Source organism: Aotus nancymaae, unplaced genomic scaffold (assembly GCF_030222135.1).
Source record: "Aotus nancymaae isolate 86718 unplaced genomic scaffold, 86718_ANA_hifiasm-v0.15.2.pri h1tg000014l, whole genome shotgun sequence".
In the NCBI taxonomy this organism is placed as follows: Eukaryota; Metazoa; Chordata; class Mammalia; order Primates; family Aotidae; genus Aotus; species Aotus nancymaae.
In genome coordinates, this window is record NW_026988425.1 from 84,028,859 (window position 1) to 84,173,037 (window position 144,179).

At 34.4% G+C, this 144,179-nt stretch overlaps 1 pseudogene; it reads right to left on the reverse strand.

The window, feature by feature from the left end:
* Positions 1–19,734: 19,734 nt before the first annotated feature.
* On the reverse strand, positions 19,735–105,508 carry LOC110567115 (poly(rC)-binding protein 2-like; annotated as a pseudogene).
* Between the last annotated feature and the right edge of the window lie 38,671 nt (positions 105,509–144,179).

Here is a 144,179-nt window from a genome sequence, read left to right on the forward strand (position 1 = left end):
ACAGTCTGTTAGAAACCCTTATGTGATTTTAACCTTGGGTTCTGAACTTTTCTTGGGTTCTCTCTAATCTTAGGTTAACAGAGTATTGTGACAGGATCTTAAAAATATAAGAAAACTTTGGTCCCTTCTTGATTCAACAACACCCACTTTCAGTTTTATAATTTTATTCAATCTCATGTCTCCCACTTTATAGATTAATTTTTAAAAATAACTATTTTCCCAACTGGTCTTCGATATAGTAAGAATACTGCAAATTCAAATGCCCCAGTCAAAAGAGGCAAATATGTAGAATGGGATTTTATTTACAAAGGCAAGTATTCCCTGAAAATATTACTGACTTAAGTTATGGCTATCCTTAGTTTGCTCACTTCTAATTTGGCATGCAAGTAGGTAAACTACATATTTTGGTTCATTATGGTCTGTTATGGTCATAAAATCACTGAATTTGCCTACTCATTTCTGCCTCTTTAGACACTGGAATTGTAAGTAGAAGAAATAAGTTATGAATATTTAATATATTTGTGTTTTAATGAGAATTTCGTTTATCAAATCTATTACACAATAATTTAAAGAAATACACAATACCAACCCATGTTTGTAGTCAAAATAAAATTTAAAAATCTAATTGTAGGTGTATTTTAAAGCAAATAGAATGATCAATGGCTCTTACTTTATAATAAACAATAGCAATTGGTCATGAATTTGAGATGCATGAAGGACAAGAGATTGGGATTACTATTCTAAGCTCAAAGCACATTCACCTTCAAATTTGAGAAGTCCATTTCCTTTTCATAAATTAGCTTATTTCAACTAAAAATTGATCTCAAAATTATCCAAAGACCGGTTTCTCTTGTTTTTAGTACCTTACTGGAGAAAAGTTTGTGACATCAACATAAAACAACTTAAGTGCAACTGGAATCTTCAGAGAACATTTGGGAGCCAAAGAACATCTGACTTATGTCATTAAGAGAAGGAGCAATAGTACCTTTTGGACTTTTTGATACTCAATCTTCATCTCTGACTTAATATTTACCTGTAAATTTTTGTTTTGGTTGTTTTATGACTATGTTATAAAGGCCTCTCCTAAAGAATTGCTCATGTGAGTATGTGCCTGCATGTATGTGTATTGCCAAAATGAGCATTTTTCTTCCTACTGCCTGAGAAGATCATACTCAATCATTAGTATTTACATAGCACTTGTTTCCATCGAATTCTAAGAGCAGAGGGATTCTGTTTTAAAGTCATCGGTAAGACAGTTTGTTTTTCTATGAACATACTGAAATTATGCACTGGGCAAATTAGTGAATTTTACCAAATATGTCTCAAGGATAAATATAGTAATTTTCACAGTGAATGTTTTCCATCTCTCAGGAAATCTATGTTTGTCATGAAATGACAAGTTTTTTTGGAGGGTTGGGGGAATGGGGTGGTTGTCTTTGAAAACTGATTTTGAATTTCATTAAATAACAAGGCAAACCTGAAAAATATTTTACATTTAATGGAAGAATTTAAGCATGATCTTTTGGTGGAATGCAAGTGGCAAAAAAATTTAACACATCTCCTGAAGAAACAGATTTTCCTTTCCCTGGGTGATCATTATAAACCATAACTTTAAAAATTTAAATTATGAAAAATATCTTATCTTGGGAATGAGAATTTATATCAATAAACTAGTCTTGTAATGTTGTAACTGAGAATTAATGTGCTTTTATAAGATGATAACTTTACTATTTTTCTGTGCAGTAATGCCAAAAAATAATCAGGCTTAAAATATGACTTGACTTGTAGTGTAAATTGGCATACGAGATTTCATATTTGTGTCTTTACTGCTATATTTTTCTTAAGAATGAAATGAATAAAATACTAGCTGGAGAAGTACCTAAGATTTTACGTCTACTGAAAGCGTATACATAATATAAAATCCAATGTGTACAGATGACCTAAATTCTCCTTGTATTTTACCATTAACTCTCTATATAGACCCAGACCTTCAAACCAGTTATTAAAATTATAGTGAGAGTTAACTTTGAGAATGCTCATATGCTATTTATATGATAATATTACAGGGATGTTGGCTGAGAAATACTTGAAAAGTATAGCTATAATAGAGTTCTCCAAAGAATTTCTCTGAGTAGTAGTCTTTCTGGTGGAAATTGAAAAAACGAGAACAACCACAACAATAAAACAGCAACAAAGCAATGGTGAAGTGTTTTGTAAATAGTTTTCCCAATTCAAATTAAAGTGGCAGAGCTTTCATTTTCTATCTCTCTGCTTTCTATGGATTTTTTTTTCTGTTTGGTTTGAGTGATCTATATAAGGAAGCTTTAACAATTAAATGCTGTTGAAGTGACCTGTTTGTTTTTCTTTTTACCTCTTTCTCTTGTTTATGTGACACCTGGTTTAGGGAAGCTTTACCTTATGGCCCTGTCTTTCTTCATGCCAAAGCTATGTGAATTTTAGTGGTTAATTGTTAAATATTTGATATCATACTGTAGTCAATTTATGTCTTAAACCATTCTCTATTTAGAAAGTCTAATTAAGACAATCCTTAATGTAGAAAGCAAAGGGCAAAAAAAGCCCAGCATTTTTTTTTTCTCATAAAATTGCAATGTTGTCAACCAGAAATCATGTTATAAGTGGCTCTCCTATCATATCTGTGTGTAACAGAGCACTGATTGACAAGAAAGATTTTATAAATTGATATGATTCATCATTAGCTTTTAACTAGGGTTCTGACTGACAGCTTGACAAAAGAAAAATGATACCACCAAGGTTTAAGAGTTAGTCATAATAATAATAACTGTTTTTCTAGACAATATTAGGACAACTGACCACAATATGTTAAGTTACATATTTTCTCTCACTAATCTACTACTAATGTTTAACTATCACCTATAAAACTGATGCTACCCGTATAATTTATCATGATTGACAAAAATTCCACAATGGTTGTTTCAATAATTTATAAGCTAATTCATTATTAGTTTCCTACCAATTGGTAGGATTTTGCATTTGCACCTAGAGGATGTTTGAGATTCTGCATAACCCAGGTTTATTTTCTGTGTTTGCAAAATGCAGGATGTTCCCTTTAATAACCTGAAATTTTAATAAGGGCCTAAGAAATAGTTGAAAAAGTGAGTGAACTTATATTTAAATTAGGTCTTTGAGAGCTTGGAGATTCTAACTTGGTGAACTCTAATTAAATCCCCTAAGGCCACTGGGTCTGCTTCCCTAGTTCTTGATGGTGAAAATAAGGTCTTCAAAAAGAGTCCCTTGGCAGTATACAAGTGGAGGGGAAAAAATCCTGCAACCCTTCACTGTAGCATTTTATAAAGCCACAATTCCAGAAGGAGTTCCAAGACAAGGAAAACAATAGAGACTGAAACCCGAGAACTCATAAAGCAAGGAAAGTAAGGGAAAAAGAATTTGGACAGAGTAGTTATTCAAGAAGAACATCACTCATTCAGATCAGAGCATGAATGCAGAGCAAGACAAAGGGGCAAAGAAGATATATTAGTGCTGATAACGACATAGCAAATCTTAGTTGGCACATTTTGCAATTAACATTTCCAGTAAGAAATGCTCAAATACAAAACTGCCATTTTTTAGTTCTGACATTATAGTGGCTTTTTCCTCAGGGCACGTTTTCCATATAAATATCTAAGCATTTTTTTTTCTTTCCAACTAGATTTCAGTACTCATTTGTGTGGGTGAATTGAATTGTGATGGTTGAAGCAAAACAGGTATTGAATCTACTTGGAGCCAAGAGTAGATAAGTAACAGGTGATCAAAATGTGGGCATTGAACGTGAGTGTATTTTCAGCATCTTTGCCCATGCAACAATACAGATACATGAATTGAGTGGGTGCTCCTTTATTTCTGCCAATATGCTAGAGGTGAAGGTGGAGGCCAATTTTGTACTCTCTCCTTACATTTAAAATACATTCTAAATAGTATTTCTTGGTATCATAAAATTCACAGTTGAATCTCCTCATCCAATTATGAACCAAATGATCTAAATCACCTCGTAAGAAAAAGAAATACCAATTTTGCAGATAGTTTCACCTGACTCCCAGATATTCAGTTAATATCAAAATATCCAGTTTGGCTGCCAATATGCACATCATTCTCCCCATATACCTCAGTCTCATTTCTTTTCACTTTTTGGCATTTGCACTCTGTCTCTGAGTCTTTATTTCAATAGATTAAAAGAAGATAAGGATCTGCCAGTGGTGGCAAAATACCCACAGAGGTTCCTCACCCAGTGGACTCCTGTGAAAATCGACAGAAAGCTAATTGAAGAGGAGAGGCACGCTGCTTAGCTCTCATTAGTCTATTCCTGTGCCATGCCCATGTGGACCAGTGCATTCTTTCATACCTGATTGATATGTGATGCCCTCGCACCCCCCATCCTGACCAAATGTTCTACAAAGTAGGAGCGATGTAGGAAAACTTGGAATTTATACTTTTGTAGTTTGCTCTACTTTTTATTTCAAAAGGCTTTTAAAGTCCTATGAACACTATTTAGATCACTTGTATGTCTAGATGGAAATACCGATTCTTGATGCTCTGAATAAACCCCTAACCCCAAAGGGATATTGAACTACTGGGTGCAAGCTTTGTTCTTAAGTATAAGTTCCAAAAAGTTTTATTTACTTTTTGAACTCTTTACTAGGATGAAAGTGTCACAGTGCTTTTGTGGTCTGCCACTTAAGTGGCTTCATCTTTTCTTGGGGGAAAAAATGAAAGTAACAAGCAAAATATAGAGGAGATTTTAGTTTGTTCTTTGATCAAAAGGGTCATTTATTGATCTGGAGCTTAAAAGGAAAAGATCTGTTTTGGGGAAAGTCATTGTACTACCCACAGTTTGAACTGTTCTCTTTTTACTATTAGAGCATGATAAGTCTACATTTTTTTTTTTTTTTTTTTTGCAGAAGCAAAACTCACAATTAAAATAAGAACTCCATTGTCACTATGATCATATGAGTGTTGTAGTAAACTTGCAAAACAGAAAACAGTCAACATCTACATTAATCGAAATGCTGGTAATTTATGATTAGTCTTAAATAGAGATAATTTCTTTTAAATTTTTTATCTTTACATGACAGGTTTTTTCTTTTTTGTTGTTTCTTCTTTTAGTTCAAATAGAAAAGGAAAATGAATTGTACTTTAAAATTAAATATCATCTACTTTCTTTTCTACCCCCTAACCTTCCAGACATTCCAGGAAGTGTGGCTTGAATATTCTACTGAGGGTGGTCCAGTGACTATAAAGTAAACTGGAAACAGAAATTGCAGTATTAGTTCAACTATAGGGTCATTATGTAAACTTGAACAAGTTAATAAGTCCTTCCTATAAAAATTTGTTTACTTCTTGGAATCTTCTAATAAGGGAAACTAAAAAATCAGTGTTTTGAATTAGAATTATTTCCCTCCTAATAAGGGAAATAAAACAATGAGTGCATTGATAAAGTGAGCTACATAGGACATTTTATAGAAAAGACAATTAACTAAACATTTTTGGATGGGTATATAATCTATCTATATAAGGAGATATATATGTATGTATGTGCATATGAATTATTGTCATATATACTCCAGTATGTCACACAAATAGTGAGTAAATACATAGAAATTTGCTGATACAGCTTTCCTAAACTTTGTTCTTTAGAATACTAGTGTTTCATAAGATATTGATATGTATACTTTGGGGAAAAAATATACCTGTTGAAATAAGTGGGAAATTATTTTTTGTAGAGATTTACACTATAAATTAAAATATTAAAGACTCTGAGAAGGAATTTAGAAAGAAACCCTGTGCTTCCAAGACTTATTTGATCTCATTATAGTGCTTAAGGTAAAACCTTTATTAAAAATTCAATCACTGTTCTAAATATACATTCCAGAAAAAAAACTTTATATGGGCAAAATTACACATTTTAAAATATCACCACACTCTTGTATAAATATTATCTCAATACTTTATTAACTGTAATACCAGGGGAAAATATTTAGCCTTTCTTATATGTTAATCTTTATTTGCAAAATGAAGATAATATTTATCCTATGCTTGTTGTAAGTGTTTACAATATATGGGCTGTGTGATATATCAACTTACTGTGCATTCCACTTCTGCTCTGCTATTTTAGTTGAGTTTTCTTTTTAGTTCCTCTATTTTGATATAATTGGATTCAATGTCATCGTTAAGTGAGTTCCACATGGGAAATCGTGGGTTTCAAGAGGTTGTCAAAGCAATACACAAAACTAAGCATCTATGTCAGCTAATAATGTATTTGGCTACAAATGACAGGAAACCTAACTACAATGGCTTAAACAGTTTTTGTTTCTTTTCCATATGTGGGAAGTCCAGAAGGAAGCATTCTTGGGATATTATATGCAGCAACAATACCATTAGGGACCAACACTTTTATCTTTCTGCTTCTTCACCCTGGGCGTGTTGACTTTTCCTCTCACTTGTCACTTTATGGTGACTAGATGGTGAAGCTGCTGAAGCTGGTGAGTAAGTGGTGATTGCACCTTCAGGCATCATGTCTGCATTCTGGAGGGAAGAGTTGGGAAAGAGTCAGATACTCAGCCAGCATCATCTATCACGTAAAATGAAGCTTTTCCAGAACCATCCAAACCAGAACTAGTGCAGGTGGCATCCCTTGCTTCAAGGGAGGCTGGGAAATCTGGCAAAAGTGTTGTAGTTGAGATAGACCAATCATTATTCATTGCCCTACTCTAAGCATATCACTGACTCTAACACAATTGTAGTTTCCTTAGCAAGAAAGAGAAAAGCAAAATGATATTATTTGCACAAATTGAATTATGTCACAGGATCCCTTTTAAATGCATAGATTAATATGATTCAAGGATAGCATCCGGAATTAAATAATTTAATCCGGAATTAAAACTTTCTGAAAACCAGAAAGTTTTCAGGTTTAAGATGGAGGAAGTCAACATTAGATAATTTGTATTTTTAACAATCCCCTGTGGTAGTTCTCACCAAATGGCTTTGTTTGCCAAGCAATGCACCTAATTTCAGTGTGCAAGGAGAGTGAGGAATAAGGGCAAGCAGGCAGGGACAACATGTGGAAAATAAATGGAATGCTGTGTTTATATGTCTGGCTACTCCTTCCCAATAGGCCATGATGTTGCTAGGCAGGTGTGACAGCTCAGCACACAGTATATTCCTGGGCATGCTGTATGGAATTATTAAGTTGGAGGGTGAGGAGAAAAGAAGGCCATTATCTTCTTGGCTTCCCCTTTCCTTTCTTTCCCACTGGTCAAAGTTTCCTCGACAGGGAGTTAGTGATCCATCAATTCCAAGTTGCATCATTCTGTCCCTTTGCGTGCCAACCTCTTTGATGCAGAAGATGGTGTGTCAGATCTCATGTCCTGCAACAAGACATTCCATTAAAATCCAGAAGCAGAGGGAAAGGATAAAAACTCCAGATATGCAGCTCATTTGCCTAGCTGTGTGGCAACTGCCAAGGGAGAGAGGTGGACACTGAAAGAGGCAGAAGGCTTGGTTGGGCCCTAGTGGCAGCAGCGCTGTCCAGATTGGGAGAACCACAGGAGTCTGGAGGATCCCCACAGTGAGTTTGGGATTTCGGGGTTTTGTCTTGTCCTCTGGTCCAGATAGGCAAGAAGAGACCACCAAACCCCCAGACCAATTCCACTCTCAAAAATGCAAACTACTGAATACATTTTGCTTTCCCTGGGGAAAAGTCTCAGGTAACATATGAGGATGTTGAAATAACACCACACCCACCTCTTACCAGAGCAGCTAATTTAAAATCACTTGCAATCTGAGAGAATCTGTCTCAATATCTTCTTGTAAGAACCTACAGCTAACTATTTGCTGAAAGGTTTCCTGAGAATAGGATCTTATCCAAGGCTTGTGACAGTGGTAGCGAAGAATGAGGCTACAGAGATCTAATTAAAAAGGTGATTTCCTAACATATGGAGTGCCTATGTGAATTCAAGAGAGTTTTCTCTGCTGGGGGAGAGGCTGACCCTGTAAATTCTTATGACATTAGGCTTAAATCTTAGCTGCTAAGCACCTTTCAAATATTTATCTCTTCCCAAGTAAATGTACTCACTGCAAAGCTCTATTTGTTGACTTTTATCCCAGTTGGATCGACTTTGGGGACTATATCACTGAGACCTGTGCATTAAGTGGTACATATGTTGAATAAACAGCCAGACAGCTACCAACTGTCAAGTTGCTTTACCAGAGTAGAAAAAATAAGCACATATGCCATGTTGAAAAGCAAAAGAAAAACAAAAGTTTATAATAGAACTAGGAAATGGTTCAGGTAAAATGCAGCCACATGCTTATGTGCATGATTATTCTTGAAAATATCATTATATTTTTTGGGAGGGGGCAGAAATGATAATCCAGGAATGATCTCAAATGTAGCATTAGATATGAAGTCTCCCCTGGAGGCTCATAATTCATTAGTGAATTAATAAATGGAAAGAGACACAAGCTATGTTAACATAAGCAAAGGCTGGAATGTGTGCTCAGTGAAGACATGCAGGTTTGATTTTCTCACAAGCAGCAGATGGAAATAAGGGGACAGGTTGTTCTTTACAGGTATGGATGAAACAACAGAACACACCAGCTTTTCTGGCAAGAGGACTGGGAGTATTTATAGACAGTTTTCCATCTTGTTGCCACCAGCATTGCTCTCCTATAATACCATAATGGAACAACATTGACTATGCATCCCCGGTGGCCACCTGCGGAGCAGAAAGGATCCTGGTCACCAGCAATTGATTTGTGTAGGAGACGTAGTAGCCCTGTTATTTTAAAGGTTGTCTCAGCTTATTTTGGTAAGGAAATGAACTGAAGGTATGAGTGTCAGTTCAGGTGCTCTGGAAGCAAGTAGCAAGCGGGTTACAAATGCAAAAGATGTATTGGAAGTAATATGCATTTGAGGTAAAGGGCAGAGGGGAAAGTTGATGAAAAGACACCAAACTATGACGCAGGTTTAACACTTATGAAAGCTGCCGGTAAAGGAAGGATAATTGGATAGAAGGGGCCTCAGGGTACAGTGCTGCTCCAACAAAGTTTTAGCCAGCTCAGTGATTGTCCAAGAGGATTCCATAATAGGCAAAAATGGCGAGAGCCGCCCATAAAAAATATGTATTCTTATATTAAACACTGGGGCAGATTACAAGGGTGCTACAACCAAAGGTTGCTGGCTGACTGCTCTTCTGTGGCAAGTTGTCTCTTGAAAGGAAAACTGAGCGGAACAGCTCCGTGCCTGAGACAGGAGACTTTTCTAAGATGACGTTGGAGTACACATCTAAGAAGGGGCGACTTTCACACATTCATTTGTAATAAAAGGCAAATATGACTTGCTCAATGTGGATTCTTTTATGAGTTTATATCCATAAAAAAGCCTCAAGGTAGTAAAACACTCTGTCTCAGCCTGTACTTAGTTTTCTATCCATTCTTTTTGTGTGGTTTGGAAGCAAAATGTACTAGACAGTCAGGTAGAAATTTTCCTAGGATGAAAGAACACTATCAAATTCTTTTTTTTTTTTAATATTTTACTTTAAGTTCTGGGACACATGTGCAGAATGTGCAGGTTTGTTACACAGGTATACATGTACCATGGCGGTTTGCTGCACCCATCAACCCATCATCCAGGTTTTAAGTCCCGCATGCATTAGGTATTTGTCCTAATGCTCTCCCTCCCCTTGCCTCCCAACCCCCAACATGCTCTGGTGTGTGATGTTCCCCTCCCTGTGTCCATGTGTTCTCATTGTTCAACTTCCACTTATGAGTGAGAACATGCCAGCACTATTAAATTCTAAGAACACAAATGCACTTTGCTGGTTTAGTAATGAAGAGCCAGGATAACCGAAGTTGAAATCCTGGTTTTATCACTCCCTAACTTTAAGAAATTGAGTAACTTAATTTCTTTGCGTTTCATTTTCTATATAGTAAAAAAAAAAAAAAGAGTATCAAATAGTGTTCATTTGTTGAGTGATATTTTGAAAGATTTCCTTGTTCTAGAAACTTTTATTTTTATAAGATGGTCGGTGTACTTTGTGATAATGTTGAACACTGAAGAGGACCATCTGGCTAATTTGGGGTATTCTCCTAGTATCAAGATCCTTAATTTAATCAGCAAAGTCCCTTTTGCCATGTAAGGTGAAAGTATTCATATGTTCCAGGAATTAAGACATGGACATCTTTGGAGGGCAAAGAACATGGACAGCCAGGAGAAGCTGGAAAAGGTAAAGAATAGCAGTCTTCCCTACAACCTGCAGAAATGTAAACAGGAATAGAAAACTAACATGTTACCCAAGCTACCTGAGTTTATTTCTCACTGCATTAAGGTTCACCCTCCTTCGTCTTACCCCTAGGTGTGTTCTGCTGATCTGAGTGGCTAAAAGATGCCCTATTCAATTAGTCTCCAAAATGTCTTTTGCGTAGCTCTTTTGTTTCCTGTGTGTGTGCCTTTGCTTGTGCTCTTTCCAGTTTTGGAAATGACTCAATCATTGGCTTGGACTTTTCAAATCCAGGGCATTACTTACGGTTCTGCTAACAACCTGTGTCCTTCCTGAAGACTTTTCTACCTACTCCAATTCACTCCAAATGCTTACAACTGAGAATTTCAATTATCTTAGAATCAGAGACTGGCACTTTTGCTCAGAATGTTTCATATTAGCAATATCTCCTCCAATCCAAATAGTGTCAAATGCCTCAAGAGCAGGGACAATTCGTTATACATCTTTTGTGTCTCATTCAGCCTCAACCAATGCTACACAACCAGTGCCAAATCAGTGGTAAATTAGTACTTTGTTTATTAAGAAATACTAAGCATTTAAAATATAAATACCTCTGGAGTTGATTACATCCTTTTAGCTATTAACATTTCAATGTAGTTTATGTAAAAAAAATGGAAGCAAATTATTTTGTATTAGTTAATTTTTAGTTGGCTAATAAAATTGTATTTATTTATCATGGACAACATGATGTTATGAAATATGTATATCCTGGCGAATGGTTAAATTGGACTAATTAACATGCATTGGCTCACGTGTTTATCATGTATATACATACCACTTAAAATCTACTCTCACCAATTTTTAAGTATACATTATGTTGTTAACTACAGCCATCAAGTTGTACAATAGATCCAAAAGAGCTTTTGAACTTTTTCCTCCCATCTAACTAAAAATTTCTATATCATTTATCCAACATCTTTCCTCACCCCAAATCCGCGTCCCTGGTAACCACCATTCTATTCTCTGCTACTTAGAGTTAAACATTTTTAGATACCAATTATGTGTGAGATCATGCAGTATTTGTTCTGTGCCTGGCTTATTTCACTGACCATAAATGTCCTGAGGTTCAACCATGTTGTCATATATGACAGGATTTCCTTATTTTTTTTTTTAAGGCTGAATAATACTCTATTGTGTAGGTATATCATATTTTCTTCATTCATCCATCCAGTGATAAACCCTTAGATTGATTCCATATCTCGGCTTGGAAGGGGGACTAGTGGGTTTTCTAGGAAGCCGTAAGAAGGCTTAGAAACACCGGCCATCAGGGGATTAGGTGGAGGCACCAGTGGGGTGTATAAAGATAGGGAAAGGGAAAGTAGAAAGGCCAGTTTTATCTATTTCACATTTTACCTTGACTGTCTAGATTAACATATCTTTGTATTCACAGAGTCTATGTTCTGAAAAATGAGGTGATTGATATGATTGAAACTGGAATAAAATGTATATTTCATCAAGAAACATATGGATCTTAGGAATTTGGTAAAAAAAAAAAGGTGGTGGAATTTGGCATTGTTTGAATGTTTGCATGTAGAAAGGGAATATTATGGTGTGGCATTTCCCATTTCCCATTTCCCATTTCTTTTTACATGTGAAATTACAGTGAACTTATACCCCCCGTCTCTTATTATTATTATTATTATTTTTTGAGACAGAGTCTTACTCTGTCACCCAGGCTAGAGTACAGTGGTTTGATGTTGGCTCACTGCAATCTCTGCCTCCCAGGTTCAAGTGATTCTCCTGCCTCAGCCTCCCCAGTAGCTGAGATTACAGGCACACACCACCACGCCTGGCTAATTTTTGTATTTTTAGTAGAGATGGGGTTTCACTGTGTTGGCCAGGCTAGTTTCAAACTCCCAACCTCAGATAATTCACCTGCCTCTACCTCCCAAAGTGCTGAAAGCCCAGCCTCCCTCTGTCTCTTTATACACACATGCATACCTATATGTGTGTATATATTTAACCACACCATCTATCTGTCATTATTTTCTATTAATTACATTGCCAAAATATGTGAATAATTTAAATGTTAAACTGTAATACTTATGAAAAGGATAACTCCAGATAGGTTTTGAAAGAGTACGTGTGTTCAATCATAATACATTTCCTTTTCCAACAAATAGCTAATATATATTCTAACTCTAAATCATTAATATTATCTATAGAAGATTGAGCTCCAAGAGTTTATTAGTAAAAAGAAAGTTTACATTTCACTCTCCCTTCAACAGTTTCATAAACAAAATTACTTTAACATGACTTTCAATGAACAAATATAATATTTACATTGTTGCTCTACAAAATTTCTTTAACAAATTGGAGTGTAACTAGTACAGCCAGTATTTTATATATTGGTGAATGAGATTTGTTTTAGTTAATTATCATCTTCCTATAATTAAATAACTAAGAAAAATTATATATTACCCAGCACAATCAAAATAAAATAAGGTTATTATGTCTTCTGTTTTAAAATTAAGCACTTTTTAAAAAGTATTTATTTTGTTATGCTTTGTGATTCAATGCATTGTGCTATATTCCGAGTATAAAGAGATATTTAAATAGGACTTGCTTTGATGAATCAACCATGAATTCTGAGTTTTAACATGTATGCTAAATTTTATAAATTTGGTGTGAAAATGAATGGGAATTCATGTGGGCTGTAACACAGAGATCCACAGTATCAGAAATTGAATGAATGCTCCACTTAGTGTGTTATAATTTCCATTGCCTATACTCTCTTGTATTTCACTTGAACTCAAGAACTCATATGCCATATGCCAATTGTGTTTCTCTGCTTATAGTCTATATTTCAAATTGGTAATCAGCTTCACATTTCTTTGTGTTCCAAGGACAAAGCGTGTTGAACCTGAGGTTCTTAGTAAACGATTGATTTGACTGCTTCAGGTTTAGGTCCAGTCCACACTGAGACCAGGCTGTGATAAACTATCTGGACATCCTTATTAAACCTTAGAATTTGGAAAAATAAAGTCCTTCCGGTGCTTCCTTTGACTATCTCCGGGAAAAGAATAGTGGTCTGGTTATCTGGAGTTAGCCAAGAAGTCTCTGATTTTCAGAAATCATCCAGTGTAATATAAAACTTATTACATCACAAATAACCCTGCTTTGAAATGAATTATTACCTATACAGTTCTGATTGAATCTATACTTCACTTTTCTTCTTGTGGGTGATTACGATGTTATTCCTATTGTCTAGCACAATGCCTTCTACATATAGGGGACCTGAATAAATATTAGTTGAAGTAAGAAATAAATGATATATTAATGTTAATGAATTATCAATTTAGAGTTAAACAATCCCACGGGATAACTGGCATTTGCCAGGATGGTCTTTGAGAAAAACCTTCAGTATTTCGGGAAAGGAACAAGGCCGCAGAGGTCCATCACATTGGAAACTGCCTACCATGGGTGGCCACCCATATAAACTGATCCCAGGCAACACAGTTAAGGTGTTTATGCTTGTGCCACAGCCTGCTCTTCGGCAAGATATTTCTTGACCCTTTTCTTTTATAATTCAAGAATGCTTATGACTTTCTCTCTAGAGTGTATTGACTTAAAAAAGCTAGACTTCCTAAAAGTGTCTATGCTATAAAAGAGAACGTCTGACAGAATATGATGTGTTTCTAATGGAGGAATTTAGACACAACTATGGGACATTTGAGGCTCTAGGCTTCACAGAAGGTTTTTGTATTATACTTCTTTGTCTCCAAAGACAAGAGGTTGTAGCTTATACATTTAAATGAGTAATTGTTACCGTGAGACTGATTCTGCCATGGTAAATAGTTGTGGAGACGGTAGAGAGGTGAATGAAATCCAGTTACAGCTGATACTGGGGTGTGTGTTTTGGTTCAAAGTAAAAGACTGTATATTGTGTAGTCCATGTGTGATGCTGTTACATTGGTTTGTACATTTAAAGGAAAATTAAACTATAAATATGATACTATCTGAGCCCTTTCCTGTGGCTTCTTTAAACTATAGGGGTTTGGTATGTTTACACACGGAAGTCTTGAGAATTAGGGGTGTGACATACTGCAAAGAATAACATGTCCGAAAGTTGAAGTTACAGTGACAGTAGTAGGAGCCCTTCAGATCAAGCTGCCATGTTCTTTTCCTCTGCTAGGGCCACAGATAGAAAGATAATGAAAGTGAAATACACATGCACATACACTCACATATATGTAACGTCAGTAATTAATTCAGTAGTAAATCTGCTTAGGTCTTCCTCCCCTATTTTCAAAATTTCAGGCCCTTAGTCTACTATTTTTCAACTCCAAATTTCATTTGAAAATAAAAACCTTTAATCTCACAACAATCTTTATCCACAAAATAAAGTTTAGGAGAAGAAAAGCTAGCTGTGGAAATGACCTGAGACATTGTCATTCCTGTGATTTTAGCTTGAAATTAAGCAAGTATATCAAAATAACAAGTGAGCTCCAGGGAACGAAGAAAACATGCTGGCCTTTAGCTATCCCAGGACCCCTTCAATTCCTTGAAATGCCTTTTCAGTATATACAATTAGGAGGGCATTCACTGTCTCATAAAATTCTCCAAAATAGCATTTTTTGGGGACTGTGACTATTTTCTTTTGTTGCTTATTTCTTCCTAACAATGAGTTTTGCACGTTCTGAATCTTTGTCCCAGCTATGCAACAGATCTGACTACCCACCTTTCCAGGCTCATTCTGATGAGGTAGACTCAGAATTACAGTTCTGTGGTAGTTTGAGAATATGCGCTGCTGCAATATATAGCATTTCTGAGAACACAGTGACCTTTTCCCGCTAGTAAGATTCTTTGAAATCTTGGGGATGTTTCCATTGCTATATTGATACATCTTATGTACTTTGCCAAAACCAGTCAGTGATATTTCCATTTCTGTTCTCTCTTTTTCAGCCACCCCCTGGGCTTGCTTTGCACCCCACACTATGAACACTGAACATAGTGTCTGAGCATGAGACAGGAATGGTCTAACCACCTGGGAGTCTAAACCGTCTCCATTCATTCTCAAAACAGGATCACAAAAACTGTGCTACACCTGCTTGTTCCACACAAGGACTAGATTCCCTAGTTCTTAGATAGTTTTACAGACCATTTCCCTACATATTCAGCTGTCAGCTATTGTTACTTTTTACAATCCAGAAGAATATGCTAATTATACTGACACATAATGCAATATGCTTAAGAACATGCCACTCAAACGTGTGGCTCTCAGGAGAATTCTACCTTCAAGAAGCTTCATCTATAAGGAAATATCCCCTTTGAGATAAAGGCAATTCTTTTGTAATAACAGAGGGGAAGGCTAAAATGTGATTTACAGCACATCACAACACTCGATAGTGTGATTTAACTGTTGTATAAAAACATATAGATTTAGGTTGAATTTAAATAGATGGGTGAGAAAGAGAGAAAGAGAGAGATTAAAATAACAGATGACTTCTAACTATAAAAAGTTCTCTAAGAAATGACAGAATAGTTAATGCATAGATTTCAAAGAAAACTACTGTTTCATACTATTGAGTATTAAACCTCTAATTTCTATAAAAATCTCTAATTTTTCCACATATTAAGTCAAGGAACTAAAAATGTCTTCTGTGGATATTTTTATAATAATATTTTCTGTTATAAAAAAGGCATTGCCAGACACTACCATCTGTCGTGTAGACTGACAGTGTACGAATCTGATGTCTTTCTGTGACTTCCTATCTTATATAATTGGAGGTTTCAGCCCAGAATGATGCTTCATTCCACCTAAGGACAACCAAGTTTGAGTTCGCCTGAAATATTTTAATCATTTCCCTTCTATGCGCTGATAAGACCAGTATTCTGCATAGTTAAAAGCTGTAAATGTGTCTATTGAGAGGGTGTTAAAAATTCTCCTCTGAGCTTCTGGCCATCATCCAGAATTATTACCATAATACCTTCTGAAATGAGACAGAAAACATAATGCATTATAATTGATAAATGTTTCATTTGTACTTTATTTTGGAAATTTGAAACACTCAAAATGTCTTGGCTGCGTCAACATGGGGAAGGGTTTATTTTACTATTTTTTGATGAGAAAGCTGTCTTTGCAAATTGTTTATGTAAAAATCGGAATATTTGTCTACCATGCTTTAAAAAGAGTTCAAAAGCATTAAAACTACTCTATTGACTCAGATGTGTACATGTGTGTTTATGTGTGTAAGGTTAGATATAACTATCCTAGTCCCAGTCAAGGAGACAAGATTAAGGAATCACTTTTATAGTTTTTTATTTAAAAACTAACACCTTTTCAATAAAAGAGAAATTGTTATAGTTAAAATCTGTTAATTGGAGATAATGTCTGTGTAACTGAGCATTGTCCAAGGGTAATGACCTCCTGCTGCTAAGCCCTGAAAATGTTGACAGGAAGCCAACATGTTGTTTTCAAAGCAGGAGACATAGGTCCTTTGACATGATTCTATTAAAATGGCTTTATTTTTGTTGCACTATGTAATAGACAGAAATGTAATCATTCTAGCCCACATTATCAATGTGCTCCTATTTTTCTACCTCCAAATATCTTTGTAGGTTATGTTTTTCACTGCTACTAAATGCACCAATTAGCACCTTTGCTGCTGCTGAGTGGCTGATCTCATAATAATACAGTCAGTTAAGTTAATGCTGTAGGTTGTCAAAAAGCACTGAAATGAGTTAGTATTCATTAAGGTATGCCACTCAATACAATGTAATAATCAATGCTTTATAATTCATTGTAACTGAGAAAAGAGGTTGGGTAATTTATAAAGAAATAGTGACAAGGGTTCCCCACTCCCCTGCCCCTAATTCTTACACTTCATTTGGCTAATGTTTGAAATTTCACTTGTCTAATGTGTAATTTCACTTAAAAATATTCTTCTGGGTTAATTGAGATTTTTATCAGTGAGAATAAAGGATCTAAGAACTGGTTTCCTTATGGGATTAGATATACATAGGAGTGTTAACCTGAGATAGGGAAAGAGGAGACCTTAAAGTATTAAAGCATCCATAATGTGAGGATTGGAGGAACTTAGAACCAATTCTGAATACTCTTCAGAGAACCTAGATGGTGGCTGCTGAACCACTTGCATTATGATTGTGTGGAAGGGAACAATTGCAATGATTCTTTTTCAGGCTGTAGAGGGAAACATTTGTCATACTTTAAAAATACTTATATTAATATCCCGGGCCTATCCTCAGTTACTTATAATTCAGTTTGTTTTAGGATAGGGTCCTGGTGGTCATATCAATATTGTTTTAAGCTCAATAGGTGATTGTAATTTGAAGCCACAGTCTTCTGTTACGTGGTTCTGAGAGTCACCAGGAGGGCCTGTTGAAACACAGTGAGCTGCACCCCTACCCCTCCAAAGAGCTTCTGATGCAGTGAGGCTGGGGAACAGCCTGAGAATTTGCACTTCTTACAAGTTCCCAGGTGGTGCTGATGCTGCACTAGAATGTATAGGAAGCCATTTAAATGGTATCACCTTAGTAATTTCTTTATTCCTGATGGCTTTCAAAGGAAGGAAAGGGAAGACTCAAGACAGCAAGGGTCAAGTGGGGGCCGAATTAGACTGTGTTTTCCCACTAAACACCACTGTGTTGTGGTAGTTCTAAAATAGCTTTTTGATTCCTCAAGTTTTCCATTTCTCTGGTTTACTTACAATTTGTTATTTCTAAACACATAGTCTTTTTTTGTAAAATAATAACTTTATAGCTAATACTTATTGAAAATTCAGTAACCAACAGGATTCAACCTAAATGTTGTTTTGTATTACCTCACTTAATCTTCACCACCTAAACAGATGCTCTTATTATCATAATCAGTATTTACCTTCTTAAGGTCACACAGCTAATAGGTAGTAGCTTTGGAGTTGGAATACAAGCAAACTGACTCTACAGCCTGAAACCTTAATTTCTGTATACTGCTTCTGCATACCTAATGGCTTATGAAATACAATCTTACTACTCTGTGGGGCTAAATGTATTACTGTTTATTATCAAATTATTCTTGATGACAGAATAATGATAAAATAGCCCCATTTATTGAGTTTTACTTTGGGCCATGCACTATGTTAAGCACTAGTGTCAGATTCCCAAGTGTTTAAGGGATGAGACAATTAAGTGGTGAAATTAGGGTTTAAATGTATGCCTTCTGGTAGGTGTTGGAGTTATGCCCCACCAAAGGAACATTTAGGTTCCTGATAACATTCTACTTTCAGCTTCAAAATTCTGAAGAAATTTAGCTATGTTCCTAACAACATTCCTGTATAATTGTGGGAAATTTATTTTGCCCAAGAATGCTCTGATACGGTTTCTGTTACAGTTTTTTTTTTTTTTTTAAACTTTCTTTGATTAAAATGGCAGTCATTTTAATGTATGAATATGAGGTCCCTGAGGCTTGGAGAGTTGAAGAGTTTAAATGACTTAACTAAGATTACCCAAACTACATGATGGAAGTAGGAATAGATGACTTTTAGGCTTGTTTTCTTTCTGCTGTAACAGTTTACTTCTCATGTCTGGTTTTGCACCTTTTCTTAGATTACCTGTGTGAGAATATTACAGTACAGACTATAAATCCTTACTTTTTTTTTTCCATAGGGGTTTTCTGAGTGGTGGCCCAATTAGTCTTATGAGCAGATAGATAGCTGCTGCTAGTGTGTTTTCAAGAGTCATGCACAGCCCTCTAGGAATCATTGTCTAGATCTCATGAGCTTGTTGTTAAGAGATAAGTAAAATAGCAGATGCCAAGTGCCTGGCACATAGGAAGCACAAAATTCAGTAAATGGTGGTGATTACTGTATTGTTCTAATGGCAATAGGAGGAGAGAAGTGAGAGGGAAGAGCAGAGCTCCATACTCCCAAGTTTCAAAGATATCATTTGAGTCTAGAAAATATTTGGTTTGTATATAAAGAAAAATGAACTTTTCAAAAGTCAGTATCAGTTATTTTTACAGCTTTAGCGTTTTTGAGATTTATCAACTCATATCAACAGGTTCAAATCAATTTGACTTGCACATTCTGCATGCATAGCAAGACCCAGGTGATGTGTAGGTTTATTGTTGGAGAGCTGTTTTCAGTAACATAGTGCCAAGAAATGTTGTTATAAACACGTGGAGTCATGGGACTATGTATACAAAATCCTCAGGACAGGAGGCATTTATTTTTCTGTCTGTTGTTCTGTCTATATTTATCCTCTCTGTCTCTCTCTCTCTTACTCTGGCTAAATTAACTTGCTAATTTTTTAAAGGAATTAAAAACTTTAATTAAAAAATCATGAGTGGATAATAAAACATAGAAGCCAAAAATTTACCAACTATTTAAAACCTGGAATCACTGACTGCTCAGAAACTACACAAATGGATCATGAATGGTGGTGAACAGCAGAAAGGAATTATGGATGAATCTACTTTATTTTAGTTGCTCCCCATGTCACCTGTCTCAGAGAAAAGCCTGACATGTATTAGACATTGACCCAGACTAATGCTGACAGCAGATTCAGTGATCGTAAACCACCTATCAGTAGATCCTTCCACTGGATTCAAAATTTTGATCTGCACCCCAGACTTCTGAGGGATCTCCTTGATTTTGGTGCCTTGATGCCCGATTATTCAGCCAACCAAATCATTTGTAATGATGAGTTCATGAGAAGTAGTTGGAGTAGATGCATCCAAACCTGCACTAAATCCAGTGTCGCCATGAGCCATGGGAAAAATAAACCTGTTGCATTGCCCACTGGTGCAGCTTGGTCAACTCTAGAGGTGATCCCTCTGGATAAACATTGAAGCATGTGGCTGGGATGGTTTAGGGAAAGCTTGCACTGTTGCTGCTTGTGATGTGCTTGTCCTCACCACTTGCAAAGATGACCAGAGAACTCAATGGCTTGGGCTGGTAAAGGATAGTCACACCCTTCTGGGGATACTAGGAGATTCTCCAGCATGACTACGCATATCTGTTTGACACACTCAGTGATGGATTGCAGACTGTTAGCAATAGTGCTGGCACACTCAGCTGAGTTGGGAGCATAGGACCTGAGCCTCTATACTCTCTCATATGTCCTTGATTTTGCAACCTTCCTTTTCCGATAAGAGAGCCACACTCACTAGGATGACCAAGGGTGTACTGGCAACTGTGTTATTGGTCATAGAGTTGCTGGCGTCCTCTTCCCATTTGTCAATTAACATAGTAAGACTTTGAAGATGGCATTAGTGGGTCCAGCTGAAGTGATAATTCTCTTAGGACAAATTTCTAATTTCTTTATTGAAAAACATCCACTTGCAATGTTGGGGGCATTACTCTATATGACATTAGATAGTATAAGTGATTTTAACATAAATCATCTATGTTATTAGGTATTACTTAACTGTGACTGCATGCATCACAATGCTGTGTTTACCTGATAGTGATGCCTTCTGAATTTTAAAGGTTGATCCTAATTATGTTCTCCAATTTAGATAATTCCTTTACTCACCAGATTTATATCATACTGAAGTCAACAAGTGTATGTAAATCCTGCTGATAAAAGTCAATACTTACCAAACATTTATTACTGATTCTGGTTAAAAGGCTACGTTCATGGTTTGTTGTTGTTGTTGTTGTTTTGGAGGCAGAGTCTTACTCTGTCACCCAGGCTGGAGTGCAATGGTGCGATCTCAGTTCACCGCAACCTTCACCTTCTGGGTTCAAGCAATTCTTCTGTCTTAGCCTCCCGAGTATCTGGGATTACAGGTGCGTGCCTCCACGCCCAGCTAATTTTGTATTTTTAGTAGAGATGGGGTTTCAGCATGTTAGCTAGGTTGGTCTTGAACTCCTGACCTCAGGTGGTCTACCCACCTCAGCCTCCCAAAATGCTGGGATTATAGGTGTGAGCCACCACACCTGCCCTAGTGTTTATGTTTGGACCTTTATTATTTGTCACTTATTCATCTTGATTATGCTATTTCTTATCCCAATATTTGGCATATCAGTTTCTAACACGGTCTCAATATGTAACCTCTTTAAAAATATATAGATGTAGGCTGGGCATGGTGGCTCACCCCATAATCCAGGCAATTTGGGAGGCTGAGGTGGGCAGATCACTTGAGGCCAGGAGTTCAAGACCAGTCTGGCCAACATGATGAAACTCCGTCTCTACTAAAAAAATACAAAAATTAACTGGGTATGGTGGCAGGCACCTGTAATCCCAGCTACTCTGGAAACTGAGGCAGAAGAATCACTTGATCCCGAGAGGCAGAGGTTGTAGCAAGCTGAGATCATGCCACTGCACTCCAACTTGGGCAAAAGAGCAAGACTCTGTCTCAAAAATATATACATACATATATGTGTACACACACACACACACACACACACACACACACACACGCACAGATGTAGAGAACCCTGCCCCGGAGAAAATTTTAAAAATAAAATTATAAAAATAGGACAAATGTTAAAAGTGAATTCCAAATTCAACTACTATTAGGATTTTAATGTTACCCACTCTGGTTATTTAGAAATAATTTAAAATGTATACTTATAATAAACACATCCATATTATGTTGCATCAATAAATATTTTAAGTATTATAATTGTCTTTAACAGTAATTACAATTAGCATTCTAAAAACAGCCATAAATTTTATCTAGTGGCTCAGTGATAATGTACTAGAACGTTCCTCACTACTAGACACTGGGGTGCTTCAAATTGTTTATAGTGTAATGCTGCACCTTCGTATGTTTAACTTTTTCAGTATTTTGGCTGATTCCATTAGGCTAGATTCCAAGGATTGGGGATGCCTTTGACAAGGTATTTGTCAAATTGCTTTCTAGAAGAATTATACTCATGTATGTTGTCATCAAGAATGAATGGGATACTAAGTTCACTGCACTTTCACCAGAATGTTAGGTATTTATTTACTTATTTATTTTTGTAGTTCCATATGTCAACTGGCACTTGCTTTAATCTATGTTTTCTGGTACAGGGAAGTTCTTACATTTTCATATATATATTTGATAATTCTGTTTTCTTTAAATGTCAATTATCTGTTTAAAATCTTATCCATTTATCTGTCATATTATTAGTGACTTTTCTATCAGGAGTTTAATGTTCCACATGCATAAAAATAGAATGAAGTTATTAAACCAATGCTACATTTTTTGGAAAATTTCTCAGTTTAGCTTTTTAATTTTTTATATTCACATTTTTAAATGTTATGGTAGCATTCACTGATTCTTTTCTTTGTGCATTCTTTACATATTGAAAGCACTGGAAATCATTTCTTATCAGAGATTTGATAAGTATTCAATATAATTTTATTTTTTCTTTTACTTAATTTTTAACCAAATTTACTTTTCAACACATCTGGAATTTGTTTCACAGTATGATGTGAGGTGAATATATTTGAATTTTAAGTAATTTACTATGCTGTGACTCAGCTGCCTGATTTCCCTTACAAGTTGCCAAATGTCCACTGAAAGAAGAATGTTCTTATATTTTGTGTTCATTAACATAATATTGGTTATTTTACTAAGCATGCCAGAATTTTTTATGGAGAGACCTACGCCTCACTTCCTTTCTTTTCAAAAGTTGAATGATCAGAAGGATGTAATTTAATAAAATATTATTTTGTATATTTTATGTTACCCTATTTTTTACAAGAGTATGCCTTAACAAACTACTGCAGGCACTTTTGCATTTTCAGAAGTATTTTAGCCTACAATTGTTAATATGTGTTCTTTTTAATGTTCTAGGTGAACTTTGATATAAAAACTTGAGTTTGAAGTATGTCCCAATGATTGATTTGTTATGTGATTTTATGCAAAGTTTAATCTTTTGAGTCTCTCTAGACAATAGGGATAATATAACCTACATTATGAGACAATGGTAATAATTAAATGAAAAAAATACGTAAAGTAATCAGAAGATGGCCTGAAAAAGAAGATATCTCACAGATGCATTATTTTCTTTTCATTTTTATATGTATAAGCTATTGGTCATCTGAACTGGTAAAAGAGACCAAACACTCCTCATAAAAAGCACCTGGACAATTTTTGACTTTGAAATATGTGTCCTTTAAATTTTGAATATAGTTATTTCTGATCTTCAGGGAATTTAAACATCATAATGAAATTATAAAGTTAATACCTAATTCTAGGTTCTTTTAATTTTTTTCTTGTGTTCAACTACATGCTAAGAAAAGATAACTCATTTTAAAACTTCCCTAAGGCAGAAATAATGGTACGTGCTTGAACTTCAAAGGGTTTGCCTAGTCAGATGAGGACTGTATGCTGGGTAAAAGTAAATAGATAGGAAAGAGACCAATAAGAACAGTAATTAAATAAAATATGTAGCTCAAATATCTAATTATGATATTTACCTTAAAAAATCTACCTGGGATTTCTGTTTAGTTATCTATTAATATGATTTTAGAGACATGAGAAAGACTCCTGTAACAATCTATTCAGCTTACCACCCATAAAATCTGACACATATACTTGTATTAGAACATGTCTGTGTCCAATGATCTTTTTACTAACCTGTAGCCTGTTAAACAAGACTTTATAAAGGCAGAGGACAGGTCTTGTACTTCCTTGCACTGATCCTGATGATCATTAGGATTCTCTAAAAGTGTTTTATGTGAAAAATTCAGTATTCCTATATTCAGAGCTTTTGTGTCATTGTGCATGAGATCATAATTATTGTTGTCTAAAACTTTATGTGATCACAGGATCTTGGATAAGGATTTCTCAGGTTGGGGCTTCGGGGAGGACAAGAACATAAGACACTAGATACTTAAACAGTAATGCTGCAAATAAGATGATTCAGCTCAATTCTTTAAAAAGCAGAGCCTGAGGTAAGGATTAAGATGCTATTATTTTATTTAGAAGATGCAAGCCCACTGAAATGAAAATGAAAAAGAAGCAAAGCAAGGAAGTTGCAGATAAATTTAATGCCTTATGTTACAACACTGGTCACCATTGCATGATGAGTCACCAAGAGATACTGCCAGTTGGATAGTGCATGTGTTCACTCAACACATAGAACTTGTTCGGAAATGTGGTAAGAATGAATCATTCCTAGGAGAGGGAAAGGAGGAGAAATGTGTCTTCCCAGCTTTCCCCCATCTCACGTTACCTATTGGTCAAATCTTATGAACAATGTTTTATCCCTATACTGACGGCTTATATAATCTGGCTTGTCAGTACCATTCAGAAAGTAAGACTCCTTGTATTATGGACTATTGCATTCAAAGGTAAACCAGTGACCTAATATGAATGCGGACCTGACCAGGAGAGGGAAAAAAAAGGTAGTCAGGAGAATGTGAGAAAGCACATAAAGTTTGTTTCCTAAAACAAGAGGTGTGGAGATTAAGGAAGTTGGGAGCATTGAAAACTACAGTTGCAGGGTGATAAAAGTGATACTCTTTTGCTGTATTGGTCAGGTCAGAGGTTGCTATGCAAAACAAATGCACCCCAAATTACGGTGGTTTAAATCACAGAGAGTTTGTTTCTTGCTTATGTCTCAGTTAAGTATGGATTGAGAGGACTCACATTCCTTTGACTTAGTGACTCTGCCATTTCTAGGATTCCTAGCATCCAAAATGCCTCCTCTGCATCTGGCTGATAGGTCAGGGAAAATAATGAGAGCATGAGGCGGGGGCTGCCTTGGGAATTTTTATCTGCCTTATTTGTGAAACATCACACAGCCCCACCTAACAGCAGGGGAGAGTGAGGAATGCAGTCAGCTGGTATGCCAAGAAGGAAGAAAGGAGGGCTTGTGAACAATTAATAGTTTGTGTCAGATATCCTAACCGTGTTATGTTAAGTTTTTGCTATAGGAGAGTATTTCATAGTAGTGATAAACTTTGACCTTTAATCTACTTAAGTAATGCAGTAAAGACTCATTTTAATCAGATGCCACTCTTTCGCACTCTGCATCAAATTTTCTATATTTTAAAAAAGTTTTCCTGTAACATCACCATCTTGCTTCTGCTTTTTCAGGAAAAAGGAACTAACTTGAGAATCAATTCTACTCTAACTTCCAAGGCAAACATTAACCTTAGTTAGGTTATTTATATGACAATCTGTGGAGGTACTTACTGTATCAGCCCTCCAGACTCACAGAAGCTGGGCTTCCCAAATGAAACTACTACTTTCCAATGCCTGGATTCATAATCCTTGCAAGACAATTTAGCAAACTTTATATAAGCTGTACCCTATCCTGAGACTTTGCACAGTCACTGCACTCTTTGATAATTTCATCCCTAACTTTTCTCTCAATGAAAAGGCAATTTACTGACTTTCACCAAGAAAATTACCTTTGTTATCCTTCTGTCATTGCCTGTAAAAGACAGCTGGAAGCAAAATGGTGAGGCAATTAATAATGTTCCCCTTAATTTCTCTCTTCACAGAATCCTGGTACAACAACTGCCTATAAACACTTGCCAAGTCTGTGATCAAGCTACTAATTTAAGTACAATTTCAGGGTAGTTATGTCATTAATGCAATGAGGGAGAGATACCATGGCCCTCTTTTCAGAGACAATCAGTATGATAAGTTCCTTATACCCCTGGGACACTGTAATCCTTGGCATGGGTTACATCCATCTTCTCAAAAAGGAGTTTGCATCATTTTTGCAGAATGTACTCATGGTCTTATATTAAAGTCTGTTCTACTGTGGAGATACATCCAGAAGTTCAGCATAAATACACTGATTTTCAAAAACTTAGGAATTATCCTGCTTATACCTTTTATTACCTGGAAAAGTCACTTCAGATAGTTGGATCTTGGTTTCCTCATTTGCAAAATGAGGAATATTGTTATTTACTCCATAAGGATATTACAAAGATTAAATAAGATAACATATATGAGAATGATGAGCAGAGTGTCTGGCATAGATATTTTGCCATAAAAGCATTGAAATGATATTTGAAGTTTGATATTATTGATGCCGATTGACTGCCTATTTAACTGCATTTGTTCTCTCTGGTCTTCTCTGGGATTGCCATCAAGAGTTTTAAAATTGATCCTTGATCTGAACAGAGGGACAGAAATTCATATTCCTGATCTGAACCTATAGATTCAAACCTTCCTTCTAGACATAGGATTGATCCATGTTTTTGAAGATGTTCCCATCTCTAAATGACTTCTTTCCTAATTGTGTTTGTGTATTATACTCTGATCTCCTGATCCTGTTCCTCACTGTGGCTGCTAAATTCTAAAATCTCTAATATTGGAGTCCTCCCTTATCTGCACAGGATATGTTCCAAAACCCTCAGTGATTGCCTGAAGCTGTACCAAACCCTATATATACTATAATTTTTCCTGTATATATGTACCTAAGATAAAGTTTAATTTATAAATAAGAAACAGTAAGAGATTAACACAGTAACTCATAATAAAATAAAACAATTATAACAACATATTGCAATAAAAATTATGTTAATGCGGTCTCTCTCTCTTAAAATACTTTAGTGTTTTTGGACTGTGGTTGACTGTGGGTAACTGAAACCACAGAAAGCAAAATCATGGATAAGTTGGGAATGCTGTATAACTGATTCTGCAAATTCTCTAAACCCCTGTTTGAATCTCACTAGGAAATTTAAAAACAACTTTCCTTGCAAAAATGAGAGCACAACTAATAATGAAGCCAAAATAAAATAAAGGGTACACAACCCAGTCCTGAGCTATAGATAAGCACGGCATCTAATTTTAATCTGATGTGAAATCATGCTGGCCCATAAAGAGCCTGTTATGGATATTTTATTGATCACTTTGAAACTAGTGTTCTTGCTGCTTATTTTTCCTCTTGATGAGTAAAGAAGCAAAAATAATCACATGCTATGGCTTTGTGAGGAACTTTAAGGGAAAGTGAAAAATGTGTTATTCTCATTCTTTCCTTCTGGGTTCTAATTCTTTTCACATTTAATTGGCGAATCAGTGAAATTCAGCCTTTTTCACTCTACATAAATGTAGGATACGTGGTGAAAACAGAACACCATGATAAGAGACTCCAGACCTAGATTATTTAATTAGTGTTTTGTCTTTGGCAAAGCCTTAAATCTCTGTTTCCCAGTTTTCGCACTTATTAAATGGAGTAAGTAATAGCTTCTTTACATCTCTGGGATATTTGAGAATTAGATAAAATGATGAATGTCAGAATTCTTTTGTAAAAAGCAAAATGTTATTTTTAAACAAATATAAAATGTTGCAAATAAGTGATACTCTCCCCCCTCTTTTATACTAATGCTAACATATTCAATTATAAATATCAGCATAACTTAATTTTATAAAACTTAATATAAAAAAATCTTGTGGAAAATGCACATTACGTTTTCTCACTGTATTCATCCATGATGCTTGTCAAATTATCATCTCGGCACAACTTTAACTTATTAACCAGGTACATTGTAATTCTTCGTCAATGTGCTTACTGTGGAAATTTACTTGGAGCAATTTGATAAAGAGCTGTGCTAATTCAATTATTGAATTTCATGCTTTATATTTAAAGTCTATAAACAAAAATTACAAAAAAGTACTTAAGTTATTACATTACTTTAATGCTCTGAATAGCATTTGTACTTGAGATTGGTAGGCAGCATATTTAAGTGATGTGCTCATGAAAGTGAAATATTAAAAACAGCTTATGAAAATCTCCCATCTGACAGTTACGATTGATCAGAAATCTACTCTTCAGCATTATTTTGGAAATAGTATGCTTTTTTAATTAAAGCTGTTCATTCGATTTATTAATGTAAGTAAAACCTCCCATCTGATCAGGTTTAACTTGAGAAAGTGGTTTTCTAAAACCCCTTTTATGAATTGAATGATACAATTTTCAATAAAGAATAGTTATAAAATATGTCAGACATTTATTTGCTATTAATCTTTTTTGTCCTTAATTTCATAATTGAACTATGAACATGCTTGCTTAAAAATATTTGATGAATTCATGGTCTTAATTCTTATATTATTTTAAATCTAAGTGAGGTACAAAAGCTCTAAGATAAAAATCCCTTGTGAGATGGGGGAGATCCCTTGCTAGTGAGATGCAAGGGAATCCTGTTAAGGGATGCTTTATGTTAGTTAAGTTAAATTCAGTTTTAATGGACAAGATATAAGCAGATTATTAAGGTTAAAATTTCTCACAGTGAGAAATAAAAGCATATTATCACATGCTTATATTCAGTTGCTATGTTCATTAAATATATTATCTAAATTAATCCTTTTAAGAATCCTGTTTCTCAGCAAAAGGATTTCAGCTCAGGTAGCTGGACTTCAAATCATATGCAGTTCATCCCTGCCCTGCTTGTCCTGGCTATGAGAGGTTTATAAGGACATCTCTGTTGGATTCTCTCCAGGAAGTTCAGTACCTGGATTAGATGCCATGATAATGCCCAGAAATGGTTGCTTGTCAACTGGATTATTAAGGCTATGAAATAATACCTTATAAAAATGGGAAACAAATTGTTTTCAACATGTTAACTGTTCTGGGTAAATGTCTATATCCTTTATGTTTGGCACTGTTAAACATCATGCCAACCATCGTAGATCACAAAGTAGCTAATTTCTCTGTGTGTTCAGGTACACGATATTATTTCTGATGTGTTAATAGTAATATCTGTCATTTCTGAGTGAATTTTTAAAAGACATAGAAAGTTTATTTGTAATTGAGACCTCTAGATTTTAGAATGAAAGTAAACAGGCATGGGAGATATTTCTGCAACTCACTTAGTGGTTAATTGAAGCAAAGCAGTTCACCAGTAACTGAAAGTCAATGGCTTAATTATTGTCAGCCTTCTTGAATGATTATATTTTATATAAATATAAAATATATTAATACATTATACATAATTATATATTATATAAATATAATATATACATATGTACATATATACATATTGACATAATCATTGAAGAACTTACAGTTAAGTCCAAAGCCATGAACTTTATGTTTTGCTGCTGTTATTAGAGTCTTAGCCTCATTTCACAGGGTTTGGGATAAATGCGTTTGGAAGCTCTTTCGGGTTATACCTCTCCTTATAAATAAATCTGCAGTCATCAGGTGCACAGTATCTGTATCTTCCATTGGCACCTTATATAATTATAGATATTTTCTACTGTTCAAGTTTTCCAGTGTGCATTTTTCATACACAATCAATAGTCATGTTCCCCAGCATGGGAGCAAAAAAGATTGAAAACTGGTTCTACCAACAGCTCGGCTGGTAAAACCATGAACCCTATCTATGCTGCTTTTCAGCCTATACCTATGATTTGTATCCCTAAACCTTTGACTTATGTATTTATTATCTTACCAACAGCATTGCTCAAAATTATCTTATTTCTAATGACTTATCCAAGAATTGTATTGCTACTGCTGTTTCCAGCGTTTTCAACAAAAAATTTTATTAGCTCTGAAATACATTTCCTGGAAAATAAATTCTAGTGTTAGGTTTTTAGTTACTTATTTACCATTACTCTGAGTTTTAACAACAATAATTTACTAGAACTTTTAAACCTACATGCAAGACAAAATGAATTTTAAATGTGTAAGAAAGCCAAAGGAAAGGGAGAGTAAAAAAAAGTAAAATCCAGCCAGCATGAGGTTGGCACATAAGATATTTGCCCTGAAGTTCTATACACTTGCTAAAGGTAGACCACAAATTTGACTTAAAGCTTTTTAGAAACCAATCAAATGTGAGAAATGTGATCAATATCTCCAAGGTATAAGGAAATGAGTTGCTCTGAAGATGAGTATTAACTATTCATGAAACCAAAGTTAGGAAACAAATTTTTATACATTTTTATGTTGGAAGAAATAAAAATTGAAAATATTTATCACAGAGTAAAGAGTTTCATAGTCTTGTTTTACGTAACGTTTCTAAATATTGGAAACACTATCCTGGCATGCCTGGTACAATCCAATAAAAGGTATTTTTGTGGGAAGGGAGTATTTATAATATATGTTCCAGTCATACCACCCTTTGATGGTCCAGCTGGTGCAAGGAGAGATTTCAGAATATCTGTAGAAGAAGTTAGGAGCATCATCTCTGCAAATGGTCCCAAAGCTTCAACTTCAGCTACTTTAAAATAGAACCTCATTTTAGTGTACATTCCTCTGCTCCTTCTTGGAAACTGATGGCATTGTTGCTCCTAAGTACAAGGTTCTCCATTCCCTCGCTGATTTTTTTAAGAAAATCATACAATCATGGATAAGAAAGGCCTAGGTAGAGAGCTCCTAGGTGGAGATTATTATTTACTCATCTCCATGACTCCAGGTTTGCTAGTGAGATGCAAGGGAAGATAGTAGGTGCAGATACATGTTGCTTTCATACAAGCTCTGAAATTAACTACTTTAATATAGGAAAATAACTTCACCTATAAAGGAGGGATAATGATACTAACCCTGGTAGAAGGTATCCAGAACAAGATAAATTAATACACATTGGTCAATAATAAGCACTTAATAAATATTTGCTGGATGAAGAAATGAAGTCTAAAGCACTATGCAGTGTAAAAGATGAGAAATTAGTAAATTATCTCAATACTGCTACAATAAATATTTTAGTATTGGATTTTCAAGGTAATACTGAAGAAGATGGTATCATGTTGAATAGAGGAAAATGTATTATTTTGTAGAAGAGTTACATATAGAGATAGATAATTAACTTACATATAGAGGTAGACTGTTAAGTGCTAATATTCTCAGTAACATTATTTTAATAAATACTCTAAAATATAAGAATATTCATTTTTCCCATGATATGTAATATAGGCATATTTTTATTTTGAATGCGGATAAAAAGTAATTTGAAGAACTTTCTTTTCATTTACATAGATTTTCCTTTAAAAAACTGTATGTCACCATATATCTAAATTCTAGTATGAATGGACTGCATATTCTTGATAATCTTCTCTAAGTATGTTTTCTCTGTACTGAGATTTTGACTGATATCAAGCAATAGGATGTTTAAGATTGTATTACCTAACACAGTAGATGCTGAATAAATTTTGTCATTAATTGACAATCAGTCGATTAACAAAAACTTGATTTCTAAATATACTTAAATATTTCTAGTCTAATCTTACTATCATATAATCATTTTTCTTAGTAAATCATTTACCTCTAAATGTAACTCTTCTACAAAATAAATAATACTTTTTTCTCTATTCAATATGATACCATCTTCTTCAATGTTGCCTTGGAAATCCAGTCCCCAATATTTGTTCTTACATTGTCTTGTACTACGTAACTTAATGTTGATCTGTAGATTTTCAAACTGGCCACCATATGTATGAAGATACATATAGCTCATCATTTAAGGAGCTATATGTATGTACATGCTTAAAAATAACATACATTGTAGTAGTTTTGGTGAACTTTCATCCATGCAAAATACCAAGTTGTTTTCTGCTATTGTCCTTCTTCCTGGTTCATTTCTGACAGGGGGATTTTGGAAATTTTAGTTTTATTCTTGAGAAATATATGTCTTTTCTTCTAGATCTTCTGCTATTTTCTTCCTATTCCTCTTAATATAAGTTTTTTTTAAAAGATATCTATATTTTAAATTTTATTATCTAACATTCTATGTTTCAAAATGATCTCCAGTCTGCTACTTTCCAATTTGTGACTTAACTGAATTCAATTCCACCAAATATAATGCAGAACTTATTTGATCTTTTTGAGCCATCTGCATGTTTCTTGAGTTTATCATTTCAATTTGAAAATTTTTAATTTAATAATTAAAAAATTTTAATTTTATGATTAAAAAATTTATTTCAATTTAAAAATTAAAGTGAAATTTTTACTTATTTAATACCTTGTCTTATTCAAAAATGATGGTTTGCATATTGAATCCATCAGGTAGTATGTTGGTTATTAATTTACTCAGCATTTCCAACTTTTCACTGCTCAGGCCTGTGCTGTTACATCACGTTCAGGTCCCATTGTGCTTGCAGGAAGGGGGACATGGAACTAGTTCCACTCAATGAATTATTAGCAAAAATAATATGTGTCACTTGGAGCTTACCACTGCAGAATCTTCTAGAGATATATTCTCTGCTGCAGTAGCTGATAACATTTAAGATGATGGCTCACTGTCAGAACTTCAATCCTTGAATCAGTTCATTCAGATCAGAGCCCCCACTGGCCTCTAATTGTATCCTGACCAAAAATTTTAACTTTCCTTATTTTAAACCATTGAGGGCTTTATTTATTTATTTTTTCCTACAGCATAACCCAACTTACAGAGACCGATAAAGTGAGTGCTTGGTTTTGAAATTTTCTGGGTGATGTTGAAAAAATATTTGAGATTGCAGCAAGCACTGCTAGTGTCTTGCTCAGACCCCTGCAGATCCCATTTACAATCCCTGTATACCATTTTCTCACTTTCCATGTGTTTTTGCGTCTAACAGCATGTACTTGCAGTTCTCTTCAGAGGACTGCCCTCGAGTTACTGGAGCTACTTAGGAGCACATAAACCAGTAATTGACTGGCTCATGAAATCCCAGCTTTCTACATCCAGAGAGGACAATCTTATGATAAACTTACATCCCAGAAGTTCCTTGCAAGATCAGTCTGAAGTTACCCTCTGTGGGAGCTTGCCTGAAATCTTCCATTACTTAACTGCTTCTTGTTTCTATACCCTGCATCCCTGACTCCCTTCTTGGTTTCTCCTGGGAAGTCTTCCTCAATAAATCACTTGGATATGTGGCTTATGTTAAAGTCTGTTTCTGGGAAATCCTATCTAAGACTAGGAATGGAATATACAATATGTAGTTCCATAATAATGTTGAAGGGAATATGTTTGGCTGGATTTTAAAATACCACGGTATGTAAAAGTGACATAAAACTGTAGAAGGTTGATTTTGAACTTTTAATCATTTAAGCTAGGAATTTTTTCATGTTTAACGTGATGTTCGTCACCAGATCAGAGTATATTGCTGCTTATTTTTACTTAGTAAGATATGCTTTTTATGTAATCATTACATAATTTCTTCACTTTGGGTGGTGGATTTTAATCATTCTATCTGTACATTGTCCTGAAGTATCTTCAGACCCTGGAAAATATAACGAGATATACCTGGGTTTGGGTCAGAGCCTGTGATCACATAACAGACCATAGCTCACTGGCCACACAAAAGTGAAATCTACCAATTAACTCTCATTACTGTAGTGCTCTAGTGAATTGTTATAATTGACCATTGATGATGATGGAATATAAAAATAAACGGGGCAAACACTTTCTTCTTCTGATTATGTTTTTTTGTGTTAGTTCTTAAATATCCTTAATTTTATTTATCATTTTGGTGAAGACATTCTGCATGATAATATCCATGGCATACAATTCTGATTTTGATTTTCTCCTTGTTTTACTTCTGAAATTATATTGAGACCCAATTATAAATATTTTAGGAGATAAAATATTTTTGAAATTTATAAATGCAAAATTTCTTTTAAAACAGGATACTTTACTTTATCTTCTTATAGGCTAACAGGGTTCATGCAGACAGATTACCACAAGTATCCTTTGTTTAAATGTGTATCAACCTCTGAAGAAATAATGAGTAAATGAGTATTCTCTTGGGACATGTCCCATGTCATGAGGTAGAGGTCTTTGAACTATACTTAGTTGGTCAAATAAAAAAGAAATTGTCAAGACCTCATGTATATTCTAGTTAGTGAAGTAGAATGCCTAAAAATTTGGTTACCCCTTATCTCTTTATCAGCTGTTCTCTCCATTTTCCCTCCTTAGATTACTTATTGAGATAATTTATATTTATGTTTGGTAAGCAAAAATAAAAGTTACAAGCAAATCTTTAGGTGTCATAAATTTTATAGAGATACAAGAGAAACCCACCTATGATTTATGCCTCTGAGATAGAGTGCAAACTAGACAATTATATTAGCCCATTTTTACACCACTACAAAGAATTACCTGAGACTGGGTACTTTACAAATTAGATAAATTTACTCACAGTTCCGCAAAGCTGAAATGGCCTCAGGAAACATACCATCATGGTGGAAGGTGAAGGAGAAGCAAGCGCCTTCTTCACACATGGCAGGAGAGAGAGAGGGGAACTAAGGGAGAATTGTCATACTTTTAAACCATCAGATCTCATGAGAACTCACTCACTATCATGAAAATAGCATGGGAGAAATCTGCCCACATGATCCAATCACTTCCCACCAGGCCCTTCTTTCAACATGTGGGGATTAGAATTCCACATGAGATTTGGGTAGGGACACAGAGCCAAACTATATCAACAATAAATGATGTATGTGAGTACAGTAAACACTTGGAAGATAACATGACATTATTTAATTTTAACATATGCATGTATCTTTGACTTAGCCTCTTCACTGGCAATAATACATAAAACATATACAATGGGATTTATTTTACCATTGGTTATAATGGCAAAACCCTGGACATAATCTAGATATTTGCAAATAGATGAATGGTACATGATTATAGAAGTTAAGGTACAATTTTAATTGGGAATATTTTGTAGCTATTAGTATAAATGAGTTAATGTAATATATCCTGATCTGAAAATATGCACTTGATAAAGAAAAGAGTAGTTGTAGAAAAATAGGCATTACATGAACCAATTTTTGTTAAGTGAGAAATCCCTCTATATTATTATAAGCACAGAGATATATCTCAAATAACACACACTAAAATTTTAACATTGAATAACACAGAGGTAGCAGAGCTGGGGAAGTGTTGTCTAATCACATTTTAATGTATTCATATTATTTAGCATGATACGGCATGTGCACATTTGTGACTTCAAAAATGATAAAGTATATAAAGTGTTTTAAAGAAAAGTGAGGAATAAGGATAAATAAATGAGGAATAAGGATAAATAAATGTATCTGCCTCTTTTATTTAGGAGGTTCCTTTATGATAAAATTATTCTTTCTAGGCTAAGTATATATATTTTTCTCTAAGGTTTCTATTTTTGGCTTTTGACAACAGATTTCATTTGGAGTATATATGTAGAAAGACCCATTTCAGACCTTATTTAAATGCAGTACCCACAAACGTAATATATGATGTAGGAAGATGGAATTAGCTATGCAAAGATGGCCAAATAAGTTTCTGTTTTCCATGTTACTAGGCAGAGGTTGCTCCTCAACTCTGTGAATCCACCTTCAGAGAAATAAACAGCACACATTGTCCAAGTGGTTAATTCATAGATATCCATAATGTTCACCAATACTTCTGGATATCTGCTTCATGTGGACATGCAGAAAGGATTAGGACTTTTCATTTTCTTAAAGTAAGTAAAGGCACCAGAATTACTCTGGATAATGACATGTGAGCTCAGATGCTTAGTATTATTTCCAAGGGAACAAGTAAGAAACTTTCTGTTATTGTTTATTACCACAACATAAACTGTTATGCCTGACTGATAACAGTTACTGAACAAACTTCAGCTGTCTTTATAATACTCTAATCCTATACACTAGGAGTTGACAAAGTTTTTGTAAGTAGGAGACCCAATTTTGGAATTAGGTATGAAATAATTTTTTTCAATTCCATAAAATTCCATTTTTTACCAAATGGGAGTTTTTACAAGATTGACTGACATAGTTTCATAGCTTGGCTCAGCCAATTACTTGGTAATCTTGTAAAGATAACTCCATTTTTCTTGGCATCAGTTTCTATCAGTAAAATGAAAATATGCATGCCCATATCATATGGTTATGTGAATTAAATAACATAATGTGTGTGACCCACTGCTTTATACATAGCGTGTGTTCAAAAACTGTTAGTCATCTGTATAGGAAATCCTTGTGAAATATTTTAAGTGAACCTGAGAGTAGAGAGAAAGATGGCTTTAGGATAAAAATAGGCTATTGATGTCAGGAATGCCCATTACCCTCAGTTTGAGTAGCTTTGCCCATTGAGGCTTAGAAAATGTTGTAGATGAGTAGGCCTCCTTTGAAATCTTAGATGTTTAATTGAGTTTATGATATTTATTCCATCATGGGAGAAAAGCTAAGAATTTCTCTCATATAGCCCAAATAAATATATTTGACTGAGTTCTATTTAATTCTCTGTTTTATTTTAAATTCATTGAAATGTAATCCTATCTCTATTAGAGCCCCTTGCCCATCATCTTCTACCATGCAGGCATTAATATGTAAGGTAGGCAGAGTATTGTTCTCCTATCTGCCACCTCTCTGCTTCTATACCAAGATAGCAACTACCAAGAGAGATCTGAGCAGATCGCAGAGGAACTGGCACATGCATTCCAGTATGGAAGTCCTACACACTGAATTCTATAGGTAGATATAGACCAGAAAAATGCTAGTAGTTCAATTCCCACTTATGAGTGAGAACATGTGGTGTTTGGTTTTCTGTTCCTGTGTTAGTGTGCTGAGAATGATGGCTTCCAGCTTCATCCATGTCCCTACAAAGGACATGAACTCATTCTTTTTTTAGGGCTGCATAGTATTCCGTGGTATATATGTGCCATATATTCTTTATCCAATCTATCATTGATGGGCATTTGGGTTGGTTAAAAGTTGAACAATGAGAACACAGACACAGGGATGGAAGCATCACACACCAAGTCCTGTTGCGGGATCGGGGGCAAGGGGAGAAAGAGCATTAGGACAAATACCTAATGCATGCAGGGCTTAAAACCTAGATGATGGGTTGATAGTTACAGCAAACCACCATGGCACAGGTATACCTATGTAACAAACCTGCCCATTCTGCACAGGTATCCCAGAACTTAAAGTAAAATTTGAAAAAGAAAATTTAAAAAAAACCCTAGTAGTTATACTTGAAAAATGGAGTCGTTCATGCATTTCACTCATTCACATTTCAGATTGTGGAGCAGTGGAAATAGGAGAACTGTCACCTTAGTAACCTGAGCTGCTTATTTAAATAAATTCATGCAAGCCACTGAGAGTTGGAGTTGATGTTCTCAGTAATTTAACTTCTGGCTATGGATCTTGGAAAGGTATCTTACTATTACATATTTGGTCAGATTGAGACAATTCAGACTTAAAAGTTATGATATGGTAGTTGATGCTTAAATAGTCCACTCTGAATGACTACTTCAAGGCGAAATGTTTCTGTTGCTTCTCGCCAGGAATAAGTTTAGGAATGGCCAATTCTAGCCATTGATATATGAAAGATAGTCTGAGGACACGGTTAAAAAATGTTCTCTTGCTCCATCAGTCTTAAAGAGAGACTTAAGAAAGAGATACTGTCTTGCTTCCTCTAAATGTTGTCATGTTTGGATGTGATGCCTCAATCTACGCAAGTTGCTGAGGGCTATGAGTGTATGATTGTGGAGACAAATCTAACACACTAAAATTTTTGATGATATGGGTAAACTTCTGATTATACTGATCCTGGAATTGTATTGCTGCTAGAGACTTGTAATATAAAATGATAATTTTTTAAATTGTTTAAAACATTTGAGTTAAAATTTTTGTTACTTATGACTTTAGTTTTTTTTGTTTGTTTGTTTTCTTTTATTTTGTTTTGAGACGAAATCTTGCTCTGTCACCCAGGCTGGAGTGCAGTGGCACAATCTTGGCTCATTGCAACCTCTGCCTCCTTGGTTCAAGCAATTCTTCTGTCTCAGTCTCACAAGTAGCTGGGATTACAGGTGCACACCACCATGCCAGACTAATTTTTGTATTTTTAGTAGAGATGGAGTTTTGCCATGTTGTGCCAGGCTGGTCTTGAACTCCTGACCTCAGGTGATCTGCCTGCCTTGGCCTCCCAAAATGCTGGGATTACAAGCCATTGTACCCAGTCCACCTTAGGTATTTAAATTAATATATAGCTAGATTAAAAAGTTATATTTAAGATTCATGATTATGGAATAATAAAACAAAATTAATTGAATTTATACTATGCACTTTTCAAAAGACAACCAATGGTGAGGAACACAGATATAATCTATGCTTTTGCAATTGAGTGAACAATTTATCTGCACTACAACACAGCATCAGTATGCAAGTATATGTCTGACATCATGTGAGAAGGATGCCCGACCCAATCTTGTGAGATCAAATAATGCTTTTCAAAGGATAAAACTTCCAGTCTGTGATCAAAATGACGAAGAGATGTTGGCTAAGCATATAGAAGGATAGTAGTAAAGACTTTTTTGTGGGTGGCAAATGACATGAAGTTATTGGCTACTTTAACTGGAAAATCCAGTGGCAATCTCAGGCCCAGCTACATTGATAGGGTTAAATTATATCTTCATGAACAACATGAACAGTTTGGACAACCAGAAAGATGGAATTCCCACTGGAAATGGGATGGAAACACAAGTTTTGGTGGAAATATTAAGGAACTCCATTTTGAATATATTAGTTTTGAGATGCCATTTATATTTTCAGATGGGGAATTTAATGAGATAGAGATACAAATCTAGAGTTCGGGAAATTTTTTTGGCTGTAGGTACAAATTTGTGAATTGTTATTGCATAATATTGAAGATAGTACTGAAGGTAGTGAAGCTGGATAAGATCCCTGTAGGAGTAAGGATAGATAGAAAGAGAAAAAGGTCCAAAGAATGTGTTTCTGGGATTCCAACATGGAAGAGTTGGGGAGATAAGAGAAAATATGTAAAGAATATGAAAATGAGCAGCCATAGACATAGGATAAAAATCAGGAGAACATTGTCTGGAAACAAAGATATGTAAATATAAAAAGTAGAGATAGGTGGCCTGGCAAAGTGTCTCACAACTGTAATCTCAGCTCTTTGGGAGACCAATGCAAGAGGATCACTTACACCCAGGAGTTCAAGACTAGCCTGGGCAACGTGGCAAGATCCTATCTCTACATAAAATTAAAAACTTATCTGGTTGTGATGGTGTGTCTGTGATTCCAGCTACTGAGGAGATAGAGGAAGGAAGATCACTTGAGCTCAGGAGGTTGAGGCTGCAGTGAGCCATGTTCGTACCACTGCACTCCAGCCTGGGCAACAGAGTGTGACACTGTATCAGAAAAAAAATGTAGAGAGAAGAAAAGATTTCCACAAGGCCCTTTCACTGGCCTGCATCTATGTCTAAATATTCAGCCTTCTCTCCTATGTCTGCAAGTGGAATTTACATTTACATATGCTTAGAAAGGGCTATCTCTCCCTTCCTTGTATTTTCCCATCTTCTTTGACCTGGAAAAGAAAAGTTTGACCTAAATAAAGACGTTATGTTTTATTTGCTAGGTAAAAGTGAGGAGAAAAATGAGCAATACTGTAGGAAAAAAAGCAAGTAATAATGTACTGCTTTTATTTCCTTTTTCCCTAATCCTTCAATCCCAAATTTTGAGGTTGGCTGGGGAACCAAAATCTCCAAAAGGTAGTAAGTTGTCCTCCAGGTCATGACCCTCTCCCCTAAGCTTCCATAACTACAGGGGTCTTTGCCATCAAATCATTCTAACCTGCTTACAGATATACTTTTTGTGAAGTTCAGTAATTAGAACTTTGGAAAGAAAGCTAATTTTCCACTTCCTTGCTTTCATCATAATGCAGTCATGTAACCTCACATACTATACGGATGTATATGAGATATAGCCAGTGAACAAAAGTCTGAATCCTATACTTGGATGGGCATTAACAAGATTTCAAATATGGAAGCAAATAAGCTTTGAATTCTAGAACCCAATCAGTGCTCAAACTGCCTCTTGGACTCTTGTAATGAACAAATTAACATATGTGGAAAGTGATTTGACAACGTTAAAAGCATTGTGCATGTAATAAGTACGGTTATCTATTTGCTTTCTTATTTCAAAGATAAACCAGGAACATCTGGACACACTTACACCCTGGGTACCCTGTTAAAGACTCCTTTCTAAAGGGGTGTGTGTGTGCGTGTGTGTGTGTGTGTGCCTTTGTGACTGTGTGTATATATAAAACCCTAGTTGTTTTTGGATTGATTTGTTAAACCTATTTAGAAAATGTGTTTCTTTCCTAAGCACCCATTGGCCTTATTGTCACTAGATGGCAGAAACAGATCCTACTTCTGTGGGAAAATGAGAGTTCATTTTGCATTCGGGAAGGGCACAAAAGAGCTTCCCACAGACAATGTTTACAGGCTTTCTTTATTTTGACATTTCTTCTGAATACATTAATGTTTTTGGAAATTCCCTGTTAGGTCCCCTGCAGGGATATACTGCAAAGTGATCTTGGCTTACACAAGAGAAAGAATGGCTTGCATTCTGCATTTCATCTTATAATTTTAGAATGAATATTACTTTATTTAAGGGCAGGAGAGAGTAGGAAGGAGGTGGAATTAAATACTAAGAAAAATCAAGAAGCTCTGTCACATTACTAAAGCAATGCTGCAGTAATATTTCATCTGAGCCAGAGATGCCTTTACTATAATTCATTCTCTTTAGGGTAAGAGGAGTTGACAGTAAAGTGTCCAATATAACTATTGTAAAATTCTCTATGTAAATTTTTGTGCTGGAATTTTTTTCTCTTCCTTCTTTTTTCCAAATTAGTTATTGCTTCAGAGCACTATTAGTTTCTCTTAAAATTAAATGATTGAGATAATACTTATTTAAAAAGCCAAACCGATGCTCCAGAGACTTTGTGAACAATGTTTTTTCACTGTCCAAACAATCATTGATCTTCAGCTTCTTTGTACACATGCCAATTACGGTCTTCCTTAACAATACCTAAATAGAAATGGCTTAATTCAGAGAAAACCATTACAATGTGTTGAGGCTGCAATTGTGAATGAATGATTATGCTAGATGTGTGTGCTCCCATGTAACTTTAAAAACACTTAAAAAATAATCCCATCTTTTAACAGTTACTTTTTTTCCTTTTAGAAAATATTTTTGTCTTCATTGGGATCATTCTGGTTTATGAAAAGGACAGTTTTAGCATTGTATTTACTTGCCAAAAATGCAATTTTAAAATATATGTTTCATGTAGTTGTGGCTGTGGGAATTCCAAAGCCATAGGAAGAAATGCTTGGTGAACTTATTTGCATGCCAATACCCAGAATGCTTTTCCAGCTCACTGCTATTTAATCTAAGTCAGCTGGTGTCAGAGCCCTGGGAACAAACTGAAGAATTTTGACATGCTTCTCTGTGCATGTACTGAGTTCTGTTTCTGCACTGAGTACACAATGAACACTCAAAATTTCATGTCTACTGTAAATATTTTAGAAAAGACTTGGATATTTAAAAATTTTTTTTTCAACTTTTCTTTAACCCTTTCTATGAAATGTTATTCTAATTATTACTGTAATGAAGCTCTAGTTGATAAATGAGTCTAGAACTACTTATTACCTGGAATATATGTTAACTTGAATAACTTGTGACTCAGAACACAAATGGAAGAATTGGAAGAACATATTCATCCATTTTGAAAAAGGTCAATAGGAGAGACTAGAATATGTTTGGGAAAACCTGCAGATTTGGTGGCTGAGAGCTGATGGGGTCTTATCAAAGTCAAAGATTTAGCTGATCTATACTCTTAATGTATTAAGATGCGATGATGGCACTATAGATATGTTTTTTAAGGATACTTATGTTTTTGAGATGCATTTAGAAATGTTCACAGATTAAATGAAATCCAGGATTTGCTGTAAAATAACATGGGAGAGGAAGAAGTAAATGGGATTATAGATGAAACAAAATTGTCATTTGTTGATAGTTGTTGAATTTGGACAATGGATATGTGGAGGTTCATTATATTTATTCTCTCTACTATAGTAATTGTTGAAAAAGTTCTGTAATAAAGATTTTAAAAAGGAGAAATGAAAAAATATATCACAAGGGACCTGAACATTTGAGTTAAGTCTGTATTTTCCTCCCCAAAATGGTTTGATTTTTGTCCTTAGGCATTTCAACACACATATCTATGTGAGAGGAATTTTGTCAATTAATAGATAAGAAAAAAGAATACATGCAAATTTCTTTTGATTTCTGTCCTCCTTCCATCTGCTTCTGTTTGTTACGTGGTCTATCCTGGATCTGTAATCATGCTCTCTCTTGTAGATCCTTCGCAGTGGTATTAAAACAGTCTCTTTCATCTTACACAAATTGTTTTGACTTTATGTTCTCTTCTTACCACTCTATCTTCTGTCTTTCAGAAGATTCTTTAAAGATTGTCTATACTTTCCCTGTTGTCTTCTTACCCTACCAGCCATTCTTAAATTAAAAAGTAGTGAAAAATATAACACACACTCAAAGAAAAATGATGAAATGAATACCCATGTACCAATTATCTGCAAGGAAACAGAATATTTTCAGTAATTTAGAATTTCCAATACATCTTTCCTTAATCATATCCACCTTGCCCTGTATTTGTATATATTGCAATAAGGTAGCAACCTTATTGAGGTTTTTGTTTGTTTTTTTTTTTTCCATGGTGTTCTTCACTGGTTTACCACTTTGTATATATTAATATTACTGAACATTGTTTTTCAATTTTGCCTGCTTGATAGCATTTTAAACATTGAATCATACTATAGTGTTCATCTTGGCTTAAAACATTAGGCTTGACAGACATTGAATTATAGAAATAAAATTTTTAATTCTATAATCTTCCTGGAGATATATTTTTCATATTTCTATTTAATCTGTAATGAATGGTCTATTGTTTATATAACATCAATAGATATTTCTCTGTGTGTTTATTTTTTAAAATCAGTTCACTTCTCTCCTCAAAGCCCTCCATGGCTCCCTAACCTATTCAGAATAAAATCCGGTCTTTGTTTGGCCCATAAGGTCCTTGGCCTCCTTCTGGCATAGCTCTGTTCTCCCTGTCTTCTCCTTAACTTCATTCTAATTGTTTTTGTCCACATCGGCCACTTCAGTCTTCTCTGAAGATGCCAACTGCTGTTCTGCCCCAGTGCTTTTGTACTGGCTGCTGTCACCCAGCTAGGAAAATTTCCCTTGACATATGTGTGTAAATTGCTTCCTCCTTTCTTCATGTCTGTGGTCAAATGCCAACTTAACTGAATGGCTTTGCTTGGCTCCTTATGTAAAAAACCAAACTGTATGGTCACACTATGTGCTCTTTATTCTGCTTTAATTTTCTTTTAATCTACTTGTTTATTTTGTGTCTCTTCTCCATTTCTCTCCCCAATATAATAAGGTTAATGAAAGCACAGACCTTTGTGATTGGTTAATTCTTATAACCTCAGTACTTATAACAATGTTTATCACTTAAAAGTCACTCCTTAAGAGCTTAGAAAGTGAATAAGAGTATCAAAAAAAGACACCAGAAGATTCAGAAAACATGTGACATGGTGACTAAGCACAGGAATTTTGAATGAATCTGCCTGTGTGTGACTTCATCACTCACTAGTTGGACAAATTACTTCATCTCTTAGTATCTCGTTTACCTTATTTTGAATCTGAGGATCATGATTGTGCTTACCTCATAGTGCTGCCATAGGGAGTAAGAAAGATGTTACACAGATAACCATTGTTCTAAGTGCTAGTACTGATGTCTAGTATATAGTAATCACTCAGTAAGTATTTCACCCTTATTATTAGCAGCCCAAATCAATGCAATTTATGGATTTCACCATTTATGTAGGAAATATTTACTGAGTCCCACTACATGCTAGACATTTTGCTGAAGACTGGGGTTAAAAAGATTAAGAGGACATAGATCTGCCTTAAAAACTACTTCTTGAGAGCACAATCTAAAGATCTATTTATCAGTTAAAGAATTTTGAATTAATCCATAATTTATTAACAAGTGTCCAACACAAATACAATTCTAAAGAATAGCATTTTCTGTCTTTTTACTTTATACAAATTCAAATTTCCACCAGGGCTTAGCAAGTTGATATTTATTAAAACTCTCTAATTCTGGCAAAACTCTCCCTTTGGTTCATATGCTATTGATCCTCAGCTCAACGAAGAGAAACATAAAAATCTTCTAATAATTATACTCCCACTCCAAAATCTGTGGCTTATAAGCATAGGAAACAGTCGATGATAGATTCAAAATACTGCCCCTTTATCATTTATCTTACTTTAAATGTTATCTATCTTTGCTTTTTTTTTTTTTTAAATGAGTTGAGGCAGCAATGAATGAGGCTTATGGCTTAAAATAACTGTATAGATGTGTTCAAAAGTTATTCATGCCTTCCCCCTCCCCCAGGCTGTACCCCTCATCCCAAGTATGTGTTTAGGTAAGCACCAGTGGGACACCTCTTGGAGTCAAAACATTCTTCAGAACTTTCTTTTTTTTTTTCCTTTTGAAGAATCTTTAAAACTTTTGTTAAGTGTTCCCTGATCCCTTGCTTGTCACCTCATGAGTTTCATTTACTTGTTAGTTGCTCAAAGTTATTTTTTGTGCTCAGCAGCACATCATTTAATGCTAATTTACTCTACCTTGAAAAAATTTATAAGTAATTTTTAAAAGGCAAGCTAAAGGACCATCTCTAGAGAAGTTCTGTTATGTTTTCCAGGTAGTAATATATCTGGTCTTATGAGTAGATGTTATAATTCAGGCAGAATTAAATCGTTTCCTCTTCTCACCCCAGTCTCCCAAGCAAAAACATTTCTACCAGTTTCTAGTTAAGAGTCTAAAATACACATTTGAGTATAAATCTTTTGGATCCTAAAGGTTTTCTGGTCTTAGAGTCCCATGTTTAAATAGAAATTACAGTGAAAAAATGTCCCCTCAACCTTTGATTACTCTTATCACACTGGTCCCCACACCATTTAGTCTCCCTTCAGAAATGTAGTCTGGGTGCCTGGAGACATCGGGAATTTTATGAGGAGGAGGCACTTTGAGATGGGAGGGACATTGCAATGGGGACTTATGACACTGCCAAAGATAAAAGTCACATATTTTATACTTTTTCCCTAGAACCTTCCATGAGAAAATGAACTTAGGTCTGTGACTAGTCTAATAGAATGTGGTTACAATTCTAAAATCTAGGAATAAACAACTATTTTTGAATTAATTGGGTTTCCATTGCCACTCATGCTTTTCTTAATGGGAAAACAGAATATTTGAGGAAAATAATTTAGTTTCATTAAGTTCTTCCTTTGACATCAAAAGCCCTTAATTTCAAAAAGCTATTTCCAACTAAGTTTGCAAACCAGTTACCAACTGTCTACCAAACATATTATTAGTAATATGGATACTTGGGGTGTTGCCAATATCTGCTTATAAATGGACTGTTCCAAATAACATCATACATTTTCAACAGTTTCAGCCAAAGATATACCGCTACTTCCATTATTAGTTTATTTTTGCAAGAATAGGCTTCAATTCGCCCCAAATGATTTTGTGAGTGAAGCCTAATATTACTTTTAAATAAAAAAGCTTAATATTGCTATTAGCAAGCTAGGCAAAAAGACTTATGAAACTCTCAGGGATAAAATGGGGAATCTAATGTACTGTTTAAACCAAGAAGAGAAATTAGGCTCAATGCTGAGAAAAGAGAATGCTAACAATCACTGCACCTCTATTAAGCACTTGCTCCAAACTAGGCTCCAGACCAGATGAAAATGACAAACTTCTTATATTCAATAAAGAAGCTCATAACTTTGTGCTAAACAAAGGCAAGTAAGCAATACTTTAACAGGCTATGTTTCAAATACTTGAAGACAGACCAAAGAAGGCGTCCCAGAAAGAACTTTCCCACTGTATCTGTATTTTCAGAGAAAACTATTAGTTGAATGTTGAACAATCTGGTAGAAAGAGAAAGCCATTCTAAGAAAAGGAAAGCATGAAACCATGAGGGGTGCACTAAAAAGTCATGTAAGGCAAGACTAGAAAGATGCAGAAGAATGCTGGGACATACAGCTGGAGGGAGCTTTGAAAAGCATGGTTCAGACTATGGACTTCATCCCGTAAATTCTAGAAACCTTGGCAGTTTTAGAAGGTTTGTTCGAAGTGCATTTTGAAAGATATATTGCAGTCAGAATGATATTACTCTAATTGTGGCAAGAAATCAAGAGGAAACTAATTAAAGTGGTGCTAGTTGAGACGGAGAAGCCTGAAATAATTTGCAAATTGCTTTAGGTAACTGACTGGCTGGAAAGTGAAAGAAAGGGAGAAGTAGGTTTCTAACTTGGGCAACTAGTCTGAGGGTAGTACCATTTTGATATAATGTATGAAGGGAGAAAACATGTACGAATGAAAGAGGATTTGTAGCTTGAGCACATTTAGCTGGAGGTTAGCAGCATATCTGGGTAAAAGGCCATAGTGGAAAGTTTATAACAGAGATTTGTAGTTGTATAAATAGATGTGTCAGGAGATCCAGAGTATCTGAAGTTGTCAGGGTTAGGAAGGAGATTACACAGGGAGTGAATAATGGGAAAATAGAAATTGACTAAGAAAGGAACATTGAAGAACACTGAAGCTTCAGAACTTTGCATATAAGGAAGATCTCAAGTGCAAATACGTGTAGAAGAACCAAGAGAATGTTGCATTTCCAAAATTAGGGGAGAAAAAACTTTCAAAGATGTGGGAATATTAAATAGTGCCAAGGGTATCTTTGGGATCAAGAAAAATGACGACATACAAGTGTTTTTTGGTTTTGGTGATTAAAAAGCAATTTTGGTGAACAAAAGTCAAACATTAGTGGTTAAGAAGTAAATTGAAACTGTGGAAATTGAGACAGTGAATGTACATTATTCCTTAAGAAGAGTGATTCTAACAAGAAATTTTTTTTTAAGTAGACATTGGGAAAGCAAGAAATGTTTTTGTGTATCTGTTTCTTCTTTCTCTTACTTCTTCAAATGGAAGATAATTGAAAAAATCAATTTCAAAGGAAAGACATTAAAGAAGTCAATTTCATATAATCTTCCCTTCAATATATAAAACAAGATATTCAACGCCAATAAAAATAGAAGGGCATCTTTCAGAATAAGGTAATTCTTGATAGTGAACCCTTTATGAAAAATGTCCTATTTTATCTGTTATGATATCAATCAGTAAAAACTTGATCATGGAGCAAAGCGACTGATCTAGTTTGGAGGCAAAGATCTATTCCTGAAGAGGAATAGAGCCATCTTTTTTTTCTTTGCATCAGTATGGGATGAAGTATAATGTTTGAGGATAAATCATTTTTTAAAAAATGGTAAGAGGCAGAAAGTGGAGGAAATGAATTTTAGATGATCTTTGCTTCCTCTACAAAATAAGAGACAAATATGTACTGGGAGTGAGTAGATAAACATTTAATACTGGGTTTCAAGGGAATAACAAAATTTTGGAACAGATACTCTATAAATGGAAAGGATATTTAAAAAGGACATTGTAATTACCAATCAACCTGGAGGGCACCGTTAAAATCAGAAGCCATATATTTGTAAAAGCACTAAGCATCATTATTTTGTGATTTTTCTCTAGCACTGCTCAGCATGTAGAAATGAAGACAGTAGTTGCCTAATCATATAAGAATAAATGTTTGTAGGATATGGGCATAGGAAATATAAGCATAAGAGAGAGGTTTAAGTTGTTGACCAAGAGTTTTAGGTTGGATGCGGGGTAAGAAATGCCAGGCAATGCTTTACATTTCTGAAAGTGGTATCATCAGAGAAAAAAAAATGAGCCAAGCATTTATTTCAGATATACTACAAATACATCCATCAGAGCTATTATAAGGGCTGATTAGTTGAGAAAAGTAATAATAAAAATAAAAATGGCATTGAGAAAATAGAACAAATGTTTAATAAAACAAATCAGGATGAGTTTCAGTTGACTTAAGTGCAGAGTGTATCTTTCAGCCCAAAAGCATAGTAATACAAGTACAAGGTAGAGAAATAGAAAAAGATGGTGGAAAAGAATAGATTTGAGTAATATCTAACCAAAGGCTTATATGTTTAGGGCAATTTGGGGGAGAAAGCAACTTTGATTATTTTCTTTTAGGCAATTTCAGAAATTTGAGCATTTAGGGACATTTTTGAAAAGGCAATTGAATATGTAAGACAAGAAATGAAAGTAAAATGTCCTAATTTCCAGCTGAAAAACCTATGAAATTTTCTCCCATTTCTACTCATAGTACAAACAATGGACTATCAGGAGCAATGTGCAAAGAATTATTTGTTGCATAGATATATTTACTTCAGATAGAGCACCAAGACTCTAGTTCATGTTCTTGGTATAATTTATACTGGGATTTATTGGGATTTATTTTCCTTAAGTGCATTAAATAGAAAATAGGTTTCTCAAGAACAGCATGATATATAAAAAACAAATAAACAAGGATTAGCTAGCTTGTGTTTTAATGTAGTAGAATTTACAATCATACAATAATACATTGAATGGTATAATAACAAATGACTCATGAATAGATCAAATAGTGAATCTTACATTTGATGTGCATGTAAGCTTCCCCTAGCTCACTGAGACACACTTTTAGATGGGCCTCTACCTTTTTGCTGTTCTCTGTGGGCCACAGCTCTCATCAAACAATGCTCCCTGGACAGCTGGCTCTGCCATGAACCATCTGGAGTTCCTACTCCCTAGTGTTGCCCATTACAGAAAAGTTACAAGTCTTCAACTTCACCTTTAGGGAATCTATATATCATTTAATGAGACATCCAGTAGCATATTTGCAGGATGATGCTGGCAAAAAAAAAAAAAAAAAAAAAAAAGTGTGTGGGGAATTCCAACAGTTTTATTTTAAGATAAATTATAACTACCCCAAAACTGTTGAAATCAGAAAAGGTCCATCTTCCCAAAGGAGCAAACAACAAACACGAATTAAGCAATTACTATGTGCTAGCCACTGTGCTAAGGGCTTTAAATGCATTGTTTCACCACCCCATGGAGTAATTATTTACAATTATAAGTCAGGAATCTAAGATTTCATACATTAAATAATGTCTTTGGTAAATAGCAAGCAGCACTTGGTACAATTTGTGTACACTTGTTTTTGAACTTGTGTTTTTTGAAGACATTCTGGCTTTGAATTATCATTTTGGGTAAAGGGGATAAAAAGATATATAAACTGTTTATCTTCCAACCAGGTAATTTATAGTTTACTAGACCAGGTGAATATGTGAACAACCTTCTATAACATGATAATTTCTAAAGTAGAAATGTATACACAGTTCTTTGGGGGCAAATGGGAGAACAAACATGTTTTTCCTAAGAGAGAAGAAAAAGTGTTTATAGTAGAGGTGAGTTTTGAACCGGGCTATAACATATGATTAGATTCCACTGAAAGAACTGCTTATATTGGAATGATACAGCTTGACCATGTTGTTCTCCACAATTTGAAAACATTTTCCAGGCAGCATTAAATTTTTTTTTTACTACTCTCTTTCATGCTTCCAAGAGATACAGAGAGAAAAATAAATAAACAAAAAGGGGGATTTCAAGTATAAAACAGAAAGAACAAGGAAGAAAAAGAGAAAACAGAAACAAAGAAATTAGAAGTAGAAATCAGAAAGAGGAGAGGAACCCAGATGTAGGACTATGTAAAATAAAGATAGAACTAGGTTTACGAATGAAATTTGAAATAACAGGAAAAACAGAAAGATGCAGAAGAGGATGAAGTGGCTAAGAAAACTGGTGGTAAAACAAAAGAGGGAAGAGTCACGGAAAAGGAAATAGAGATTTGAGTAAGAAGGCAAGGGAAATTTAAAAAGCTATCACTGCATTGTTGTTTTATGCGTTATAATAAAAACATAATCCCTTATAATAATTTTCATGGAATTTTTGACCTAAAATATACAAAATGCTTGTTGGTAACAGCTAAAATCAAGAATACCCAGAAAATATCTTCATGTATTTGTCTGCCATATAGATACAAACACATCTTCAAATATAGGAGATAAAGTTAAAAAAAAAAATCTGAAGTGTAGCTTCCCAGTATCTTATTTGCCTGAGTCACATTTTGAAAACAAGAATCAGTAATACTGATTTTGGAGCCTGTCTTCAGAAAATAAGTTACTAACTTTTCATGGAGAATGAATGGTTTTGTGTTAGTATTTTAAATAAGATACCTAACTCAAGGTATGATTTTTCTTTAAAAATTCTGACATTGTAATTTGTTTATAAATGGTTGAATTGATGTGCTTTCAGAAAATATAGGGGGCATGTTTAAGGAAGTGGTTATATAAGGCTTTGGTGCTTTGTGAAAATTCCATTTCTGTTTCTATAGAATTGTTTGTGTTTAAATTCCACTACCACCCACTGTTTTTTTGTTGATGTTCTGATGTCTTTAAGAGTATGTGTATGTGTGTGTGTGTTTATGTTGTTGAGGTTGTTATTGTTACAGTAGAAAGACTGGGGTGTGGGACTTTTCTAACTCTGTCGCTGTAAACTCTTACAACACATAACAAACAGCCGATCCGAGAAATGGCAAACATTGTCAGTATTCTCTGTGGACTTGGCAGGGATTTTTCATATTGTATATTATTGGCTCTGCTGTGTGATAGCACAACAGAGCCTTTGTAACGCTCTCGGCAGAGCGATTTATATACTGCAACTCTACTAAGTACCCTTCCCTCTGCTGGTGTTCTTCCACGGTCTCAAAGAGAAAGTGTGTCGTCCAAATAAAAAAAGTATGGATTGACATTGCTCAGAGCACAGGATGCTGTAAAGGCAAAATAAGTCTTTATATAGCTCACATTAAACATCATTATTTTCAGTCGAATGGTAAAATGAAGGTTAGTCCAAAATGAAGTAAAAGGATCTTTCTCTCTAGCAAGGCAAGATAATTAGAATCTGGTTTGCATGAACCTGAATTTGACGCTCTAAATATGTTGTGTCAAAGGCCATGGACTCTGGGGGCATCTGGCTATCAATGCTTTTCTTCATCAACTGTTCAGATTAAAACTTATAAAAGATGAATGCCAAGAGATCCCTTTTCACCTGTGGTCACTTTTTAAAATGGATTACTGAAAATTTAAGTGACTTGGCTACATACACTATTCAATAAGGAGAGCAAATACAAAACCTGATAACAAAAAAGTGAGAATGAATATTATTTTTCCCTTAGATTTGTTTCATCCAAACTAGAAACTAACAATCTAAATCTGACACTTAAATTATCTAGGAAGATGCAGTTATGAAATTTTTTTTTATATAGCATATTTAAGTTGACAGGATCTTACGCATTTGAAACTTTACTTCCTTCTCAAAATTAACCAGAAACATTTATGTTTCCCTGAATTTATTTAGACTTCATCAGTATCATTACGCATGTACTTTTATAAGGAAACCTGGTTGATAGGTCATTATAGCATTAATTGGACATAGGCTAGGCTGTCTTCTCTGTTATCAGATTCAACCAACAAGAACTTGTCTGCAGTCTGACATTTTTATTCATATTAAAAGGTTGATATTTGGATTCACTCATATTCAGTCATGACATGTTCAACAGCATGACTTTAAAAATAGCATAAGATGCTTAAAAATAATAAGGGAAAGAGATACTAGCAGAATGTGATGCTCCAGTTAATGTCACACTAACCCGAGGATATAGAAAATGTCAATTTTCTGTGGTTAAGGCAGACCACAGATGTGTGTGCAGTCCCAGGAAAAAATGATTATGTAAAAGAGTGATGATCTTTTATTTGCTATTTGTTCATTTCTTGGTTAACTGTGGAAAAGATCAGGAAGACACAAGAAGTATAACTTTCCAGTCCTTACTAGACAATAAGGTAAATTCGAAGAGGAGATAAGGAAAAAAAGAGCTTTCAACTTTTTAAAATATTTTTTCTTTATGTACTTACTTAATGAATAACATTATTTTGATGAAAAAAATCCAGGTATTTGTATTCTTCAAATGTGTTATAAATCTATTCACTTCTTTAAAATCTCTGCCAACAATGATCTATCCAGTTATTACCTGACATCCTTTTTCTGTAGGGCATATAAGAAATAATCTGAGCACATTTACTTAGATGTATTATCCAACAAAAACAATTTAATAGCTTATGTGAAAACTCGTTGAATTAATAAAAAATGAAGACCTGATATGATTTGTGTCCCAACTTTCAAATTTTATAGGCATGACAATTTCACAATTAAAAGTAATCACAAAAACCATAATTACTTTTGCACCAACCTTACTTACCGTAATAAAAAAATTATTTAAGAGGAAACAACTAACCCTGAAATACAGAGGACTTATCTAGCTACAAGGAGACTATACTTAAAAGTGAGTTTCTAATTTGATTCATCAATATTTTTCCCAGAAAAATAGTATGTAATATATTTAAAAGTATGGCATAGTCTTTGAAAAGGGCATTAAAACTACTAAATTAAGTATATGGTGCTTGGCTATCCTTGAATGAATAGCAGAGTAGATGTACATCTTATGAAATATGCATTTTATGTCATTAAATACTTAAGAAAAATGGATTCTCTTGTCAAATATATATAGGACATTTTGCATGTTATAACACTCTCTCAAAATTCAAGAGTAATATTGATATATCAAACTTTCTGAGAAGTTCTACCATCAAGAAAAGATTTACTCTTCTTTAACGCAATATCTTAAAATGTATCTTACCATGGAATCATTTTATTACACAGTGCCAATTAATACCCAGGATTAACAGTGCCAATTAAACCAGCATTTCAGATAACACAACTTATGCATGCCAGCTGACAGTGGAGAAAAGTAACTACATTTAACAAATAAGCTGTCTTTCAAGGTACCAAGTGATATATGTTATTATCTTGTTTAATGTTTGCGGTATATCTGCCTGGTAGATACTGTCTTCATTTTAAACATGAGGAAACTCAGGTTCAGAAAGGTTGAGTTATCTGCTTTGGTTATAGAAACTCAATTGGCAGCTGGGTCAGAATCCAAACCTAGGTCTAAATGATTTCAAAGCCCATGATTCTTTCTTTTCTTTTCTTGCATCTCCTGAAAATGTTTTGCTGCATGTTTAAGTCCACTACCCATTTTTTTTTACCTTTTTGTAGATCAGAAATAAACGACTTTATTTCTGTGTGATCATTTATTTTTGTCTGTTACCATTGAGATCATACTATTTGTGTTTGAAATAATTTACTCTTCAAGAAAAAATTTAAAAAGTGCTTAAATGGAAATAATAAGCAGCATTTGTTAGGAGCCCAGGTGAACAGAGCAGAAAGTTTGGAATTTAAATGCTTGCACCAGGGTGAGATAAATATGTGTCTCTCTTCCCCTTCTTCTGCTTAGATTATATGGACCATTATTATTATCACACTCTCAGATCTTTCCCAGAGTCTGTGTCTCCCAGCATCTCTCGTGGCCTGGCAAATACCCAACTCTTTTTGTAAATAACTCACTACCTTCTCCATGCCTGCATATGAAGAGCTGCAAGAGACTTGAGAAAAAATCAGGCATACAAGATAATGAATCTTAAGTCCTTAGAGCTACTCCACTTCACACACTTCCCCTTTTCTCCACTCCTCTTTCCTATTTTATCTTCCATCCTCAAACTTTTTTCAGATGGAGTCTTACTCTGTCGCCCAGTCTGGAGTGCAGTGGTACAATCTCTGCTCGCTGCAACCTCTACCTCCTAGGTTCAAGCAATTCTCCTGCCTCAGTTTCCCAAGTAGCTGGGATTACAGGCACCTGCCACCACACCTGGCTAATTTTATGTATTTTTAGTAGAGACAAGGTTTCACCATTTTGGCCAGGCTGGTCTCAAACTCCTGATTTCAGGTGTTCCACCTGCTACATCCTCCCAAAGTGCTGGGATTACAGGTGTGAGCCACTGCGCCCACTCCCTCCTCAAACTTCTTATTCCAGCTCCATGTAATCACACTTTTCTGGTAACATTATTACCTATTTCAATAGAGCAGGCCAAAGTTCCGTATGCTCCCATGTACATACTTCCATTTGTACGTGTGTTCCGCCTTCCCTGATAATACAGCGTAAGTTTATCCTTATTTCGATGCCTAATTCCCCCCCTTTTCTTTTTTTTTTTACAGTAAAGCTCCTCAGAAATCTTTAAAAAAATTTTTAAACTTATTTGGATACATAGTAGGTGTATGTATTTATTTATGGATTACATGAGATATTTTGATGCAGGCATACAATGAATAATAATCACATCAGAATAAATAGGATAACCATCACCTGAAGAATTTACCATTTCTTTGTGTTATGAACATTCCAAATGTACTCCTTCGGTTTTTCTAAAATGTATCACAAATTGTTGCTCAATGTAGTTAACCAGTTGTGTTATCGAATACTAGATTTTATTTATTTATTTGTTTTTGAGACAGGGTCTCATTCTGTCACCAAGACTAGAGTGCAGTGGTGTGACCACAGCACTGCAGCCTTAACCTCCCAGGATCAGGTGATCCTACCATCTTAGCCTCCTGAGTATCTGGGACTACCAGCATGCGTCACCACACCCAGCTAAATTTTTTGGTATTTTTGTTTGTTTGTTTGTGGAGATGGGATTCACCATGTTGCTTAGGCTGATTTTAAACTCCTGGGCTCAAGTAATCCACCTACCTCTACCTCCCAAAGTGCTGGGATTACAGATATGAGCCACCATGTTCAACCCAAATACAAGATCTTATTCATTGTATCTAATTATGTTTTTGTACCCATTAACCATTTCTATTTCCCACACCCCTGCACCCACTGCCCTTCACAACTTCAGGTAACCATTCTACTCTGTCTCTGTGAATTCAATTATTTAATTTTCAACTCACATAAATGAGTGAGAACATGTAAAGTTTGTCTTTCTGTGCCTGACTTCTTTCACTTAACATAATATCCTCCAGTTTCATCCATGTTGTTGCAAGAGACAGAATCTCATTCTTTTTTTATGGCTGAATAATACTCCATTGTGTATATGTATAACACTTTCTTTATCCATTCATCTGTTGATAAACAATTAGGTTGATTCCAAATCTTGACTATTTGGAATTGTGCTGCAAAACATGTGGGAATACAGACATCTTTTCAACATACTGATTTTCTTTCTTTTGGGCATATACTTAGCAGTGGCATATGTACTGGCTATCAAGAAATTTCCTTCAAAACTCCTTTGAACCAATTCTAGCAAGGCTTTTATTGCTATCAATCCCCTGAAACAATTGGCATAGGCAACAGTGACCTCCATGTGGCAACGTAATGATTGCTTTACAGTTCTCTTCCTATTTGACTTCACTGCAGCATTTTTGGCATGAGTCATCACTCTCTCTTTCTTGAAATACTTTCTTCAATTAAATTCCAAGACATTGTCACCTCTGTTGTTTTACCTGTTTGCTCCTGTTAGTCTCCTTGGATAATTCCAGAGGGTCACAAGATCACTGGACTTTTCATTTTTGTCAACTTTCCCTGCCTTAGTTCATTTAGTCTCCTTTTAAATACCACCTATTTGATGATGACTCTCACATGAATATATCCTTTCCACATTTCTTTCTCTGAAGTCTTCACATTGATATCAAATGGGAACTTCAAAGTCAAAACAGAAATCCTGAATCTCCCTAGTATACTTCCTCCTTCTGCAATCTTTCTCACCTCCGTAAGTGGCAACTCTTTCTTTTTTGCTGTTGCTGGTTTAGAACAGACACTTCATTATGTAGCACAGCTCTTCAATGGCCCAAGCCATTGTCTGTCTACTAACGTCATACTGGTTAACAGACCATCTTTCAATTCTATAAGTTTAGCTGTTTCAGCGTAATGGTTACAGTAAGAAATTAAAACTTAAAGATATCAGTCTTTTAGCTAACTTTCTTAATTATGAGCAAATTCCTTGATGCTGATGAATGTGACATCTAGTAAGTAACCAGATTATTTTGCTGGCACAAACATGGTAAATAGATAGTTAGATAAGAAAAATCCAAATCCAGAAAAGGTATTTTTTAAATTGAATCAAATCTCTGGTCTCTCCGTGATGGAAAGGGTTTAATGTAATAGGCAAATGGATGATTGATTCTAGCGATCAACGGCAAAATTTGAGAGTTTCAAATTGGTCTATGATACTAACACCTTGACAAACACCTTGACACTTAGCAGTGGTAGTAGCTAGATCAATTTGGGTGAAAGAGAGTCTATTTCACTGGGATTATATATATTCTTTATTTATGATACATTAGCATTTTGTAAGCCCATTTTGAAAATACTGGCCTAAGGGGTTACTGTGAAAAAGAGGCTGAAAGCATCCACAGAGAAATTTCTTGTCTGCCTGATTGTTGAGAGCCTCTTCCAGAGTAGAGGAAAGCAAACATTGTTCCATGGGACACAAATACACTCCTATGTTGAGCATTTGCCAAGAGCTCCACCAAGACATGTTTTGCTTAACCCAGCTTGTCATTAATCCCCAAATATTTTGAATCCCTTATGACCTGACCAAATTGCAGCTACTATGTACATGTTGGATAAAGCTGTACTTCTCTTATGACTGTATCTCCTTCCAAGAAAGGTGGGCAATGAGATGTGCCATATGAAGGTACCATCCACAGAAGATTTTCTTCTGTATCCTTCAGGGACAGTCCTGAGGAGTTCACTCTGGCTGGAACCAGCATATGGTACAAAGCCACCTGTAAATCAAATTCAATTTTTTTTCCTAAGTCAAATAATCATAGAGAACTCCTTAGGAGTCCATAGATGTGGATTGATAGATAAACAGAAGCATGTCAGGGATTGTCATGTTGAAAAGGTAAGCCACATTTGCCTGCAACTTACTTTTACACTCATACACTTCTGGCCTTTACAATATGTAAAACTTTCATTTGACAATCAAGGGATGTCAGTAAATCTGAATTCATGGCTTCAAATGACACTGAACATGTTATCTGTTGTTTCACAGTGAAGGATAAAAAGCCTGAGTCATTTTTAAAATGAAAAGATTTGTTTGCAGAAGAAGACATCATTTTGCTAGAAAATTCTAGAGAAAATGGAAGTGATGATCTTTTTGTCTGGTGTTATAACATTCCATCAGGTTTCAGATAACCCTCCTACCACTACATAAAAACTCACAAGCTGTAGCCTTGCTATTACTCATTCATAAGCAAGTTTCAGGTGTTTCTTGAGATAAAATGCCACATTTATTATAGTTGTGCGTGTTTTAACAATTTGACATTTGTAAAATTGACCTACTGTTTTTGTCAGTTTTCTGTTTTTTAAAAATGTGTCATCAATGACGTTACGCCACTGGACTCATTTTCCCATAAGCCTAGTCTAATTACTTTGTTGTATGCTTTTGCATAATATGGTGACTTTTAGAAACACATATGTCCCACTGTAACATAACTGACTGTACTACACACTGTGGGAAGAGATTCCCACAAACAAGAAGATAAATCAGATATTTAGAGACCAAAAATAAAAGACATTTTCCATAGAAAGTGGCATAGTAAATACCGAGGACTCAAACAAGAAAGAGGATGCAATATCAATGTATGGACTATTTACTACATAGCAGATTCAATATTAACTATTTTAAAGTTGAAGATTTTACGGAGAATTCTCAAGGTAATATCAGAATGAAAGGACAAACATCTTATGACACAGAAAGGACTGGGAATGACTACCAAGGAGATGCTTTTCATTAGAGATACGAGAATTATCTAGTCCTTAGAAGGTACTTGGATTGCACCAATGATATGGCTACTTTGAAAAGGAAAATTAAGACACCAAAATGCATGAATATGGGACTCTGGGCATTCTTCCTTCAAGCAGTTCATATACTTAATTATGAGAGGAATGACATATTCATAAACCAGTATTAATAGGTGATATGTCATCAATACCAAAATTTGTTCCATGAATTCTTTGGAGTTGGAATCATGTTTGCTCCAAAGAGCAGGTGTTGGTTTGGCTGTTAAAAACAAACAAAGCAATTTGGATGTAGAGAAAAGGGAGAGATCATTCTCAGAGGAAGGAAAAACGGGGGCAAAGGAAGAGAGGAGAATGTGTTGACACATTAGAAAGGAGTTTCAAGAAGGAGGAAATCCAGAGGGATAATGCAAGAAGCATCACACACTGGCGTCTGTTGAGGGGGGGCGCCAAGGGAGGGACAGTGGGAGTGGTGGGGAGGTCGGGGAGGGATAACATGGGGAGAAATGCCAGATGTAGGTTACAGGGGGATGAAGGCAGCAAACCACATTGCCATGTGTGTACCTATGCAACAATCCTGCATGATCTGCACATGTACCCCAGAACCTAAAGTACAACAACAAAAAAAGAAGTAATCCAAAAACAGTTAGCAAGACAAATTGAGAGCATGCATAAAAGAGTATTTTCAGTGGGACTGGGGAGTTGGAGTCAAATTAGTGGGATGAGGGCAGTAAGGAAATATAATAGAAGCAGTGGGATTCAGATCATTTATTTTTACAAAGTTTGACAGAAAACATGCAGGAAAGGCAAGACAATAGTTAAGGTTCAGAATGCTCAAGCACAGTTATTCAAAAGGGCATATATCCTTGCTAGAAGACAGACTTGAAAGAGTCTATAAAAATCTTGAATCAATATAAACTCTTTGATCTGGAGGATAAACTATACACATGGGTCAAGATCACTCCTTTTACTAGATTGGCTCTGCAGTGTTTTGCATTACTTTTATTGTTTTTGTTCATTTATAAATGTTTTACTTATTTAGCATCTCATTTATAAAGTGTACATTTTCATTCAAAATTTATATTTCAATTCTGAAGTAAAATTATGAATATTCTCATAGTTTTCTATTTAAGTGGATTTGTGAATATTCTTTTCTGCTCAAATTACCTTCCTTTGGAAGTGTTTTAATCAATTTTATGACATTTGGTTTTATTTCTTGAACCACAAGTCTCTGAGATAGTAATCTAGGGCATGTCTTAATAAAAAAAAATCGATGAAGATGTTGTTTCATGGTAATCATATACAGCCAGTAAAAATATAATTGTCATTAGCAGTCTTAAAATAATTAATAACACATTTTAGAAGTCTTAAATAATCTTATCAATTTTTTCATAAGCTTCAGTTAAAATAATGTTTTAAATTATACTTTTATAATAAATTTCATTATAGTTTTATTTATGGTGAAAAACAAAATAGAAAAACTCCAAATAGGGAAATAATTGAAATGAATGTCTTATTTCTATACAGTGAAATATTTAAGTAGCAATTTGAAAATATTTTCGAATACTATATGATGACATGGGAAATCCTCAATATATAGATTACAATATATAGAGAGGAAACAGAAAGTTAAATTTATATTTTAATGTGAGTTTAATATTATGAGTATTATGTGTATATATGGAAGAAATTTATCAAAATTAACTGGTTTTGTTTTAATTTTTATTGATTGTGGCTTTATGGATGACTTCAACTTTTCTCTTTGTACCTGCCTGCATTTTACAAATTCTTTATTATAAACATAAACTACTTCTATAACTGGATAAAATTTAAAAAAAAATTTAAATTATAAACACACAATAACATCAAAAATACAAAATGAGAAGACAGCAAGTTAACTCGAACTCTAACAAATGTTATACACAAAATGACAATAGTGATATTATAGTTTTCATCATACAGTGACTATAATTAGAAATAAATGAATGTTTAGCTTCATTGTGTAATCTCGGAAAAGCCACTGATAAAAACAAAGGAGAAATTTCACTCTTTTTTGGAAAGGGCATTAGAAGTTTTTTTTTTTTTAAAAAACAGAAATTAGGTTTGCTACTGAATCACTGTGTTTTCTACCAGATGCTTCTCTTTAGTTTTTATGAGGATCGTGGTTGTTCACCTCTAAAAAATTAACTACTGTTTGGCTAGTGTGCAAACGCTAAATCAAACACCTGCTTTCAAGACATGCACAGTTGACAGTCTGCCGACTCTAATCCATCTGATGCTACATGTTGCATTTTTGGAAGAGGTAGTATAAGAGGAATCTCCACCTCTAAATGATGGGAGAACATGGGGTTTCTCTGTTGTTTTTTTTTTTAAATCACATTTGTAGAATGTAAACACTTATTTTTTTATTTTTTGTAGTCTTCATATTCAATATCCATTTTCTGCCTATTAATTAGAATACCCCACGACCACAGGTACCAACAAGCAACTTTCTGGTGACTTTATTATGAGATGCATCTGCTTCTTAGCTGGGCATCTTGCCTTTTATTTGCTAGGCTATGTCCAAGGTAGGTTTTGCCAAGATCCTATGTTTGCATTCAGAAATAAATTAGATAGATAGATAGATCTGTTAATATAGAAAGATGATTTTAAATTTACACACACATGCACACAAACTTCAATTCATAGGTAAAATAAGTTACTTTTTCATCTTGAATTAAATAAATTGTATTAATTTCAGAATCTTGAAAGAATGTCGTATATGTTTAGGTATGAAGCAACAAGTGACTTCTCCATTCATCAAAAGTTTGTTGAATGCATGGTTAACCAGTAGAATACAAGAACCTGTGGAGCAGACAAAGATTAATTATACCTGTACTCATGCAACAATGTTTGTGTTCCAAACAAATTATATTTGCTTGTGTTTAAACGATGCATAAATCTGATGCGTGCAGATGAACGTGTGTTCAGGATGAGTGAGCACACTTGTTTGAATGTCATATTTATCCCTGTATTTTGTCAGAAAATTAACTTCTTTGGAGTTTGTGCTTGAGCTGAGCATATGGTTGTTGATCTCTGGAGATGACAGCCTATCTGAGCAATAGCTCCTTATGGCTCCAGCTCTCCTCGGCTGGCAGATGCTTTGGGCTTTTCTACAATTAAGTGGAGATCATCACTGTTTTCTTTGAGCACTGCTGTGCCTTGTACTCTGAAGTGTTTTGTTAATCACTGTCTGCCTTCGACAGAAGCTGCCAAAGCTCTCATTAAGTTTGAATTTTGAGATGTCATGCTCGAATGATGGAATTTCATCCTTTTTCTGCATGAATGGAATTGGCTATGGAAAGGTGCCAGGAAAAAAAAAATCATGTCACTAAAGTATACTTGCTTTATATTTCAGAGATAAAACAAAAGGCAGTTGGGGGAGGGGGATTCCCAATAATTTGTCAGCCCTGGAGCATGTAGTTTCCTAGGTGATATAATTGTTGGGTGCTCACCCTTATTATCAGGAATGGTTCCTTCATTGCATAGATCAACGATCAGTCATTTCCTTGTTCCCTAAGTGAACTTCAAATCTCTTTTCTCACTGACTCCAAGACCTTTCACGGCATTTGAAATCGACTCTCAATATGTTGAAACAGAAAGTAGATATAAGTTACACAGAAGTAAAGCAATTGGTTTAATCACCTGTCTGTCTAATTGGGAGCAAGTGAAGATATTTGACAGTAAAAAGAAAAAAAAAACCCACTACTTTTGCCCTTCAAAATAATTGTGTGAAGTTGTATAGAGACTAAAAACTAAATGCATCTGTTGACTATTTAATGATTTGCTGCAGGAAACTAAGTGTTATGGGAAATATGGGTTGAAAAGACATTACCCATTTCTCTTGATGAATCTAATTGTTTCAGTTGAATGAGAAAAAGTAGAAAGTAAGCCTTAAAGAAAAAAATTACTTAGAGTAATTATCTCTAATGCCTAATCACTTGAGTCATAAAGCATTTGGAAATTTATTAAACTGATCTATAAAGCCTTACACTTGCAAAGACTGACATCTTCCCCTTGTGAACAAACTTCAAAGGCAACATTGTTTTTGTGTCCAATGTGTCTGTGGCTCAATTGTTTTAATCAACAGCATATGAGATGGATGTTTTATGGAAACGTTTTAATGGTCACAAACAAAGCAAGATTCAAACCTATTACTTAGCAATAGGAAGAAAGCTGGCTACTCTGACTGCAGCAATCCTGCAGCCTTCTTACTTCTGTATGAATACAACATGCATTTCCCATAAGGCCAGAAACAGATCTTATAACACACTGTTTGAGTACAACACCACCCCCCAACCTTTAGACTATTTTATTGAATCTGCATATTGAATGTGCCGGAGTAAAATGTTGATTGAGACTTTTGAGGCAAAACATTAGCTAATGAATTTTATGGGCGATTGGGAAATTAGTATTATTTCTGCACTCTAGGAGCACTTGACAAATATGCACTAGGAAACTTGTTGCTGTAATAGTAGATGAGAATCGTAGGATCTTAGACAGAAACTAGAGAAAAATTTTCAGGTAAGTGTATGTTCCTGTAAATCCCTGATTTCATCTTTTGTCCTATGTTTAGACAGAGAAGCGGACTACTTGTCTCACATAAATTCACTCATGCCGTGAGATCCTACTCCTACTACCCAAGACATCTCCTTTAACTGAGTTTAAAGAACTCCCTCTAGAAAGAAAAATAATATTCAGTTACAAATGTCCCTTGAGCCAGATAATGCTTTTGTCTCTTTTTACATCAGTAGGAATTAGTACATTTTACTTAGCTCACTATCTCCCATTAGAGAACAAAACGTTAGGATAGCTGCCCATTTTAATAAGATCTGAAAGGTCTCGTGTAGAGCATTTCTCACAGAGCTGACTGGTGGAGTGCTCACTTGTTAGATGTCCTTGATGTTTCAGAAATGAGATGGTGGTGTTCTGGTACTCAGGGTTCCAAGAACTAAGGGAAGAAAAGTTAACTTGATCTCTTTGACACTTTAAAATCCATGTCGACTCCTATGCTATTTCAGGGGAAGATGTAACAAACATTGGAAAAAACATGACTAAAATATCTGGCCTTTGTTCATAGATTTGGGGCATATGGGCTACAAGGAAGCCATATAAACGTCTGAACTTCGTTAATCACTCTGTGTACCTCAAAGAGGCATTGTGATTATAACATAAATTGAGTTTGGAGGACCATTGAAAATGTAAAGTCTTCATGGACTCCTTTCTCTAGACTCTAGATTTCAGGAAAGATTCATAACTAAAATAACTCAAACAGATATTCTTTTAAAGAATTTTCTATAATGGTAATGATAGTGCACTTGGCAATACTAGGTCTTTCTATATACGTATTACTTATGCACCAAATGTATGTACATCATTGAGGCCTATATTCTTTGATTTATGATAGCTACTTAAATATGTTTATTTTTATATTTAGGATTTGTGTACATATTTATTTATCTCTAATATTATCCAAAGTCAAAGTAATATTCTCTGCCTGGAATAAATTTCATTATTTAAGTTCATTTTTATTAAATGATTTTGAAATGTCTTAAAGTAGAGCCTAAACTACAAGAACATCACTGACATTAGTAAGTAATTTGTCAAATAATTTGAAAAAATTTAATCATCTTCAAAATGGAAGACCTTTTTTTAATTAAAAAATTATTTAATTGGTAAAGCTCAAATGAGGCAGAAAGATAAGTTTTATCATTTTAAATGCACCATTTTTTCTAAAAAATAAAGCAATAACTCTTTATTTTAGAAAATACAGACTGGTAAGTAAATAAAACCAAAAATATGGAGGTTAGGGAGAGATATAATTCCATTACTCAGAAGTAACCAAAGATATTGGTCAGGCCTATGTAAAGGTGCTCAACATCATCCATCATTAGAGAAGTGCAAATCAATACCACAATGAGATGTCATCTCACCCCAGTAAAATGGCTTTTATCTAACAGACAGGCAATAACAATTGGATTTGGAAGGAAATAATAAATGCTGGAAAGGACGTGGAGAATAGGGAACCCTTGTACATTGTTGGTGGGAATGAAAATTAGTACAGCCACTAAAGAGGATAGTTTGGAGATTCCTCAAAAAACTAGAGCTAACAATCTCACTGCTGGGTATATACTTAAAACAATGGAACTCAATATCTCGAAGAGATATCTTCACCCTCATATTTATTGCAGCACTGTTCACAATAGTCATTTTTTTGAAGCAACCTAAGTGTCCATCAACAGATGAATGGATAAAGAAAATGTGACATATACACAATGGAGTAGTATCCAGCCTTAAAAAAGAATGAGATCTTGTCATTAGCAAAAAGCATGGATGGAGCTGGAGGTCATTACGTTAAGTGAAATAAATCAGGCACAGACAGACAAACTTCACATGTTCTCACTTATTTGTGGGGGCTAAAAAAATTAAAACGGTTGGACTCCTGGAGATAAAGAATAGAATGATGGTTACCAGAGGCTGGGAAGGTAGTTGGGGATAAGGGAGAATTGGGGATGATAAATGGCACAAAAATAGTTAGAATGAATAAGGCCTAGCATTTGATAGCACAACAGGATGACTATAGTTAATAATAATTTAATTGTACATTTTAAGGTAACTAAAAGAGTACAATTAGATTGTTTGTAATACAAAGGACAGATGTTTGAGGGTATGGATATCCCATTTTCCAAAATGTGATAATTACTCATTGCATGTCTATATCAAAGTATCTTCTCATGTACCCATAAATACCTACGTCTACTATGTGCCCATAAAAATTAAAAGTAAAATAGTATATTGCTGTAGGTCTCTTACAGTTTTTTCTTTTATGTAAATATGATCATCTCAATTATTGTGTAATATTGAATCCTGTGCTTTCCATTTAACATATGAAACTATATGTATTGTTAAAATTCTAAAAGAGCTTTTTGTATGTATAATTTCACATACACATTGCTAGATATATACGTATATATAGATATACTTTATATATATGTGTATTATTTTGTCAATATTATGCTATTGTGAGCACTTAGTATTTTTCAGGGTTTTGCTGTTCTGTATAAAATACTCTAATTATTTTTCCAAAATGAAACTTTTTCTGAACTTGGTATCATTTTTGTATTATAGAATATAAGGAATTTAATTCCTGCCTACAAGGTCATGAGAATTGTTGAGGTTTTGATATATAAGACTAAATTTCGCATTTGGACTTTGATTTAAAACTTGATAGAAATTTTGATTTTCCATCAATAGAATCATATCTCACTGAACTTCTAATTAGGAGAGTGAAAACCTTGTAAAGTTTTTACTTTCTTTTTACATGCCAACGCCCCCAACGTGAACACACACAGACACATATATACTACAAAATAGAGAAGAAAATGTTTTGCATAAAAGTATCTAATGTCTTTCTTTCTTGAAGGAAATGTAAGTGACAATGCTGAAATACATAGTACTTATTGGCAATGTAACCTCTTGAGTGTTAGCAGAGAAGGCAGAAAAGTTGCCCCACCATCTAGTTTTTCAGATGTTCTCTGGCACCACTGTTTCTCTTTCTTCCCTCCATACTCTCTCCTCTCATCTCTACCCCATCACCGTTACCACACTGGCTTGGAAACATCACTAAAGCATTTTTAAGGAATACAATTCAAAATGGTATAATAATTTACATCTTCTGCATTAATATAATGAGTCTTTCTATTTTTTTGGTAATCTATTTTATTAGGTTTTTATAAAGATTAAACTAGATAAGACACATTAAACATTTGATAGAGTGCCTAACGAATGTTCGATAAAGCATTGTTTCTTTTCTCCTCATGTTATTAATAAGCTGACAGAGCAGTGATATAACACTAGAAAACTTATAAGGTATCTGTAATTAATGTCCAATACATATTAAAAGTACACTAGCTGGGGTAAAAAAAAAATCCTAAAGTTTGGGAAAATCTTCCTTAGGGAGACAAGTGCTATCACTAAAGATATAGCTATCGCCAGGCGCAGTGGCTCACGCCTGTAATCCCAGCACTTTGGGAGGCCGAGGCGGGTGGATCACGAGGTCAAGAGATCGAGACCATCCTGGTCAACATGGTGAAACCCCGTCTCTACTAAAAAATACAAAAATTAGCTGGGCATGGTGGCGCACGCCTGTAGTCCCAGCTACTCGGGAGGCTGAGGCAGGAGAATTGCCTGAACCCAGGAGGCGGAGGTTGCTGTGAGCCGAGATCGCGCCATTGCACTCCAGTCTGGGTAACAAGAGCGAAACCCCATCTCAAAAATAAATAAATAAATAAATAAAAGACATAGCTATCTAGGAACATGCAACCATTTCCTTTCTGCTAACATTCTGGATAATTTTTCTGGGATAGACATGACTATAAGAGTTATCAGATGTTATGATAGTAGTTACAGTGTTTGGAATCAAGCCCAAAATTTTTAAATGCACCATTTTTTTTCTAAAAGAATAAAAGTAATAACTCTTCATTTTAGAAAATACAGACAGTTAAGTAAATAAAACCAAAAATATGGAGGTTAGGAAGAGACATAATCCCATTACCAGAAATAAACACAAGATATTGGTCAGCCATATTGACCAATATCAATATTGTCAAGACTGTTGTTCTTGTACTTCTATTTATTTTTCTGTCCTTTTTAACACAATTTTTTAATATATAACTTAGTGTCGCCAATGAGAATTAAGTGCCAAAAACTGTGGAAGTATTAAAAATAACTTATAAATACCAGGATTTATTTAAAATATAAAACTGATGTAATTGTATTCATATTTTAATGACATATGTATTTTTGAGTATTTCAAAACAGTCCATTTAAAAACAAAATGTGTTGTTTATTTGAAGAAAGATAGTTAGCTAGCCAGCATAGCACAGGCATGATGAGATGGCCTGTAGTCTGTTGGAAACAGTGTTATTTCCTCACTTTTAAAAAGACAGCACTGGATGGCAAGTCTTTAAGAAACTTTATTCTCTGTCATGAAATCAGTAACAGCTATACCAAATTTACAATATTTCTTTCTGCATTAATCATATAGAAAGACACCTAATCATCAACAGGAAAATTTTACTGGCATCAAACCCTATTTCATCACATATTATACCCTTACCTTTAGACAATGGAAATGTAAATTGAAGTAGATTGGATCAATGTACTAATATTCTGGATAAAATTAAATACTACCAACTAAAGACAACAGAATAAAATATTTTGAATATTTCAGCAAATATATTTGAAAAATATTCTACTCCTAACAAAATTAGTTTGCACTACTAATACATGTTATTATAAGCCAGATCAGGCTGTTCTCTCCTGCTAATGCTTCACAGAATTATGCTTTTTATAACCAAGGAAATAGGGTGGGCTCTCTAAAGATCTCTACATAATCATCTCCCTTCAGAACAAGGCCAAAGTTTTGAATCTTGAAGAATACAAACCACAATCTATCATTTATAGATTCTAAGACAGATGGATAAGTCTGATTTTTCTTTTGGCCTTTGTCTTAAACACATGATGTGTCTCCTTTTTAAAAAAATATATCTGCGTATACTGTCACAGGTATGTATTAAAGTAAGTTTTACTTGGTTTTTACGTACTTTTTAAAACATGTGTTTTCTGACCACAATGATTCTATTCTTCCCTACTATTGCCTTAGCTGGCTTCCAGAATCATCTCTCCATTTTTCTCTCCTTTTTCCGTATGCACACCCCATTCCAGAATAAGAATGTAAGTGCTATTTCAATCAATATTTATTTCTTTACCAGGAATTAACTTTCAAGGCAGCAACTCTTACTGCATTACTTATGTCATCTATCAGTTCTGCCCAATTGTTATTCTAATTATTTCCAAGAAAAAAAATCCCTACATACAATATATTCTACCTTCAAAGAATAAACACTTGAAAAAATAAAGAAAAAAAACCTTGTGTGTATAAAGACCATACCCTAAAAATTTAAGGTGCTTTTAGTTTTTACTTTACAGAAAATATAATTATGCTCCTAGTCATCAAATATGTAGAGAAAAATCATCATGTGTTATAATGAAATGTAACGAGAAAAATGTAATAAAAAAGCTGGCATTCAGCTGCTGACATTAAAAAATAGGATTACATTGCTTCTCAGCCTTTTGGCTAAGATCAAGTGTAAAAAATAGGATTACATATTTGGTTCCTAGTTTGCAGTCAAGAGGATTGTTTTGGAAAAAAAAATGCTGAGGCTCTTTTTTTTTTTTCTAATTTACTTTGAGGTTGGACGATTCATGTTACAGAATTGTTTTAATACATAAAATATTTTTGTTTATAATTTTGGTGTTTTGCAGCAAGTTAAAATACCAAAGATAAAGTAAATGACATAGTAGAACTATCTTCTGGTCCAGGGTAAATTAGAAGTTGTGAAGAATAGAGATGCTAAGACAAAAGAGTTGGCCTGTCTCTTGTTAGAGTTTGAGAAAGGGTAAGGAAGATTCAGTAAGGTATATGGAGAGGGGAGAACAAAGGCGCAGTCACATAAACATGGCAGATCTTTGTGATCCCGTAACAAGAACTCCTGAGCTTAGCTAGTATAAAGCAGACAAGACCAAGGACCAGATGACAATATAGCTAGAGAGTCTGCTGGAGGAAATAGGGCAAATTGAATTATTGCTTCCAATACCTCACTATCTTCTGTAGTAGCAGTATACATTTAAGGCCTTTAACATGTAAATTTCCAGTGCTTCTGACCACACTATGAGGATTATACACCCCTCCACCCCACCACCATACACTGATTTTGGTTTGGATGTATGTCTTTCTTTGGTCAGTGGGCTCTAGAGGTAGAAGTGGCAGTGTGCCAGTTTTGAGCCATGGTCTTAAGAGGCATTGCGTGTTTCCAATGGCCCCTCTTGCTTTTCTGGTCTCTATCATGAGAAGATCACAATCCGGGTAGCAACGACTCTGAATACTAAGCACACGAAAAACACCTAAATCAGACCTGAGCCTAAGCAGAGTCAACTAAGCCAACAACAAACCTATGGCCCACAACAAAAATAAATGTCTTTGTATGACATTGATATTTGGGGGAAAATTTTGCATGTGTAAATTTATCACAGGAGAAATATGAAAATACAGGGAGGGAGTCAGCAGAAGGACCTTGCCATAGGATGGCTCTCCTTCTAGGGCTACAGATCAGACTTTTCAAGATTAAATGAGAGAATTGTACTAACTCCAGCATGAGTCTAGATGAGGCCTAATCAGCAAAGGAATACTCCCTCTTCCTGAAGAGACTAAGAGATCAGACTTGGTTATATCATAAGTCTTCCCTCTCCAAGGCCAGCTGGGCAAACAGCACCTATGTGGATCAAAAATATAACCTTAGAAACCAGAAGGGACAGTCAGTGAACATTTCACCTAAGGGCCTGACACTTCCTTGCTTCCATGCGTTCTCAGGCATTTCTGCTACACCTAGAGTTCATCTTCCAAGAAGAAAACTGAAATGGGGAGGCTGAGAAACAGAAATAATTATTCAAGACAGAACAAACAATTCTTAAATAAACAATGTGTATTTTCCTTCAGTTTGGGCTTTAAAAATTAGCCTTTTACTTCCTTGTTTGCTTTCCCTTGATGACTACAAATTAGAGAGTTAGGGCAGAGACTAGACTGGTTCTGGGTGAAATAAAGATGCTTTCTCTATATAATCAAATACTAAATTGAATTACAACTAGTTAAAATGGTTTGTTAAGGTTTCAAGGAAGAAATAGGATGTAAGCAGTTATGAAAGAATAGGAAAAGATAAATTGTGGTTAAAGATGAGTGGCGAGGGTCTCCATTTTGTTTCCCCCCATCCACATTTAGTGCTTCCGTGTACCCCGTGGTGGTTTGTGAAGAAAGAAAATCTCTCAAAGGAAACAAAGATAGTTTCACAGTTCAGTTCTTTTCTTTTCTTCTTTTTTTTTTTTTGTTGTTTTTTAACCTTTGTGCTTATCTAAAAAGAGAAAAGGGCTAAGTAAGGGCATGCAATGGGTGTAATTTCATTTTAAGGTTTCTGTATGTTTTTAAATAATACTTTTCTAGATAAACTATTCCCGTGAAGTTTATCAGGCAAAGAAAACACAAGCATCGTAACCTTATTAATTGTTGTGAAATCACTACCAATGGAAACTTTTGTACTTAGAGTGTACTATTCTGCTAAGTAAATCAAATAATTCAGCTATTTAGTTGTTGCTCTTCCTTTATTTTTGTTTGCTTTGAATCACGGAGGATATGGATAGGCTTTTAAGTTCACAAAATGTGCACACTAATGAACATAAAGAAGTAGCTTTATCTTAAAAATCACATCTCTGGGCATTTTTGAAATCAATAAATATCCACTTATGGATTGGGTTTGGTTGTGGATCTAGTCCAGAATTCCATAATTTTGGTTCTTGCATATTATTGATCCTTAGTTTGTTACTTTTTACATTTGTTATGGACTGAATGTTTGTGTCCCCCCCAAGTTTATATATTCAAATCTTAACCTTCCATTGTGATGATATTAGGAAGGAGGACCTTTTGGGGGTAATTACATCATGAGGGGAAAGCTTTCATGAATATGATTAGTGCCTTGATAAGAAGAGACAGGACAGAGATGATTGCTTTTTTTTTTTTCCTCTAGGCCATATGAGAATAAAACGAAAAAAAAAATTAGCCATTTCAAAGCAGGTAGAGTGTCTTCACTAGACACTGGATCTTCTGGAGCTTTGATCTTGGTCTCTCCAGCTTCCATAACTGTGAGAAGTAAATGCTGTTTAAGCTACCCAATCTCTGGTGTCTCGATATGGCAGCCTAATCAGACTAACAACCTTAATTAATTACAAATATCTACCATGAACAATTAAGTTTTTTTGTGTGTTTTTCTTGATTACAAAACCAATAAAACATAAATAAATGCGTTTATTAACTGAACCTCAATATGATTGATTTCCAGTCCATCCTGGCTGACTTTAAAGAAGTCCTAATAGGGATTAACATATTTTTATTAAAAATGATCAATTTTAAAGTTCATTCTCCTTTTTCGTTTCTAGATCTTACCTCTTGAAATGCTTTCCATAATTCAGTGAAATATATCTATTCAGATAGTAGTGACATTCGCAGTTTGAACCAGATTAGAAATACAAGTGACACCTCTGAGAGAAGATGCCTCAGAAGTTCTAAGATTCGAGATTGTGTACATTGATTTTTACCAAAACATTTTTACTACTTTTGTCTTTTTAAAACGTAATAGGTGAAAATTCTACACTTTACACATAATCGTTGATGTTATAGCACTACTCTACATGATACTGCAGTGGTTTACAAAACTATCCCTGCAGAAAGACCTGAAGATAAAGCTACTTATTTTTAGTTCTTCAATAAACGTTTTAAAGCAGGAGTCTTGAAAATATTAACATATTTTCTGGCTCTGATTGCTAAGATACAATATCTTATCAAGCTTTCATTTTATCATGTAGAATTACATTTCTAAATTAGTAATTGAATACTTTACTGGAGTAAATAAGTGAAATTTATGTCCTTTGGTTTTTGTAAAAAAAAAAAATTAGATTTCTGCTTGAAAATAAAATATATAAAACACACAATTTTAAATACAAAATCACCTAAGCAGTAGCATTAAGGTTAGACCAATAATACAAACTTCACATAGTTCTTTCTGAATGTAGTTTTCCTTTGAAATGCATATGTACTGTAAGTCTCTGTGATCAGTTGTCGTATTTATTATATCAGCATAGTATTCTAAAAATTTCCTTTTCTCTTAAAGAAATTGGTCTTCAGCCTTTCTGGTTTTCATTTACTTCTTCATTTTCATACAACAGAGACAGTTTGGTGGTTCCATCTATTGGGCTGCAGTTTCTCCGTGAAGAAAAAGAATACCCCTCCCCTGAGAAAGTCCTGTTAGATACTTCTCTGAGGGAATAATGCCACAGGTGATAAATATGAACAGTGCCCTTGTTTTTATGTTAATGTTTTTCAAATGCATTGTTAGGTTATTTTCAAAATGTTGTTGCCGTAGCAACATCTTTAATTTGTAGCTGATACAAAATCAAACATAATAATGCAGAATTTTCAAAAACCATTTTAGATTTTGCCAATTTTTTACAGAGTTGAATACAATTTCTTCTGCTAACCTATGAAAGGCTAAAAAAAAAAGTTAGCTACTGCAAAGTAACTTTATCACTATGAGCACTGTTAGTTAAACACTCAAAACAAGATTATCTTGTCTTATGGGCATGGCGATATCTGAAGGAAAGTGAAATACACCATGTGAAAATGAAAATGTTAAAGAAAACTCAAACCATGAAACATCTAAATACATCAACATATCAACAACAATGATTAAACAAATAAATCAAAATTTAAATGTGTTTTCTACCCATATTTCTAAATGTGTATTTCTAAATGTGCATTCTACCCATATGCTCTAAATTTTAATATAATAGTTTTGTTTTCTTTGCATTCTTGTAAATCACACTCATTTTCAATAATGTTCGTTTGGTCTATTTCCATAATATAATGTTAAAACTTTTGAGTTACCCTGAAATAAATACCATTCAATTCTTTTAGAATAAATATACAAAGGAAAGTAAATACATATGAACACACACATACAACTTACAGGTAGTAAAAGCAATCAGAAATTCTGTCAGATGTCAGAGGTTTGTTTATGGAAGAAGATGTGGGAGTTATTGTATCTTGGCATCTAGATGGCATTCCTTTGACTATTCTTTGCTTTATTTGGACCATCATTTTACATATTTTCTCTTCATGTAACATAGGGAATCTTAAATATCATTTCTGTACTATTTCTTTCACGTATCTAAACTTAAGAAGCAGTTTAATAGTTGTATTATAAATGTCAACATCTTTAAAAATTTCAATTATTATGTGTTCTAATAGATGCATTCTCATTATTGCACACATCAAAATGAACTTACGAAGTTTAACTTTTTTAAGATTTAGTGTTTGTGTGTGTGTATGTGTGTGCATACATATGTATAAATACACACATACATTCCTATGAAATTTAGTATCGAATAGGTGAGATCTGTTTAGAAATCTCATGCATAGATTATTGGTCAGATTGCAGAGATATCTGAAGCAGAAAAGACGTTAGCTCAGCATAATGACTATGTCTGCCAGCCATTTTTATAATGACTTGCTGCAGTTTTTATTGTCTGACAAACCGTATGCTGTGCTGTACTGTGAGCTTTCTTGTTCAACATAATCAAAACTGATGCAGTGTATCCCTCGAAGTCTAGCTGGATGAAAGGAAGGCAGCAGAGTGCTGCTTCTGCCAATAGTTTGGTTGCATAGTCTGTTGAAATTGTTCTGCAGGTGATAAATGCACAATTACCACCATTTATAATGCATTGTTTATAATCTATTGCAGAAATATTATTCAGATTATAGAGCTTTTAAATCCATTCATACACCCAAAACTTCTTCCTACGCATGAATGAAACCACCAGGTGTATCTAAACCACTTGAGATAAAAATATTTACCTATAGTTGGAAAGCTATGACATAATTTACTCTTGGTTTGTTAATTTATTACTGTATTTTATGTGACATTAAAAAAACATTTGCTTATCAGGGAATAAATATTTCAAAAGATATAAGATCCCAGTTAATTAACAGTTAAATACATCAATATTGCATTAAAGATTTAGAATTAATATGAGTGATCATTTCCAATCTAGCACTTTCTTATGTGTAAAAAGATCCATGCTTAGTTTCAATAAGAATGTATTAATATAAGGTCTATAAAGTACACTGGGCTGGAGTGTTGTACAATAGAACTGCATGGTATGTATATTCACTTTGGTGATAAATGCTTCATTCCTTCTTTAGAGGATTATTAAAAGCATTCTCTGGAGGAATAAAATGGTGGAAGTCACACATTTAATAGCTCAGGTACAAAGAGTCAGATTGTGCCAGTTGGCAAAAGTTAGCAGGAAGCTGTCACAATAAATGGCAGCAGCTGCTCATAGTTCTAAAGAATATGTCCCAGTCAGAACTGAAAACTGATGGCATCTACATTAATACTACCTTAATGGCCCATCTGCTGCTCCATAGGGTCCCTAGCTGCTGTATGGAGTCATAGGCATTTGACAGGCAGTCTCTGTATGCCAGACGCACATTGTGCCAAATGTTTTAGGCTGCTTCATCTCGTTCTGATCTGTCAAATTCTCCCTACTCATTTATCAGGCAAGGAGTTATGAGGATTTTTCTTTTCTACACATCATTGGCTTTCAGCATTGGGGTAGTTAAGAATTTGGAAGGCAAACTATTTTGGTTATTATTTTTTGTTCTAATTGATGATGCAAGGCAAAGTTGTCTAATATACTGTACTGTAGTGGGTAGGTTAACAAAGCACTATGACAAGCAAGCCCTGTGGAGAAATCAATTGAGTGAATTGTAAAATGCAAGCCTGCATAAATATGTTTCTGTGATTCTGTTGGAGGAAAATATTATATATTTCTATAGATCCTTATTAACTGGGCAAATATAAAGAAAGCTTACTTTTAGGTTGCTAAGATAAAAAATATTAATATCTTACTGGAATACTGTTAAAATGCTTTGATAGGAAATGAAAACGTAACATTTAAAAGCATTTCTTAAAACTAAAGTTGAAAAATCTTCAAAGTAAAGTCAAACAGAAATATGAACAAGTTTCTGTCTTGGAGCAGTTGATTAAATTGTACATAAATAATGTTCAATAATGATGATGAAATTATTCATATTTAATGTTCTGAATTGCAGTGCAATTCATATGTCATTAACTAAGTAACTAGTGGCAAATATATTACCAAATTTATAATTCTTATATCAAAAATTTCTTTAAGATAAACATCTCTTGACAACGGGGTCAATCATAACTCTTGAATTAAACAATTATGGCATTTCTCATTTTAGGGACCAGCCACAACATGACTGCCAATTATATACATTTTAGAAAACCTAGTTTTCTTCTGATGAAGAGAGTTGACAGATAAGCCCTGCTTCCACTAGAATCTCCCTAGCCTTCTTGATACTTCAGATGTTTCTAAAACATAATTGCTCCATGTTTGTATATAGTTTTTTTTTTTTATGGTTTCTGTCTCTTTGTTTAAAATTACCAGATTTTTGGGGTTTAGTCTCATTGTTTTAAGACAATGTTTTGTCTCACGAGAGACAAAAATGATACATATAAAAAAAAAAAAAAACCCTATCAACAGGCATAAATAAACCAGACATGTCAAATGTTATGGTGATCAAACAAGAAAGTGTGGGTGCAACTGTTACTTTTTTTGAAGTTCCTGCAGATTTCCCAATCACAATAAATAACAACAACAACAACAATAATAATTCTAAAGGAAACTGTTAAAATATTGCTTTTTTATTAGAAACTTAAGAAGTATAGATCATATGGGAGCAACAGGGTTTAATGCAAGCATGTGACTATGCAAGTTCATGTGTGCACACATGTGTTGTGAAGGCATGGGAAATGTTTTCAGTGGATTCACATATTTAGTTACTGTTCAAATTTTCTTAATTTCTGTGAGTCTATGCCATTTCAATATATGTGTTTTTAAGATACAAAACAATTAATATAGAAGTTTAATATAATTTATAGAGATGTTTAAGATTTCTTAAATTATTTCTATATTCAAATAGACATGATATAGTGACTGTTACCCAGTCTTCCAGTAGAGTTATAATCTTAATTAAGTATTGAAACCAATTTATAATTCATGCTATTGTGTTCTTGTGACAGTGCATAGTGGGCATCTTGTCTGGCAGGTGCAGAACACTGAAGTTTTTGGTGAGAAGGGTCAGGCACAGCCCTGTTCTTTCCTCAGATGCTCTTGCATCACTAATTTTCATTGGCATTTGGGAATCATCTTCTAGGATAAAAAAGTACCAGTTATTCAGAAGAGATGGGACATGTTCAGGGTGGTATGGCCATAGGTAAGTATCAGTTATTCAACACTTAGAATGTGCTAGAGGTGGTATTAGAAGCATTATATACTGTTTTTGGTCTTCACCATGACAACTCTGTGATGAAAGTATTCCTCTGTTATACAGATACAGAAAAGGAGACTGGAATAGTACTTAATTTACCCAGGATCACAAATGAGATTGAATTGGATTTGAACCATGGCTGTGAGAAGCCAAAGTTATATTGCCTTGTTGTTTACAATTACGATCTTGAAAAAGACAAAGTAACAGACATTCTAGGTATCTATTAAAGAAAACAGGACTGAAAGAAAGCAGTGTGGGCCTTGAGAAAGGGCGCACCATAAAAGGAGTCTGGCAGACAAAGCGGGTACAGGGTCAAGGCCTATACATCAGAGGGGAGTGTTAGTTCTCACCACAGCATGTTGGTGACAGCAGAGCTCGTGTGGACACAGACATCTCTTTGAGATTTGTAGATTCTTGGGAAATGGCTTTGACTGTGTACTATAAGGGCTGCAAATCTTTGGGACCTAGGCAACTTTACTGTGGGACAGCCCTTGATGAAATGTGATTCAAAAAGAGAGTGCTGTTTTTCACCATGAGGTAGGAGGCACTGAGGATACATTTCAGTACAAACAACATCTAATTGGCTTCAGCAATTGCTTGTGAACTACCGCAGAAGTGTCTGGCCCAGAAAAATATCTCTCAGTTCTAGCTTCTCTTACTGAAGACAATGGTATACAATAATTAGGCTAATTTGTGGAGGCAGGTAAACAGATAAGAAAATTTAGAAAATTGGAGAGAAAAACACAGAAAAGAGAAGTTCACTTACAAGTCAAATAAGTGGACGATTACAGAAATTTGGGGTCTTAATGTAAATTGTCTTCGTTGTACAAAAGTCATGTGAAGCATGGGGCAGTAGGATCCATACCTTTTGTCTTTGTTGTCAGAGTTAATTCTTCTCAAATATTTTAATGTGGTTTTACTAGGCTAGAGATATGAAAGATGAAGATTTTGTTTTCATACAGCAATGACTAACGTGTAGAAGAAATTCAAAGTAGTGGCCAATACTTCACTTACTATTACTCGAAGTAGAAGCATTTTCATTTTTTTTTTCCAGAATTGTATTTAAGGCTTTGAGGGCATGCACTATTTTTCCAGGAAAATAAAGGAACAAAATAAAAATGTATCATGGAAACTGGAGACAGAACAAGACCAACAAAGGATCATTCCCTCCAATGTTACAGCAATATTTTAACATGAACGCCTGTAGGAGTTTCAATTCAGCATTTCTTAAATATGAGTTTTTCTAGCTTTCCAGTAATTAAAAGTAAGAAAACAAAGGGAAAAGCTAGAAAAATTAAAATGTTCTTACAGCTCTTTGTGGCGTCCATGAGCTCATAGTACTTATGTGATACAATGAATTCTAAAAGAGAATAATAATGAAGATAGTAGAAAAATAATGGCTCACTACTCCCAGGTAGAGATGTTGACAAGATCCCATTTTGAAAATAACTTTCTAGAGAGCAAGAAAATTTTTTTAAAACACAGTCCTGAGAATGAAATAAGAAATGTGAAGAAGACAAGTAATAGCATTGGACTTAACAGGAAAAAATATCTTCAAAGAAAGCGCCTTCAGATTTATCTTTGAAGGAAACAACGTCACAGATAGAATTGTAGGGGAAGCTAAACTTTTTGTACGTGTCCTTCCAGTACTTCTACTAGAGTCTTACCTGCCATTTGCTCCTATAAATCATGTCCTCATTCTGACTCAGGCAATCTAGAACCCTAACATGGCATGGTGTATCTGTAAATGTGGCTAAATTATGTCAGTCTGTTGATGAGTTTGGTGTTGTGTGTGTGTGTGTGTGTGTGTGTGTGTGTATTTCTTTATTTTGGCAGTAAGCGGTCATAATAGTTTAATCAGATAAACTCATTCTTATTGTGGAACTAGCCAATATATTATCTCTTCTAGGTAGTTTACTGCTTTAATACCTAAAACCATTTTAATTTTTATAAATATTCATCAACAAATATGTCATTGATATAGGAATTCCTTCGGGGAGGGAGACACTAAGTGGCAAATTAATATTAGCCTCTCTAACAGCCATTTAAAAAATATATTCTTGTTAAGTAAACCCTGATTTATCTTTTCAGGGTCCTTGTCTTTCAAAGGATCATGGGGCTCCTCAGTTTCAGTGGGTGCATCTAGATTTGCTTAAAACATTAAAAGTGACCTGATTCTTCTTAACAAGTAATTGAATTGGAGGTAGGAACTTGAAACATTCTATTCTGTCAAGGTTTTTGGTAACACACCAAGCATGGTTTGGCAGAAAATTGGTAAAATCCTGTATCATTGATGTCACTGAGCTAGTTAAAAAAACAAACCTGAAAAGAATCAATTCCAGAATTCTTGTTATGTGAAATAATAAACCACTTACTGTTTAAGCTATTTTGTATTATAGTACTCAGTTGCTAACAACTGAAGTTATTCTAACTGATAATAGTCCTTTTACACAAGAACTTTAGCCAAAAAAAAAAAAAAGAAAAGAAAAAACCATAGTGGAGTAAATTGGTTTGACTATCCAGGTGTAGGCAGAGAAGGATTTATGTAAGAGGTGAAGCTAAGAAGGACAGGTTAGAATCAGTCTATGAGGGTAGCGATTCCAATTTTAGACATTTGACTTGCATTGTGTAGACATAAGGGACAGGTTTTGAGGATTTGGGGCAAGAAGTCTGAAATGGTGACACCAGTGTCTTGCCAACATTGGTTTTGATTTTGTGGCAATATATATAATTTGTTGAAGGGAAAGCAGTCTAAAAATAGGAACAGGAACTACGAGTACAAGTTTGAAGCAATGAGGATTAGAATGACATTTGCAATGAAAAGGAAAGGATTAGGCAAAGAAGTCGAAAATCAATTGATAGACTTAATGACTGATTAAATACAGCGAATGACAAGAAGAGGATGAGACAATGATTGCTTTGAGGTTTTGAGTCTGAGTGCAGTGGACTGAAGGGTTGCGTCACCCCTTAATTTATAGGTTGAAATCCTAATCCTCAATGTGATGGCATTAGAAGGTGGGATTTTTGGAAGATAATTAGGTCATGAAGGTGGATCCCTCATGAATGCTGTTGGTGCCTTTATAAGAGGGGACCTCAGAGAGCTCTCTTGTTCTCTTTATACAATATAATAAAATGAGAAATCTTCAGTTTGTAACCTGGAAGAGGGCTTCACAAGAAACTGACCATGTCGGCACCCTCATTTTGGACTTTCCACCTCTAGAACTGTGAGAAATAAATTTCTGTTGTTTATAAACCACCCAGTCGATAGTACCTTGCTACAGAAGCCCAAACTGAGTTTGGAAATATACTGAGCAAATGAAAGAATAGATGGCCTTTATTGAAAACAGGGCAATCAGGAACGGAAGTTAATTTCGAGAGATGAAAACGAAATTGAGTTTAAGAAGGTGAGTAGTAGACAGGAGGCTGAGGCAGGAGAATTGCCTGAACCCAGGAGGCGGAAGTTGCGATGAGCCGAGATCGCGCCATTGCACTCCAGCCTGGGTAACAAGAGCGAAACTCTGTTTCAAAAAAAAAAAAAGAAGGTGAGTAGAGAATTCAATAGAAAAATATTTTTTATGCTGCTGGAAATTCAGAACTGTTCCTTAAGATGAGGATTTCAGACTGATTTGAGCTATGTTTGTGGACATAAAAACAACTTTTTAATGCATAAACCATACCTTTTTTTCTAAATGTAGTGTAATTCTCAGAAGAAACTCACATTTGTTTAGCACCAATAGACATTTAAAACTCCTATAAATTGTAGTTACAACTTATTATATACTAGGTAATTTGTTCTTAAGTAGGTGAGCTCTTAAAATAGAGACTGATATTATGTCATTAAAATGTGACTTAAAAAAATTCCTAGGGACTGTAGGAAAGGAAAAAAATATACTGGAGACAAAGGTTTCGGGAGTTTGCATGTGCGTGTGTGTGCACGCGTGCGTGTAATCATTGTGCCCAGTTACATAAAAAGAAAAACCCAAACACTCAGTTTTATTAACTTTACTAAATTGAATAAATGTTCTCTTGACAAGAAAAAATACAATAAACTTCTTTGTCCTCTTTTTTTCCTCTGGTTGGAAATACTAATTATCGTAATAAAGGATAATGTGAAAACATTTTTCTGTGAGAGACAGCCTTAGCAGATATAAAAACAACTTTTTGTTTTATATTTGTTTTTTGAATCTGAGAAGGCATCCACCAAGAATAAAAGCACTGATAGACCAGGAAAATGAGATACTAAAATGTCTGAATGGAATATTTATGTTTGAAGGAATCCAAGGAAAACCATAAGAGTAACATCAGTATGATATTGACGTGAATATTGGTATAACACAGAACAGACCCTTGAGGAGAAAGGGGTCAGCGTGCTACTTGGTTAAATTGACAGCACATTGTAAAACTCAATTTATATTTCCAGTTCAGTGGCATAGACTACATTTGAGAGGGGTGGAAAAAATATTAGGGAATACATTCAACATGTGGCTGGTAGAACTGGACAATAACTGCCTAGCTGAGGACCTTAAACAAAGTTTCTGTCTATCATGCCGTTTCCCCATCTGCTCAATGAGAATAGCACATTCTCTAATTAGCAGAATTGTGAACAATATTTTCAAAGGTGTGCATTTTTTGAAAAACATAACATATTATACTTACGTAGGGAATTAAGATCATGTTATTTGAGTAAAAGAAATTTTGCCTATTTCCTACGTAAGCGTGAATGCAGCCAGCTGACATATCACACAACCAAAGGGAAAGGAGGTCTGTCATATAGGAAGTGATGCAAACAGAAAGGGATTCTATCTTGGATTATAGTTTTAAGTATTTGCTCTGTCCATTTGTCCATTGGTTTTTTTTCTCTCTTTCGGGGACTCAGGTGATAAAAGTATTATTTCTTCTATATGGGTCCTCCATTTCCACTACTTTCTTTTTAGGCCTTTTTATTACTTTAATGACTTTCATTTTCTCGGTTGCTTTCCTGCCTGTCATTAGTGCCTCTTGTCAGATATTTATTTGAGGCTATTCTTTGAGAACTTTGCAATTTATTTTTTATTTTTGACGTAATGTTTTTGTTTTTCCATTTCTTTCCTGAGTTCAATCAACTTTCTTTGTCCTTTCTCTCTATGCCTATTTCTAATTTTTATTTATGAATTTCTCATTCAAGATGCTTTTAAATATCCTCAAATGCTTGATTAAGTATATTTAATCATACTTGTAATGTTGATTTTCAGTTTTCCTCTAATTCAAGGTTATTTTTTAGAAGGAAGTATTTTACTCAGTTGGTTTATGTGATTTTTTTTTCTTGATTTTTTGTAATAGCTTAATATGGACTTCCATTTCCTATTGTTTAATACTGAGGTGTTTCATGAAATTCCTAGCTCAATGTTACAATTTCACCCTATCTGTTAGTATAGTAAGTCTGGGTTCTCTGTTCTGTTTGTTTATTTGTTTTGGTGTGGTATGATGGGGGTTGTTAGTCCTCTGGTTTTATGGTTCTCTTTGGCCAGGATCCTGTACTTCTCCTGTCTTAATTTTTCTTTTCCTCTTCACCACACAAGTGCCAGAGTGCTTTTCCTATTTTGTTTTGTTCTATTGTCTTTCTCAGAAGCTATGCATTTTGAAAAGTGTTCTTTTTAAATTGAATCTGTCCTTCCATATATACTTTGAAATTTCTTCCCTGTAGTCCATGCTCCGATCTGCTTGAACATTCTTTTAGTATTTTTAGATTTAGGATGGACTTAATCTTTCTGGTATTTGTTTCTATCACCCTTAGGCACCTTCACCCAGTTTCCTTCTTTTTTCTTCTCTGAATTTATTCTTGCTCCGGCTTTGCTTCCTCAAAGCTTTACAAGAAGGCAATAGGGCAGGGATGGAAAGGAAACACAAGAGTCAGTCTATAAGAATTTGGTGGCTTCTCTTTCTACATACACTTGTTTTAATACTTCAGTATTGTCTATTTTTGATTAATGTTGAAGGCATAGTTTTATGTAGAATTTACATTTTTGTTCTCGTTCCTATTATTTGGGACAATATTGCAAGGTAGGAAGCTATGCAGATGCCACTGTCTGTAGCCACCTGGCAGTATTGAGCTTTTATGTGTAATTGTTAGAAACATTTGTGTGAAAGTCTTTTGTGTATGTATATTTTTATTTCTTCTGGATAAATATATAGGGATGGAGTTCCTGGGTCATATAATATAGATTTAACTTTTTAAGAAATTGCCAAACAGTTCTCAGAAGTGGTTGTACCATTTGAATCTCCCACTTACATTGTAGAGAGTTCCAGCTGATGCAGAGATTAAGAGCCCATTGAAAGTACTCTATGTTTAATCTTTCATTGATGCTGTTATGAAGTCAGCTGTCAGTTTTATTGCATTCCTTTTTATTGGATCTTTCTTTAATCTTGGGTTACAGTTAACATCTTATTTTTGTCTTTGATGTTCTACAGTTTCACCAGGATGTTTGCAGATGTGATTTATTTTCATTTGTAATGCTTGAGGTCCATTTGGCTTTCTCAGGCTCAGGTTTAGTGCTCTCCCATAAACCTGGAGAAATAATATGCATCATCTCTGATCTCTGGTCATTGTTTCATCTCTTTTGTTTCTTGTTCTTTTTCTAGTTCTGGTGTGTTAGAGTAACTTTTAAATTTTTCATGTATTGGCTTGTTTGAACACTTACATAAATTCTTTGGATCTGTTTTGATTACATTTACGTTTTAATTGTATTATACACTTTGAAAGTTCTATATTAGTTTTTTTTCAGTATGATTGAATGCCCTTTATGAACTCTTATTTCTTGCTTGTATTTTTGAGCTTGTCTTTTTTCATATTAATCATATTTATTTCATATTTGGTTGCTGATCATTTTAATATCTAAAATCTTCAAGGGTATGAATCTGCTGTTAGTCCTTAGATTGTATTAATGGTAGCCTTTTTTCCTGTATGTTTTGTAAATTTAAATGTAAGTTGCTTATTCATCTTAAGAAATGTCTTAAGACATAATTCTTTGAAAATTCTTTTTTGCTTGACTTCAAATTACAATTATCCAAGAGTATTCATGCTTGCTTCTGTCAATTTCCTGAAATAAACCCAAACCAGGACCACTAAAATTATATTTTTTTCATGAGGTTTTCCAGACATATCGGAAGGCTAAATTATGATTACAACACATTCTTAGGGAAGAATTTGTGTGTGCTCATTTGTTTCCTCCACTTAGTGCCAAGGTTAGAACAGGAAATATTCCTTGCTCTTTCTTTCTTGTGGCAACTTCATTTTTATATCACTGTTAAAATAAGGATATATCCACGGAGGTCTTAGCTTTAGGTGGGAAATTTCTTGTTACATTCCCCATTAGCGGGTTCAAGGCTTTATATCCTGTTTCATACTTTATGCAACCATCCATGGAAACTCAGAATTCTGGACTTAATAAAAGATTCATGGAAAGATTTAGCTCACTGGGTCATTCCTATCACTTATTTTTTAGTCACTGTGCATTTTTTGGCTACATTTTAATTTTCTTTTACTTATTTCATTGTATGTCGTTTGGTGGGTTCTCCAGAGTATTTTGTCTGTCATTCTGATAGGTCTGGAAGTCTGCATGCTGTTTTAAATGACTGTTGAAGCACATGGTGGAGAATTTTATACGAAACAATCACTAAATAAATAAATAAAAATGAAAAAGAATTAAATTTGATCCTTCCCAGAGCTTTGGAGGAAAGAAATTAAATGGTTATGTTTTCAAAATTAGAATAAATTCCATTTAATACAATGTATTGGCAATCTATATTACACTCACTTGAAGTTCTATTGAATGTAAGAACAAATATCTTTATCATACTTTCAGCTATTTCTGCAAAGAAAAACAAGACACAAATAGATTGATTGCAATTTAAGTTTAGATCTGTCAACCGAAACAATCTTAACATTATACAATATCAACATTGTTCAATCAGAGTATAAATGTAGATAGGAAACATAAGCAGAAGAGAGAGATCGCTAGGTAGAAGATTAAAGTTAGACAAAAATAATTGTTAGCCTATTAAAAGATGTTAATATTTGCTTAGAAATTTTCAGAAAAAGGCAATAATAATTTTTAAATGAAGACAATTCTGTTAAACTGAAAAACTGATATCTCGATAAAATAATCAGCAATATCTAAAAATAAATAATTTTGTTAAATTGGAACCATCGTGTATATGAAATTTAAACTTTGACAGGCTTAAATTTTAAGTGGTTTTTATTTTGTCTCTTTTGTGTTAAATTCAATTGGTGTATGCCTATTTTAAAATCTGATAGGAATTTGGGAATATATTAAAGACTATATAAGACTAACTAAGGTTTTGGACAATACTAACAGCTCTAGTCCACTGGAAATATAATATTTTTATGTAAACTTTTCCTCTGAAGATCCAGAGTAACTTCTCACATCTTTTTCTTCTGTAAAACAAAAATCAACCTAAAAGCATTTCAGTTTTGTTTTTATTGTTGCCTTGTTTTGTTTTTTTGAGACAGTGTCTTGTTCTGTCACCTAAGCTGGAATACGATGGCACAATCGCGACTCACTGTAGCCTGGACCTCCTGGGCTCAATTATCTCACTAAGCCTTCCAAGTAGCTGAGACTAGCTGTATGTCACTACACCTGGCTAATATATATATTTATTTATTTTGTAGAGATGAAGTCTCTTTATATTGCCTAGTCTGGTGTTGAACTCTTGCATTCAAGTGATCCTCCAGCCTGAATCTCCCAAAATGCTGGGATTATATACATAAGCCACAGATTCTGGCCCATTAAGTGGTAATAGCTAGATATGCAAATTTTTTTATGTCATTCATAAATTCATATCTGTACTTTTATATTATTTGTTTAAACATCTTCTCTCAGTGCTTGGCAATTTTTAAATGCTCAGCAATATTACTGAATAAATAGCTCAGGAAGTTTCTAAATTTCTTTATCTCTGAATGTTTATAGTGTGTATATTTGCAGAGTTTTGTGTACTTCCATATTTTATACGTATCTTCATTTTTAATTCTGAAATCCTCTATGGAAAGGATGTATACATGACTTTCGTTTTTCTTGTGTGAAAATTGTAGCCTTGAGAGATTAAGATTTTTCTAGATCATAATACTAGTTTATTCCAGTAGGGGCTGTAACAGTGATTTCTGGTGTCAGTTAAATGTACATTGTTTGGGAGACATAGGAGTAAAACTGTAAGAAAACATAATCCTGACTTCAAATTTGCTTAATTCCACCTACTCTTACTTAGAAACACTACGGATCTATGGCCAGTATTGAGTACAAGATGAACATTTAGAGGCTATTTTAAATTGCTGTTTCTTAGAAGGAAACGTAGTTCTTTTGGAATTTATTTAGATTATCTTTCTGATATGGTTAGGCTTTGTGTCTCCCACCCAAATCTCATCGTGAATTGTAATCCCCATAATCTCCATAATCCACATGTGTCAAGGAAGAGATCAAGTGGAGGTAATCAAATCATGGAGGTAGTTTCCCCCATGCTGTTCTCATGAGAGTGGGTGAATTCTCATGAGATCTGATGGTTTTGTAAGGGCTCTTCTCGTTTCGCTCGGCACTTCTTTGCTTCCTCTTCACCTCTGCCATGATTGTAAACTTCCCGGGGCCTCCCCAGCCAGGCTGAACTGTGAGTCGATCGGTTAAGCCTCTTTCCTTTATAAATTACCCAGTCTTGGACAGTTCTTTGTAGCAGTATGAAAATGGACGAATACACTTTTCTTATCTAACTCTATACAGAGTTGGGAATATGGCAGTCACATTTAGCTATTGTGTCTTTGTGAGCTTGTTCTGATTTTCCTTTGGTCTGAACACATCTACTTAATATCCTACATTTATATAAGTAATCTCATATAGAGCAATTTCTACATCTATTATCTCATATTTACAATAACCCTCCGTGTTTCAGAGGAAGTTATCATCACCATTTTACGGCTGGAGAAAATGATGCTAAGGGAAATTAAGTGGTTTGTTCAATGTCACAGTTTTGGAGGAGTCGGAGGACTAAAATCTAGGTGTTTCAAGTTTTAGCCCAAGATCTTTCTTATTACATCACACTGCATATCTCTTTATTTTGCACTATGGATATAGTGCAATTATTTAATTATACTTGCAAAATAATCTACCAAATATTTTATCAAATATTTGATTAATGACCCTAAATATTTTTTGAGTTTATACAGTAATCCTCTCATTGTAGCAAGTTCTTTTATCATAAAAACTAAACATTTCTCTTTGCTTTAACACAATTTATTTGACAAACATATCTTAAGTTTCTACAATACACTAGGCATTCTTCTAGGCAATGTCATTTTATTATGATAAAGATCAGTTCATTTTTTTAAAGAAAATGAATGTATCTTCAACTCAGTTACAAAGTAATATTATGTAAGAATTTAGAGTTAAGAATAAATAATTTGGGGACTGCCTGTTTGTACTGTATTTTCCATTTATACTAGTTTGGAAATACATGGAAATTGAGAAGTCCAAATTCGCTTTGGCACTTACCAAATATTGTATTCTAGTGCTGTAAAGCTGTATATGTCTTATAACAATAGAATGAAATAAATGGTGCTTTGTTTATCATCACAGGACTAAAACATTCACATAAGTAAAAATTTCAGACAATTGAGTATTAACTATTCAAGTTCCAAATACTAACAATTTAGGTGTAAATATGTTTAAAATCTAATAAATAATTTTATTTTTCTTGTTATTAAACCAAACTTAAGTGTTTTTGATGGCTCAACCTTTATTATTATGTGTTTCAATACACTATAGTGAGTGTCTCTAAGACACTGTATGTTTGGTGGTTCTCTTGGCTTTGCTCTCTTTTTTAAAATGTCTCATCCTGTCAGCTTCTAAAAATACCTTGCTAACTTTTAAAAAATGTATTTTCTACATACTGTAACTTAGAAAGAAATAATTTTTGAAAGGTACACATGTAGGCAGCTTTAGTTTAAAAACAGCTTACTTTTCATTGGAAACAAAGTTATGAAATAAAATGACTGAACATAAATGTATAAAAAATGTTTAATCTCACTAGTAAACAAAAATATCCCTGTTAGAACAATAACATTCCAGTTTTCTTCCATCAATTTGGTATTTTTATATTAATGCTTGCATTTTAAGTGTGAAAAATGGGCATTATTGTGCTGTATACTGTTGCAATTTAGCAATATTTATTATAGCTATAAAATGATACATAACTGATCTAGAACTTGTACTTCTGTATATTGGTGCTAAAAATTCAGGTTATTTTACAAATATACAAGTAGATATGTATAAACATATTGTATTACGTATTATTGCATTGTATTCTTTTCTTAGAGACAGATATATATAGAGAGAGAGCGAGAGGTGCATGCATATTTATACAGAGGAGGCATTATTAAATGAAAAAAACAAGTTTTAAATATTCTATTTTTAATGACACATTTATGTATTTCTAAATAAATAGAAATAGTAATCAGTCCAGAGGATGAACACTAAATTGTCAACCAAAGTTATTTCCGAGTAGTGAAAATATGGGTGATTTTCTTTATTTTTTTTTTCTGTATCTTTGTAAGTCTTTAAAAAAGTCAGCACAAACTAATTTTATAAAAATAGTAATCTTAATGGTGTAGAAAGTAGGAAGTGAGAGCAAACAGGCAGTGGAGTTAAGGAACAATACTAGGACAATAACATTAGTGAGAGCTTACACTCTACTTAGGAATTTTGACATCATTGTATTGATTAAGCACATGTGCTGCTAGGCACCATCATGTGTATCATTTTGCTTAATCTTTGCATTGGGATTATTTCCCCATTTTTGCAGATGAGGAAACTGAGACTGAGAATAACATACCTAAGTTAACCATTTCCAGTAAGTAGCAGATCTGGAGCCTGAAATCAGAGGGGCCTATTTTCAGAATGAATTTTCTTTTCACCCTCCAATATTACGGCAGGCCTATGCTCAAAGCCCTTTTGCCTAGTTTTTCATTTTGAAATTCGTTCTAGAAATGTGACATTATTGTTCATATATTGTAATCATAAGGCAGACTTCTATCCATCTCATACTGCTATAATTTGACCTTACTCTGCCATTTAAGACTTGTGTTACCTTGTCTCATTTTTCCTGGTCTATTTTCTGATGTGTAAAATGGGAGTAGTCATGGTACCTGCCACGCATTGTGTGGTATAGGTAGTGACATTGTGAGATAATACATGAAAAGTGTATAATACAGTATCTGGTCACTATCATTATCACTATTAATGTTGTATTCAGTAATAAATATGATTTCTTATCTTTGGAACAATTATTTGCGCCATCTGTTACAGCTTTATCTAATTTGTTAAATGGACCTAAAGTTAGTGTATAGTCCCCTAATGTTAGGCATTTTGCTTTCTTGTCTGCAATAGCGGTGGACTTACTCTGTTACTTGGGAGAATGCAAATGCATACAGATTTTAAGCCAAAATGCCAGTGACTGGTTGTTTAAGATAATAAGTTTTGTCTTCTCTTGCTTTGAAAGGTATGCATAGTCAATGTTTATCATAAGACAATATATGGTAAATCCACAGAAACTACTACTATATACAATCCATCTTCGAACAACATTGAATTGTGTGAGTCCACTTATTGAGAATTTTTTCAGTCAAATGCAGATCAAAATACAGTGTTGGAGACATGCAGAACCAGCCTATATGAAGAGCTTACTTTTATACCTACAGGTTCTGCAGAGCTGACTATGGAACTTGAGTATAGTTGGATTTTGATGTGTGTGGGGGTCCTGGAACCAGTCCATCATGTATACCAAGGGAGGACTGTATATATATTTTGATATATATTATTGCATTGTTATCTGTGTGCTATGATTCGAATATTTCTTTGTCTTCTCACAACACTCATGCTAAAATCTGATCCCAGTGTGGAGGTGTTGGGAGTTGGAGGCTCATGGGAGGTGTTCGGGAAAGGTCTCTCATGAATGGCTTGGTGCTGTTCTCAGGGCAGTGGGTGAGTTCTTGCTGTACTGAGACTGGGGTTGTTCTCTCAGGAAGGGGCTAGGTCCTTTGAGAGTGGCTTGTCATAAAGCTAGGACACCCTTCAGCTTTGGTCCCTCTTCATAGGTGTTTGCTTGCCCTTTGACCTTCTCTGCTATGTTGTGATACAGCACAAAAACCCCCATGAAGCCAGGGCCATGCCCCTGAGCTCCTCAGCCTACAAAACCATAAACTAAATGAACCTCTTTTCTTTATAAATTACCCAGTCTCAGATATTCTTTTCTAGCAACACAAAACAGACTAAGGCACAGTTAAAGTCCTAATTTAAATTCTATGTGGGATAAAAGAAATGTGTAAAATTTAGTCTCTTTCACAAAGGAGCTACAGAAACAAGTAAAAAAAGAAAATCTGGTAGAAAAATCAGTGTCATAAAATAGATATGGGTAAACTGGAAATTTAGACAAAGGAGAGAATAGAGCTAATGGAAGAATCAGGAAATGTCAGCTAGTCAGCAGATAAGTTGGATTTTGGGGAGTGGGTAAAATTCAGAAATACAGAGGTGAGTGCATGCATGGTGTGTGGGTGTGTATGTAGACATTGTTGTCTGAGGCTAAGAAAGCCACAGATATTAGAATGTGTTGGTTACAAACTTAGAACTGGAAGTAGTTATGCAAGTTTTGTGCACAGAATTGTGAGAACTTTTCAAAATTTATAGATGGATGGTAAGCTGGTACAGAGAGAAATGGAGAACCTTGATGCCAGGCCAGGAATTAGAATTTTGTTTTATAGTCCACAGGGAGCCACTGAAAGATTTCAATGATGTAATGATCAGATCACACTTACGCTTTAGAAAAATTAGTTCAATAGTAGCACATTCAGTGGACTACACGGAAGAATTCAGAGTTGGGCAAGTGAGGTAGGAAAGTTTTAAAAGGTTGCATATTTAAAATTATACCTTTACCTTTACAGGATTCATAGAGCTGATTATGTAAAGCATTGGTGTAAAGGGAGAATGTGGCTCAGTATCATGAAGGTTATCAATTGCCTTGATTTGAGAGGATTTTGCATGGAAAAGATATGAGCAAATGAAGAGTTAATGAAGAATTAAGCACTATCAAACCTTATGTTTGTGATTCTTTAAATTCAGTCTGTCCTTACTACTTGGGTTTTTAATATCAAAATTTTTGCAATTACAAAGTTTGATATCAAAGAAAAAGCATCACAACCTGAAGATTATTCACAAATAAACGGATTATTTCTGACATGGTTTCTACTGAATCATTTTCCCCAATGTTTCCTGCATCTTCCTCAGTATCTGTATAGTTCATTATCTTCCTAATTGTCAGATGCTGTATATCTCTGTAATAGTAATTTCACTGTCTTAATTTTGATGGAAAATTTAAGGTAGATGATCAACAACAATTAGATTACTCATACACATCAAGACCTTGAAAAGGTCAAATTGTAGGAAATTTAAAGGGATTTGAAGAGGTTTTTTCTTTCTTTTCCTTCCTCCTTCTCTCCCTCCCTCCCTCTCTCTCTTCTTCCTTCCTTCCTTCCGTCCTTCCATCCTTCTCTTTCTTTCTTTCTTTCTTTCTTTCTCCTTCTTTTCTCTCTCTCTCTCTTTCTTTCTTTCTTTCTTTCTTTCTTTCTTTCTTTCTTTCTTTCTTCCTTTCTTTCTTTTGACAAGTTCTCATTCTATCACCCAGGCTGGAGTACAGTGTCATGATCTTGGCTCACTGCAGCCTTGACCTCCTGGGCTCAAGTGATCCTCTCATCTTAGCCTCCTGAGTAGCTGGGACTACAGGCACATATTACCACACTTGGCTTTATCTTTGTATTTTTTGTAGCGATGGGATTTCACCATTCTGCCCAGACTGGTCTTGAACTCCTGGGCTCACATGATTTATCTGTCTCGGCCTCCCAAAGTGCTAGGATCACAGGAGTGGCTCACTGTGCCTAGCTTGGGAAATACTTTCTTTGGAGATTGCATTGTTGAGATTCTCATTGTACAAAATAACTGAGTATAGAGAGGGGCATGCCTGCTCCTCACCTTGGGTTTCAACAAGGACAACTTGAAATGTAGGGTTTTTTTGTTTTGTTTTTGCCCTAGATGGACATAGTGAACTGATGCCTGACTCACATTGGAAAGAGTGCTAAAAAGCAAGGTCTGGCTAAAATAGCCTGGGTCAGCAAAGGAGAGGTCAGCATAAATTTCTGCCACAGTGAAGACGTAGTGAAGACAGCTAAGCACAAGGATATGCCGAGGCTGAGGGGAACTACTAAGAACTAAGTCAAAGGACAACAATGATTGTGTCATAGAGTTGGAGAAATCCAGGAAGTAGATCCCCCAAGAAACAGAACAAGTGTCTGATTTAAGAATTTCCTAGGATCAAAGAGATTGAAACAATCTTATAATAGGAACAATAATTGAGAAACGTTTGCCTCCCAAAGCCCCCGGCTCTTTTCCCATCTCCCGAACTTTATTTGCTTTAGCCTTAATTGGAAATGGCCAAAACTCTTGCTTATAACAGAAGCGGCGTAGGAATGTCATGTAGAAATACTATACAAGGAAAGAGAGAGGAAGGAACTTATACCTTTCTCTCTCTCTTTAAGGGACAATAAGAGTTTGCCTCTAATGAGAAAACTAACTTTAAATCAAGTCTAAAGTTTGGATGATTATCTGGATCTAGGAATTTTGGATTAAATTATGAATTGAGACTTCTTACCTAGGAGCAACAAGTGAAGTCATGAAGCCTGTGTGAATTGTTATTCAGGAATGGTGGTTGGAGAAACAGTGCACGAATCAACATTATTTAAGAGGAATGTGAGAATGTGATACAATTGCTTTGATTTTTTTTTTTTTTTGAGACAGAGTCTCGTTCTGTTGCCCAGGCTGGAGTTCAATGGCGCTATCTTAGCTCACTACAGCCTCCGCCTCCTTGAACCTCTGGTTCAAGCAGTTCTGTGCCTCAGTATCCCAAGTAGCTGGGATTACAGGCACCTGCTACCATGCCTGGCTAATTTTTGTATTTTTAGTAGAAATAGGATTTCACCATCTTGGCTAGGCTGGTCTTGAATTCCTGATCTCATGATCTACCCGCCTCGGCCTCCCAAAGTGCTGGGATTACAGGCGTGAGCCACCGCACCTGACCCTAATGTTTTTACTTCATGGATCTTGCTTTTTAATTGATATTGTGCTGCAAAAGCTAAGGTGAAATTTCCAGTTATACAAATGATGAAGGTTTTCATTAAGTCCATGAAAGTGTTGTTAGGATTCGATTAAAAAAATGAAGAGTTGACAGAGTTAGAAAGTTAATAGTTGAGAAATACAAAGTCAGCAAGAGTGATGATCAGAAATAATTAAAATCAGAACATAGATATCTTTATCATGCTGCAATGGTGGTTGTAGTACTATTCGCAATTGACAAAAGCCATCAAGCTGTACACTTAAAATTGCTGAGTTATTGTATGTAAATTATATACTAGTTAAAAAAGGAGACTGGATGAATAAATGCTCCAAAAATTTTGTAGGCTTTTGGTTGCTTTCTAGAATTCTGATAAAGTTGAACTTGACAATTTTTGCTAGTGTTCTTATTGCTTTTGTGAAAGAGCAGATTTCGGAACATTCTTTCTCTTCTATTTGGAATCCTCACTTCTGTAAACAGAATTTTAAAATGTGTGTTTATTTCTTTCTGGCTTCTTTCATTCAACGTCATCTTCATAAGATTAATATTTGTAGTTTTTTTTTTTGCTCTATAATGCTCTATAACAGTGATTCTCAACCTTTTTGTCATCAGAGACTGATTTTGTGGAAGATATTTTTTCCACAGACTGGGGTGGGGTGGTGATGGTGAGGGTGGTGGGGTTGTTTCAGAGGCATTAGATTGTCCTAAGGAGCAAGCAAGCTACGTCACTCGCATTAGCAGTTCACAATGAGGTTTGTGCTCCTATGAGAATCTAATGCTGCTGCTGATCTGTCGGGAGGCAGAGCTCAGGTGGTAATGCTCACTCGTGTGCAGCTCACCTCCTGCTGTGTGTTCTGGTTCCTAACAGGCCAATGATGGATACCTGCGTAATGTTGTAGGAAAGTACATATGTTCTGGCTATGCATCTTGTGTCATGTATATACACATATAAAAAATATCTTCTAAATTAATGTATTCTATTTTTGTTGTTTTTATCTTGACGAGGTGAATAATTTTAACGATCAACCTTTTTGTATTTATTGAGATGATTATATAAACTTTCTTCTTTATTTCCTAGTAAACATATTTATTTTCTAATACAACACCTACATTGCAGTCTTTAAATAAAACCAACTTGGTCCAGATGTGTAATACTTTAAAAATGTCAGTAGATTTTATTTTCTATTAATTTGTTTATTTAGGATCCATTTCACAAAAGAAATTGGCCTGTAATTTTTTTTTTCTTATCATATTCTTTCCATGTTAGGTTTTAAAATCATGCTGACCTCATAGACTACTTAGACAATGTTTCTTATTTTTCTGTTCTTTGGAAGGATTTGTTAAAAATTGACATGTTTCATTTTATATATTTGGAAATTTTACAAGTGAAACTATGTCTAAGGTTCTCTTTGTAGGTAAGTTATTCTTTAGAAATTCAATTTATTAATAGATTTAATGCTATTCAGATATTTATTTTTGAGTTTTGATAAGTTGTGTCTTCAAATTTATTAGTATATCACCGATCAAAATATCCTCTTGTTATATTTTTTAATGCTTCTAAAACATGGTAATAGTTTCCTTTTCATTCTTGATATTAGTTATTTATGATTTTGTTATTCCCCTTGATTAGTATTTTTGTTTTCTTGGTCTTTCTAAATAAGCAAGTTTTGGCTTTTAAATATCTTTTCTGTTAATATGTCTCTTACTTTATTACCTTCTTTTTATTATTTTCTTTCCTCTACATACTATGGGTTTAATTTGCTCTTCTTTTTCTAATTTCTTAAAGTTGATATTTAGATAGCTAATTTTTTTGGCTTTCTTTTTTGCTAACATATGCATTAAAGTTAGAAAATTTTCTCTACGTTGATTTATTGTTTCATACCAAAAGTTTAACAGCAAGATTGAAGTGTTTACATTTTCAACCATAATTTTGAATTAGTATGCTTGTCCTTTTTATTCTGTCAATTTTTCTTTATATATTTTGAGGCTATTAATTAGCTACAAAAAGTGTTACATCTTTTTGTTACATCAATCCTTTACTATTATTAAAAAAATCAGTCTTTCCTTCTAGCAGTACTTTGTAAGTTGAGAGAAAATATTTGAGAAAATATTTGCAAATCATATATTTGAAAAACAAATCAGAACAAATAAAGAACTTTTAAAACTCAAAAATATACAAACTAAAAACAGAAAATATGAATATGCACTTTTAAAATTTTTATTGTGGTAAAATTTACATAATGTAAAATTTACCTTGTTAACGCTTTTTGAGTGTACAATTTAGTGACATTAAGTACTTGTGCAACCATCATCACTATCCATCTTTTGAACTGTGCCATTATCCCAAAATGAAACTCCATATCAATTACAATATTCCTTTTATTTTTAAAAGATATCACCATACACATTTACTTTTGCTGTTTAATGTAGGACTCTATAGCTGTGGTGAATAGACATGTTTTGTCAAACTTGATTTGTGATTCGATTCTCTTAAAAATAATCTACACATCTTTATAATTGACTGAACGTTTTTATTATACTATCTAAATATGAGTAAACATAAAATAAGGAATAAACTAACTTGGTTATAACTACAAAGCCAAAATGAACTTGTAAATTAAAATAAAACAACTATAAAACCAAAATAATTCAAATCATTAACCTAAGTAAACATTTAAAATTCAAATAATTATTTATAAAGTAAATATATATTACTGACTACTACGACACAAATTATTTTGAAGGTGGCAATCCTGTATTAACAAAATGTGGGATGAAAATTCCATTTTCAATTGTAACTAACATGAATGTGTGCACCTCATTGACTTTGCTTAGAGCAATGTTTCTCAAGCTTAGCCTCATACCAACCTAACCCAGGAACTTTCAAGAATACTAATAACTGGGCCCCACCTGCAAAGATTCTGTGTAATTGCCCTAGACATGATCTGAGCCCTGGGATGTTTTAAATGTCCCCAGCTGAACCTAAAGACAAGTCAAGGTGTCAAGGTTGAGGACTGTGGATTTATGTGAATACATTGTTTTTATGCCAGTTCTACCACTATTATTTTTCTCATTAGACTCTAATTAACATATGATTACCTGAAACTGACAGTACATGACAGTATAGTAAACCAAATGTAATGCAAAACTATGTTTTAGGGCAGTGCTGGTTATATACATAATCCAAAATATGCTTATATTAATTTGTGTTTATATATTTTTCAATAAAAAGCATAAGGTAAAATTTTTAAGAGAGATTATCTATCTCCAAGAGTATGTCTGAGGACCAACAAAGACCTACAAATCATCATTTGAATAGTGTTCTTATAACTGTCTAACCTTATGTAAGAATGAAAAGCAGCCTACCTTACTGGTTCTCAACCATAGCTACACACATTAAAATCAACTGGTAAGTTTAAAAAGAAAAAAACTCACCTTGTTTTCGACCTGAGAAGAACTAAATCCCTAGAGGTAAATTCTCCTGTGCATGCAGGGGCGAGAGTCATTGGAATAGACTATTATGTTATTTGCAAATTGCATAAACTAACTTGGAAGTTTTGAGAAAGATTTAAATGCATTTGTGTCCTTTATGTAACCTTAAAAATGACTTATTTGTAAATAAATTATAAAGAAAATCTGGATTTTTATGAGAGAAATAAATGCCTTGCCATATTTAAATGTTATTCTCAGTTTTAAATAAAAAAGTTGAAAGTTGGCAGACAGATGTATTACTGTCTTCTTAAGCATTTAGCATAGGGCAGAGTTGGGTAACATACGTGAAGATAAATTTTAACTCTTCAAGGTTTTTTTTTTGAGGAAATAAAATGGCAAAAAGATTGTCAAATTATAAAAGACAAGAAGATTTCAATGAATGTAATATGTAGTGCTATAAGATGGAAAGAAAATTGTATAGTTTTGATCCACAATTACTTAGAAAGTTCAAAAAAAGACTGAGATTGTTTTAGTAACTCTTTATTCAGTAACCATTTCCTGAAATATTATTTGCAATAGAAACAGCATATGTTACACACACACACACACACACACACACACGTACGTGTGATTGGCAAATTATAATGTCAAAAAACTCCACAAATATTTGTGAATTCTGATTTACTCTTATGAAATTTTTCAGTAAAATAACATTGAGAAATCTACCTAATCTTGTTTGAAGTCTAAGATATCTGATATTGGAACTGAACTTTTTGCATACAAAAGGTTGTGTTTGTTGATGTGCAGAAGACATTATATATTTGCAATACTAGGGAGTTCCTTAACTGATCCAATGATGTATTTATTATTGCTATGTGTCAGGTACTGTGGTAGGATCTAAGGAGTTAAGAGGATGGGTACAAATTATTAAGTTTTAAAGTATTTATTGGAGCAATGGACAAATCAGCCAACAATTACAACTTAATGTGTGTGCTATAAATACTATTATTACTATTAATAATAATACCAACTAAAAACAGACAAATGTGATTACATCAAACTAAAAGCTTCTGCACAGTAGAGGAAACAACAGAGTGAAAAGGCAATCTATGGAATGGAAAAATACATTTGCCAACCATACATCTCATAAGGGGTTACTATTCAGAATATTTAAAACACTCAAACAATATAATTGTAAGAAAACAAGTAACCCGATTTTTAAAATGGTCAAAGAAACTAAATAGACACTTAAAAAATAGATATACAAGTGGCCAACAGGTAGATTAAAAGAATGTTCAACATCACTAATTATCAGAAATTGCAAATCAAAACCACAAGAAACCACCTCACCCTGGTTAAAATTACTACTATTAAACAACAAAAGTTAACAAGTGTTGACGAGGATGTGGAGAAACAAGATCCCCTGTACACTGCTGATGAGAATGTAAATTAGTATGTCCATTATGAAAAACAGTATGGAGTTTCTTCCAAAACTTAAAAATAGAACTACCATATGATCCAGCAATCCTACTTCTAGATATATGTCCAAAGGACATGAAATCAGTGTGTCGAAGAGATAGCAGCACTCCTCTGTTCACTGCAGTATTATTCACAATAGCCAAGATATGGAATCAACCTGTATCTAGTGGATGAAAAGATAAATAAAATGGGGTACATATACATAATAGAATGCCATTCAGCCTTACAAACAAGAAAATCCTGTCATTTGCAACAACATGGATGAACCTGGTGGACAATACGTTAAGTGAAATAAGCCAGACACAGCAAGACAAATGCTGCATGATCTCACTTATATGTGGAGTGTAAAAACATTAAACTCCTAGAAACAGAGAGTAAAATGGTAGTTACCATTGGAGGGGGTGGTGGTGAGGGCTTGGGGTGATGTAAGGATATATTAATAACTCCAGTTAAATAGAAAAAATTCAAGAGATCCTGTTGTCCTTCATGGTGAATACAGTTAATAACAATGTATTTTATACTTAATAATTCCTGAGTAAATTTTAAGTGTTCTCATCCTCCCAAAATAAGTAGGTGAAATCATGCATACTAAATTATCTGTAGTTCAGTGGACGGTCCATACATCCATACATTTGCAAATGGGATTTCCTCTATTTAGACTATTTATTCAATGCTTCTTTGAATTGGCCAGGAAGTATTTATGTTTTACAACTCTGATCAATCACTAAATTCTCCAGTGTCATAGGGATTAGACAGAGGTTGACTTGTTACATTACAGAAGCAGCCAGTGTTATATTATTAACTGAATTAATACAAGCAAAATGCTTAGGACAGAGTTCAGCATATAGCAAGTATTCTATTACTATTAGCTGTGGTATTATTTTTAGTTGACAAAAATTTTCTGTGTTTATAGTGTACATTATGTTTTGATGTACATATACACATTTTGGAATGACTGAATCAAGCATATAAGTGAGATCATGCAGCATTTGTCTTTCTGTGTCTGGCTTATTTCACTTAACATATTGTCCTCCAGGTTCATCCATGTTTAAAACATGGTGTTAAAGTAATCAGAATATTGTATTTTAGAATAACTATTCCAGTGGTCATTCCATTTGGTATGGAGAATGAATTAGGAGGGAAAAGTTGGAGTCAGAGTTAAGAAACTATTGCTCTCATCAAATCAGGAGCTAATAGCCTGGACATAAAGTGGTAGAGAGGGGATGGAGGCAGTCGATAAAGTTGATAGATACTTAGAAGTAAAATAGAGGTCAGGCGTTGTAGCTCACATCTTTAGTTTCAGCTCCCTTCTGGAGGCTGAGGCAGGAGGATGGTGTGAGCCTGGGAGGTCAAGGCTGTAGTGAGATGTGATCACACCACTGCACTCCAGCCTGGGTAGCAGAGCAAGGTCCTGTTTCAAAAAGACAAAGAAAAAAAAGTAAAATAGAAAAGGAATGCCAATCAATATTGTGGTGAGAAACTATGATGGTTGATTTTTTTGTTTTGTTTTGAGAAGGAGTCTCTCTCTGTTGCCCAGGCTGGAGTGCAATGAACCTCCGCCTCCTGGGTTCAAACACTTCTCCTGCCTCAGCCTCCCAAGTAGCTGGGATTAGAGGTGGCTACCATCACACCCAGCTAATTTTTGTATTATTAGTAGAGATGGGGTTTCACCATGTTGGCCAGGCCAGTCTTGAACTCTTGACATTTTGATCCACCTGCTTCAGCCTCCCAATGTTCTGGGATTCCAGACGTGAGTCACTGCAGCTGGCCTGATGGTTGATTTTATGTGTTCCCCTTGTCTAGGTTGAGGTACCTAAGTATTTGGTCAAACATTATGTTAGATGTTTCTGTTAAGGTAGTTTTTAGGTGAGATTAAAATTTGAATCAATAGATTTTGAGTAGAGCTGATTACTCTGCTTACATTATGAGATTACTTAGATTGCATAATGTGGATGAGTAGCATCCAATAAATTGAAAGCCTTAATAGAAAAAGAAGAGGGAATACTGCCAGCAAGCCTTTGAACTTGAATTGTAATACTTCCCTGGGTCTCCAGCCTGCTGGCCTACTCTCAAGATTTTGGACTTGTCAGGATTTCCCAATCATGTGAGTAAATTCCTTAAAATAAATACTTCTCCCTATCTATCCTGTTGGTCCTGTTTCTCTGAAGAAGTTTAATTAACACAGGGGCTAAATGAAAAGGAAAAATCTAGGATTATGCCTGCAATGGATAGTTGTCGGGGCCATTCACAGACATTGGAAACACAGAGGGAAAGATGACTTGGAAAGATATAAAGAATTTAGTAAATCAGATGTCTGAGGCACATACAAATGGAGAGGAGCAGAAATTTTATGAGGCTAAAAGTCAAACAAGAAATCTGGGATAGTTATTCTACTTTGGGAGAGAGAGTTCTGTATTTGGAAAAACCCATTCAAGAGAAACATCAACATAAAGTTAAGAATAGAAGCCTGAGATAAAGTAAGGGAACGAGGAGACTAGCAAAAACCTTTTAGGGTTGAAAATAAAAAACTAGGACAGAGTGGAATCACAGAAGTCAAGAGAAAGAGAATTTTAAGACAAGATGAGTCAAATGCTACCACACTACATAATTTTGAAATTAGAAGGAAATCAGTGCCCTTAGGAAGAAGAGTTTTCAAGACCTATAGTTTTAAGATTAAAAAAGTCCAAAGAGCACTTACTACAATAGTGTTCAGAAAAGCAAGTCCCATTTTTAGCTATCCCACAGCCAGATTTGTAATGAAATTAGGAGAGATATTTTGACTTAGCATACACATATTGATTTGATGTACAGAACAACTTTGAAGCTGAGGGAGCTCAGGAAACTTGCCATCTTTCCTTGTGACAAAATGACATATCCAGAATTTGAACTTGTATTCACTGCTCCACAACGGAATCATAATACATTGATTTGCTGTAAAAAAAGCAAGTAGCCACATATAGTAGTAGCTGAGAAGGAAAGAGAAAGAGACAGAGGGAAACAGGAAAAAATAATGTTACACAAAAAATTGCTCTTATTTATAAGAAAAGAAATACTATGAAGTATCTTAGACTGGGAAGAGAAGGTGTTAGTTTGCAACATGGAAAATACAACAGAAAGATTTCCACAATGATCATTATTCAAGAAAATGCCTAAATACAAGACGAATGATCATTTGGGAAATACTGGTTTATTAAGACTCAGAGAAGGAAATTCTAATTTCTTAAGTGGGGCTTCAGAATGCTGCATCAGTGCTACTTTGAGTTATTTAAAAAAAATTACTGGGCTGCAAGTCAGACCTTTTGACTCTAAATATATGAGGATGAAGATCTGTTTTAAGGAATTCATATTTAGGAATTATCTATAACTTATATGTATACACTTAAAGCATAAGTGAGTTTGAGGAAGGATGACTGAGTATAAATGCATTCTATATGATCTAGAAATTAGATGCATTCTAAATGCATGTCAGCATTTCTCTAATAAATAAAAAATTAAGATCATGTGTTTATATAAGTATATTTTTTTCAATTCTCTACTACATGTATTGCTTTTATAATAAATTTCCATCTAAATCTAAAAGAGTGGTAGATTTTTCTGATTTTTCTGAAAATCAGCTGTAGACTTCTTTTAGTGTACATGCAGTCTAACGAAATTCAAGAGTTGGCTACAATAATTTTTAGCCTCCAAAATTTTGCAAGTTGTCATTCATTAGCAAAGGTAGGAAAATATATTTTTAAAAATTTAACAACAAAGAAATTATATCAATCAAGTATCCTTTAAAAATAGATATAATTTATGTATTTGATGTGCTTGTTTGCTTATTAATAATTTATAGAATAATAAATCAAAAATGAGATCTTAAGCATTTTGAAAAAGAATGTATGAGACAAAATAATGGGTGCCTACAAAAGTAAACTTCTAATACTTATATATTCTTAATGAAAAATATTGCTTGTACGTAATAACATAAATGCCTGTTCTCCAAGTTTGCTTTGTCAACACAACTATGCAGTAGGTGTATGCATTCTTTCAACATGCTTTTAGAGAATTAGTATAAATTTTCCAGTTTTTAAAAATTTGATTATCTTAGGTATTAACTTATTTATATCTAATATAGTTGAATTACTTTTGCTGCTCAGGTTTTTAATTATTTATAGTTTTTGTTATTTTATTTCACTAAATAAATAATATAAATAGGTAAACTAAATGATATAAGCTACAGATATGTTTAATCTATACTTCCATTAATGACTACTTTTATATCTATCCCAGCATTATTAGACCTTTCTATGCTAGTAGAATGGTTAATAAAGGCAATCTAGAAAGAAGAAAGAGAACACAAATGCATGAGCTTTAAACTTTTTTAAATGAATATTTTGTATTAAGTAAATATTTTGTAATTTTACAGGATGTTTTCCCATAAAATTAAACATGCAAGCCAAAACCCAAATTATTTCTTCATGCATTTTTTTTCCCCAAAGTCTAACAGTTATTCCAATAATTTACTCCTTTTGAGGTAAAAAGTTATATATTTGGGGAAGTCATTTAAATTAAGTGAATGTGTTTGTGTGTGTAATTTCAATTACAAATTATAGAGAATATATGACCTCTTTGTGAATGTAGATGAACTTCCTCCATATATCACTGTATTCAGCACAAACTGTTTAAGTTTAACAAAATTTAACCCTGCACACTTGTTTTTGTAATTATACTTCAATCTGTGCGCAGCATTTCTTGATGTACAAAAATTACAGGCTTCTAGGTTATGGGAGTGGATCATTGATTACAAACGAGATGGAAAAATGAGTGGAAGTAATTTATTTTACGGATAATTGTGAAGTAATTTATTTCAACAAGCACTTTGTTTTCTTTAAAATTGCTTTATAATGCAGCAGATTTAGTAATTTATTATTTGTATCAATAGCAACCTACATTTTCAATACAAACACTTCAGAAAATTGCCCTTATTGGAGAAAACAGACACTGCATTTTATTTCCAAATAGCTTTCAATAGGAAAGACACACCATTATGTACCATTTCCTAACACTAAAAATCATAAAGCAAAAAATTTTTTTATTTCAGGCCTACACAGAAAACATAAAACTTTCCTTTTAAAATAAGAATCTCGTGACCAGTCCTTTAGCCTTCAAATGACCAGATGTTGACAAAGATTACCAAAGGTAGTTTTCAAATTTCTATCAATTTCCTCTTAATATAAAATTCACGCTTTGATTTTTTTTCTCACAGAAATCCCAAATACTTGGATATTCTCTTCTCTTTGAATATATTTCATAACTGTTGTTATGGTAAATCCAAATTTACTTTGCTTAATCTAGTTATCTATCCATAAAAGTCTTCCAAGTATTCAGTTCTAAAAACAGTCTTTTATTTTTCTTCTCCACTGACTCATATTTTAAGCAAATTGCCTATTACTCATGCTTTGAAGTGAATGTTTTTAGTTTGCTACTTTACTTTTTCCTTAGGGGAAAAGAAACATTTTTCATCTTCTAAATTCTTAATTTAAATGAAGACTTTTTGCGAGGTGGTGGGAGACTTGTCTATATTGACCACTTCACTACATGTGCTTCAGGGTTTCACAGAAAAGCCATAGCAAGTAAGGAACTCTAGTGTACCTATTGCCACTCAGTCAATGCTTTATAAATTTTCACAAGATAAGAAAACATTAACCTATTGAGTTTCATTAAATGTTTTCAACACAATGTGATACTTTCACATAAAATTTGAAACTGAGATAATTTTTTTAAAGAGTTACCCTTTCGTGAGTTTTTAAAGAGTTGTGCTTTTAAATTTCGTTGTGCTTTTAAATAAAATTGAATAAAATCACACCACTAGGAGCAAATTCAATGCTATTATAATGCCTCTAGAGGGCAGTATTAAATTATTTGAGACTATAACCTAGACTTTTCTCAAGCAAGTCATTCAATATTTGAAGAGGTGACAATGAAAATGGAAGAGGGTAGTGTTCTTTTTGTAATCTTATTCATGGATGCAAATGGCTGTGAAATCCAAGTCCTCACACTTGAATCAACAAGTGTTGGGGGAAGAGGATCTTTTTTAATTGGGCTGCTTATCTGCTCTGCAGAGAAAGAGCTTATTTTCTCCTACTACTAAGATTTCTGGACTTTTATTGGCACACTCAAAATATGATGCTTAGAAAGTGAAAATAAGTAATTGTTTTCCAATAGCACTCTTTCCGTTCAGACCACTGTAAGAACCACATTTTTGGTAAGTTCACATTTGTGATTTGCATTGTGGACTTTAAAATATTTAAATAAATTAACTGTTTCAATAATCTTTCAAAATTGTATCCACTGCAACAGTAATTTTTATCCTATGAGAACTCTCTTTCTCACATATATATTAACGTATATAATACATATATGTTATAACAGATGTTAATATAACATAAACATGTTAATATATATGTGAGAGTTATATATTAACATAACATATATGTTTATATGTATGTTACATATATATGTGAGAGAGTTCTCATATATTAATATATGTTAATATATGTTATATATGTGAGAGAATTTTACATATGAAAATGTTGTATATATACATACATATATAACATATATGTAACAACATGTATACGTATGTATATATAAAACATTTTTCAGGTGGTTTCTTAGCTCTCCAATACAATTAAAAGGAACAAGTAAATATAAGGGATAATGAAATCCTTACTAACTGGTGTCAGTTAACTTTAGCCCTTTTCTCACAGAAACCATGCTTCATCCCTGAAGCACAAGAGAGACTCCTGAGACAGAATTATTTGCCCTGTTCAAATAGATAACTATAATTTACAGTTTTTCATTTCAGTTCTTTTCTTTGTAGATGTATCTTTTCAAAGTTATAAAGTCAATTTGATTTTTCCTGAATAATCATGTTATACCCTGAGGTGATGAGAGAAGATTCGAGAACACAGCTGCTTTCCTGTATTCAAAACTGATTGAAAGCATGAAGGTTTAGTCTTCTTGTTGTTTATATAAAAGGTAGGATCAGCATGACTGCTTTACTCATACTTCTGGCATTCTCTTTGGGAGTATAGAATATATTTTCTTTTGTAGACGATGCTTCCAAACTGAATACAGAATCTGAAGGATGGTTTTATATTTCTTTCAATAATTTTTGTAAAAGAAATATTAAATATGCCCTTTAAATTTGTAGCAGCCATGCTTAATTTAAAATTAAGTACATAAGGAATTGTCGCTTTTGGGAAAAAAAACCACCTACTTGTTAAGATAGCTTATATACTTTATCTTCTTAGTACTCTATTTGTACAGTATTGTAAATATTTTACAAAACCTTACATTATCTATGTGAGAGGTACAAAGTATTATTTCTGCTTTTAAATGGGGTACATTGAATTCTAGAGTCAAAAGTGACTTCTGCAAGGTTACATATAGATCACCATCGGCATGTGTAAGAAAAAGGTTTTCTGATTTCTGTTGAAAACGTCTTATTATAAAGAAATCTTTTCTTCATCAGAAAACAGACATCCTCTAAAAGTAAAGAGAAAAGAAAGGCTATTTGTTTCCAACTTTCTTTTAACACCTGGAGTCTCCTTAGAAGACAGATCCGTACCGCTAGCGTGCTACAGACTTGCCTGTCACTCTTGCCAGCCGGTAGTACAGAATGTATCAAGCTGCAGATATTGTAAATGCACTGATAGTTTTGCTTCAGAGTGCAGCCACTGTGGACATGTAAGAATGATCAAACAATAAACTCAGGGGTCTTCTGATATTTTTAATACACTTGGATTAAATACACTTCTGATATTTTTAATTACACTGGCATTAGCATGCCAGGAAAGTCCCTGATTTGGAACATATCACTAATATCTCCCACCGGCTCCTGTGGCATAAGGGATACCATGATGCACATTGTTTCAAACATGGGACACTCACACCTGGTGGGAGTGCCCTGGATTTATCAGTGGTTCTGCTTTTCACACACCACTGTGCATATGCTAGTTTATGAAATTTTTGGAGGTTGCATGGCTTGTGAAACATGTGGAGGTCCAGCAAACTCAAAGAACTCCATTCTCCAAATTCAAAGAACTCCATTCTCCAAACTCAAAGAACTCCATTCTCCAAACTCAAAAAACTCCATGCAACCACTGTATCCATTTACTGACCAATCTCTTACCTGTTTTTCAACCTCTAGATTCTCTCTTTCTACTCTAATACATCCCACTTTCCGCCACTGCTGTAGAAAATGCGTCCAGACTCGGCATCCTAAAGCCCCTATACTCTCACCACTTTTACTTAATATTCAGGCAAATGTCTTTCTCTCATGAAATATCTACCATCAAAACAAATCGAGTTAAGTGTGTGCCAAAAACTTTTGACACTCTTTGTTCAACCCAACTCATGCTTCAGAGTTCTAGACTTCTGTATATCCAGTAGCCTCTTGGCATCAGTACTTAGATGTGCCATAGAAAAATTGACCTCATCCAGAATGTAATTCATCATCTCCATACACAAACCTACTTTTCCTCCTGTGCTTTCAATCACAGTGAAGAGTATCATAATTCGGCAGTTGTCCAAGCCTGGAACTGCTGCTTTCTCCATCGTAACTTCTGATTATTCCTGAAATCCTAAATATTTCTTGAATCCTTTCACTTTTCTCCTCCTTCTGAGTCTAGCCAACCATCATCTCTTGAAATGAGTCAGAAACAGAAAGCCACAAACGGCACATTCTCACTTAGAAATAGGAGCTAAGCAGTGGGTGCACATGGACATACAGTGTGTAATGATTGACACTGGAGACACCAACAGGTGGGAGGGTGGCAAGGGGCTGAGGAATGAACCTGTTGGACACAATGCATTCAGGGTACACTAAAAGCCCAGACTCCACCACTACACAATATATCCATGTAATACAACTGCACTCATAACTCCTAAATCTATTTTTTAAAATGAAAATAAATAAATAAATAAATAATAAAATACTACAGCATTTTCTCATAATGGAATAAAAATAATTAAAACAAAATTTCAGTTTGTTACAGACAGTTGCCTTATCTTATATTAATATTTCCAAATATTCATTTAGATACTTATCTCCATGTGGATCACTTCTCTCAAGCATATCCTGTTCTAAACAGCCACCTTGCTATTTAACTTACTCAAGCATCAGGCTTAGCTAAGATATGAATTCTTATAGGATGCCTACCCAACAAGGTAGGTATGTTGGGTCCTACCTATGGGTACACATAGCATCCTGCATTTCCTCCATCACATGGTTATTATATCTTGATTTCCTAGCCACTTAATTATATTGTCTACTAGACTTTTAGCTCCATGAGGGGAGGGGCTCTATTTCTCTTCTTCACATATGAGTACTCAGTTCTCAGTACAGTGGTTAGAATCATTAGATGCACAATTAACATTAGTTAAGTGAATGAATGTAGCAAATAATCTTAGCGTTCTAAGTCTCATGTCATATTGTTCCCTTTTTTGGGAGAGCATACATGTCTGTTTATATCCTTGTATGAAATATTACTTATTTTCAAATAATCTCAAATGTACAGAAAAGTGGAAAGAATAATATAAAGAATATTTCTTTTCCTGAACTATTTGAGACTACATTGCCAAATTGTTGCCTCATGAGCTCTTAGTCTGTTTGGGCTGCTATGATGAAATAACTTAGATGGAGAAATTTATAAAACACAGAAATTAATTGCTCAAAATTTTGGAACCTGGGAAGTTCCAGATTAGGTGCCAGCTCTTTCAGAGTCTGGTGACGGTCCGTTTCTCATAGATAGTGCCTTCTATGCGTCCTCCTATGGCAGGAGGGCAAGAAGACTCCTCTTCCGAGCCTGTGGGCTTCACTCTCATGACCTAATCATGTTTTAAAGGTCCTGCCTCTTAACATCATCACAGGGTGGGTTAAATTTCAACATATGAATTCATGGGGTAGGGAAGGGACACACAAATATTCAGACCGTAGTAATCCATAATACTTTAACATGTGTTTTCTAAATGATATTCTCCTATATAACCAACATGCAACCATTGAAATCAGAAAATACAAGATAAGTGACTTATCTTTCAGACCCCTTTCAATTCTTGTCAAATGTACCAATAAGTCCTGATCCATACATGGAAATGGTAGGTCTGTTGGATGGAAGAAATCCAAGTCTTTATTAACATCACTGAGCTGTTGAATTAACCAATTCCCGAGCTGCCTTAACTCATGACTTTTTCTAACATACGTAATACATTGTTATATTGTTAGAGCCATTTTGAATTGGCTTTTTAAATATTTGCGAATAAAGGCAATCTCATTGTTAAATAATAAACAGTTGTATGTTGTTATTTTATGCATGTTGGTCCTATATTTCCATTAAAAATTTAAAACCCTAAAAACATATGGACCATAATTAAGAATCATTTTCCATATTTCCCAGCATCAAGCAATGTTTGCTATATAATAAATATTTGATAAATATTTGTTCATTAATTTTATTCTCCTTTAAAGTTTATTAGAATAGTTCACTTATTCTCTTAAATTTGAAAGGTAAATATTTTATATACTTCCATGACCATGAAAGAATCATCTAGAAATAAGACTATCAGAGCATATCATTTTAAGAGCAGAAATGTTTTTGTTAAATGAATTTATTGCAAGTTTTCTTTTCTCTTTCTTTAGTAGAAGAATATAAAATAACAGATTTGAAAAGGATTTTATAGATGATCTAGCCAAATTCCATTTTAAAGAATTATATTCCATGGCTCAGGAAGAATTTACAGTTTTAGTTATTTTTCACCAATCTATAATTAGCACTTCAAAATAGTCCTATGTACAGTAGTCCAAGATACTTGAAACCCACAGCCTTTATTATATCATGTGCTTCTGAATGATCTTTTTGATCAAGTACAAACCATTACTTGAAAAATGTCTACACGTATTTAACATTTTGGCTCAGATTTCTTCTTTGTTCTCAATAGTGTGCTAATATACGTTAAGTAATAATGCATTATTCAGCAAAATATATTATCTTTTTTGTGTTGTCATGCTTCTCTCATCAAACAATCTATTGTTTAAAAAACATGAGATAAGAAAGTTGTAGTTGTTAAGAGCATGGGCTCCGGAACCACACTGTCTGGGTTCCAGCTCTCCATTTACTGCTTGTGGGAACTAGAAACATATAAATTAATCTTTCAGGACCCTTGTTTTCACATATACAAAACCAGAGGAAGAGTAGTACTGACCTTCCAGGATGGTGGTAAGGACTAAACTATTTAATACAGGTACAGCTTAAGGAAGATGATGAGCACTCAATGAGTTAATCTTTTATATTATGGTGATTGGTACATATCATCTATTTATGAAAACAAAAGGATATTCTTAAAATACATTGCTTAAAGAATGTTGTCCATGATTATTTCAGAACCATATATGCCTCTCACAGTTCTCACACACTGTGCTCTATTCTAATAGATGAGCACTTATTTCATTTATGTTTGCCATTTATGAAATTATTTGTAATTTCTTAAGATATTCTTTAATAATATGGATTTTTTTTCTGTATTGTCTCAATATATTTTCAACTTCTTTAATGGCAAGCTGCCTTTAAGTTATGAAAATAAAAATCAATAGTAAAATGCTATATATCTTTATACAGACATACTTCAAAGATTTTTTGGGTTCAATTTCAGGAAACCGCAATAAAGCAAATATCATAATAAACAAGTCACAGAAATTTTTTGTTTTTCTGGTGCATGTAAGAGTCTTTTACATTATACTGAACTCCATTAAGTGTGCAACAGCATTATATCTAAAGCTGGACTTATCTTAATTTAAAACACTTTATTGCTAATAAATGCTAACAATCATCTTAGCTTTCTGAGAGTTGTAGTCTTTTTTACTGGCAGAAAGTCTTACCTCCATATTATTGGCTGCTGACTGATCAGGGTGGTAGTTGCCAAAGATTTGGGTGGCTGTGGCAATATCTTAAGACAACAATAAAGTTTGTTGCATCTATTTATTACTCTTCTTTTCAGGAATAAGTCCTCTGTGACTTGCAATGCTGTCTGATAGCATTTTACTGACAGTAGAACTTCTTGCAAAATTGGATTCAATCCTCTCAAACCCTGCCACTGCTTTATCAACAAAGTTTATGTACTATTCTAAATCCTTTGTGGTCATCTCAGCAATGTTTAGTGTCGTCACCAGGAGTAGACTCCGTCTCAAGAAACCACTTTCTTTGTTCATCCATAGAAAGCAACCCGTCTGTTTTTTTTTTAATTATTATTATAGAGACTGTGGCAATTCATATCTTCAGTCTTAGTTCTAATTCTAGTTCTCTTGTTCTGTCCACCCCATCTGCAGTTACTTCCTCTGAAGTCTTGAACTCCTCAAAGTTATCCATTAGTGTTGGAGTAAACTTTCCAAATTCCTGTAAATGTTAATAGTCTGAACTCCTGCCATGAATCCCAAATGTTCTTAATGGCATCTAAAATGGTAAATCTTTTTCTGATTTTTTAATTCACTTTGCCCATATCCATGAGAGAAATCACTATCTGTGGCAGCTATGGCTGTACATAATGTATTTATTAAATAATAATACTTGAACATTAAAATTACTCCTTGACACAAATGATCAAGGGCTGCAGAATGGATGTTGTGTTAGCAGGCATGAAAACAGCATTAATCTTCTGTACGTTTCCATTAGAGCTCTTGAGTGACCAGGTACATTGTCAGTGAGCAATAATATTTTGAAAGGATTCTTTTTCTAAGCCTCAGATCTGAACAGAAGGCTTATAATATTTAGTAAACAGATATGCTGCCATCTGGGATTTGTTTTTTTATTTGTAGAGCACAGGCAGAGTACATTTAACACAGTTCTTTAACTTAAAGTTACCAGCTGCATTAGCCCTTAATAAGAGAATCAGACTGTTCTTTGAAGCTTTGAAGCTAGGGATGGACTTTTCCTCTCTAGCTATGAAATTCCTAGATGACATTGTCTACCAATAGAAAGCTCTTTCATCTACATTGGAAATACGTTTGGTGTAGCCACCTTCATCACGTACCTTATCTAGATCTTCTAAATGACTTGCTACAGCTTCTAGAGCAGCACTCACTGATTTTCCTTGTATGTTCTTTTAAGAGCCAACTTCTGCTAGCTTCCAACTTTTCTTCTTCAGCTTCCTGACCTCTCTGAGCTTACATAGAATTGAAAGGATTTAGGGCTTTTTTCTGGATTAGGCTTTGGTTTAAGGAAATGTTGAGGCTGGTTTGATTTTCAATCAAGACCACCCAAACTTTCTCCACATCTGCAATATGGCTGTTTTGTTTTCTTATCATTTGTATGTTTACCACTTTTAATTTTCTTTAAGAACTTTTCCTTTGTATTCACAACTTGGCCGTTTGGTGCAAGAGGCCTAGCTTTCAGCCTGTTTTGGCTTTCCACATGCCTTACTCACTAAGCTTAATCATTTCTAGTTTTTTATTTCAAGTGAGAGGCATGTGACTCTTCCTTTCGGTTGCACACTTACAGGCCTAATTGTAATATTGTTTTGTCTCAAGGAATAGGGAGGTCTGATGAGAGGGAGAGATATGCTGGAAAGTCTGGTGGGTAGCAGTCAGAACACACAGAATATTAAGTTCACTGTCTTATATGGACATGGTTTGCAGCAGCCCAGTACAATTTTTTTTTTTTTTTTTAAGACGGAGTTTCGCTCTCGTTACCCAGGCTGGAGTGCAATGGCGCGATCTTGGCTCACCGCAACCTCTGCCTCCTGGGTTCAGGCAATTCTCCTGCCTCAGCCTCCTGAGTAGCTGGGATTACAGGCACGCACCACCATGCCCAGCTAATTTTTTTTTTATATAAGTAGAGATGGGGTTTCACGATGTTGACCAGGATGGTCTCGATCTCTTGACCTCGGGATCCACCCCCCTCGGCCTCCCAAAGTGCTGGGATTACAGGCGTGAGCAACCGCGCCCAGCCCCAGTACAATTATAATAGTAACACCAAAGATCACTGATCATAGAACACCATAACAGATATAAGTATAATGAAAATGTTTGAAATAGCATGGAAATTACCAAACTGTAACGCAAAGACATGAAATAAGCACATGCTGTTGGAAAAATGGTGCCAACAGGCTTATTCAATGCAGGGTTGCCACAAACCTTCAATCTGTAAAAACCGTAATACCTGGAAAACACAATAAAATGAAGTGTCATAAAATGAGGTATGTCTGTAATTTAAAACTGTTTAATGAACTTCATGATAAAGTACTATAAAGATTTCTAGAAAAAGTCATACAGCTGCTATATGCTGATTGATAGAAGACTAAAATAAATCTATTTCCTTTTTTACTGATTTTCTTAATAAAATTATTTTATTTTATTTCTTAATTTCTTAACTGGTTCAAGTGTGCAGTTGCTTCTCGATACTTCAGATATCTCTCAGACTAGGGGTGGATAATTAAGAGCCATTAATATAGAATGAATAGTTGAGCAAAGAACTGTGCATGGAAGCAAAGCAAAAATAAAGAAGAAAGTTATAGCTTTGGAGACATCAAAATAGATAGTAGTAAAGTCAATATAATGTTCTATGGTTTACAACGTGCTTTCATATACACTGTCATTGTTAACTGGTTTCTGGGAAGAATTTTTAAATTTTTCAATTCCTACCCTTTTGAACCATTGAAAGGGTATATTTGTTTATTTTAATATTTTATTTTTTATTTCTCCTTACTTCAAATATATACTTTTACATGCATTCAAATATAATTTTCTGTTATCTTTTATATTATATGATTCTGAATAACTCTGCAAGAAATTCTCATCTATATACTTTCCTTACAGAAATTCCATATTCCTTGTGATGAGACATTTGGGTACATAAAGCAGAGTTGCCATAGCTAGGAGCTGCTAAGAAGATGCTAAATCCCTGCTGAGCTTACTTCAGTTAGATAAGGGATGGGTGGTAAAGACAGGAAAAAAAGAATAGGAGGAGGAAGAGCATATATTTCTTGCTCACATTTTCATCCACTTGGCAACTCAATCCTTTTGTGTTAACAAGCTCTTTGGGGAATTTAAGTAACCACCAGGAAGGCCAGAATTGTGGATGATTCATTTTTTCATCTTTTATCTAAATCATATCAATAGCTAGAAGTGACTAGGGATTATACTGCTGTATGAGAAGATGGGAAAAGAACTGGTATATAGGAACAATAGAAAAAAAAAGGGAAAGAAAAGTGTCAAATGTTGCCAGGCTGGTTAGGCACTTATAACTAGGAGTACTATCAGCATACAGTCTCCTTGCTAACTCCTTCATTTCTCTTTTAGGGTCAGTAGTATTACAGGACAGTCATCCCCATCCAGACCCCAAGAGAGGGTTCTTGGATCTAGCACAAGAAAAAATTCAGGGCAAGTCTGCAGTGCAAAGTGAAATCAAGTTTATTAAGAAAGTAAAGGAATAAAAGAATGGCTACTCCATAGACAGAGCAGCCCCTAGGGCTACTGGTTGCCCATTTTTATGGATGATATGCTAAAGAAGAGGTGGATTACTCATGCTTCCCCTTTTTAGACCATATAGGGTAACTTCCTGACTTTGCCATGGCATTTGTAAACTGTCATGGCGCTGAGTGGGAGTGTAGCAGTGAGGAAGACCTGAACTCACTCTCATGGCCATTTTGGTTTTGGTGGATTGTGGCCGGCTCCCTTACTGCAAACTGTTTTATCAGCAAGGTCTTTATGACCTGTATTTTGTGTTGACCTCCTATCTTATTCTGTGACTTAGAATGAATTAACCATCTGGAAATGTAGCCCAGTAGGTTTCAGCTTCATTTTATCCAGCTCCTATTAAAGATGGAGTTAGTCTGGTTCACACCCCTCTGACAGTAGCAAAGGGTTTCCTTTATTCTTGGGCTGTCTGGAATATACTTCTGATAGATGAGGAGACTGTCTTTTATTATTCAATATCAAGCTTCTACTAGGGATACACATTAGGGAAGGGGTGCTACTCAGAGTGGTTAGGAAGTGGGGTACCACCTATTTCCCAACTTTCTCTTTCTTTAAACTGAACTCAAATTGAATCCTAATAGGCATATATTGCAGAGTGACAAAAAAAAAAAAAAAAGGTCAAGATTTGCATTATGACCTAATTGATGCTCTTGTACCAAAAAGAAGAGCAGGGCTCATAGCTTTAGGCCTTCTCTATGTAATGTTTCCTTTCCAGATCTTCATCAGTGCTTCTCAAATTTCCCCGCCCTGCCTCTTCAGACACACACACACACACACACACACACACACACGCACACATCATTCTCTTCTAAGACCCTCTCTAACCTCTAATATTTGATTCATTTCTGTGTCCAAAATATACCAGTATTTCTTGTGTTCTCCACTTTCCTAGGCTTCAGTCACAGGCTTTTCCTCTCCTTTTTTATGAACTTGGATTCTGTCAGGAGTAAGATACAGTGTGAGTAGTCTAGAGCAGCCCTAGAAAATTTCTGCAAGAATAACTTGAAAGCAAGAACATTTACTATAAGACTCAACACAGCCTGGTCTCATGAAGAAGGCACATCCCTTTCATTAATGTGACTTTGACCCTACTCCCTGAAAAAAAAAACTCAACATTACCTCATAATAGAGTACATATTCTACTAATTTCTAAGCAAGTTTATATAAATAGGCTGCTATATAAGCTGAGAACTTTGGGTCATTCAGAATTGGTGTCAGTAGTTTCCAGGGCAATCTGACTCTCTTTGTCTCTCAAGCAGAAGGGATCACTTTGAATTCATCCCATTAGACATGGTGGGGAGGGGACACTCCAGCTTTCTTAAATAACACTTTGAAGACCAATTAAGTCTCTTCCACTTAAGTTTTCTCTGATAAATTGAGAGATTTTGTATCATACATAAGAACGACAGGAACTTACCCGGTGTTCAAAAATATTTACTGAGTTTAGTAGAAATAAGATTAGCAATTCTTACCTATATTAAATTTCTTCAGAATTTGTCAAATGAGGCTACTTATCCATGCAACAAGTAATTATTGAAGGCCTACTCTGTGCCAAGCACTGTTTTATAATACTGTTTTTCAGTGTTCACTCCCTGTCATGTCTCTGCAAGATTTATACACAAAGTATGACTTTAGAATTGCCTCTCATGATATTGAGGGACTGTGTTAGAGGGACTTCCTGCCTCTGGCCAGCTAGGCCAGCTAGGGGCCTTCGTTTCAGCTTTCTGGCCTCTGGCCGGCCAGGTGCCTTTGTTTCTACTTTCCTGCCTCTGGCAGACCGGGTAGGTCCTTTGTCTCTGATTTTCCCATCTCTGTCTCTTGGAGGTGGGGGCTCTGTGACTCAGGGTTCTAAAACAGTAGCCAATTTGGTAAAGGATTCAAAGATCAATTAATCCAGAGGAAGTTTGAAAGAACCCCTCATTGGACGAGAACACAAATGGGGAGGGAATAACTCAGGGGTAAAACTCTAGCCCCCCGTGTCTGGACAGCACCCCCTCCGAGACGGGTCCCCTTCCACGCACGTGGAAGTTGTCCTTTCACTCTGCCTGATAAATCACACTATCGCACACTCTCTGGGTTCACGAGTTCTATTTGAACTGTAACACTCACAGTGCCACCGAGGCCCCTCTCCCCATTCTTTGGCATTAGGAAGGCCAAGAGACTAAGTTCTGGCTGTACTTACTCTGCTTCTGTGGTGGTCTAGTGGTTAGGATTCCTGGTTTTCACCCAGGCAGGCAACCCCGGTTGGAGTCCCAGTTACCGGCTGTAACATGCAGTAATTTTCAAGACCTAAGAGAGGAATGTTCTAACAAAGGTATATGGGAATAGCTGGTGGCAGGGAGCCTCGTGTAGACTGAAAAACTCCTGACCCCATTCCCACATTCTACTCTGATATCCCAGACACTCTTGATCCTCTACCCTACCTTCTTAGATATCTTAAAAGCCCAGGAGAAAAACAAGGCCATCTAACAAACTTGAATGTAGCTAACATATAGTATAGCATATTTTGTAATTGACAGTAATTTTTTTAATCACAAGGTTTCAACTTCCTTTAATATAATCTTGAGTTTAAAATAAAGTGTTTGTGAAGTACTTCTCTGTAATGCAAAAATTATATTATGACTAGATAGAAACTTTAAAATGAAAAAAAAGAATTAATCTAATATTCTTTTCTACTTTTTTTAATATTATGTTTTCTAAAAGGCTTTACTGTCAGTTTATGTTATGTTAAGATACTCAAATTATTTCTCCAAGTACATGGGTGGAACTCTTGAGAAGCAGATACAACACACACAAAAAGGTTACATCTCTTCTGAGTGTTTAGGAACCAGGATTGGTTGATTTGCTTTATGTTTGTTTTTCTTTAGTTTCTACTAAAACTTTAGTGGAAAATGGTTGTATCATTAAAATTCTCTCATTATAATAGATTCATAAAAGATCTGACTAAATCCAGAAATTATAGACATTTATCTAAGATTGTGTTTTTACCCACATTCAAAAAAATTATACTTCAAATGTTAAGAATTAATGTGGGAATCAATATAGAATGAACAAAATAAGGAAGAGAAATGCATAGCACACATTTAAAAATGAAAAAATTACTTTTGTGGGATGAAAAAGATGACATTAACACTTCCCTCAGCATAACTAAATTTTAGACAGATTTCTTCCTCACTCAGGCCTCCATTTTAAAAAAAATTTAAGAAAACTTATCATTGTAAATTCATTCTCTATTCATTTGAGATGTCAATCTTTTAGAAAGCCTCTTGTCAGTTTTATAGACTAGGAATGTCTTTTTCAATGACTTGAGAGCTATTCCTTTGAATGTACTCACCAAGGAAGATAGCATCCCTATCTCCTCAGTTTCTCTAGAAGGATAGAAGCCTAATTTCAGTGGGCATTTTTCTCTAAATTGTAAAACTATCTCCTGCATGAATATGTGAGGACGTTTACTTTTTCTCTGGGTAATGCCAGTAATCACACATAGGTAGCCTATGAGCCCCTGTTAAAGTCTTGAAAACTTCAACTCTTTGTCTCAATGGCATCAAGGTCAGACTGAGTTCTGGTCTCTCTCCTGTATTCCAGTAGTCTTGAATAAAGTCTGCCTTGCTTGTTTTACTTCAGTGCAATTTTTGCTTTGACGAGCATTATGTCATATAATAGGTTATTCTATACCTGAAGTGATTCATAAATGCACGTATTATCAAATAAAATATTAGTGTTTTGTTTCTTAAATAGTATTAATGAGTCATCCACTACAAATTCTACAGAAATTATATTTTACGTAATGAGTTCAAATTAAAAAACTTCTATATTTGAATCTATCGTAAATGTATCAGTTTTATATGAGGGTATATAGCCTTGTATTTATTACTGAATTTGTGGTACATTTGTTTGTCTATAGAAAAAAACACAAAAGACATCTCTTATTCGCTTAACAAATCAGTCAATAAACCCAGAGATGCTGTATTTGAACTTTAAATTTCTCATGCAGGGAATCCAATAAATCCTTCCACAGATTCCCTTTGGCATCTGAGTACATTTCTAGTGCCCTTTAAATTTTTATGGCCATTTCTCTTCCTGTCTTACCCTAGAGACAATGTTTCACTACTTTCACAATATTTCCATGTCTTTACTTGCTCACTCTCCATCCCCTGATTCTGAATTAAGGCATAGCTGCTAGACTTTGCTAGTTTCCCTTCAGAATATCTCTTTCTGACCCTTTTACTCTCTCTTTCTCTCAACGCTCTATCATTGCCTTTAGTGCACAAGCAGTAACAGATTTCTAGTATTCCCAAGAATTAACCCAAAATGTCCATGTCTAAGTTGCTCTGCGTGTGTGTTCACACACATACACACACACTCTCTCTCTCACACACACACACACATATTATTGTATTTATTTATGTTCATGTTTATATTTATAGAACGATTAAATTTTTCACAGGGTCATGTAAGAAAATAACAAAAAAAGACCTTTTAGAATGCATATTAATTTACCAGAAAACCTTAAAGATAGAGCTCGTTATATCAGAATATTATGTGATGTAAATGTTCTTTGAAAAATATCAAGGTCAAATAACAACAAGGAAAGGAAAAAAAATTATATTCAGTTAAGCATATTCATTTGAAAATTCAGAACTTTAATGTACAGTGAGCATTGCTCCAGTAAATGCATATCTGTATGCACTATATCATCAAATAAAATATTAAACCAAATAAAGAGGATATCATTTTTAATATATACAATAAAGAAGCTGGTCCAAATCATATAAATTGGTTTGGCTGAGTTCACTTTATCAGTTCTTTAGTTTTAATGATGATTGTGGATCACCCATTATTAATTCTGCCAGAGTGGTGAGTAGTGGTGTTGAAGAAAAACATGGTGATTGTATTGACAAGTTGTCACTTACTGTGTTGCCCTCATATCAATCTGATGCTGATGTAGTATTAATGATTTGAGCAGAGCATCTCTGAATCCTCAGTTCTAGCAGTATTAACTGAAGTAAATAAACTATTGGTAATATCCAAAACCTCTTTTCTACTGTAAGTTAGCAGCTTCTTTAGCTTTTGTAAAAAATAAGCTACATTATTTATGAATTGGTTTTAATTTCAATTGATGAGATTACTAGTAATATACATGTTTTACGTGTCAGGAGACATGTCCTGATGAATGCAGATGATCATTGATAGGTAGCACCTCAAATGTGCAAAATTTTACTGTGAAATTATGTGAATTTGAATGTTACTTCTGTTTATGTTGGATTAAATTCATATTTCTAAATTCAGCAGCCTCTTCTCTCTCTCTCTTGGTTCATTTTCAACTGTCAAAAGTCACAGCTTTCCCCAAAGCATTATAAATAACATAAAACAAATGTAAACGAATGAGAAATAAGAATGACAAATTCCCAAGTTTTTTGAGGGGCAGGAGAGGAGGTATATGAAAAATATACTCTTTATAAAATCCACAATTAAATTCTGTATCATTTTCATAGGTTCAGGAAATTATAAAGCATCAATAAATCTCACAGATTTTCTTTTATTCTTAGGTCATCACTGATATTTCTCTCTCTTAAATAATAAAAAGTGTACCCTCTCAATTTTTATCTTCTGCATTACAAAAAAAGTATAGCAATTATAAATAATATTAGTATCTATGAGTTTTTTTTTATGCATGTCAAAATATATTAGCTTCATTATATGGATTTAGAATCAAATTCCTCCCCATAGAAGAAATTAACACTAAGAAGAGAAATTATCATCAGAGTGAACAGACAACATACAGAGCGGAAGAAAATTTTTGCAATCTATCAATCTGACAAATGGCTAATATCCAGAATCTATGAAGAAGTTAAACAAATTTACTAGAAAAAAGCAACCCCATCAAAAAGTGGGCAAAGTATATGAATAGACACTTCTCAAAAGAACACATTTCTGCAGCCAACAAACATGAAAAAAAGCTCATCATCACTGGTCATTCGAGAAATGCAAATCAAAACCACAATGAGATACCATCTCATGCCAATTAGAATGGCCATCATTAAAAAGTCAGAAAACAAGGAATGCTGGAGAGGATATGGAGAAATAGGAATGCTTTTAATAGGAACACTTTTACACTGCTGTTAGGAGTGTAAATTAGTTCAACCATTGTGGAAGACAGTGTGGCTATTCCTCAAGGATCTAGAACTAGCAACACTGTTTAATCCAACAATCCTGGGTATATACCCAAAGGATTATAAATAATTCTACTATAAAGACACATGCATATGTATGTTTATTGCAGCACTGTTCACAATAGCAAAGACTTGGAACCAACCCAAATACACATTAATGATAGACTGGATAGAGAAAATGTGGCACATATACACCACAGAATACTATGCAGTCATAAAAACAGATGAGTTTATGTCCTTTGCAGGGACAGGGATAAATCTGGAAACCATCATTCTCAGCAAACTAACACAGTAACAGAAAAACAAACACCACATGTTCTCGTGTTCTCACTCATAAGTGGGACTTGAATGATGAGAACACATGGACACAGGGAGGGGAACATCATACACCAGGGCCTGTCAGAAGGAGGGGGTCAGGGGAAGGATAGCATTAGGAGAAATCCTAATGTAGATGATGGGTTGATGGAGGCAGCAAATCACCATGGCACTTGTATACCTATGTAACAAACCTGCACATTCTTCACATGTATCCAAGAACTTAATGCATAATAACAAAAACAAAAGAAAACAAAAAGAAATGTGATCAAATACAATGAATTAATTATTTTGATAATCTTTCAGGAATATTTGCTCTTGAATCATATATGAAGTATATCTTTGACAACGAAGGCCACCAAAAATTTAATTAGTAACTGAATACTGATGAATAAATATGTTTGATCTACAAAGGGAAAACAATTATGTCTACAGCTTTAATGGGATCGTCATGAAATGTAATTCATTTTTTTTCAAACTTTCTTCACACTAAAATTTAAACCTCTCATATTTCCTTTAGGATATTCTTGACAAGAATTAGAACATGTAAGCATTAGAATTATTATGATATACTATTCCCATAAATTTAAATAAACCAAAGAATGCATATTGTTTGTACCAATTGAAATAAAAAGTTATAATTTTTATCGTTTTTAAGCTAAAGTTAAACTATGCTTTAGTAAGTGCAATTAAAATTAAAAAGCAATGTGTAATTGGAGGCCATTTTAGGACTTTTGTTAATATTTAGACTCTACAATTACTGATATTTTGTTATATCATTATTTCAAAACTCACCAAGTACTGTTAAAATCTCTATGGCTGCATAACAACCACTCTAAAACTCAGTGACTTAAAACCAACAGTAACTTATTTGCTCCCAATTGTGTTCCACAGTGTCAGGATCTTTAACTGGGATTTCATGAAAGACTAAAGCATAGCTGGGACAGCTTTAATGGGCAATAAGTGGGGTCATTGTCTATAAATATTACCTTCATTTCTAGGGTCTCTAACTACTCTATGTGTCCAGCTTAGGCTAACTCAAAAGGTGGTGGTTTCTTGGTTCCGAGAACAAATCTTCTAAGGAGCAAATCTTCAACGTGCAAATGTTTTAACAAGCTTCTGCTTGTTTCATTCTTACTCATGTACCAGTGGTCAAAGCAAGTCACATGACCAAACCCAGAGTCAATGTGGGAAGAGACCACACAAGGATGTGAATATCTAGAGGTCTAAGTCATCTGACACCACTGATGTAAGAGTCTACTACAGCGCTATTGTTTGGGATATGAGAACTTTTACCTACTGGCATTCAAATTTGAATGTAGGCTTCCTGGTTTAATTTCATCTTTTTTTTGTATTTTTTCCCACTTATAATGTGAAAAGCAGAGAAAAACCTGAGAAGCTAAATTTAAACTGAAAAGTTGGTGGTGAATCTTTACAGAATCTTCTCAGTAGCTTTAAATTAACAATTGAAAAGGAAAATAAAATAGAATTGTGAACTAAGGTTTGGAGTTATGGATATACAATCAATATTTCTACAGAAACAAAAATAAAGCCAGCACATTAGGTGAAGATATCAATATAAAAATATCAATCACATCTTACACATTTTAAAGTAGTAATAATGAGTACTATACCATTTGCATCAGTCTTTTTGCACTTTCTATAAACTTTTAGGGTTCTTCTCTGCCATTTAAAGGATACATTCATAATCAGTTTTTCATTTTATATATAATAAGCACACTGGGTAGCTTTTTAAAAAATCTCTGCTATATCTATGCCTTCCACAAAATACTTGATGTTTATGTTTTTATAACTTAAATTTGTTGATTCACAACTCCCACTTCTGAAATTGGACCATATGATACGGAGTAACTTGGATGCTTAAAGTACAGAATGGCTTCTATCACTTTACGTGTCTTCCTCAGTATCACTGAGTAGGTATTGCACAAACTACCTCCTTTGTAGCTTGGGTTATATATTTTTTGCAATTGCACCCAAATGACTTCCTGTCAAAGCATTTGCCATCAATCCATTTCTTTTCCCATCTGAATATGGTTTGCTGATTTGAATCTTTTTTTTCCCTTTCTCTCTTTATCTTTTCAAAGATTCTATTGTAAGAATCTCTATTTCAAGACAACCCACTTTAACTTCCTTTTGAGGTTCCCAACACCCAGTTTCCGTTTTCAAAATGATCTTCGATAGAAGTGAGTGGAACTGATATTCTAGTGGTTGCAAAAAATATATAGAAATAAATTTGCATATATTTGAAATTCACATAATAGGAACTAAAATTAGAGAGGGATTACTTTATATGTAAAAATACTTTTCAGATTGTAAAGTGCTATACAAATTTCAGATGTTATTATGAATAATAATGGTGATGTTGATGGTGATGATGAAATCAGTAGCCTTTACTAAAGGGTATTTCAGCCATGAGGAGTTGTTCAGTTAATTTAATATTCATTGAAGAATAACTTCCAAATCATTGAATTGCCCACATTATAATAGCAGCTATTTCAGGAGTATTTTTTACATAGGTTCATTTACATATCAGAATCTTCTTAAAAGTTCACTTTCAATGCCAATCCATGTAATGCAAGTTATTAAATTGGAATCCTTATTGTCAGGTGGAATAATTAGAAGACAATTTGATAATTGACTAGGTCTACTATTTTTGTAGATTGTTCACAAGTCTGTAAATGTTGGGTTTATTTTAAAATATTCTACAACAAAATATGGAGAGAATATGTATGCTATTTTGCACAAAACAAAAAATCAATGACAAACCTTAAGTAGTGAAGGGACATCATTGTAAACTAGTTATTGATGTGCTAAAAGTCATTTACACCTGCCATGGAAGATAGATTGTGACACTATTAATTTAACTGGCAGTGGATGTACTAACATAGCTGCCATGTAAACCAGCAGTCCACCATCTGTAAAATTTTATGCATATTTTGTGCAGATACCTATACAGTATTTTGACAACCCCAAATCAGCTTTAATATATCAATTTCAAAGTTTGTCACTAGAAAGTTCATCTGAAGGAGAGTGTCTGTTCAATTCATGTTAAATACAAAATGATTACAGTAGATAACGCAAAATGCACCATTTTTTGGAAAACTAAAGTTGTTTAACATGGTTATTATGTACTTTCAAGGCATAATACGATTTTTTTAAAAGCACATCTTAAAACACCAATTTACAGTAGTATAATGAAGAGATATATTTTCTCACGGAAGGCATATGGCAATAGCAGTAAAAGTAAAGATGCTTTTCTCTGCAATAATTCTTCATTCACATAACAATATGTAAAGGGATAAATGGTGTAGTGCTGAATTTTCATTTCTGGTTCACTTTGAGGGAGGCTTGAGAAACTATCACAAAGTGAACATTTTTCAACAGTGTCCACAGCTTTTTTCATTCTTGGCATTTAATGCCATTTGGCTTTTAGCGAAGTGTAGATCCCTTTAGAAGAGAGGCAGGGCTGTCTCTACAGTGTCCTCTCACTTAACTATTCCAAGGGTAGCATTAAACAGCAGTTGAAAACTATTGAGGTACACAAAGGATCTCCCTCAAAGAATTTAAGATATTATAGTAAGAAATGGTGTCTCAAGATAGCACCATTTCTAAAATATGATCACTTAACATTTTTTAATTTTTATTTTTGTTCTCACCAACCACCCAGTTTTAATGTATTTAACTGAGATGTTACATTTGGTGAAACAGCAAAAGGAAAATAATAGTTCATGAAAAAATGATAGAAAAACTAATAAGTAGCATGACTCTTCAAAAACTGTAATGGGGCATAATCACACGAAGTCCGTGAATGGTGCACATATTTTTCTTGATATTAGGATGCATACTCCAGGTCAGACACATGATAAGGATTTTGTAATATTTTCTTTATCAAGTATGCTTTTTAAATGATTAAAAATCATTCATCCCAATCTTTCTCATTGTACAAGAATTTTTGGACCCATTTTAATTAAAGGTTTTGTTGTTCAATATGTTTTCTTGTAATTGTGTAACAGTTGAAGAATACTTTCCATTAAAAAATTAGGCTGGGCGCAGTGGCTCACACCTGTAATCTCAGCACTTTGGGAGGCCAAGGCAGGTGGATTGCTTGAACTCAATCCTGTTCAACGTTGAGACCAACCTGGTCAACATTCTAAAACCCTATCTCTACAAAAAATACAAAAATTAGCTGGGTGTGAGGGTGTGCGTCTGTAGTGCCAGCTACTTGGGAGGCTGAGACAGGAGAATTGCTGGAACCTAGGAAGCAGAGGTTGTGGTGAGCCAAGATCATACCCCTGCACTCCAGTCTGGGCGATGGAGTAAAACTTTGTCTCAAAAAGAAAACAACAATAACAACAACGAAAGATTTAATTAGGCGGAAGGAGAGTGGGCTTGTGCCTTGGTTATGTGCTGATAGCGGAAAGATTTTACTGTTCTACAGAAAAATGTCTGAATATAAATTGACACACACAGGATGTACTAAATAACTGTTCAATATTTTCTTTATCCCTCTATGTGGAAACTTGTAATTATAAATGTTTTCATTTATAGATCTAATGTTATTACCAAATCATGTCTACAGGTTGTGCATAGTGGAATCTATTTCAACAACTCGGAGTTTAAAGGACATATCCTTCAAAATAGAAGCCTAGACCTCATTGCTTACATTGCCATCTTCTACTCCTTACTATTTCACAGTTGGCTTTTTATACCACTATTTTTTAAATTCTCTATTCAAGTTCACAAATAACCTCTTAATTGTTATGTTAGTCTAGTTCTCATTCTTTTTCCTCTTTTTCCTTTCCCTAGTATTTAAAAATGCAAACCAACCACTATTTGAAGATTTTGTTTCCTTACTTAGATTATCACTTTCTTCGTTTTCCCTTCATTGTTCTTAACCAATTTCATGATTCCTGATTATAATCAATCTTCATGGTTAATTTTTTATCTTTTTTCCCTCTGTTTTTACTATTTCTAAATAAATCACCTAGACTCTTACAGAATGAAACATTTCAAATCTCTTCTTAGCCTACCTTACCAATATTAATTCCTTTTTCTAAAGGTCGACTAGACAGTCAATTAATGTTATTCAGTGGTAGCTACATATACCTCACCAGGCTTAACTCTGTAGACAAAAATGTGAGGCAAAACCAGATGGCCATTGCCATCATGGTCCCTTAATTCTTATGGGAAAACTAGAATTCAAATAATCACAGAAATCAACGTAAAATTAAATAAATGATAAAGAGTGTGAGTAAGTATGTTATAAGAGCATGACCTAGGGAAGACTGTTGTTGGAATTGATGTTTAATGTGGGATGTAAAGACTCTTAGTAGAAATTAACTAGGTGAGAAGGAGAGAGATGGTGTTTCAGAAAATGAAAATCACAGGTTTAAATGTCATTAAAAAAATGTCCTGGTTTGTTTGTATCTGAAAAAAGCCAGTGTGGCTGGAGCACAGTGAGATGAAGCTAGTCAAGAGCTTAATGTCCTTTGTAAGCTGTGACAAATAATTTTTATCTTTATCCTAAGAGCAAATTTTTAAGCAATATGAGGAGTGGTGTGATAGGGCAGACACTCATTTTGAAAATATAATACTAGGTATAGACTGGAGAAAATACTTGGGGAAGCCAAGAGAGCTAGAGAACAGTGAAGAAACCCCCTGAGGGGGTTTAGATAAAGGATCTAGATAAAGGATCATCACACAGCCGACTAAGCATGGTGATGTATTGATTTAGAGAGGCAGTGAGTAGAAAGGAGGTTCAATGATAAAGTCTTCTAAAGAGGGTTGTCAGATAAAACAATGCCTAGTGAAATTAGAATTTCAGATAAACAATAACCTTTTTAGTGTAAATATGACCCATGCAATATTTGAGAGATATCACACATACAGACACACACACACACACACACACACACACACACACACACACAATTCAAATTTATTTGCTAAATCTTGCAGCCCTGTTTCTAACTTGCCATTTCTGATTTAGAAACAATGGAAGAGAACCAGGAGAAGAATGCGAGTAAGGTTTTGCTCATGAGGAGTTCCCTTTAACTCTAGACAGCTAAGAAAAAGTGTGAAACAGGCACTTGGACCTTGAATCTGGAACTGAGAGGAAAGGTCTGGGCTGAAGATACTTTTGTATGGTTTCTTCGGAAATATATGAAATTTCACATGCTCTCAGTATCAATATCATTCAATACGTTTATTCTCTAATTATTTTTGAAATCACATTAGTTTGAATGCTCATTGTAAAAATAAATTCTAGTCAGTCTGTAGTTTGTTGCTTCCAGGATCAATTTTTAAGCTTGTAATGCTTTGCTATTTCCTATAAAACAAAGTTCACTATGATCTTAATTTTTTTATGAAGTAACTAAAATAATTTTTCTCTACCTTAAGAGTTCAGAAGGCCAAACAAATCTTTATATAAATGTAAATATTTACACTAAATGGATTTTTCACTTTTATATGTAGTAAAGCTAAGCAGGTGAACACATGAAAAATAGTTTATGTGTTATCCAAGAAATGATTTCTTAAGAATGGAAGAGATAAGAGATAAGATAGAAAAAAGTGTCAGGAATCAACGTGACACTTTAAATTTTAAACTTTTGATCCATCATCATGTTGACCACTTAAGCATAAACCTGTTAACAAAGAATATGAATATAGCATTAAGAAGATACAGATATTTCAGAGGAAAAAATGTTTATTGTTGTTTTTCACTTAGCATTTCATAATTATTTTGAGTTAAAAATGATTTTCACATCTCTCTACTTCCAAAGTACACAACTAATACTCTTACAGTGACACTATTGTTCAATTTTAAGTCAGTAAGGAATGTTTCTAGTTTCACAGCTGTGCTATGAGTGGAGACAAGGCTTGTTGCACACTCACTTTTCTGCTGGGAGTATTTCTGTTATTTCAAGCATGAACAGCAAACTATTAGGTAAATAAATCTGTGCACAGTGAAAAATGAGCATGACCTAACAAAAAGCAGTAAAATAAAAGTCAAAAGATTTCCTGAGTTGCTTGATCTTTATTGGTAGAGATTATCCATCAATTTCCTTATAACCTAATGTATTTCTGAATCCACACTGGGGCTATTATCTAATATTTTTCTCTTTGGGTAGTTAGATCCATACGTGCATGCTCTAAAGAAAGGATTGGACCACATTGTAGAAAGTGGACAGGATTACTTTTAAAAATAGAGTAGCTGGAGACCACTGAGACAATAGAATATTAAGATAAATGGTCATTCCTCATATGGTAAATGCAATTGGAGATTATTTGAAGGTGGTCACCTGCTAGGAAATAAACTTTTAAGAAATATATAACTTCTTGATGAAGACTGTCATTTGACCCCATTATTGTACCTTGTCAGTGATATCTTTCATCTCCAAGGGATGGCATGTGCTAGTCAGTTTTGTGGTTATATGTCAAGTCACTCAATTTCTGTGTATGTCTTTCAAAACAGGGAAGGGCAGGGATAAGAAGACAGAAGGGATATAAACTGACTTTGAACTCAGGATGGACTTTGTGGGTACTTCATCAAAACACAAGAGTCTCTATTCACATGACCTTGTCTAAACCTTTCTTAACATTTCATTTTTTCCTAGCATACATCAAATCTTCATGCCAAACTTGCCTTAAAAAAAGATACTTACCTTCATTCTTTTTATCCAAATTTGTTTCTCCCCAGTGGTTCCACGTCTAGAATGCTGTCCCTTCCCATCTCTGGCTGAATTCTTAATTTACCCCTCTCACCCATAAGCTGTTGTCCCCTCAGGTGACAAAGTAACAGAGACTTTGATCATTTGACTCTCAGAAAGATAAAGACCAGATGGAAATAAAGTTCATCCCAAAATGACAGTCAAGTGCTGTCCAAATGCAAGTGAGAATCAGAAAAGAAACTTAAGCAATATTCAAAGTCCCTTTGCAATAACATTCAGTCTTCTCCAAATTCTCCCAGTAACAAACCCTGAGAATTTGCAAAGAAAAAGGAAGAAGGGGCAGGTGGCTAACATGTACCTTGTTCTTTGCCACTTTTAAAATCATAATACCAAGGTAAAGCCTGTTGCCTCTCCACCTTGTGCAATATTGAGAATCCCAAAAGGTGCAGATATTGCATACCAACTAGGGTTGCCTTCCTTATCTCTTCCTTGATCATCATGGGTTGTAAAGAACCCTAAGCAAATTTGCATCCAGACACATGCAGACAAAAACTAATGTCATTATCCTGGATCAAAAGGAATAATAGAACAACATATGTAAGGTATGGACATGATATTATGCTTTGAAAGATTAGCAGATGTCGAGGCTGATTGGAAGAATATGATTCAAAATAAAGGTGAGGAGGTAGGCAGAAGTATGACCATGCAGAATGCTATCAGCTATATTTAAAATTCAGGTATATATCTTAGAAGCAATTTTAAAATTTCTTTAATACTAAATGCCTATCATATTATATGCTTAATGTAGAAGATCTCATTAATACCATTCCTACAGCAAATATTTGTTTGGTACCTGCTACATACAAGTCACTGAAGTGGTTCCTCCTCTAATACTTCCTTAACTCCTCAAATGAGATTTGAACCCTGCTTCGTTCAAATCCTTATAGATTTTTAGCTTTAGTTTTAAATTTCTTATTGTATAATACATATTTTAAACTTACATATGACATGTTAACCTCCGGCCCTTTTGTCAAAATTTACAAAAGATCATTTTTTCCTTACTGTTGTTGCTATTGGATAATTTTTAACTTTTGCAGTTAAAATACCTCCTAGAACAATATTGTTTGTACTAGGAGTTTATTTTGAGGTTCGGTTATTGAACTCTTTAGCAATAGAGAAGCAAGAATTATTTGGAGATAAAAATGATCCTAAATCCATTTTGATATCCTCTGTATTTTAAATTATAAAGGGGATCTGACACAATATAAGGTCCTCAAATACCAAACTCTCAAACTACTGAGGTTCTTTCCAGAGGTGCAGTTGTTGCTTAACTCTTCATTTCACTGTCTTTCATCTGGAATGGAGCAAAGGCATTTGAGACGAGTGACCACAAGCAGATCATATTAGTAGACTTTCTATCAACTTGTCATATCAGTGTTTAGTTAGTCTCGCTAAATTCATTTTGTATTGCTTATTAACATAGGCAGGGAGTTCAGAGAATTCATTATAATAACCATGGAGATGAAAAGACTGACAGGGAGGAATCATTATGGACTTAAGCAAGTTTATATCCTATCCAATTAACTTTAACATGACTATCTAACAACTGAAAGTAAAACAAACAAACAAAACAGTTTTATCTCTAAGAAAGGATAATTCCTTTAAAATATAATTGATATTGTATTCAAGTATTTCTGAACATGTATCAGTAAACCAGAGTCATCTCAATGAAGTAGATGTCACGAATCACAAATATTTCCTAAATACTCTGCTATGGGAATGAACATTACTTTTTAACACTCTCTAAAGTTAAATTAAAGAATGAAGACTCCAGATTATTGTTTCTCAAAGCTTGATTCATGGACAATTTGCATTAGAATAATGTGTGCTTTATTCATTAATTTGTTAGTAATTTATTCACTCATTCATTTATTCATCAACTATTTATTGTTTATCATATGACAAGTATTGTTTAATGCTCTGTTATTGTAGTGGTGAAACTAAGAAAGCACCTTCTTTTGCTACTAGAGATGGGTATTATTAAAAAGGAAATTATCCGAGGTCTAACACTGACCTACCAAATATGAATATATGGTGATTAGACCATCAAAACTTCTTTCTTAGATTTATAGGTAAACATTGCTAATAGGGAGGAAAACTGCTCACAGTAAATCATTTCTGTGAGATACAACTTTTAAATAATGTACATTTTTCCACCATTTGTTTCCCAAAACCTATATATTTGAAATAAATAAACTGTTCTCTTTCCTTATTTATAAGCACATGCATATACACAGACAACCCTCCAATTTTCTCACTCATGTAGGGGACTGAAGACACAGACTAGAGACATCTAATCCCCTTTTATTTGGGCAGCAGGCTTCTGTTAAGTATTACATAAAGTCTTCAATAGACTTATTCAAGCCTGACTATTTTTTCTATGATTTTCAGGTTTGATTGCTTCTTCCATTCTATTCGCATCTCCTGACCATCTTTTTGAAAACGTACATTTAGTAATACAGATGAGATGTGATTTATTGATTTATCTGTTTTACCAATGACATTCATGTTTTTCAGATTATAAATTTAGCCTAACGTCAGTGTTTTCTTATAGTGATCCTACACTACTCTTTCTGTCTGTTTAATTACAATTTAAGCCCAGGCCTCTTTCATGTTTTCTAACTGGATTCATTGTCTCTCATAGCTTTCCTCATTATTCTTTCACTCGTGCAATTTTTGGGTGGGAAGGGGATCAATATCTTAACTAATTTTTTTTAACATGTCACCTGCTGATGTTAGAAGACTTAGGCCCTACACAGCCAATAAAGTTAGCAAAGTCACTGCCCCCAAGATAAAGTGAGACTAATTTGCTTTGGCAGCCAACATGTCTCAAGAGATTTGGGAGCCCAGCCAACCTGAACTCGGAAGCAGTGATAAAGCTGTCGACTGCCTGAGATTCCCTTCGCTCTGATTCAGTGCAAAAAGGGTGGCACAGGACAAAATGGTCCCCAAATAGATGTTTTGCAGCCTAGATTTTATCCTGAGTATGGTGCTATGAACCAAGTCACAATTAAGACAGGAAATAATGTAGAATAAAGCGATGCATCTCTGACAGAAAACATTTTGGGGTATCAGAATAGTATGCTATTTATACAATGATTTTTCTGCAACTGAGGAAGCTACAAATACTTTTCTAAGTATAATTTAAACGGCTTCATTTAGTTGCATTTTATGACCCCCAATACTCTTGTGATTTTGCTGAGGCACATTTAGACAAACAGAGCTGTGATGTCACCTATTTACTTGGATGCTCTCAGTTGAATATATTTTTTTCCAGTGGATTATCATGAAATTCCTTTGCAAAGAGCATATTCAAGATGTTCTTAATTAACTTCAGAGCAGGTATGCACTGCTAGCAGTTTCTCAGTGTCAGGATCAAATATAGTGATTATGATTGCATCATTTCATACATGGAAATTCCCACAGAAAAGTTAATCATGTAGAAATTTTTAAAATTCTGAACCCTGACATTCAATGTGTGCAAAAAGAAACAAATATGACCAAATTGAACAAGATAGTAATCAACAAATAATAATAATATTAAATGTGCCTTTTAACGACTTCATTAAATTTGTAATCTTTGATTCACATATTATATGTTTACCATATAAAACTTATAGTTCTGCAAAGTACTATGGACCTAATTTTCACATTTTTCATCATTAAAGTTGAAGACGTATTTTAGAATTTTGTAGGAATTAATAGAATGTATCTTCTGTGATGCTATCTTAAAGATTCTTAGAAAATTGCTTATATTTTGAAGCATTTTATGATGAATGAATCTTCTGCATAATATACAAGATACCATAGTTTGCTGACATTTGAGTTTTTCTTTGATGCCAAGGCAAGAAAATGAAATACTTGGATTCATATTCCTAATTTCTCTCCCCATTTATTTCTGTCATCCTGCTGTTTGGCAGCTGCAAACCTAGCTCTTACCTCTAGGCAAGCAGGCAAGCAAGCGTCTCTTTCCTGAACTAATAGCCCTGTAGCTCCTTGGATTAATTGGCAAGTCAATGGTGCAGCCTGTTTGTTGTTTCCCCGGGAGACCTGGTACTTCACATCAGCAACTTTTTGAATTCAGTTTGGCCTTAAGTTTGCTCCCAATCTTAACCCTTTTTTGGCCTCTTTTATTCAAATGGATGGTCATACTGAGTATATTGCTTATACAGTACAAGGATACATCTTCCAATAAGACTCAAGAAAAGTAGGAAAGAGCAACTGACTTTTTTATAAAATAAGTAAAACATGCTTAAAAGGAAATCTCCTTTTAAAAAATCATCTTTTGTTTTGATCATTTATATAAAGGAAAACCTTTAAGAGACTCTTAAGAAAACCCATTTTTTATGTGTTTTGCTGGATGGTTTCTATTTTAAATTATTTAAATTCTTAATTCCTTATACTTATTTAAACTTAGCAGAATAGATTGAAAATTAGAAGTTTTACTCCTGACTTGATCACAGACTTTTAAAATAATCTTGGAAACTCAACATAAAGTAAGTTTTCTTATGTGTAAGATTAACAATTTAGATAAAGTAAGACTTTTTCCAATTCCAAATTCCTGGATATATTTAAAAAATTCAGCCAGTGATTTGAAATATATTGTCAGTGAAAAAGAGATATCCTCAAATGCTTTTAATTATTTTAATTAGCTTCTCTGCTTAACAGAAATAAATTCACTGGTGCTCCGGTGTTCTGCTTCATTTTTTACTCAGTCACTACCTGAATTGAATGATTCATGAGTAATTTTAAAAAGAACTGCTTAGAAATTATTCTCTTCAAATGACCTAGTGCTTCCGATAAGAACTGTCCAGTGGAAAAACAGTTTGAGTCACATAAGTATTTTTTTTTCTAGAGATAGGAGTATCGCTCAAGTCACCTAAGCTGGAGTGCAATGCTGCAATCACAGCTCGGCTCACTGCAGGCTTGACTCCTGGCTCAAGGGATCCCCTCTCAGCCTCCCAAGTGCTGAGATTAGAGGCATGAGCCACATTCTTTTTTCTTTTTTCTTTTTTCTTTTTTGAGAAGGAGGATCACTCTGTCACCCAGGCTGGGTACAATGGCTCAATCACAGCTCACTGTAGCCTCGAACTCCTGGACTCAAGCAATCCTCCCACTTCAGCCTCCCAAATAGCTGGGAACTATGGCATGTGCCACCATGTGAGGCCCCACATAAGTAGGTCTAAATTTTCTTACAGTAGTCATGTTTAAAAACTAAAAAGAAACATGAAATTATTTTTATTATATATTTTAAGCCAATATATTCAAAAATGGTCATTAAGACATATAGTCAATATTTTAAAATATATTCATAAAATATTCTACATTTTTTTTCTTGTGTATTTTACATTTTCAGTACATCTCAATTTAGGCAGTGGATTTATATCAGAAATAATGTATCTTTCTTTCTTTCTTTCTTTCTTTTCTTTCTTTCTTTTTTTTTTTTTTGAGACAGAGCTTCGCTCTTGTTACCAAGGCTGGAGTGCAATGGCGCGATCTCGGCTCACTGCAACCTCCGCCTCCTGGGTTCAGGCAGTTCTCCTGCCTCAGCCTCCCGAGTAGCTGGGACTACAGGCGTGCGCCACCATGCCCAGCTAATTTTTGTATTTTTTAGTAGAGATGGGGTTTCACCTTGTTGACCAGGATGGTCTTGATCTCTTGACCTCGTGATCCACCCGCCTTGGCTTCCCAAAGTGCTGGGATTACAGGCGTGAGCCACCGCACCTGGTCAGGTTTTCTGATTTTTCTAGTTAGTACTTTCCCCTAAGTATTATGTATTAATGCATGAACATAAATATAAGATTGCAAAAGTGCTATACTTAATTCCAAAAGGCTGGTGGGTACATAAGTAGAACAATAGAAAATTTAATTCTCACTTCTGCATACCAAAACAGATTCCTAAATTGTAGCTATAACCATTTTGTTTACTACATACTTTTATTCTCTCTGATTCTGAAGAAGTGCTTAGAACCCTATATAAATGTAAACAATACAAACTAAAAACACCATAAAATTTACTATAAAACTTTAAAAAAAAGAACAAATATTGGAAATAAAGTCTTCTTAAAGTGGAAGGTGAAGAACAAGATATTTAATTGGGTATAAACACCCTCTGAATATAGAGCAACTTATTTTAACTATTAATATGAAATTATAACAAAATGAAAATATCAGTTTACTTCACCAGATGCATTATATTTTACCTACAAATAGTAACCTAATTAGAAATGCTGAATCACTTTTTTTTAAAAAAAGTGTGTAAGTTTAACACAGATGTTATCGAAGTAAAATTCAGAAATTCATTTACAAGTCAGATTTGTTAGATGCCTGTATATTGATAATAAATTAATTTCCCAAACATTTCAAGTTTGTAAATAATAAATATTTCAGGATGATGTAAACTAATGTAATTCTAAATAATCAAAATTACTACCTAAAATATTGATAATTATGGAAACTAAATGCTGAATACATGGTAGTTCATTCACTTATTTTCTCTACTTTCATATATATATTTAACCTTTTCATAATACAAAGGCTAAAAAAGATAAAAAATAAGTTGTCTGTTTCTCAAGTGAATGTAATTGTAATACACAGTCTTTGCAGAGGTGTGGTTCAAAAAGAACTATCAGTAGTAAAAAATGTTCCTAAGTACTTTGTGTAATCGTTATAAATTAAGAATACCTTGAAACATTATTGCATATAGAGATTTAATAAAAAGCTCACAAACGGAAACACCCAGGATGGATCTATGCTCTTAATAGTAGGAGCTACTAGACATTCACCAAGTGTCCACTCCAATGTTAATGTGGTTTAACCTTAACTTTTTCTGTTATAAATTTGTAATTCAAATTCTGGAGAAAAACAGCTGACTCTTAAGTCAGCCAATGGACTAGCTCATTCTAGATCAATTGACCGTTTCTGGTCCCATTAGCTGAGGCCTGGGGAATGAGGCTATCATATGATATATGTGGGACCATTCTCCTCAGTCTAGTAGATGGCCTAAGTTATTTCTGAAGGGACAGGGATGGAAAGGAAATAATGAATATTTAAATATTACTTTTTTTCATTAGTACTGCACTATCTTCCATGTTTCTGCTGGCCTCAATTTGTCTGCTTTTTCATCAAAAGTTATAATATCCATACATATATATACTTACTTACATTAACTTATTCATTTTATATTTGTATTGTGCTGACATACTATTTTCTTTTTTTCTACCACTCCAACTTGTGAGTGAGTCCAAAAAAGTCTGTGACAAGGTAGCATTTCTGAGTCTATTCACATCCAGCTTCAGAACTTAGTTTCTTCAAATATCTCCTCATTTAATTCTTCAGGAGCTTTTAAGATTATCCCATGTTTTTCCCTTGTTTGTTTTCTTTTCTTGAAAACGAATCTCTTTCAAAGTAGTTATTTCTCTTCTTTCTGACAATGCTTTCACAAACATAATCAATGTATAGACTAGACGTTGGAGGAGCCATCACGTCTATTTTCTGTCACCACCATATCATCCAAAGCATCTAGTGCCAGTGCTGCCTATATATGGAACTTAAATGCCTCCATTCAAATCTCTCAGCAATTTCAGCATTTGTTTGTTTATATTTTATTTTTATTTGGGGGGCATCTCCTCTTTAGGGTTCAAGCATATGTATATGTGAACATTTAAAATACATTAACTTACTCATTCAATATTTTTTGTTTTATAGTGGGCATATCATCCTTTTTTTTTTTTTTTTTTTTTTTTTTTTGCCCTGGTTCATTATCCCTCCCTTTTTCTTTTTGCAAAGAGTTTCAGGTTTCCTAAAGGAAATTTGCAAAATTATATTTTCTTCTATTTTCTGCTGCTGTGGCTTGGCTTGGGGCTGACTGACTCCTCGTAATCTCAGATATGAGTAGATGATTCAGCCAATAGGTATATGCCATCCCTTTAACTATAGTGGTTGGTTCAGTGATGAACATATGACCCAAGTCAAGCCGATGAAAATCAACCTCAGGACTTTTGAAAGACACATTGAGAACAAAGCGGTATCTTTCCACTGGGATTCATGAGATGAGACAATATAAGCCTGAAATAGCTATTTTTGTTACAAAATTGGGAAAATTAAAAAGTGAAGATGAAGAACATCAGAAAAACTTGAAGAAAAATTATAAGTCCACTAATGCTTTTATAGGTATGGGGAGGGAGAGATAATTATTGTTGAGTGTGTTTATTATAAACCCTAGCTAGGTCATTTAATAGTCTTGTAATTTCTCTCTTGTTTTTATTAAAATAAAAATAAGATAGAAACAAGTACACCAATAAGAATATTAGTTTTAGGTGTTGAATCACATAATGTTATAAGTAAGTACATTTTATTTTTTTAATTTATTTTTTTTTAAATGTTATTTGCAACCCAAAGAATCCTGATTAATACAGCACTTCTTAGCTGAAGACTGGGTGATGAAATGAGAGATGTGCTCCTTGGCCTCACAGAGTTTATATTCTTGGGTTACTTTCATTTTATGTGACAAATATAAAATTCTGTCAAATCACCTATAAATACTTACGGTTTTTTTTTTTGTTGTTGTTGTTGTTTGACAAGAACGTTGATGTGGACAGGAGATAGGGAAATACTGTGTAGAAGACAGTTCCCCAGTAAAGTCCTCATGTCTAAGAAAAGGCATTACAAAATGTAGCCTTTTTGCCCACCACACCTTGCTATTCTCTACCCATATAAACCCCCAAGCCTCAGGCTTCACTAGCAGATGGGCAGTTGAGCAGATGAACAGAGGAGCAGAGGAGCAAAAGAGTGGTGTGGCAGAAAAGGAGAGAAGTGAAGGAACGTCTGAATGTCAAGAGGGATTCAGCTGGGGATGGTCAGAGAGAAGATCGTCCATAGGACAGCCAAACTCCAGGGGAAGGTCAACTTCTCATTGCATCTCCTTTCCAGCTCCTCACCCATGTCTCTGAGGGCCACCTCCTTCACCCAATAAAATCCCCACATTCACCATCCTTCAATTTCATGTGTGACCTGATTTCTTCCTGGATGCTGGACAAGAATCTGAGTACCAAGAGGGCACTGAGCTGCTAACACGTAAGCTGTCTGCAAATGGCAGAGCTAAAAGAGCACTATAACATACCAACTGGGGCTTCAAGAGTCCCAGGAAAACACTCGTAGATGCCACTGTGGGGTTAGAGCCCAAAAGCACTTGTCCAGCTCCTGCATCCCTGCACATCTGCGTGCCCCCCCTCCTGTAAGGAATTTGAGCAGTGGCAGCCCCTGTCACACAACCTGTAATGGGGGTCAGGGAACTCTCCTGTTTCACTGTGACTTAATAAGATCTTAATATTTGTGGAAGTTAAGTGAAAATTGTACAAGAATTCACTATGATTTTTTTCAACTTTTCTGTAAGTCTAAAATCACTTAAATGAAAAGTTAAAAAATAAAAGAAAATAAAATTTAACAAAACCAACCTACAAACTTGTTTGTTTTGGATCTTACATTTTAACAAAGGATGTGTCCTTTTCTAGAAGTCTTTGTAAATAGACCACATAAAAATGAACTCTGAAAGGCTCCCTCCTATGATTTCTAACCAAGATGCAAAATTCATGATGTTTAATAGTAGTTTGTATAGTACTTAATGTAGATGTTACATACCAAAAAGTCCAGAGTCAGGGAGAGAGTTGCTGCAGATATTTAGTGATACAATGATTTCAGAATACTGAGGGAGAATATCAGTGATTTTTTTGGGGGGCTTTCTTTTATATTGTTGAGATGGCTAATGTTACTCAAAGCTTTTTTCTCATACGATTGAGTTTAAAGGTAGAAAACAGCCAATAGCTTTCCAACAATCATACTCTTACATCACCTTGACCAGACGTGGGTCTCAATCCCATGCCTGAGATCAAAGGATCTCTATTCACTATCCAGTCAAAAGTGGGTTTTGATTAGGAAGAAGGGAGGAAGTAGCTTTGGTGTAAACATTAAATGCTATCCATGACTCCACCTTTTCATTGTAATGCAGGCACTAACATTTTGATGGAATTGATTTCACCCTCAGTGGCCCTTGATTAGTGAAAGCCAATGTGAGTTGCGTCATTCTCCTCTCCATGGAGATCAGTTCAGGAATTTAGGACTGAGACTATTGTTAGATGGCATGACTCTGGCCACGAGTAATGCATTCAGGATTTAATAGGGCAAAATTAAGCTAACAGCCTTTGTTGGATCTTCCAGGAGACAAAAGCTCTCTCCTCCTGAACAATGCCTTGTGCAGAGAAACGTCTTTGACCATTTTGTCTCAGTAAGAATGAACTTAGGATAACTCAGACTCCACAAAAGGCTGAGTAGAGAGAAGAAAACAAATTAGGTTCAATGTTGATATTGTTGAGCTGCTGAATCAAACCAACTGTAAAGGCCACCAGTTAGGTGAGTCAGTCAATTCCTTTTGTGTTGAAGTTAATTTGTTTAGATGTTTCTTGTAATTGTTGGTCTTAAATAACATTGCAGCTGTTTGATTTATTATTAGTTTTTAAAAAATAAAAATTATATGAAAAATAAATTTCCATTTTTGAAAGAGGATTGCTCTAGCAAATCTATTATAAAAGTTTTCTGAAAGTCTACTGATACGATTTGGCTGTGTCCCCACTCGAATCTCAAATTATAGCTCCCATTAATTCCCACATGTCATGCGAGGGACCCAGTGGGAGGTAATTGAATAGTGAGGGCTGGTCTTTCCTGTGCTGTTGTTGTGATAGTGAAGATGTCTTATGAGATCTGATGGCTTTATAAAGGGGAGTTTCTCTGCACATGCTCTGTTTCCTGCCTGCTGCCATGTAAGATAAGACATGACTTGCTTCCTTTTTGCCTTCCACCATGATTGTGAGGACTCCCCAGACATGTGAAACTGCGAATCCATTAAACCTCTTTATAATTTACCCTGCCTTGGGTATGTCTTTATTAGCAGCATGAGAGCAGACTAATAGCAGCATAAGAACAGACCCTTTTCATAAGAATAAAAAAAATTAAAAAATATATTTAGCTATAAATGATGATAAATTTTTTAGTGCAAGTTAGCCAGCTAACAACTAAGCAAAGCATTTATTTTAGGATATTTTAAAAGGAGATGCTATATATTTCCTTGTTAGTATTTTGTGCTATTTTTTAGCTCTATTTTTAAAAGTATTGTTTTACCATATACACAATATAAACATGTTGATATTATGCCCAGCCAAAAATTCTAAAAGTTTATTTCTCTGAAGTTTGTAGATACCGTAAATGTGCTTCAAACATAGTACATATTGAATATGTAATCTAAACTTGCCTCATGGAAATACAGTCATGTGCTACATAATGATACTTTGGTCAACAAAGGACCACATATACAATGGTGATCCCATAAGATTACAATACTATATTTCTACTGTACCTTTTTCATGTTTAGATATATTTAGACACACATACACTTATCATTGTATTACAATTGCCTGTAGTATTCAGTACAGAAACATGCTTACAGGTTTGTAACCTAGGAGTAACAGGCTATACCATACGGCCTCCTTGTGTAGAAGGCTATAACATCTAGGTTTGTGTAAATACACTCTATAAGGTTCATACAAGAACAAAATCAGCTAGCAACACATTTCTTAGAATGTATTCTCATTAAGCAATGAATAATCATATAGAAAACAATATTATTGAAATCTAATCACCTTGTGTTATTATTCCCAGTAATCCATTCATAAATCTGTTGTAGGATGTAAGGATATCCCTTCTATGATCCACCCTTTGTTTGATGCTGCAGCTGCCCCTACTATCTTTGACTGCATTGAGAGTGCGAACTTTGCTTTGCTTGGTTAGGCACGGTGGCCCAAAGACGCTTCACTCCCATAGGGAGATTTCTTTGTTTGGATTGTGTAACAATTTATATAAAGGGATCGCACCATGATTATTCATTAATAAGGGTACTTGAGCTGTTTCCAAATACATAACCACTCATGGTTATATTGACCTGTAAATCCAGACCTCTTGCACCCAATGCCATAGACATACAGACAGAAACACACTTTCCTGGTTAGTTTATTAAAGCTTAAGTTACAAGTTTGTAAGGTTTGTGCTTGGATAAATTTACTCTCTGAGGTGAAACAATTATGAGAAAATTCTCTTTGGCTTATTTTCCTAAAAAGCCTGGCAATATGGAGTAGGTAGTGCTTGGGTTAGCAACAATGTTGCTGACCTTCTAACTCTGGCCTTTCTCTGAGTGCTGGTCTGCTTAAGATGCCATTGGAAGGTTTAGCAGGCTTAAGTGCAGAGTTTTAACATTTAGAGAAACCAAATGTATGACCTAGAAATTTTTGTAATATGGACATTTGCTAATTATTTTTATATAAATTCATAGATTATCATTACAATGCTTAATTTTTCTGTATATAATATTTTATTGCTAAGTAACCAAAAAAAATAGTTCACCTAAACTCTTTTTATCATTGTTTTCAAGTGTGTTTTACATACACAAGAGAAATTATATATGACTATTGCTATATTAGCAAATTTAATTGAGTTAGTGTTCCTATTTTTAATATTTTCTTAGAATGTAATGGGCAGAAATATGTGAAGACTACATTTAATGAACTAGCACCACCCTGCTGAGCCTTAACCATCAGTACATGCCTGTGCTAGGCCAGGTTTCATTTCCAGTTTATTTCAATTAAGTGTCTGTAATGTAATTACGTGGCACAGGAAGGATCTGTTGATGTCGTGAATTTGATTTTTAATAAGATTACTCTAAAGTATAATCTGCCTTTATAACTTTGAAAATTTCTGTTAGGTAATTATCTTTCTATGAACTGTTAGGAAAAGACTTATTTACACAATCACTAGGCAGGATTTTCTTTAAGGTGGGTTACAGTGATGAGGGTATTAGAATCACTTCTTGGTTTATTAATTGCGAACACTTTTTAAATACAACTGGCACTTTTTGGGCTAGAGGTAATTTCAAAATCTCATATGTGGAGAAGTATTATTATTTGGAGTAAAAACTCCCCATTATTTGGATTTTTCAATCCTTTCTTATTTTTTCTCCTACTACCTCTATTGCCCACCCACTTTCCTTACCCTTTCCTCAGCTTTCCCAGATAGCTCTTGGGAAATCAGATTTTAGGTGCTGGCAGTTCTTAATATTTCAGTTGTTAAAGAGTACTTGGCTTTTAGTTTGGGGACATCATTTCTCTGTAACAGTTACAGGCCAGGTAACCTTGTAAAGGGATTTTAGTCAGTTTTACTGTTTAACTAATATCTTTTTGGTGTATTTTTTTGTGAAAATTGAGGAGGGAGCTATAAATATTGGCTCTTGCAGTGGAATGTGTTGTTGAAGAGAAACTTCCAAAGTAACAATTTTGTATTACTTGTAATATTCTCTATTATCTTGAATATTGAAGAATATATACAATACTTCCATTATTTTATTATATTGATTTATATGTTCTTCCCAGAGATTTTTTTAAAAAACAAGAACAAACTTTTTCCGCCTGGCTCTGTGTGCATGTGTAAGTGTGTGTATAGATTTTTTTGAATCACAATAAAAACATAGTTAGCATATTTTCAAGAATGACTAATTAAGGTCAAATTTAAGACCCCTGAATTGAATGTGTCCTTTACCCTAAATAAATATAACAAATGGATAACCGTGAGTTTGATTTTATTTTACGACAAACTTGTACTGAAACAGAAATGGAATGATTTTCATTTTAGGAATTTTTATTGCTTAGCTATATCAGCATCTTGGAAAAAGTCAGTTTTATTTTAACCCATTTTAGGTAAAAATTGTATCTCATATTTTGTTAGAAAAATTACTAATTTCAATGTTTGTAGCTTTCTTAATATTATCATCTAAAACTCTAAGAACTAAATACACAAAAGAGAGAAGGTGGCACTTAGATAGCTGTACATACTAATATAAAATACAGTATGAAGATAAATCAAATTTTGAAGATTATATAGTGTTTGTTACATAATGAGCTTATCTTATCCTTGTCTCTTTATACTTAAAAATAATTTAAAGATTTAACAGAATCTAAGTAGGGTATTTCTATGGTTATTGATAGCATATTCAAAGTAGACTTTCTTGAGACTAAAATTTTAGGAAGCTAAAATAGGTTATATAATTGGAACAATTTTTAATTTGACTTACTTGTTTTTACCATAATACAAATGTCTAGATAACAAACTTACATCTTTTGCATTACCTATTTGTCACTGTGACTTCTTTCAGCTTGAGGATTGAAATTGACCTCTAAACACTGCCTTCGTAATAAGAACCTTGGCTGCAATCTCTGACATTGGAACTCTGTTTACTCTTTCTCTGGGACCTCTGAGACTGAAAGCTGCCATATGATGTGAACTACAGTCAGTTATATACCAACCAATTTTATTCACCAGGGATCAAGACTGAGTAGCTTGGCAGGCTTCTGAAATTAATAGCCACCTTGACAAGAGTTGTTTATCTTTTTCTTTTATTTTAATTGATGAATGCTTATTGGATCTTTAGAGAACTATAAGTAACTGAGGCTGGTTGGTCCCTAATAGAAGATTTAGCCACATTTTAGCACTTTAGTTTTCTTTTCCCCTTGGCTTCTAAAATAAGAGTTGAACAGTTAAAACTATTTCTTTTTTTAATATGTGATTTTTCATACATAGCACCATGTTGATTTTGTTTTTATATAAATGAACCAATGACATAATCATTCTAAATTTATTTGTTAAACACACCATAAACATAGAATGATTTACTTTTTGAATTTACACTGGGCTGTGCAGCTAGGAGGAAAACTCTCTCCTGGTATACTGAGTTACCTTTATAAAATCTCAGTCCTGCAACTAAATTTTGAAGAGGCATTTACCAAGTCTTACTGTTTAGTGACAGAAATGACAAATAGTTTATTAGGAAGAAAAATGATTTTTGGAAAGGAATTTTAATCAGTACTTTTATTTATGTCAAGATGTATTAGTTATGCAGTGACCTGGTGGCTATAAACTTTATCTTCTTTTCTGGAAGAGAGAAGGCCCCCCATCAGCCAAGGGCAATTCTGTGGAGAAGGGGTCAACCGTGAGCTGTTAGAAGCCAACACTTAGAGTAGCTGATAAACAGACTGGAGACAGATGTGCCCGACTGGTAAAAGGAGTCTGTGTGGAGCATCACAGGGCTTGCTGTGGTTGAAAAGGGTTATGAGAATCTCTAAAATCATAAAATGTCACATGAATTAACTTTTAAAAATTCGACATTAATACAATGAGGGAACACTTTGAAAATTGAGTAGTTTTAAAACAAGTCTAAAAGTGCTGTTCTGCATAATGATTAATCATTATCACTAGCCTAGTAGCATCGTAGTCAATAAATACGAAAGTAAGTTTGGGTAGGTGTATGCGTAAAGAAAATTACAAATGGTTTGGTGGGAAGCTGCCATAATCCCACTGTTTAAGATTATTATTTGTAAGAATGATGTTCACTCGGAGTGTCAGTTGACAAGAAAGACTAAACGTGATCGGGTACTACCATAAGATATTTAACATGTTTACATTCATTCGTGCATCATTTGACAAATATTTATTGAAAACCTACTATGTGCCAAGCACTATGCTAAGGATACAATGCTCCCCACCGAAAAGCATAGTAGGGGGAGATGAGAGTGATCCAGTAATCATACGAAGGTACATTTTGCAAAGGAAAGTTTGTGGAGGTGTAAAAGCATATTTGCAGTACGAGAGAGTTAACCTTAGGGTTTAGAGAAGAGTTCCCTGAAAAAATGATGTCTGAGTCAGGTCTGAAAGATGACAGGTGTTACCTTAAATAAAAAGGTGGAGTTTATCCCAAGAACATTAAACAGGGTATTCAGAGAACATGAGACAGAAGGGAGAACGGTTCTGTCAAAGAACAAAATCCAGGGTAGAAAAAGATTTAAGAATGTGTTTTAAAGTGATAATTTATAGATAAACATAAACTAGCTCATGAAGAGTCTTGTAGACCATAGTAAAGATATGAATCTTTATCCTAAAAGCAATTGGAAATCGTTGATGAATTTTAGGCCAACAAAAATCACTAATGGATTTTAATTTTTAAATATTTGTCTGGTTTTGATGTGGTGGGGCAGCAGGAGTGGATACTGGCAAGGCAGTGAGGAGGTTCTTATATTTGTACAGGTGAGAGAATGTAAGAATTTAGACAAATAGGAGGTTATGGTAAGAATAAAGTGATGACTTATCTGTTGGGAGTAACAGACAAGGGCAACATTGAATCTCACATTTCTGCTTGCTCTGCGGAATAGATGACTCATGCCTGATGGGGGTGTCTTTCTCTGCTTTGTCAACAGTCTTGGTTATAGCAAAGGCTAAAAGTTAGAGTGGGCACAGATGTGCAGTGCTGCCTTCATAGTCCTAGTGAAGAGATACAAGGTTTTCTAACTTTTAGTAACTCTAGCACATGTCACATTTCTACATTTCTCTAACCATTTCTTTCAAGAAGCCAACAGTTGATTCTGAATCTGTGCTTCTCACAAGCCCATTGAAAAGCATGTTGACTTGATGGTTTTAAATTACCTGTCATTCTAGCAAAGAGTCTGGCTGGTGCATCAATGGATTCTCAAAAAAGTTTTCTTTTGTTGTCTCCTTTTTCTGTGTCAGGCAATACTAATCCCAAAAATCTAGGGATTGGGATTGTCTATAAATGGTAGGAGCAATTTGGAAGCACATAGAGCAGAGCTAATTAAGTAGCTTATGCACACACTTAATGGAAAGTACTAGGGCCCTTGTCTGATCTCTCAGGTGCCTCATTGATAGTCAATGTAAAGAATCATTAAGTGGATGGCATGTTTATGGATAGTGGAGTTTCAGTGGAGCATCTTGGAGATGTCAAGTAGGTTACTCTCAGTGGACTTCTCTGGGTCAGGTGTATGGTTGGTATAATAATACATTGTGGAAAATCATTTGCATAGGGAGAAAGATGGATGGAGTGAGTTACCATGTAATTTATTGCCCAAGCCAGAACACTTTAGAAAGTAAAAGTGGTGTTTTTAAAAGTCCTACTAAGACAATAGGCAACTGAGGATGTCCTAGAAACACCATCAAGAAAAACTAGCAAAATAATAAAAGAAACACCAGCAAAGAAAGAAACCTGGGCTTTGAATGATCTTTTCACAAATTCCTTTACAGGTATTTCATCAGTGGAAACTGACATTGTTTTGGATTAACATTGCTGTATAAAAATTACTGTTATTTGCAACCCATTCAGGTAGAAAATAAATCAATAACATTGCTTTAAACTAATATTGAAAGCCAACCTTTTTTGTTAGGGTTGAAAAAAATGTTGCAGAGTCATTGTTAAGATACTTTTGTCAAGGTTTTTTTTTTTTTTTTTTTTTTAAAGTTTTGAAAGGCTCTTTTTAATTATAACTATAGAAAGTGAATTGATTTTAGATGAGATATGTCATTCTTTGTGGCTTTTCAGAACCCATTGACAATTCTTGCTTTCCTTCATTTTCACACATGCAGTC